The 144,179-nt window shown below is 40.7% G+C and overlaps 1 protein-coding gene across 1 annotated transcript; it reads right to left on the bottom strand.

Moving 5' to 3' along the window:
* Positions 1-29,244: 29,244 nt before the first annotated feature.
* On the bottom strand, positions 29,245-105,288 carry CD82 (CD82 molecule). Its single transcript, XM_063289642.1, has 9 exons — positions 105,134-105,288; positions 67,846-67,926; positions 51,912-51,984; positions 49,715-49,839; positions 48,736-48,810; positions 42,354-42,461; positions 34,234-34,422; positions 32,589-32,672; positions 29,245-31,134 (listed from the first exon to the last, which is right to left on the bottom strand). The coding sequence occupies exons 2-9, from the start codon at positions 67,906-67,908 to the stop codon at positions 31,057-31,059; spliced, it is 795 nt and encodes a 264-aa protein (XP_063145712.1). The 5' UTR covers positions 67,909-67,926; positions 105,134-105,288; the 3' UTR covers positions 29,245-31,056.
* Positions 105,289-144,179: the final 38,891 nt, after the last annotated feature.

The raw sequence follows: 144,179 nt of genomic DNA, 5'->3' as shown, positions 1-144,179 counted from the left end.
TGGTCAAAGAAGGTGGCTGGATGATGGCTTCAAGACAGTTGACTTGATTTGCTGTCATGCTGTCAATGAAGTTGGCTATGGGTCAGCTTCTTCCCTTAGTTTTTTTTCTTAGAGCAAAGCTTGTGCAAATTGGATTCTGAAGGGGGCAGAGCTCTGGTGGTTCACACTGGAACCAGCTGAAGCTTTGGGGTAACAGACAAGCCTTTGTACCCATCAGTTTCGTGATGCAAATGTTAAAGGGAGTATCATCTGCAATGATAATTTTCCCCATTGGAGAGATCTCCTGGTTATGGAAATGGTCCTGGTCATAGAAAGGAAACTAGTCTGCATCCAGGAGGAGGGAACAAGGCCCTCCAACAGACACTTCACTTTCAGAAGCATCAGCACTAGGATCCCAGATGCAGCATGAATTCATCTAGGTCAGTTCAAGTATGCCAGTTCATCTTAGGACATAATTGACAAGGAGAAGTCATTTTCTTATTTCTCTGCTCTAATAACTAACTTGTACTCCTACCATGAGCCAACAAGAAGAGGGAGGGAGCAGCAGGCTTGTGGGAAGGCCAAGGTTTGCAGAAATACAGGAATGTTAAGGAAAAAGAGAAGGAAACCAAAACACCCCAATAATGACTGAGGATGTTCAATAGCTGTAGGGTTCTATAGAGGGTAAGGAAGATGACCTTGACAGAAGTATGCAGGAACCATTACCTTGGCAAAAGGGGCTGAAGCATTTTTTAAAGTCTGGAACAATGAGATAACATTTGGAAGTCAGGGAGATGCTTCCCTAATTCACTGGAGTATAAGAAGAGGGAGGAGATACAGCATAATCCAGACTTGTGATATTCTGTTATTACAGCCAGTCTCAATAAAAGTAGTTTTAGCCTTCCTGTGGAGTTAATTTCCTGGTCTGGTCTACTTAGTGGAGCTGACAGATGCTGACAAATTTTGGAGGGAGGCTGAAAAAATGGGTAAGGAAAGATGGAATCAGAGTATCTTGGGCATTGTAAATATTAGAAGGTCACTATTTCTACTTTCCTAATTACATAATTGGTCATTTATGCCCCATTAAAGAACAAGGGTATAGATTTAGCAATGCAATGACCTGAATACTTTGCTTTGAATGCAAGAGAGACAGTCAGCAGGGTCCTGAGTAGACCGCTGGCAAATATCTCCCTATCCCCCAAGTCAGCAGCTCTGTTTGCATGGCGCCAACCCAGACTTTGTGTTATGCCTGCTGGCATCTCTGAGCACTGTGTTCTAGCCATTCGAATAAACACCACATGGCTGTGTAGGCAAGAGAAAGGACAAGTCAATGAGGCATCTTTCTTAAGATAATTTTTTAAATCTATTTGTCTTTTTAAAAAATCTTTGCACTACTCTAAATGTGTGTATAACTTTTTTTGCATTAATTTAGGCATTCTTGTATATAGGCAACTTGTATAGCAATACACTAAATGGGATTTACTTAATCCAGGGACAAGCAAGTTTTAGGAAGGAAGAGACTGCACTTTTCTTTTAAGCAGAAGAGTAGCTGAGGACAGTATTAATGCCACAGCAGTGTGGTGACATCACTGGGCAGGGCCATGAACTTAAAAGAAATGGTCAAGGGGTTGAGTGGTTTTTTTAAAAAATATGCTAACTCTAAACAAGCCAGGATTTTGTGTGACTGCACAAACTCCCTGCTCCTTTTTTCCATTCATCGTATATGTGACTTATGAAAAAAGGGACAGGGCTACAATCATGCAATGATGACCACCATCTTGAACTTTTGACAACCCTACCATGTTGCCGGCTTCTTTCATGTTCTTCCTGGTTCCATAGCAACCCAGAGTATTTCCTTAATACTTGTCATTCTTCGACCAGCCCTGAGATTGAAGTCTTCCTTCCTGTTTCTGGACATCTGTTTTCCACATAATACTGCTCACTATATTATACACCTAGACAGATGAATACTTTTTTCATTCATCACACATTTATGAATGTGTGAATGTGTCATGTATGTACTGTATATACGCATACCCCACACATACATTTCAAAATCTTACCTCTGTTACCAGATCATCTAAGTCAAGACAAAATTTCACATTAATCTGAGATCAGGAGAGAAAGGGAACTGTTTGACTGGGAAAGGCTAGGATTTTACCAGCAGCATCAATAGGAACCCAAGTCAGAGAGCTCCCAATAGAGCTGGCACTGGGGCAGTGGCTCTTTGCCATGAAAACTGGATTTTCTGAGGTCTGAAAAAAATGGAGGAAACCTGAGGGATCAAACAAAAGGACATCAATATGATGACAATTCCATTTATGATAGAAGCACAGAGTTCGAAGATCTTCTTGTCCACCTCTCTGCTCTGTACAGAACCCCCTATAGCAATGTTTCTCCACCTTGGCAACTTTAAGACATGTGGACTTCAACTCCCAGAATTCCCCAACCAGCAATGTTGGCTGGGGAATTCTGAGAGTTGAAGTCCACATGTCTTAAAGTTGCCAAGGTGGAGAAACACTGCCCTAGAGCATCTCTGGTAGATGACCATGTAGCCTCTCTTAAAAACCTCTAGCAGAGGTAGTGGCTGAATAAACAAAGATAGCAAATCCCCGGAAAACCCCAAAGGGGGAACAGCTGTGGGTGGCAGCCACTGAGCACTCACTGGACCCCCAACCTATAAGTAACATTGGCTGAATTAAAGAAAAACTTTAAAAATCATTCAGATTGCCATTCTGGCAATCTGACAGCCCTGTAAATATCATACGTAAGTTTTCAGGTGAGCTGCAAGGGTTGATCGTGCTTATTTCCATTAAAAGTAAAATTTAAAATCCATTTCTGCGCTTTGACCGATCTGTGGGTTCAACTTCTAATGACAAGGAGGGTTTAAAGAGAATTAGGCAAAGTCTCTGGTTTCCTCCACCTCTTTAGGATTACAGGCAAAGACTAGCAGAGTGTTGGGTTGCTCTTCTCTAATTGTTCTTCAGAGGGTAATAATGGCCAAGGTTGCCTCTGAGCACCTCCCTTTTCCTTCAGGTCTGCAAAGATCATTTCCCATAATTAGTTGCTTCTGCCTGATGTTGCTTCCCTTTCTCAAGCCTGCTTGGTTATGTACCTCAGCTACCATACATGTGCAGGTTGAAAAATGTGCAATACAAGGTCGAGGGAAGAGGTAGAGAACAGGCAATATAATTAGTTATCCTGATCATTATGGCAAATGACTCCCACAATCTCCCACCCCCTTTTTAAAACTATCACTTTATATTAGAGTGTTATTTCTCCATAGAACACATTTGCCATTATGCCCCTGTCTAGAACAAAAAAGTGTCTCTTAGGAAAGAAAAGTTAATTGAGAGTAGTTAAATCTCTGGGGATAGAGAGATGGATGGAGAGATGGATGCAGAGATGGATGGATTGATGTACAATTTTCCTGGCAGGGTTCTTGTGCTTTTAATAGCTGTGTGACAGGCAAAAATGCCTCACAAGAAGTTGTTCTGGACTGCAGGGCAGGGAAATTTTTTGCTAGAAGGCTCCCTGTGCATTAGGCAGGTATATTGGGAAAGGCCTCCATAAAACATATGCTAATTTTCTAAGATCTAATACTTTGTCAACAGACTAACTCAAAAATGATTTATTTATGGACAACGTGTCTTTGCCACCTGTTGTGCAAACTTCTCCAGGTGGTCTACAGATTTTATAAATACATTTCAATAAAATAAAATGCACCGCATAAAATATAATAATTAAACACTTAATCTGCTAACACTTAATCTAGATCTACTTAATCACCACATAAAATATAATAATAAAACACTTACTTGCCTAATGGCAAGAGAAGTTGCACAGCAGCAACATGGTCTAACTAATTCCAAGTGGAGCAAGAACATTATTACCATTTATAAATCATTTATTTATTACATTTGTACCCCATGGCACACCCACCACCCTCCATCTTCAGCTATTTCTGGAAGGCAAAGAACATTGGAGCCAATGGCATTTCCTGCAGGAGGCCATTCCAGAGGCCTGGTCACATCACGAGAAGCAACACTTCTCCATGGGGGAGACTCGGCTCCTTCTGCTTGAATAAAACAAGATGAGTGCCTCCTTTATGGACATCCTCAGAAAACCTCAGTGTGCAATCTTCAAAAGTTGGGAAGAAAAGAAAATAATTCCAGTTATCACCATAACTCTTTAGCTGTATTGCCAGTGCTATTTAATTTCTTTTTTATTATTATTTCCTCCCCTTCACGGAAGTGTATAGCTAGCCAGTATCCTAAGCTGCCAGTTGTTAAATTTTAGCCAAACCATTTTGTAGGTTTACCCTTACTAGTCATTACAAAAATCAGATGGTTGCTTTTCGTGCCAAAATATCTGAACATGGATTGAATTACTCTGCCCATCCTCCGGTTATGAGAAAGGCAGTCAGATTATAGAAGCAATTTTTCCCTTATTTCTTTAAGAGGCATGAGAAGACTATATGAGTGAACTGAAAAAAGCAGATTTACTCTTGCAGAAGAATCATAAAATCATGAAATATAAGGGATGTGCAGGAAGACTGAGTGCTAAGCTTCCATATCTTTTTCTCAGGTGACAAATTCTAGGTCTAAATGGACAAGTAGCAGGGAGAATTCTCAGTTACATGGTACAGTATCTGTTTTGTCCTTCTCCACTCCACCTACTCTGTCCTGGGTTTTCCTAACAAATTATAATAAATGGCTATGTGGTTTGTATGTTTGTTTGTTTGTTTTAATATCTGGTATGCATTATTGTTCTCACACATACAGTAAGAACTCAGATTTGGCTGATAACGCTTGTCTAAGAAAATCTCTCTTAAGAATTATACATCAATTAGTGTTTAGTGCCTGCTGGCTTTTCCTATGCATAGGCAGGAAAAATCCACAGAATGGGGAAGCTGATTGGCAACAAGAGTGAAAGCTAACACCACAATGATTAATGACATTGCAGTATCAGCAAGTCCACAGAGTGCAGACAAGAACAACCACTAAATCCCAGAGTCAAGAAACAATCTTGAAGGAAATCTGTGAATATTTCGTAACCTATGTGCTTGTGATGCTACCAGAGAAATCATGTCAGATATTACATCTAGGATGACCAATAAAAGTTATTCTTTGCCTCTGTCCAAGGAAATTGTATTTAAAAAATGATAACTGATATATAACAGCTAATTTACTTTCCAGGAGAAGCCATGAAAAAGGCCGTCTATTTCTACTCAACCTTGGGAAAGTTCATTTCTTTCCACAAGGCAACTAGTTCTGCATCAAAGAACCTATGAAATGTTAAAGGGCAAAGGGCTTATTCGAGAGAACTCAACACACCAGAGAATTCCCCTTGCTCAACAGATACAGCTCCAGACTAAGTATGAAGAAGTACTTCAGTGAAACTGTTTATCATCATCCTTACACAAGCATCTGGTATCTTTGGCATCGGTAACCACAGCTGCGAATCCTCCTGACCCGCTGAGTCTTGTACAGTCCCATCACAACTACCAGATCCTTGGCTACCCACATCTCACTCTCTCCGTATTGTCTTTCCCATAACATTCACACTATGCAGCTGGTAAATGAAATACTTCTTTCCTGCTTCTCACACAGCTGTAAAAGATATAAGAACCTGGTCAGCAAAGCAAGTTATGGCATAACAGTTTTTATGTCATGCAACAGGGTTGCCATAAAAAAAGAAATTAAAGTCACAAGTAAGTTACCAATTTGTATTAGTCAAAATAATGATTACTCTTCCCCACCCAACCCCATTGCTATAGCAGCTTGCATGAAAACAGTGATGTCATGTTAAAGATTGTAAAAATAGGCATGATATCCACAAATGAATGTCATCCTTTAGTGGAATGGATTCCCTGTCCTCCTTGCAGAAAACATCCTCCAAGGGGTTTGGAAACCCTCGGAACAGTTTTTGAGTGCAGGAGCTGTAGAGAGGAGGGGGAGATTTTGGACCACCTGCTATGGTGGCATCAGCACTAGCTAGAACTACCAGTATTGGAGGTTCCAGAATCACACCCAGAATCATTTGAATAGCTTACATAGATACCAGATGCTTGTGTAAGGATTATAATGAACAGTTTCACTGAAATACTTCTTCATACATAGCAAACTGTTGGACAGAAGGGTGGGTCATCTATAAGCAGTATCCCCATTCTGTCCTGGCCCACTAACCTCAAGAACAAGCATCAGAACTAGCAGGATAGGAGCAAGGTCTCTAGATAACTCTTTTGATAGGGATATGCCTCCCTACTTTCCTCAGTCTTTGTCCAGGCAGGCCACTGCAAAGCATGCCATATCAGCTTTCTCCTCCAGAATTCAATTCTAGATGGCTGTGCACTTTCTATTAATAAATTTGTCATTCAAGAATGCCACCTTTAAAGGCTGGGGGAGCATCTGAATTTCCAGATCCTTGGAAGGTAGGTAGTCATTCTTCCCAGCCTTTGCCTGTAACAGCTAGTCCACTTGTTGCCATTGTTCTCCCACCTGTTAGTCCCAAGCTGATAGACACTTCGCCATCAAAGTGACTCACGCAGTAGCAAGCACCTTATTTACTCCAAAGGTATTCTTCAGCATGCCTCTGAAATTGTAACTGACATTCCAGATAGGTGAGGTTTATCCCAAAGGTAAAAAACTATATGCTCTTTTATCCTCATCTCAAATCAGCTCCAACAGATTGCCTTTTAGAATTTCTTTTTTAGGGTGATTGACAAACCACTTCACAGAATTTGTATACATGACCAGCTGAAAAAAAAAACGGGGGGGGGGGAGGGACAGATTCTCCCAACCTGTATGATGTTTTATGGGTTAGGCTTCACAAATGCTTGTTACAACCCAAGTGACAGTATCCTTATTAGCATTTTACCTTGGCAGCACATATAGGATTCTACCAGCTCTGTTCATGAGATAACCCTTGGGCAAATTGCCATGCTATGCAGACAAAAAAATTAATTCATCACACTTTGTGATACTCCTGCCACTTTCCTAGTCCTGAGAAAATAAGCTCCATTTCTTGCAAAACAGCTCCTGTAAATTATATTGGTGTTATACCTTAAGCATTTACAGCATTGCTCCCACCCATACAAGAAAAATGCTTGATCTCATTTAACATGGTTCAAGTACTGTAAGAAAGATCAAAAAGCTCAGGGTCACTCCCTTCCCAGTCATGTGTAAAAAAAACACCTTATAGGATTTACAGGTCATGCTTTAGAAGATAGGAGGTTGTGTGTGCTAAGCTTTTCTTACTATGAGACAGCTTTAGGGTCTCAAGATGCACAGTTCTGTTCTTTCATTAAGTATTGAAGAAAAAAGCATAGGCTTTTATTTAAAAAAGTACGAAGCAAATCTCCATGTTTGAAATTAATTTACTCATCATAAATAACTTATTTTAAAATATATATTTATAAGAGTTATAAATTGCTTCATTCCAAAGGTTTCTAACCAGTGTAAAATATAAGAACAAAATAATACAACAGTAAGTTAAAGTTAAAACAGCATCTTCATATTTGACACAAAGACCACTCAAGCTATTTTGTCTCTAAAGGCTTTCTGGAAAAGCCAGGTCTTTAACTGATCTCCAGAAGGCAATGAGAGCATGAACTATTCTTATCTTAGGGATCAAGCTATTCCAAAGGAAGGGAGCCACTATGAGGAATCCCCACAAACTCATGATGTTGTGGTGGATGAGAAGGCATATCTGAAACCTGGTTAAGTGAAGGCAAGGATGTTGCCCTCTTAGAAATTTGTCATTGCCAGATTTCAGGTCCTGCATGAACTTTGTAGCCAGAACTGGAGAGGGGGTGGTGGTGTTGATCTGCTCTGTACAGGGTCTCTCTTCCTGAGGTGGATGTATGTGAGTACCTATGTCTTAGGTTATGGGTCTGTGCCGGCTGCTGGGCTCTTTGATCTGGTCATCAGCTTGGTGGTGGAGTCTCCTTCCTGCCCCCGTCTGTTGGTGTTGATGGGTTTTAACCTCCAAATGGGACAGTCCAGGTCCAGTAGATCCCAAGAGTTGAGGGCCTCCATAGGTTTATCTCATAAAATCATGGCTCCAGCATATGTAGGCAGTCACATGTTAGACCTTGTCTTTATCTGGAGTTGTTATTTGATCTGAATGCAGAAGCTGTTATCATTTTCCCTTTGTCATGATTAGATCACTTCCTGGTACAGATGCAATTGACTGCCACCCATTCCCTCTGCAGGGCTGGACCTATCTGCATGGTTTGAACAGGCACCCTATGGATCCATCTGCTTACTGCCCAGTCTCCAACCTTCTCTTCTTGGCAAAGAAGATGTTGGTTCAGAGCCAACTACAGAGTTTCAAGGGTGTAGATTATCTGGACCCTTGTCAGGCCCAGGCATGGGACAGAAATGATGTTGATCACTCCAGTAGATTACCTTTGTTGGAACCTGAAGCTTTTGATACCATTGGCCATGGTATTCTTATGGACTATTGCAGCATTTGGGGGTTGGAGGCCCAGTTTTATAATGATTCTGCTCCTTTTTTAGTGGGTAGTTCCAGTTGGTGATGGTAAGGGAGGACAGATAAGTGCATTGACTGATTTTCTGTGGATTTCCACAAGGTGGTTCTCTCCCTTCCATCATTTAATATCTACATGAATGCACTGGGAGAGGTCATCCAGAAGTTTGGGCTCCAGTATTACCAGTATGCTGATAATACCCAGCTTTACATCATGATCCCAGCATCCCACTAGAGATGCTGTCAAAGTTTTGTCCCAGTACCTGGAAGCTGTGAGCATCTGGATGGGAGAAAAAAAGTTAAAACTGAACCTAAACAAGACTGAGCTACTGCTTATACATTGGAGTTCTCTTACTGTCCCAGTGGCAACTCTGGATGGAGTTACACTATCCCCAAAGGAGAAGGTCTATGATTTGGGGGTACTCCTGGATTCATGGCTCCTACTGGATCAGCAAGTGGAAGCTATGCCCAGGGTAGCCTTTGTCCAGCTGTGTACCAGTTGCAGCCTTACCTGGGATGTGAGGACCATGTCTTTGTGGCTCATGCCATCATCATTGTTCACTTAGACTACTGCTATACAATCTACATGAAGCTGCATTTAAACACCACCAGGAACCTTCAAGTGGTGCCAAAGCCCAAGTGTGTACTGGCAGTAATCAGTAGGATCTATATTATACCAGTGCTGTGGGCTTTGCATTGGCTCCATATTCACTTCCAAGTGCAATTGAAAGTGCTGGTTTTATTCTTGTTTCAGCTCCAATTTACTTGCAGGACTGCATTTCTCACAACCAATTCAAACATGCTGGGAGTTGGTTGTACCCCATTTTCAGGAGGCCAGCTTCTTTGCTTCAAGTCTTGGGTGTTCAGTTATGTTTCCCATCTGTTGTATTTATTCTGCCCACAACATTTAAACAGCAGTCTATTGTAATGACTGCAACACTCTATTACCATTAAATCCAATTCATATGTAAATACAGAAGAAATCTCTTTAATGGAAGAAGTGTACAGAATGACAAAAAAGTTGCGAATGAAAGTTCCCACACTTTCCCTAACTTAAATGGCCCAATGAGTGCATGATTCCTCCCTTCCTCGCTCTGGTATGCAACCCCCCTTTTGTCAGTTCGTGCCAGTCTCTTGACTCTCTGCAGGTGTCTTCAATGGCTCAGCCAGTTGACCTTGGGTATGAGAGATAGTCCAAACATGATGTATTCTCACTCTTGAATGTTTTATTTATTTATTGATTTGATTTGATTTGATTTCTATAGCCACCCATCTCAGCAAGTGACTCGGGGCGGCTTACAACAATTAAAACAATTACAACAGTTAAAATATAAAATAAATACAAAATAAATATACATGGCTGCCAAGTGAGCAATGTATGGATGTTAATACAGGCAAGAGGTGGGACCATCCACACGTTTGAGGCCCCAGGCCTGGGAACAAAGCCAGGTCTTCACGGCCTTACGAAAGGCCAACAGGGTTGGGGACATCCTAATTTCTGGAGGGAGGATGTTCCAGAGGGCAGGCACTATGGAATAGAAGTCACGCCTTCTAGTTCCCACCAACTGACAGTCCCTGGCTGATGGGACCCCCAACATACCCAACCTACTAGATCAAACTGGATGGGCAGAAACAACTGGGAGAAGGCAGTCCCTTAGGTAACCCAGTCCCAAGCCATGAAGGGCTTTAAAGGTGACAACCAGCACCTTGAACTGCACCCGGAAGCACACCGGCAACCAATGTTCCCCCTCCCACCCTGCCAACTTGCAAGTCTCAACATATGTTGACTTCATTCATTCATGTGAGTCCAATCAGGTGTTCTGGGAACGTTTGATCGGGGAGCATGACATCTATCACAGATATTTTAGTCAAGACAAGGAAATGAAATTAGTCTACTGAAGAACAAGGCTAGCAAAAATCCACCAAATATCAATCTCCCTAAGAGAACAGATTGTTGTGAGAATTATCCTTTTCATGTGTGTTTCCAGATAGAGTCTATATTTTCTGTATTTATTTTTTGCCCAGTTACATTGCTACCTAGCTATTGTGTCTGTTTGTGCAAAATACACACATATGTGTAAAGCACATATACAACTACACCTGTTTCTCTATCAGCACCTTGGCAAACAAGCTTGCTCCCCAAGTTTCAACAATGGCTTCACTTCAAGCAGTCACAATTTCAAGCCTACACCTGGAAGAGAAGAATTTTTGAATTCCAACATTGGCTAATGGTAAAGAGTGAAAGGAAATATACTGGGAGACTAATGAGCTTCCATGTAGATTCAGTGAGAACCAAAGCTTGATGCTGCTCATAGGAAAGATGCTGCTCTAGCAAAGCATGAATGCCTGGGGGAGAAGAATCATATGCAGACTCGGGGTAAGAGAAACCTCCAGAACTAATCAGTGAGTGAGCAATGACAGCCAAGCGTGAACTGCCATCATCTGCCAAAGCTCATCTGAATAGCACAGATCAGCAGTGGAGCTCAAGATCAAAGGACAGCTGCCTGCCATTTGCAATTAGTATTAGCAGCATGGGAGGCAAGCTGGCTGGGCACTAAAGAACTTCTCTGGTCTCCTGAAATCAAACTTGCCTGCTATTTTCCCCAACCCTACCATTTCTCTGTCTTAACTCTTTTGTGGCAAGGAGATGTTCCACACATAAACATTTCAGAGAAAAAAGGCAAAGTTTTGTCTCCTGAGTTTAAATACACAGGTCCCAGTGTTTTCTAAGGACCCACCCTGATAGTGTTCTGGAGGGCCTTAAAGACCTGGCTCTTCTTGTAGGCTGTAGGCTAGGGTGACTGGAGCTCCTTGTAGGGGGCATGTATGTTACCCTGTTGGGCACATTCACTGTTTTGTTCATTCTTTTTTATCTGGATTTTATATTGTTGTTTTGTTCTGTGACTGGGAAGGAAGGAAGAAAAGAAGGAAGGAAGGAGGGGTTGTTTTAACCTTTAAGGCTGCCATTGATTTGGGAGCAAGTTATCTGAAGGACAAGGTGTACCTAGCTGACTTTTGCATTGTCCACAGTGGACAGAAGTTAAAATTCATCAGGATATACAGAGGAGTATGGAGAAAGCCTTGAAGAAAGAAATGCAAGAACCATTAAATAAGTGTCAACCGCCACCTCACTGGATGAATCCAGATGAAAATGTCCATGATAGCTACTGGAGTCTAGTTATGTGAATGGTTACTGTTGCTCCATTGCTGATAATGGTGGTAATTGTAATATCACAGATTTTCTTTCTTTCTCTCTCTCTTAATTTTGTAACTGGCCTTAACCATACCTGCTGCATAGAAAGACAGTATATAAATACAAAACAGAAGGAACATATCTGCTTATCAGGCCACAAGTACATTCATTAACTTAGTGAGAGAGAGAGAAGGTGATTTCGGCAGAGATATCTAAGGCAGCAGTGGGGGATAGGTTCAAAAAAGTAAAACTATAACTACATTCACCATCTTGACTTTTTTGACCCCCCTGTTGATCCCCCTGGATTCTGGAAACTCAAACTGTAGAGAAGATATAGAAGAACATAAATACACATGTCCCATTTATTTCCAAAATAGAATCTCTCTGCCCCTCAGGACATCTAGGAGGGTCTGTTGAGAGTCTCCTATCCTGTAAGATTGGCACAGACTGGGCAACAGATCTTCTCATTATAGAATATCGTACCACCCAAAGTATGGGCAGCCCCAGGCCTTCTTGCTTTCAGGAAGCAACCTAAAGCCATACTGTTGCTTTAGAGAGTTTTGGACCTGTAACTTTGGGTGACTATCATACATCAGCATTATTATTTTAATTATCCTTTTTTTTAAAAAAAAAGTGAATTATATTTTTGAACTATTATATACCAGCCACAGTCCATATAGATTGGGGCACCCATAAATATGGTTTCTACCTTGAAACAAACAGTGCTAGAAATGCAGTGTTAGAAATCAGGCAATTCTGTATGGGGGCTCTTTAGTTTTGCTGGCCTGCTCAGGTAAAATTGTAATCCACGCAGTGCATCACATTATACTGTATCACCAGCTGAGGTGAGAGGGAAACCTGCTCTTCCCCCACCCTACCACACCCCACCCCGCATCCCTTCTGCCACTTACCTCCCATCTCTAGTCTTCTAGTTACTTTACCTGCAGCTCTTGAGACAGCTGCCACAGCCACCTCCATGTCCTATGCTAGCAATTACAAGTGCAGATAGAGATCAAAGATGTTTACTGCAGCTATAAATCTCACCACAGAGCAGGGATGCAAGAGCTCAGGAAAAGCAAACAAAGTTACCAAGGTTCCATGTGGACAAATCCAGGAATCAGAGCTTAATATACTTGTCAAAAATCAATCAGGGAATCAGAAGCCCCACACGTTCAGGAAGTCAGGTCTGATTTTGGAAAACAGTTTGCCAACAGAAGTCTGGTTCCCAGGCTCTTCCTTTTATAGCACTGGCCAAAGCATGGCTGTTTTTTGAGTCAGTGAGGATTCTCACTGAACACCTATTCTACTCATTCAACCTTTCTGCATGTGTGAGGGCTGAGAATCTTCTTCTTGCTCAGACTCTAGGTCCAGTGACTCAGCCTATTTATGTACTTCAAAAGAGGTGGCTGATTACCTGACTGCTCCAGACCTGTAGGGCCATCCTCTAACACAGTGTTTCTGAACCTTAGCAACTTTAAGATGTGTGGACATCAACTCCCAGAATTCTCCAGCCAGCCATGCTGGCTGCGGAATTCTGGGAGTTGAAGTCCTCACATCTTAAAGTTGCCAAGGTTGAGAAACACTGGGTCCTGCTTTTTCTAAGCCTCATCTGCAGATATCTGAGAGCAGGCTGGCTCCTAAGTTGTAAGGCCAGAACCTGCCAGCCCTGGTCCTCCAGTTTAGAGTGACTCCTCATTACCCATGCCTGACACATTACTCTAAGCCTCTGCATTGTTCCACCTAACAGTTGTTCTCCCAATAGTTCTGCAATAGGCAGTTCTTAAACCTGTTTCTTTCAAAGCAAGTCCAGTTCAGGGACAATCTGAATGTTCTGTTAACTATGAATCCAAAAATATGCACCTTGATTATAATACAAACAGATGCAAGTAGCAGGAAACAACCTTGGAATAGCTTGACTTCCCACAGTGTCTTGATGAAAATTACTGCTCTCAAAGCTGCTAACTTTCCCAGTGCAGGTAAGGGCTGAGCTCATAGAAGCAGTACAGGAGCCAAAGGGTTAATAACAGTCTCCTTCACATCCCAACCCAGTGATGCTCAGGGACCCAAATAGATTCTTACTAATTCAAACAACGTGCAGGTTAATGAAGTTTCTGGATGGCAGCCTTCAATGAGAACAAGTCTCTCCATCTTCTGATTTTCTTAATCAGAGCTGGAGAACAAGTAAACACCTTGAATGATGTTAATCTTCTAATTTAAGGAACTATGCCCTCTTAACTAGAGAGCCAAGATACACAATTTGAAGCCACAGAGTTGCATATAGCTTTTGGAAAACACTGAGTGCAACCCTCCAGAAGTTACTACCCAAAGGGGAATATATTAAGTACATGAGTAGTGAGAATAACTGTATTAGTTATACTTGCATTTAACATATAAGCATCAGTTGAAGGTATGCTAAGGCTAGTATTTGGTATTTTTTAAGTGCCCCCATTATTTTGTTTAGGCATGCATGCATTTATATCTGAACATTTAATCACACAAAACACTGAAGATGGCTAGCAGGAGTACTCCACATGACAGACATTCAGAATCCAGAATGTCTGTCTACTGCCTGGAAAGAGATTTAGATTTAGAGTTTTTGGATAAATGATAGGGATGCCCTCTTCCATGTACAAATTTCCCCTCAACTGAGCTCCTTATTCATGAGAAACCCTAGATTTGAAAACAAATTATATGGATTGGTGAGGATTGGGGAAGTGTTCCAAACATTGGGGGTGGAGGGAGTATGGGATCTGAATGACGGATAAGAATACATAAGAAGGGAGGGAAAGACAGTTTGATTCACTTAAAAATGCCTAGTATCACCAAGGTGTGGGTATTTTGTATGCACAGAAGCTTCTTCCAGAAACAGAATTTTCATTACGTCTTCTAGGGCGGCTGGCATTGCAAAGTTAAGGGAAGAAAACTGCATGAACAGCCTGGGGAAAGGGGAGTGGGAAGACAGTCTCTTAACACTCAATAATGTTGGACATAACAAAAAGTAAAAAAGAAATTACGCTCCAGAAATGGCCAAATCTCTCTATAATGAGAAGGTCACAGCACAGCTTTATGGAGTTACTGTGATACTTCCTGTCATGGAGAACCACCCTCATTTCAGCTGGATGCAACATTATATAACAGTGCAAAACTTGCTGAATCCACCAAAATTTCTACCCAGAAAAGAAGTATAGGAAGTAGTCAGCACTTTTCCAGCAGCTCTGACGAAAACAAAGTTTCGAGGGACAGAAAGGCATTACCATCTCGGAGAGAAGATGGCTCTTGTACAACTGTATATCTAGCGCATCTAATAAGTGACTCTTCCTTGCCTTTTATCACACTATTAGATTCATAACCTTTACTATCATTAGCTTTAGTAACGTTAAGCTTTTTAAATTACTCGCTTAATGTTTGCATTTCATCTTGCTGCTAAAAGGCATAGGAGCAGAGCCAAAGACTGGTGTAGTTAGGTGTCAGCAAAAGCCCAACATTCAGCAGAAGGCTTTTCATTGACCCCATGGCTCTGCTGTTCCTCTTTTTCCTGTTCCTGCTTGTTTCACTACTGCTTTGGGGGATCCATGTAGTAACAGGAGAAAGGAGCAGGAGAAGCAGCCATTCCTTGTCTTTTCCTGTGGCTGGGTCCTGGGATTAAGCAGGCACTGTACAGGAAATACACCGGTGTGCACACAGCAGTTTTCCTCTGATTCTGATAGGATTAACTATGTATGTGTGTATATATGTATATTGTATACGAGTTGTGATGTACAAGTCGTTGTATATGAGATGGGCAGTGGAGAAATACAACACATCAATAAATCAATAAAACATGTATATATATATAGCCTTCTGACAGGTCCCTGCAGTTCCATATATGTATGTATCCATGTGTGGGGGGGATGTACATATATATCAATCACATGATTTATATTTTCATTATGTATATACAGTATTCGACTAGCTGAGGTGGCTGACATCCTATCAGTGGCTGGAAAGTGACTAAAAGACAGCACTGAGGCATTGATCATAGCAGCACAAGAACAGGCACTAAGCACCAGATCCACAGAAGCAGGGCTCTACCACACTAGACAGACCCAAGGCACAGACTGTGCAGAGAGGCCTCAGAGACAGTCCAACACATAGTGGCAGGGCGTAAGATGCAGGCAGGAACAGCATACACTGAATGGCACAACCAAGTAGCTGGCATTGTGTACAGGAACATCTGCACAGTGTTTATGGGCTAGATCCTCTCAAGTCTAGATGGGAGATTCTGCAGAAGGTCACAGAGAATAACAGGGCTAAAATCCTGTGGGACTTCCAGATCCAGACAGGCAGGCAGGTACTGGCCAATCAACCAGACATTGTGGTAGTAGACAAGGACCAGAAGATAGCAGTGGTGATAGATGTAGCAGTGCCAAGTGACAGCAACATCAGGAAGAAGGAGTATGAGAAGCTGGAAAGTACTAGGGCCTGAAAGAGAAACTAGAGAGGATGTGGAAAGTGAAGGCCAAAGAGGTACCAGTGACGGTAGGAGCACTTGGGGTGGTGACCCCCAAGCTGGGAGAGTGGCTCCAACAGATCCCAGGAACAACATCAGAGCTCTCTGTCCAGAAGAGTGCAGTGCTAGGAACAGCTAAGATACTGTGCAGAACCCTCAAACTCCCAGGCCGCTGGTAAAGGACTCGAGGGTGAGGAATACACATACCACCCATAGGGTGAGAAGGGAATATCTCTATCTATCATCTATCTATCTACAGTATCTATCTACAGTATCTATCTATCTATCTATCTATCTATCTATCTATCTATCTATCTATCTATCTATCATCTATTATCTATCATCTATCTATCTATCATCTTTTATTGTCACTTCAGTCTTTGTCTACTTGTAGTTATACAGGTACTCTACACTGGACTGCCCTTGAAGACACTTGGAAGCTATAGCTGACCCAGAATGCACACATAGTTATGGGAATGCCTCAGTGTGCCCATAGTACACCACTATTATATAAGATGCACTGGTTGCCAGTAGGCTTCTGGGTGCAATTCAAGGTGCTGGTTGTCTTTCATGGGACCTGATTATTTAAGGACCTGTCTGTTCTTCAAATGTCTCTGGTCATCCTGTAAGATCTGACAGGGTTGGCGTGCTTTGGGTCCCATCTATTAAGCAATGTCGTCTTATTGGAACCAGAAGGGGTATCTTGTCTGTTGGACCACCTGAGGCCCCTGCTGTCCTTCAAAAGAGCCTTGAAGAAAAGCCTGCCTCTTACTTTAGGCACTGGACTAGGAGTAGGACTGGTGTGTATCTGCAATGGACGAGGTTTATGCTCTGTAACTGGCCAAGAGGTTTTGTTCTCTCCTGGTATGACTATTTTTTTAAATTTTACTTTATTAGTGGTTTAATGTATTGTTCCTGTTCTTAATCCTTGTAAGCTGCCCAATGTCGTTAAGAGGGAAGCTCTAGAAATTTAAATTATAAATGGATTTGTTGAAAGAAGATAAAAATGATTTATGAATTTGAAGATTAAGAAAGATTAAGATGTGGATTAAATGAGGGGATGAGGGGATTTGTAAAATGTTTAAGAGGGAGGAGGGACAATAAGATTGTAATTATCTATTGAAAAGGAAATCAGAAGTAATTTATATACATATCTCTTAACTTTAGTTTTTCTTTTCTGGCACTTTTTGGTTTTTCTTTTCTTTTTTCCTCTCTTTTTTAATTTGTCTTTTATTATATGTAAACTCTAAATAAAAAGAAAGAAAGAAAGAAAGAAAGAAAGAAAGAAAGAAAGAAAGAAAGAAAGAAAGAAAGAAAGAAAGGAAAGCATCCCCTTATTTTACCAAACCTTGGGGCAGGGCTGCTATAAATACCGTTATGGGTGAGTTTTTAAAAATTTTAATCCAAATTACAGATATGGGGAATTGTATGCTGCTCAGAGTCAATTGATTGTATGACCTATTAGCCATGTAAATAAATAAATATTAATTTTTATTGTCAGTCACCTCAGAGGCTTATAGTTAGATTGATAAATGGGATGAAATTAACTTTTTTGAAAATTAAATATTCTGTCAATCAGAAAATGTTATATTATCTTTTCCTCTGGGAAAAAACCTTAGACAGGATTGGTGCATACTGAAAGCTTGGTTTCCTTTTTCAAAATTTTATAAAATTGGGTGAACTTAGAACATATTTGTAATTATAGATTTTTTTGTCTTTTTCTATGGTTTTATATATTGTTTTTTCTGTTTTTCTTTGAGTGGTGAGCCTTTTTTTGCAAAAAAAAATTAAAAAAAAAAAAGATAAATGGGATGTAATATTTTATTACTTAAATCAGTGTTTTTCGAACTTGGTAACTTTAAGATGTTGGCTGGGGAATTCTGGGAGTTGAAGTCCACACATCTTAAAGTTGCCAAGTTTGAAAAACACTGATCTAGATTGACTTAGGCATTGCTTGACTCAAAAATGACTCTGACCCGCTAACATACTAAGAGAACAAGACTTGGAGCCTTTAATGGAGAATCAGCATTCTGAAAGAAGCAGGGCATGTTAACCATGTACATTGGGTGAAGACTGGGGATCCCCTTCCAGCATTGCAGTAGTAAAACAAGGCCTCCAAAAATGGTAGCTGAAGGGCAAATTGACGACTCACAAAAAGAACTGGGTTTGAGCCGTGAGCCGTATGAAAGAATCTTGAAGATGCCGATCTATAATTTGAGAACATTACACATCTCTCACCATCTGAGGCTCCTCAGATGTTGCTGATGTACAATCCCAATAAACCCAGTCCCATGGCCAACAGTGAAGGGGTGCTGAGAGTCGTTTTTCACCCATATGTGCAGGGCCAAAGGTTTGCCCTCTTCCCAGTTCTAACTCATAAACCAGTGTTTCTCAACCTTGGCAACGTTCAGATGTGTGGAGTTCAACTCTCAGAATTCCCCAGCCAGCCAGCCAGCCAAGGTTGAGAAACAGTGCCACACACTATCCCTCCTGTATCTAGAGGGAGCAGTAAAAACCTCTGCCTATCACCTTGTATCTGAACAATCATTTGCAGTTATTCTTATTTTCCTCTCTATTCCAGTTTAAGGCTGGAATATGCATGCCAAGGCATGACGTCCTCTCTTTTGAAGAGCCGGTTTTCTCAGCCTTTATGAGCAAAACTTTCCTTGTAGAATTTCATGACTTCTACCTTGGCAACTGTGATTGTCAAGCTACTGTTGCAGTCTCTTCTTCCTCTCTATTACTCCTGAATATTATCAGCTTAACTTTCCCACTATTTTAAGGCAGGGAGTACAATTAAAAAAAATATCTTCCCTGAAAAATAATCCCCAACTAATGTTAACCTACTTTAAAAAAACAGAACATCCAGGAAAATGAACCCAAAATCCCAGATCCACCTACTTGTCTTCATTGCCACACCCACTTCAGCTCTCACCGCCTCCCTAAAACCATTCAGTGCTGCTTCCGGACACCAAAAGATTGCCCTTACCTGCATCACAGAAGAGGCAGATGATGAAAAGCTATTAGAACTGGACACAGCTTAGATCTTTCCTGGGCCTGCACTTTATGGGATTGGCCTACCATATTTCTTCTCTTTCCATTAAATTAAAAAAGAAAGAATGATGAAAATCCCAAATAGTATAAAGTATAGTTTCCCAAGTTTCATTGTGAAGCTTGCCAGTTCTCACATTGCATTTTTCCTGAAAAGAATGGAGAATCCTGTACTGCATCTCCTCAGCAAGACAAGCCTGGATTTGAGATGAGTGCCCCTGCCAAAGGAAGGAGAGAGAAGAAAAACTCATCTGCTTCTTTCAATGTATTCTTGCAAAATCTATGAAGACCCCTCTCATTTTCAAGGCCAATTGTTAAACGGACTGGACTTCCTTTCAGGTAAATCTAGATTTCTGCAGATAAGACCCTTACTTGTAGAGTCTGGGGATGACCCCTGCTGACAAAAATCGGAAAGTGCAATGGATAAACAGGAAGGAGCGGGGATGAGAAGAGAGCAAGGCTGAATGGTGCCAAGTAATGAAGCTGTTGACTGAAGGCCACCCTTGTCTGCTGTGGTCCTCAATATTTGTCCTTTTCCTGTTTTGTCTGTTCTCTGGGCTTTGTACAGCTGCTGTTTCCTTCCCCAGGATGTATGTGGGTTCCTAACAGAAAATACTAAAGAGGTGTTCCAGGATATAACCTCATTCAAAGGCAGCTGTTGCCAGAAGCCTAGACGTTGGAGGTAGCATTCTTCTTCATACCTTTATATTTCCTATCTGAACTTGCCCTAATTTGGTTAATGGGAATTATTCAAGAGAGTTGTGAGCATGCTTTAAAAAAAAAACCCTTTCCATGTGATTGTCTCACACAGGTTAAATTTGTGGGAATACAGGGCTTATTGATAGTATTTCAAGCTTGCTGCCACCACTGGAGGAATTTTTACCTATTACTTTGAACCCATAAGTAGGCCAAGATAACTTTACTTTTCCTGTGAAAACTGCCACTCATCTAACAGTTAGAATAAGAGTTGTGCCAAATATCGCTTTGTTACTGTTTACAGCTTTATTATTTTTCTGTGTTGTGCTTGATTTATTTTGTGTACCAGCTGGAGCCTTTGGAGGGAGACAGTTTATAAATCTTATAAATAAATAGGGAATAAATGCCTTCTAAGACATACTGGATCAGTAACAAAGAGGTTTAATTTTCTTTCTTGTGTATCAGTAGCTATTATCAGTCTTGCAAACTGATGGATTCTATTCAATAGCTTGTTAAATAAATAATACAGTATTGAGCTGAGTATGTACAAAAAAAATCCCTACTTTCTTTTTATTTCAGGTCCAACTTCCATCAGTTCCAACTGCTGACTTCCTTTGATTCTCAATCGCTTAAAGAGCCGATGGCCAATTAAAATAGCAGATTTGCTTCCTTATTTCTTCCTTATTGAGTCTAAGAGGGACTTCAGAACAGGAGTGTGACCATCATACCCATTTTGCAACCTCTGAAAGCAGCTGAATCTTTTTCCTGGGATCATGCAAAGGTGACAACTGTGTTTGGGTATTGCAGACAGCAGCTAAATTTGCATGCTTGTGTACTCCAAAGCACATTCTGGGAGTCAAATAACATACAACCAGAGAAAGAGAAATTAACTTTAAACCAAAACCTTGATCAAAGCACCCCTTTGAGCTGCTCTGTGGACCACTACTGACCTGATCACGTCAAAGGACCTTGAATCATCCTCCTCACACCTGGACACATGCACAGAAGCTATTTCCCCTGACCAAGTTCCCATATTGGGGCTTGGATTGGAAGAGTGGAGGCAGAGCACCATGCTTTAGGACATGGGGCACTACTTGGACTCCAGTCACTCCTTCAACCCTATATTAAACAGCTCTGCAGAGCAGTCCTGCTTTACATAGAGTTTTTGGCCACTGGCATTTAATCAAGCCTGTTACATAAGCTCAGGCCGTGTGGTTAGTTCATAGTTTAGTGTCTCACCTGAACATAAGAAAACTGAGTGGAGAAAACTATGGTGGTAAATTAAGGGTATGATGGTATGTCAACATGCCCACTGTTCTGTTAATTGCATGAGAAGACAACTAGGAAAAGCAACTATGGTAAGGGGCAAGTAGATCCAATTTTGAACTTTTTAAAGAAAAGACAATAATGCCAGATTTTTGGCTAAATTACTGTCTTCCTGCTCCAACTGTAAAGATGAAAGAATTATTTCCACTGCTTTCTCAACACTGTACAGTTTTATGGAAGCTTTCAATATGTTCACCTTGTTTATTGGACACTGAATAATTGGTGCTGAGTGAATGAATGTTAGTAATTTTTCTTTTTTTTCTGCTTAATTTCTTGTTTAAGGAATTTAAGCTCATGTTATAATTAGGAGAGTCAAAAGAGAAACCATTCCAAAACCCACCAAAAATGAGTTAAAATAAATCCCATTCTTCTGCCAAAATGAGACAGGAAAAAAAGCTGTAGTAAAGTTTGTACATAAACTTTTCCCTGCACAAACTAACAATTGCTACCACCACTAGTACAATCTGCTAATGCTTAGGTCTGAGAAACATATTTATGCAATGCAGTGTTAATGGTGCACTAGAGATGGATAATGTTGGGAAGAGATGAGAATTTGGCACACACTGTAACTCCTTAATCAGCACTCATGACCCAGTGTTGTTAGAGAATAGTGAATTCCTAGACTCAGTTTCTTACTGTTAACTGTGTGAGAAGTCAACTGCATTAAATGCAGCAGAAACCTACAGGGTAGGTGTGGTTTTGAAGATTCTTATGAAGGATGGGGAAAGGAAATGGCACCCAGTTGTTTGCTATAGCTAAATTAAGAAGATTATATAGCTAATCCTTGCTTACCAACTGCCTCATTTAGCGATGGTTTGAAGTTACAATGGTTAAAAAAATAAAAGGTTTGTAACCAATCCTTGCATTTATGACTGTTGCAACATCCAACAGTCACATGATTGCCATTCATGTGCTTCACAACTGGCTTCCAACAAGCAGAATTAATGGAGAATGCAGAAGTGAAATTGCAAGTAGTAAAAATGTGAAATGTAAAAATGTGCCTTGGACTGCAAGAAGATCAAACCAGTCCATCCTCCAGGAAATAAAGCCAGACTGCTCACTTGAGAGAATGATATTAAAGGCAAGACTGAAATACTTTGGCCACATAATGAGAAGACAGGACACCCTGGAGAAGATGTTGATGCTAGGGAGAATGGAGGGCAAAAGGAAGAGGGACCGACCAAGGGCAAGGTGGATGGATGATATTCTAGAGGTGACGGACTCATCCCTGGGGGAGCTGGGGGTGTTGACGACCGACAGGAAGCTCTGGCATGGGTTGGTCCATGAAGTCACGAAGAGTCGGAAGCGACTAAACGAATAAACAACAAAAATGTGATGTCTCATTTAACGGCTGCAGTGATTTGCTTAACAATGGAAGTGGAAGTGAGGTGTAAGTCCAGTGTGGTCATGTGATATTTCTCTTAGCGACTGCAGCACTTAGCGACAGAGTTGCCAGTACTAATTGTGGTCAATAAGCGAGGACTATCTGTATTCTACATGAAAATGTAGAACCCAACTCAAAAATTAAACGAAGTAACATTAATTTGGAGCAAAGGTACATGGCCATACATCCTTCATTATAAAGGACAGTCCTTTATTTCAGAAAGATGTCCTTTAGATTTATTTAATTTAAATATTTTCTTGGTTTTGCCCTTGAATTTTCCTTTGTGAAGCAAGTTATAAAGAATTTTTTTAAAAAATTATCCTTATGAAGCTCTTTCAGATTTTCCCTTTTATCAGGTTTGTCTTTTTTTTTCCCAAGAAAATATGTCACTGTAAAGGACAAAACAGAGGCCAGGTAAGCATTCTCTGCTTTAAATTCCTTCCAGTAAGAACACACAACTAGGTGTATAACATGAACTGTGTTCCTTAAAAGAGATTCAGCAGAAAGAAGAGGAGAAGGAGTTTTAAAGACAATTCAAGACATCCAGGATTTTGCTTACTTCAACACAAGGGTTTCCTGCTATTTTGCTGGCATGACTTCACTGTCCGTTGCTGCAGTGAAGCAAAAGTTCCAGTCCAACCAGTCCAGCTGTATTGGAAGAGAGTAGTAGCCTTACATGGCCTGCTGTTGGAGATGGCATACAAATTGAGGAATGGGGGAAGAAAACTTCTCAACGCATGCAGCAACATGAGAAACCTATAGTTCTTGGTTAAATTGCAACCCTTGGAGTCATTCCCAGAAGCTCTGCATGGAACTTTATCCCTCTGGCACAAGCTATATGCTCCCCTGTCCAATGGGAAGGGAAGGAGGGGAAATGACACCACCCATTCTTGGTTCTGGTCCCACCTCCACTGACAGGAATCTTTATACAGATTGCATCTCCCCTTTCTCTCAAGAATGGTGCAGTCCTCTTGACGGAAGAGGAGGGAAAAAAGCTTCCCTACCTATAAAAGAGCCTAGCTCTACCTGATCTTTTATTTATTAATTCTATTTTGATGCTGCCTGAATCTAACTGACTCTAGGCGGCTCACAAAAAATAAAGAGCAACATAAAAACAACAAAATACAATAAAGTAACCTGGAACAAATTACAAGAATAACTACAAAATAAGTACACGATGGCACTCCAGGCAACATATCAAAACATGAAACATCACAACCAGGGGAGTTCCATCCGCTGTTCCCCAGGCCTGGGAGAATAGTCAGGTTTTCAATGCCTTCTGGAACGCCATTGGAGTGGAAGCCATATGGATCTCAAGGGGACCTCATGCCGGAGAGCAGGTGCGCTACAGAGAAGGTGAACTTCCTGGGTCCTGAAAGATGATCTGGTGCACCCACTTTGCCAGACAGAAACCATAGGAGACAGGCAGTTGCTCAAAAAACTAGGCCTTATTCCATGTAGGTCTTTATAGGTAGTAACAAGCACCTTGAATTGCACCCAAAAGCACACAAACCAATGCATCTTGTGGAGCAGAGGTGTCAAATGGGCACAATGAGGTTAGCAATCAGTGCTACTGTTGCTGCATTCTGGACCAGCTGAAGCTTCTGAGTGGTCTTCAAGGGCAGCCCCACATAGAGCACATTAGTCAAGCTGTGTGGTGACAAGAGTGTGAGTGGCTGTCTTGAGGGCTGACCAGTCCAGGAAAGGGTCAACTGGCACACCAAAGGCCCTCTTGACCATAGCTGCCACCTGTTCTTTGAGCAGGAACTGTGAGGCCAAGAAACCAGGAATGTCTACAGAGAACATCAAGAATTCAACAATTTGGCTAATTAAGTTGTGGGAGTATGCCATGATGTCCAAAATAACTTAGCTTGGTTATTTTGCATCTACAGCTCTTCAGGCCTGTTTTTTCTCAAAATAACAACAATAATCCAATAGTCTGCCATACCATATAAAGCTTCCCAATAAAAACTAAATAGGTATACTAGAATGTGCTCTTTCTCTGTTTCTGTATCCCTGTGTCTATATCTAATCTCCACATGCTGTGGCCTTTTGAGTGGAGATGTAAGCGGCAGCTGGCTCTTGAAGAATGCTTTTAGTTCAAGCTCAGCCATTAAGAAAATTCATAAAACCAAGTAAGAGTATGTGATGACATGGGGAACTCAAGGGCAAGGGTTGCTCACAGGACTTTCCGAGGCACATTAGATTGTTCCATGACAAGCATGAGGGAAATACCTATCATCACCCCCACAACTAAATAAGCTTCTGAAAACTCCGGGGGAAGTTAACTTAATTCTTCACTAAGAACTAGTGAAGAAGAATATGGGAAAGGAGTAAGCCATGTAGGAAAGACAAGGTCAAGCACAGGGCCTCTGTCCTATCAAAGCAACTTCCTGAAGGAATTTTGGAACACCTCCTTTCCAGGTTAGAAACTACTAGAGAGAAATAGGAAAAGGAACTCAAGGCCAGGCTAACGAATGTGGTTGATGCCATACCACCCTTTTTAGATGAGAGAAGAAAACCGTAGACTTTTAAATTTGGAAAATGGTATAAACATAACCTCCAAAGGTAAACACAATTAAGCTCATGTGTTTGCTGATCTTGGCAAGTGAGACCTGGAACACTATTTTGATACATTTGTATCCCTTTTTAGAGAATGGACAAGTCTGTTTATAGTGAGAAACCCTTTCTCCTCACTTCAAAAGATTTTGGATCACTATATGCTGATGGTTAGGAAAGAAACAAGGTTTCCATTCACATGAAAATGTCACAAGTAACAGGAATTAAGGGACACAACATAACAAGAGTCCGTCCACAGGTGCAAAAACGTGTCCCCATTCCTGAGGACAACCCTGGTGCTCCCATGTCAAAGCAGAGGCAGTGTAAAGTAGCAATAATTTTAGCAGCTGGCCACAGCCTAAGGAGGTTTTGCTTCCTTCCATCACTTCAGGCTGGGGCTTGTTGTGGATTTGAAAGATGGAGCACAAGTTTCAGAAGGAAGATCACACTTTATTAAAACAAAAGGTTCCAGCTTACAGAGGAGGAGGAACAGAGAAGAATAAAAAGATCTTTTATAAGGATTTTGAATTGCAGGGTGGGAAATTCTCTGGCTCGGATTCACTGTCAGGATGTTGGGACCATATAGGGAAAACTGGTAAGTTTGTGTAAGGAGAGCCATTTTATTATTAAGCAACACTGCTTTTTAGAGGCAGCAGGGGTGCTGGAAATGGTCATTGTTTCTTGTTGGCAAGTGAGAGACCTTGATGGGAGTTGGTGCCTATCACTTTGTTACTCTGTGCAATTTCCTTATTTGGTATTTGCAGCAAGGCTGCTTGTTTTGGGGCATATGTAAAAGCATTTGACACAGAGAATTTCTCCTATCTTGTCAAAAAGAGCTAAGCATGTGGTGGGCTTTTTGTTCATTAGGGAGAGGAGCAAACTACAATTCCAGTGAGGCTTAATGGAAGGGAAGAAAATGGGCATCTCTATGGTTTCTAAAAGGAGTGAATACTTGGGGTTAGTACTCTGTAGTCCCAGAACAAAGAAAACAGATGTCCCAAAAGAAGGTTCCTCAGCCGTCTAGTTTTGCAAATCAAAACTGACCAGGTTCAGTTCCCCACTTTACATAATCCTGTCAGACCCAAAGGAACTATTCCTACCCCTAAAGAAAGCCACCATCTTTTCCTTGCAGAAAAGATAGTAGTATTGCTCATCATGACCAAAGGCAGAATTAAATTTACTAGAGGCAGAGAAGATCCAGCCTATTGCAAGTGACCTTATTAAGAAAATTGCACCAAGTAACCAGATGATAGGCACCTAATCTGTCAGCCCTCCCAGGAAAACCAGACAGGAAACACGACCAGATAAACTAATTCTATTTTATTGTAAGGCTATATTAACAGAATCTTGCAAGTCTGAAAGTATAAACTTCCTGCCATCCCTATTTACCACCTGATCCTTAGGATAGGTCCTTTCTAAGTTTCTTTCCAACAAGAAACAAATTTCTTTTAAGCCATTTTTTTCTATTTTAAGATAGACACCAACCATGCAGGGATTTGATTTGCAATCCTAGCACTCACCTTGGAGAAACTGACCAAACCTGGGCAGGTGGGGTTGGGGTGGAACCAGAGATGGACCTTCTGAGTAGGAAATTTAATAGTCTTGATAGAGATAGGTGATATTAATCACACTGGCATCCAGAATATAGGGTAAATAGATTTTGAATATACAAGAGAGATAGAAGAAAAATATTTGTTGACGGAGGAAAGATCCAACCCTGCTTCAAGTTCATCAACCCAACAGCAATTTAGCTGCTTCAGAAAGTCTGCATTACAAGACAACATCACAGTCAATTTATTTATACAGAGACAGTGGAGCCAAAGTGATAAAAGTTTTTATTTTTAAGTTACCATTCTAAAAGGCCCTAGGAAAAAGTCTGTCTCTCCCTCCTTCTCTCATTTTGTAACACCCCTAAATTTTACTGAGAGCACAACACAGTCTCTTCTGACTCCGGAGGACACCTTGGAATATTATGTCACCTACAGACACAGTGACCAAAGTTGAACTCACTCCATCATCTGGATGCATTTATTTTACAAAATTAGGTGCATGGCCTGTCTTGATGTAAGTTAGGAACTTGAAAGCAGTACATATCATGACTCAGAGCATTAAAGAACAATTTATCACAGCAATCTAAAAATGTAAGGGAACACCTCCGTATTGGAGAATATTACTTTTGCCTGATGATGATAGTAATAATCACCACCTAGACCTTCACTCAAAACCTCTGGCAGGATTTGTACATTTTATGTAAATAAGTGTGTGTGTGCACACATGTACGTCAAACCTGCCCCAGATGAAAGATAGAAGGCATAGAATGAAAATATCCTTTAGGCTGTGGATGCTAAATCAAAGCTTCATGCTTATAGTTTGCATACAGAAAGAAAGTGCTCAGGTCAGAAGTGATTAATATGCCTCACATCAGCTGCTCTTCATTCTGCCACCATCCCTTACCCCTGTTGCCCAGAAGATAGGTAACAGATTACTGTAATCACAAACAATTTTGTGTAACAGCTGGAGTGAACCAGCCAAATTAACTGTGAAATAGCTAGTATGATATAAAATAGAGAAAGTGGTCTCAAGAGCATCAGCATGTTATGTCTAGATGATAATGCTTTCAGCACTATTAAATACTATGTTGATAGGTTGTCATTTTGTCTACTTTTGCACCAAGATCTTTGGGGAGGCAGAATGGTAGGCATTGTAACAACTGGATTGTTACTTAGTCCATGCAATTAGACATCAGTCACAATGCTGTCCACATGGAAGAACTCAGAGTCCACGCATCTTCACGTGCCCAAGGTTGAGAAACATTGCTCTAGGAGGCTAGAATGATGTAACACAGAGGAGAAGTCCTAATGCTGCATGCTTTCGCTTCTACAAGCAAAGTCCAGCAGTGTTCACCCCATCAAGACCCAAAGCAGTTTTGCTTTCCATCTACCCTTGCCTCAGATTGCATCACTCACTCTTTTACAAAGTTGCATTTTGAATCCAGGCCTTGGGAGTAGCCTTAATCTAGTCCTGTCCTGTCTCTATGTAGGATATACTACTGCAGCAACTGCAACAAATGGTAATTAAAATTCCCCTTAAATACCTCAGTAAGAGACAGTTGTCTCAATTTTGGTGATATGCACCTTTATGCATTATTAAACTTCCATAATTTAAATGTAAAATATGTGTTCTCTAATTTTACTCATTTTTTTAATTATTTAGAAGGACAATGTTTAGATAATTCATTATGGCACTTAAACAGAAACTGTAGAAGATAAAGACAGGATTGTTCCTAATTCTGGGACAATTTATTTGCTAATTTGGGAGAAGTAACTTCTTGTAAAGAATTAAGCAGTCTAAATTCAGGAATTCTGAGTGTTCCCCAGGCAATACATAAAGCTGAATAGCTACAGTCCACTTCCATGTTATTTCATCATTTTTTAAAAAAAATATATAGCATCAGCACCCTCTAGTGGACTTCTGTTTTAGGAGCTTGGTATAAAAGCTTGCTATAAAGTAATGTGAAAAAAAAAGTTAGCTAATTATCAAAACCTTTTCCTCTCCTTTTAACTGTGATTCTAACTTATGGGATATACGATATCACATTTCCTTTGGGCAGAGATTTCTAAACTTATCTAGACCAATAGAAGTCCCTTTTAGTTCTTCCTACTCAACATAACTAGGTTAGGACTAGAGAAGGCAGGTCCCACACATACAGAAACATTGGGGAAGAGCTATTGTTTGCTGCAAACTTTCTGTGGTCAATCCAGTTCCATTGCCCAACAAATACTCATCAACCCAAGTACTGCTGGTGGCAGGAGTTTCACTAGGTTCTCTGTTACAGATCTCCATTTGCATTCTTAGCATCCTAAACAAAGATATGTTAACACTACAACAAGAACGAAGGTTAAAATGTTTTTTTAAGCAAATGTTTTATTACTGAAATACCCACCCATTATCTGTGAAATCTGTACATGCATTTGTTTTAATTGGAAGAGGTTTCTTAAAAAAAAAAGAAATTCAAAATGACTTCAGCTTTCTTCTGTTCAGAGCTGAATCCAAGAGAACAAGAACCATTGCATAAACAGCTTATCAGTGAAGTTTATCAAATGAAGCACAAAGAAATGCCTATACAACCTAGCATTACAATCCATTCAAAAATCAAACACAGGCTGGTGGATGGTGGCAGCGGGACAAGAGCAAACCTGGACCGTTATTTCAATTCTGCTGTTTGCTAGAATTTTAATGTGAAAAGATTCAAATGATGGACCCTGAAACATCCTTCATGAATCATCCAACTCTGTTTTACTGCACAGGATCTAGCAAAATGATAACAATCACCCCTTGTTATAACTAAGAAATAGGAACATTTGAAAGGTAGGGAAGCATGGGGATCTGGGTGTTCTCCACAGGCAGTAAATTTAGTCTGCAGACCCATTTCATTCTCCTCCTATAGATTAAAGCTTAAGCCTCCTATTTGCAAAAACTACCTTCTATGCTGTGATATGATGGAACATGGCATCCGTGCTTTGATCTATACATTAATAATTGTTAATGTAAGAAGTCTGAAGTTCTGGACATGTGATCTCCATAACTTTTCCTGGTTGCCTTCTTTGGCACACCTCATATGGAAGCCCTCCATGCCAAATCAGTGCCATGGGTCTCAAGAGTGAATGCTAATCGTACTGTGACCACAATCTTTATTTCTTTTTCACAGTTTTATGTAGTAGCAGCCTTTCCCCAACCCAGAGGGAGAGATTTCCCTTATGAAACTGAGCTGTTTCCTTGCATTCACCTTAGAACAGACGTTCGCATGGCTTTTGCACAGAGAAGCATCTCCCAGTAAAAATATCAACAATAAGCTCTTCACAGTGACTCCTGCAACATGGGTTCTGGTGGAAACTACAGTTGACTCCAAGGTCACATGATCCCCAACCAGAGAGGCAAGAAGAGCTATGTACTTTCCATAGTACACATAAACTAAAGGCCAGAACAAGTGTTCCCTGCCACCACTGGCATGAAGAGTAATTCATTCCGTGTATGTTCACCATAACAAAGAGAAGACAAAATTACAAAAGATTCATATTGACATGAATGGTAATATATATATATATAGACTCCATCACCACCTCAAGTAAAGTTGGCAACCCAGGAATAGATTTCAGTGAGCCAAGGCAGACTCATCCTTGGGAGACACAGTCACTAAAATGTCTCCAATGTAATGGGCTCCAGAAGGGAGGAGTATGGCAGAAGTGAGAAAAATTCTATCAGATTTTCCATACCATACATCCCTGTTCAAAAGGTAACTGGTGGTATTTTAAGCTTGTGCCTTACAATCCAATTCTTGATCTGACTGGTGTCAATTCAATAGATCAGACAAACTGAAGCTAAAAAAAATAGAGGCATCAGATTATTTAGAGGAATGATGCTCCTCTCTACAGCATGTGTTTCTAAAAGCATGTGATTAAAAAAATATCAAACCACAACAGCTAGAGCCCCCACCCCCCCACCCCCAATTCTTCCTCGATGAACAGAATAAGGATTATGTACATAGAGCAAATAGCTGCAACAACTGGAATATGGGAATATTCTAAGCTTAGTCACAATGGACAAATGTGGATAAAAGGAAGGAAGGAAGAGGTGCTGGCAATAAAGGTGCAGGGTATCTCACAGGGAGAAGAAGATTTAAGTGGCCTGTTTCATAAAAGAACAGTCAAGAGATAACAGGAGGCTGCCCATGCCCCTGGTCCCTCAAATAATTCGTCAGTGCAGCACAGCCTAATTGAACTGCACCAGAACTGTATGTCACCAGAGGAAGGGGAGGGATGAAGACAGTCTGGGCTTAGGAAGGGATGTTCCATTTGTTCTAGGACAGCTCTCAGGACCAGCAGTCTCTCAGTACTTGGGCACTTTGGTGTAGTCTTCAGTGTGAATGTTCTTGCAAAGGCAGATAGAGAGCACCATTCCCAGCAGCTACAAGAGAAAAAGGAGGGAGGTAAAAAGGCTGGTTCTTTGTCGTTATAAAGAAATGGGGAATCCCTGGACAGAACTTAGCTTTTCAGTGACTGTTCAGACTTAGACCAAACACATTTTTATAACAGAACCTAGGACTAAGCCAAAGCGCATTCTCTGGATTTATCTCAACACCCTTTACCTTCTCCACCTTATTTCTCCTACTATCAAAACTGTGATTATAAGCTCCTCCAGGGAGGAATCTACAGTCTATTTGATAGCATTACTATGAAAAGCACTTTTGTTCTTTGATGGGTTTTGCTACAGGTAGTCCTTGCTTACTGATGGTAATTGGGACTGGGAACTCCGTTGCTAAGTGACGTGGTCATAATGCGTGACATCACGTGAGCGCACCAACTTATGATGGCAGTTCCAGCAGTCCCAGTTGCTGTTGTTAGGTGACTCCTGCGTGGTTGTGGCATCCCACAGTCACATGGCCACCATTTGCAACCTCCTGCCAAATTGACTTGGCTTGTTGGAAGCCAGCAGTGAAGGTCACAAATGGTGATCACAATGTCATAATTGTGAGCTGGTCACTGAGTGCCCACATTGCAAACATGTGACTGTGGGGATGCCAATGAATGCAACTATGAGGACCCATCATAAGTACCCTTCATTTAGCACCGTTGTAACTTTGAACAGTTGCCGAATGAGTGGACATTAAGCAAGGACTATGTTTAAATCTAAATAAAATGTTCCAAATAAAAATGTGAGAAGCAACTAATAAACTACATTCAGCCTGCCATAACAAATACACTCCATTTGTCATCATACTGAAACATGTCAGATAAGACAAAAACGCAGCATCAGCAGATAAGAAGTCATACATAATAAAAATGGAAATCAGAAACCTGCTGAAATGAAGTAAATCTCAATCAGCTATGGGAGACAGAATGAACATTCTAACTGAGAGTCAACTACAGGAAAGATGTCTCAGAACATCTTGTGAGGTCCAAGACTGGAGCAAACAACCAGATCTCAGATATTTGGGTCTATTGGCTTGGATCTGTTTACATCTGGTTCATAGTATCTCCCTCAGACAGATTCTCCCTCACTTTCTCCTTTTGCATTTTTGTTTTAAATCATAAACAATATTGCTAGTGTGAATGAATTGAAGCTGGGCAGGAAAAACTCTTAACCAAAACTATCCTCTTTAAAAGCCTCCAGTCATCAGGTAAATTTAGATTTTTTAAATTAAATTAAATATATTTTTGCCAAGACAAAATAAAAAATAAAGAATAGAAATACTTTTTGGCAATTTTAACTGATTAACTTCCCCCAAGTACTATGTTTTCATGGGCCAAGGTGGCAAAATACATATGGAGAGAATTCGTCCTATTTTGCTTTGTGTGTAATTACAAACAGCCACTAAGAAGAAAAGCTTTTTACAGAACTACAGAAAAATGAACACATACCTCAATGACAGCAACCCCTGTGCACACTCCAAGGATGATGCCAAGGTTGTCTTGTAACCAATTCTGCACACCTTTCATACATCCCTGGAGGACAAATACCACATCTCATTTACCAAGATTGTAAGATTATGGATAAAATTTACCGAAGCAGGACAATGTTAGAGAATCAGAACCTGAGAACTTTTGAAATCTTTTCTTATTTATAATGGATATTTTGGATAAGGGCATAAGAAATTAGAAAGCTATTATTTTTTCTCTTTAGACCAGGATTCCCTGCCTCTGACCAGCAGGAACTTTTCCAGGGTATCTTATTTCCTTACTGCCTGCTTGTGATCCAGTCAGAATCCTAGGAGATGTCAGACACTGAATTTGAACTTACAGCACACTCATCAGAAATACTACTTCTATGCCAGGGGGAAAGCAGCACTATATATTCCAAATTAAAAACTAAAATTTGGAGCCAATAAACTTAAGAACTGCATACTGTTAAAGTCTATTCCAGGATTTTGTCACCAAAAGCCATTAGCAGGATGTGTCTTAGAAACCCACAAAGTATACTATAAAGACAACAGCAATTCTAAGACCTTTGTTTCGGGGTCTATACTATGTTTCTGAACATAGTATTATTCTAATGGATGCATTTTTTGAAAACAAAACTGTGTGTGGATAGATAGATAGCTACACAGATGACAGGTAGGCAGGAGAGCCTGAGAGGCAAATAAAGTAGACTTCAAAAGAAGCCTGGAGCCTGTGAGTTCTAATCCCGCCTCAGGCATGAAAGCCGGCTGGGTAACTTGGGCCAATCACTCTCCCTCAGCCCAAGTCACCTCACAGGGTGGTTGTTGTGGGGAAAATAGGAGGAGGAAGGAGCATTAGGTATGTTCACCACTTGAGTTATTTATAAAAATAATAAAGGCGGGATTAAAAAAAAATCTAAAATCTAAAACTGACTCCAAGAATTAAAATGAAGGGGGAAAAAAGTTAGAGGCAGTGAAGAGATACTCTCAGAATGACTGGGGGGAGGGGGGCAGTCTGTAGTTATGTCACCCACCACCCAAAAAAATGTCAGGCTAGACACCAAACAAAATGAGAGTGAAGGAAGGAAGAGAAAAGCTGGCTGATACTGAGGCCATAGGCCATATTTTGCTGCATGTAAAGATGGAACATGGAAGGCTACAGTCAGTCAGATTAGGACCTGCCAGGTATTAGGATAGATCAGTCTTAACAACTAGATTTTCTATTTTCAGGCATGCAGGATACTCTCACTTTAAGACTATAATAAAATGCATGTTTAATACCAGTCATTTTTGTTCCTTCCTTCCAGATCTTTGGATCAGTTTACTAAAACCCCAATGAACTGCTCTGGAGGTTTTGAAAGCTGGTACCTATTCTGTAACTTTTGGTTTGGTTTACAGAAATAATGCCTTAATATGGGTTTTGATTTTTAAACAGAAGAAAATCATTTTGGTTCCATGTTAAATTATATCCCTAAGATGTATGTTAAATTATATCCCTAAGAACATTAGCATTTACATCATCACAGGGATGAAAAAATGGCACATGGCTTGTATGCATCTTTACATTTTCTCTGCTCCTTTGAAACCAAGAGATCTCTGGACAGAAATTCCCCAAATGAGATACTCACCTGCTTTTTAACTGACCAGTCATCAACTGTTGTGGAGTTGGAAATAATATTCAGAGAGCAGAAACCCACTTCGGCCAGGGAGCTAAAGGAGTCATTGGAGCAAGAGCAAGGATAGAAAGTCTGATTTTTTTCCTGAAGAACTGTGTTGTTTCTCCAAGTTTCTGGCCCAGTCCAACCACAGCACTGCAGCTATGTTTAAAGAAAAACATCACCTTATCAGTTCCCATTCAGTACCACAGGGCCATTTTGCTTAAGAGGACTGTCCTTCAGCTTCTCTCTTTTGCTTAGTATTATATCTTCTTTAGTAGAACTCTCTCTCTTAATAAAATTCTGCAGGCAGCTTACAATTAAAAAAAAAAAAGAACAGTAAAAACTGCATGGACTTGTCCAGATAGCTGCCAAGAGTCAAAACTGACTTGGAAGGACCAAAACAAAACAAAAAACCTCACCCTAATTTAGCAAAACTCATTTGCTTTAAAATCTAAGGTCATAAAACTCAAGTTAATGTCTTGTTAACTCATTCAGTAAATAAGATGAGGTTACCTATTTTGTAAGCCTGGGTTAAGTTTCAAAGAGGAAAAACAGTGGCAAGCCTCGTAAAAGCAGTATCATCGTCCCCATCTCATTACATTCCTTTCCCTTAGTCACACTGAAGGCAAAATGTATCAAAAGCTGTTATCTGGGCAAGATCTGCAGGATCCCTACATTTAAAACTGTCATATCAAATGCACCTCTGCATTTGATAGATGTTTAAACTGACCGAAATAATGTTGGTTCCTGCAAAAAAATGAAATCTGCATGTTGGATTAATGGTATTAATTCCAGAGACTTCATTTCAACATGTACAACTAAGAAAATTGTTCCTCTTTTAGAGATTTAAAATGATTCTTCTTGCCATACTAGAAAAATAAGTAGGAGTAGGTTGTTTTTCCTTTGGGTGAAGAATCTTATAATCTTCACTGTTAAGTATGAGCTATGTATCATATTTTGTAGCCGTTATTACAATTTTTATTGTTACAAACACAACAGATATCTTATATGAAAACGCATCCCAATCTATGAAACCACTTCACATGTCTGGAAGTGGGAGGACTTCATCATGATAGATCTGTGTTGGACTAGCCTCAGCAATGGTGGTATTCATAGGAAACTTTATGGTCACCCCTAACGGCTTCTCTGGAAGTGGCTTTCTGATCAGCTGTCTGCTGAATGTGAAGCTGTCTCCGTATAAAGTCCATTAAGGATTCCATATCCAAAATAGCGCAATAGTATAATGAAGCTGAATGCAACTTTTCCAGCATACTATTTATTTGTGAATTTCCTATCCAGCTTCAGATGGAGGCTTACAATTATAAAACTCAACATAGCCACCACATAAGAGATACTTCTTATGAAAAAGTTGCACTCTCTTCCACGAGACTGCGTAGTGTCATCCACTAGTTCTTTATTTATTTATTTTATTTATCTAATTTATCCCTGCCCATCTCCTCCCATCAGAGGCCTCTGGGCAGTTTACAACAAATTATTAAAACTAAAAAGATTAGTTCTTACACAGTGGTATGCTGGAGCAACAGGCTCTTAGATTCCATCTGCTTGAAGATCCCCAAATCCAATGCAATGTCCTGAATTGCTAGTACTTTGAAAGTGATTGGAGAAGTATGTAATGATGGAGCTACCTGTCCTAACAGTCAGAAATCACGCTGAGACGAGAAGTAGGTCTCTAGTGTTTATTACTGCTACATAAAACAGAATCCTAACAAACTGAAGAGGCGTGGGAAAAACCCAGACAGATAAACCCCAAAGGTTAAGGAGGGTCTGATCTGTGTCTCTTTGAATGGCTGCTTAATTCCTCAGTACTACGCATGCGTTTTCCCCCCTGGATAGAGGCCTCTTCCAGCTTGCCATCAGTACTCATGACCCTACCCAGCATCACTCATAAAAACTGACTTAAGGGAGGGTGCCTTAGCATGAAAAAGGCCAATCGTTAAGGATAGTCAGTCACCAAAAGATGGAGCTCTTCTACTATTCTCTCCTCTCAGCACACGGCTGAAATAGGATTACATAAAAAGTTGATGAGAAGACTTTTCAATTGTGAAGAAAAGGGGAAAGACCAAGAGCCAAATAGGCCTTAGTTATATAATGTACTGTATGTAACTAAGAGCCCATTTGCTGCTGGGAACAGAATATAAATAGAAACCTGCTGAAAGTAGTAATGGTAACCTATGCAATAACTATTTAATGGTGAGAAGAAATTACAACCTATGGAACCAACTGAGATTCCCTTAGTCCTAAGCAGCTAAAATGAATTCCAAGCTTATTTCATTTCTGGTTTACAGAGACCATAATTGGTGTTCTGTTCTGCCTTGGAGATAGTCTACAAGTTTATGCTTTACTACTGAAAGAATCTTCAGCAAAGGATCGTTACCTTGTCGTGGTGCTGGAGCTTGAGCACCTCAATGGTGCCATGAGCTAAACCATGAAGGGCCACCCAAGACGGGAAGGTCATCACAGAGAGGTCAGACTAAATGCGATCCCTGGGGAAGGTAATGGCAACCCACCCCAGTATTCTTGCCGTGAAAACTAAATGGATCAGTACAACCAGAGATATGTCGGTATACCATCGGAAGATGAGACCCCCAGGTTGGAAGATGGTCAAAATGCTACTGGGGAGGAACAGAGGATGAGTTCAACTAGCCCCAGACATGATGACGCAGCTAGCTCAAAGCCGAAAGGACGGCTAGCAGCCGACGTGCTGGTGGTGAACGGCGAATCCGATGTTCTAAGGATCAACAAACCATTGGAACCTGGAATGTAAGATCTATGAGCCGGGGCAAATTGGATGTGGTTATTGGTGAGATGTCAAGATTAAAGATAGACATTTTGGGTGTCAGTGAACTGAAATGGACTAGAATGGGCCACTTCACATCAAATGACCACCAGATCTACTACTGTGGACAAGAGGACCACAGAAGAAATGGAGTAGCCTTCATAATTAATAGTAAAGTGGCTAAAGCAGTGCTTGGATACAATCCAAAAAACGACAGAATGATCTCAATTCGAATTCAGGGCAAGCCATCTAACATCACACTGATCCAAATATACGCCCCAACCACAGATGCTGAAGAAGCTGAAGTAGAGCAGTTCTATGAGGATCTGCAGCACCTACTGGACAACACGCCTAAAAGAGATGTTATTTTCGTCACGGGAGACTGGAATGCTAAGGTGGGCAGTCAAATAACATGTGGAATTACAGGTAAGCATGGCCTGGGAGAACAAAACGAAGCAGGACATAGGCTGATAGAATTTTGCCAAGACAACTCTGCATAACAAACAGTCTCTTCCAACAACCTAAGAGACAGCTTTATATATGGACTTCCCCAGATGGACAACACCGAAATCAGATTGACTACATCCTTTGCAGCCAAAGGTGGTGGACATCTATACAGTCAGTAAAAACAAGACATGGAGCTGACTGTAGTTCAGATCACAAACTACTTCTTGCACAATTTAGGATCAGACTAAAGAGATTAGGGAAGACTCACAGATCACCTAGATATGAGCTCACTAATTATTCCTAAGGAATATGCAGTAGAGGTGAATAGATTTAAGGGACTGGACTTAGTAGATAGGGTCCCGGAAGAACTATGGACAGAAGTTCACAGCATTGTTCAGGAGGCGGCAACAAAATACATCCCAAAGAAAGAGAAAACCAAGAAGGCAAAATGGCTGTCTGCTGAGACACTAGAAGTAGCCCAAGAAAGAAGGAAAGCAAAAGGCAACAGTGATAGGGGGAGATATGCCCAATTAAATGCAAAATTCCAGAGGTTAGCCAGAAGAGATAAGGAATTATTTTTAAACAAGCAATGCGCGGAAGTGGAAGAAGACAATAGAATAGGAAGGACAAGAGACCTCTTCCAGAAAATTAGAAACATGGGAGGTAAATTCCAGGCAAGAATGGGTATGATCAAAAACAAAGATGGCAAGGACCTAACAGAAGAAGAAGAGATCAAGAAAAGGTGGCAAGAATATACGGAAGACCTGTATAGGAAGGATAACAATATCAGGGATAGCTTTGACGGTGTGGTCAGTGAGCTAGAGCCAGACATCCTGAAGAGTGAGGTTGAGTGGGCCTTAAGAAGCATTGCTAATAACAAGGCAGCAGGAGATGACGGCATCCCAGCTGAACTGTTCAAAATCTTGCAAGATGATGCTGTCAAGGTAATACATGCTATATGCCAGCAAATTTGGAAAACACAAGAATGGCCATCTGATTGGAAAAAATCAACTTATACCCCCATACCAAAAAAGGGAAACACTAAAGATTGTTCAAACTATCGAACAGTGGCACTCATTTCACATGCCAGTAAGGTAATGCTCAAGATCCTGCAAGGTAGACTTCAGCAGTTCATGGAGCGAGAATTGCCAGATGTACAAGCTGGGTTTAGAAAAGGCAGAGGAACTAGAGACCAAATTGCCAATATCTGCTGGATAATGGAAAAAGCCAGGGAGTTTCAGAAAAACATCTATTTCTGTTTTATTGACTATTCTAAAGCCTTTGACTGTGTGGACCATAACAAATTGTGACAAGTTCTTAGTGGTATGGGGATACCAAGTCATCTTGTATGCCTCCTGAAGAATCTGTATAACGACCAAGTAGCAACAGTAAGAACAGACCACGGAACAACAGACTGGTTTAAGATTGGGAAAGGAGTACGGCAGGGCTGTATACTCTCACCCTACCTATTCAACTTATATGCAGAACACATCATGCGACAAGCTGGCCTTGAGGAATCCAAGGCTGGAGTTAAAATCTCTGGAAGAAACATTAACAATCTCAGATATGCAGATGAGACCACTTTGATGGCTGAAAGTGAAGAGGAACTGAGGAGCCTTATGATGAAGGTGAAAGAAGAAAGTGCAAGAGCTGGTTTGCAGCTAAACCTCAAAAAAACCAAGATTATGGCAACCAGCTTGATTGATAACTGGCAAATAGCGGGCGAAAATGTAGAAGCAGTGAAAGAATTTGTATTCCTAGGTGCAAAGATTACTGCAGATGCTGACTGCAGTCAGGAAATCAGAAGACGCTTAATCCTTGGGAGAAGAGCAATGACAAATCTCGATATAATAGTTAAGAGCAGAGACATCACACTGACAACAAAGGCCCGCATAGTTAAAGCAATGGTGTTCCCTGTAGTAACATATGGCTGCGAGAGCTGGACCATAAGGAAGGCTGAGAGAAGGAAGATCGATGCTTTGGAACTGTGGTGTTGGAGGAAAATTCTGAGAGTGCCTTGGACTGCAAGAAGATCAAACTGGTCCATACTCCAGGAAATAAAGCCAGACTGCTCACTGGAGGGAATGATATTAAAGGCAAAACTGAAATACTTTGGCCACATAATGAGAAGACAAGACAGCCTGGAGAAGATGTTGATGCTAGGGAGAGTGGAGGGCAAAAGGAAGAGGGGCCGACCAAGGGCAAGGTGGATGGATGATATTCTAGAGGTGACGGACTCGTCCCTGGGGGAGCTGGGGGTGTTGACAACCGACAGGAAGCTCTGGCATGGGCTGGTCCATGAAGTCACGAAGAGTCGGAAGCGACTAAATGAATAAACAACAAAACTGATAGAACACACATTAAAAGTGGAGTCTGTGAATTAATAAGTTCAACTAAAGTATCCTCAGATTAGGGAGAAAATCACACTTAAATGTCTCTCATACTGAATGAATGCAATATAATCTCCATGACAGAGTGGTAAGGATCTGAGTGGATGAAGAACCTATTAAACACCAATGTCCAATTAATCTGGTCACAGTATCAGAACAGATTTCAACCCACAGCCCTGGTACAGGCTTTCCCTATCCCCTGCCATTGATCAGAATGTCTACTAGAAGAGGCAGCAGGCCTGGAAGATGCTACAAATTTGCAGAAAAGCAAGTCATAGTCTGTGAAAAACAATACTATCAATTTGGAGGTTGCTTCAGATGTAGGATGGGCAAGTTCTCTTACCCAAGGAAAATTATCAACTAGATTTAATACAAGTCTTCAGCTATACTTAGGTTTGTTAAAAAGTCCAAACAAGTTTTGCACCACATTTTTATATGACTTTTCTTTATCTGGCTAAAGAGAAATTGTATATGTGCTTTATAAGTCTCAGATGAAGGAATGGAACAGCATTTACTCAGATAAACAAACTGAAGTCTAAGTTTTCCTATTAGAAGGCAATCTGATTAGCAGAAAGCTGGTAACTCCTAAGGGAACTTCATCCTTAATTCCAGTGTAAAGATTACATAAAGTCTTAAAAGCCAACTAGCCTATTTCCTTGGACTTTGAAAAAACAGGCAAGAGTAGAGAGTGACCATAAATGCTTTTGGACTTTGGTTTTGGAAAAGACTCCTGAGAATACCATAGAGGAGGAGGAGGAGGAGGAGGAGGAGGAGGAGAGAAATGCATCATAGAATAAATCAATTCAAAATTCTCAGAGCTCAAATGATCTGGCTCAAATTACATATTTTGAATACATTATGCAAAAGACTTTTTATAGTTCTTTTGAAAAGTCTATAATGCTGGGAAAGGTGGAAGGAAAGCAAAAAAAGAGAATGGCCAGCAGCAAGATGGATGGACTCAGTTATAGCAGTGATGGGTGCATCACTGGAAAACCTGAAGGACCAGACTGGGGACAAATCATGCTGGAGAAAATCTATGTATATGATCACTAAAAGTTGACACCAACTTGATGGCACATAATGTATCTATCTGTTTATCTGTCTATACCCTGCAAACATTACATTTTTGCTGTCTTCCTACCAACCACATGCTGTGATAAGCTAGAAACTGTACTAGATCACAGTACAGGCTATGTACAGAAGAACTTGTGTTTAGGAACTTGTGTTTCCTTTCCTAAGAATGACAGAAGTACAGAGATGGTTGCTGTCAGGAGTCATCATGAATAGGCCAATTATGGTGCCCACCACTACAGACCTCAACAATGTATACAAACTGTGTCTCTTAATGATGCAGGAGCCCTGGTTTATGTGAACCCTACAATTAAAAATATGAAATAAACTGTGCCTGAATTTATAAGAAAACTATCTATAGAGCCTGAATGGTGACAAGTATTCACATATGGAACTCACTCCTAAATGTGGTCACAGTGTTGAAAATGTATATATAAATACATTGCCACAATGCAGCTTTGCACACTGTAGTAATTGCCATTATTCAGAACACGTGAACAACTCTGGCATGCTTCATTGTTCTGTGATAACATCCAAAGCAGATCTCATGTACAGGACATGCCAAACTTTACATCTGACAAACTAGTTATTGCATAATTATTCACACATGTCAATGGATCCATATTCTCCACACGTGTTCATTTTGAATTGGACTAGGACTGGAGAGACTCAGGTTCATGTCCCTGCTCAAGTAAGAAACTCACTTGGTGATTTCATCTCTCATCTAATCTAACTCACAGAGTTAGAGGATAAAATACAAAGAGGGAACCATGTATACTGCTTTGAGCTTCTAGAGCAATGTTTTTCAACCTTGCCACTTAAGGATGTGTGGAATTCTGGGAGTTGAAGTTCACACATCTTCAATTCTGGGAGTTGAAGTCCACATTCTGGAAGTTGAAATCCATACATCTTAAAGTGGCCAAGATTGAAAAACACTGCTCTAGAGGAAAGACAGGATGTGAATGCAGTGACTGATTGAATAACTTCCTCAAATGCTGAACTCCATATCATGAGCATTATTTGTTGTATAGAGATTTTAACAAATAAGTACCTCAACAGGATCTCTTGCTTGTACCACTGTATATCTCAAGAGCAATACCAGATGAAAACAAAAGGACAATATATTGGTGATATGACCCACCATTTGAAAGAAACTTCTTCCTCAGATGTAGAACTTAGGTTTGGCTCATAAGGTTCCCTACCCACTTACCTCTGCCTGCAGCCAATCTTCAAACAGCAACACTAATTTATGAATAAATTAGATAAGGACCACCACTGATATGATGCTACTATTCTCATTCAAGGAAAAGTTAACCATATGGCTCCCTCATTCTATTGTTGGCAATACTACTTCTTGTTTCACTGACTCTTGCATGGCAACTTACTTGTGACTGGACATAGTCCCAAGCATTTTCAAGGGTCCTATTGTTGTCATCGTAAGGATCATAATTCTGGATGAGGTCACTGACAATCCCAGACATTTCTGCTTCAAGCTGGTGAAAGTAATACAGAAAATTAATTAAGCACTGGTCCTGTGATGATTGATCCCACCTTAGATTTGAAGATACATAAATTATTTCAGCTCTAATCCGTAGCAAAACAAATCACATTTCCACAGCTCTTCCATTAAAAAACAAGGCTCTGCCATGTCTTTCTGGTCTTGCTGACCATGCCAAACCTGAAGTCACCATCCTTCTTTAAAGTTATCTTCCCTCTCCCTATACGGCCTTTTCTAAACAAAGAGCCAGGTAGGATTATGCAAAGTGGGCAATGCCATTTTAAGCACCTTTAAGCATTGGCATCTATGTACCCTCATGGAGAAGCACTGGGAATGGGCAAGGGGCTGTTCGTCCCTCACAGTTTAAGGCATCCTCATATCTTTTAGGCTTACTTGGCCAAGCACAACCAAAACTCATCTTCTTCTTAGTTTGAAGCAGGGGAATTGGCAGATACCATAGCACAACTGCCAAGATGGTTTGAGTTCAACAATATGGTTTCTAGCAGGAGGTGTCAGTGTTGACATTCAAGCAAGTAGGTGTCATTGTTCAACTCCATTTTAGGGAGCTCTAAAAACACAGATTATTATCTTGTGTATGAGATGTGCCTTCCTTTTCTTCTCTACCTATATGAATACAAGATGCTATTGTTAATAAAATACACTTATCGTTTATATAAGATACTTAAGTATGGCACAAAAGGAATTTATGCTTACTGCACAGAATACTTCAGAGTAACTCTTAAGAACAAAAGTAAGTGCTTTCAGCATAGAGCTCTGCTTCAAGTTCATGAGGGAGGAAACGTCAGTTTGGAAATCTATCCCAGCACAACAACAGACATGGATTCTTTCAGTTATTTATTAACAACAGCGAATAAAGCTTAGCCTCCAAGAGGGAAATATAAGGCATAAGCAGTCCTTTAGCACATGAGAGTCATGGGAATCATAAGGCTGTAACAGACCAGCGCAGGCAGAAAGGTATAAAGTGACGGTAACTTAAAATTTTAAGTTTTTGCTTCAAGAATATGGACTAAAGAATGCTGTTGGGGGAATGCAACTGGTCATGGATCCCCAGGTTTTGTGGTTGTGTGTGTGTGTACATCAGTCTGCCTGTCTGAGATAACAGCTCTCTTTCTCTGTGTTATCATAGCTTATGCCAGTTCCTCAGACCATTGAGTAGAATGGCCTCATCACTGCTCTTAATGACACTGCCTATCTGCCCTTTCCAATCCATTTGAAGAAACTTATTTCCACTCAACAGAACAAAACGAACTATCCAGCAGTCACATATCATGAAATAGGGGATGGAGCCCCTGGTATTCTTACTGACCACACAGTGAGATGGAAGGAAATCAGGTCCTCACTCCCATTTCCATATGATTTTTTGGAAATAGCATAGTTAAAATTCAAATTTAATATATGTCAGACTTACAGAACCCTGTAATACACAAAGAATTTACACTGCCTCCTTCTTTTATGCTTAGATTTTCCTCTATATTAGCAATGCCCACAAACTTCATATAGGAATGAAGCAACAAGATGCCTCAGACTTGTGCACTTTCTTCAGCTATAGACAGTGAGTCCCACCCACACAGTATTTTTCCAAATATCAACTGCTAGTGGTACCCCTGCCATTGCATGGTGCCTCCTGCAATCTGCTGTTGGCATGTTTTAAGCTCACAAAAACCACACTTCAGCATCAATCCTAAGGAAATCCTAAAGGGTTTTCCCTTTTTGCTTTAGTCCCAGATGATGCTAGTCTTCCAGCAAGTCCTGCAACTGAGAACTGGGGAAAGGGGAAGAGATGGAGGAACAAGAGCAGCAAAACTCCTCCATATCAAGAAGAAGGCAGAAACGATAAAGGAAGGGAAAGGTCAGAGCATTTCACTAAATACTGAAGTTTCGTTTTCTTTAAAATGAACCCATTTTCCAAAGAACAAGGGTTGTAATCCATCCAGAGAATTTCCTCCAACTCCTCTCATGGCAGCTCTCTCTTTTTTACACACACACACACAGAGGCTTAGGAGCCCACGGTATGCTATCATGCTGGCTATTCTTAGAATCTGCTGGATTACCACATTTTACAGGGCTTGAGAAAGATGTCACCTTTTGTATGGGAGAATGGTAAAGATAGAGCAGGGGCAAGGGATGTCACCCTTAAGGTCCATTTTTTAAAAAATCCATTCAATCATGGCCAGTTCTCGGAGACTGCCTGGACCAGTCCCTGCAATTTTCTTGGCAAGGTTTTTTGGAAGTGGTGTGCCATTGCCTTCTTCCTAGGGCTGAGAGAGGAAGACTGGCTTAAGGTCACCCAGCTGGCTTTGCGCCTAAGGCATGACGAACTCCCAGTCTCCCAGTTTCTAGCCTGGTGCCTTAACCATTAGACCAAACTGGCTCAAAGTGCCTTAGGGATATTTTTTTCTGAAACAGTGGATGAGGTTTGGTTCTATTTAAAGAACTTTGAAGAAATGCTAGGGATGTGGATCTCTAGGAAGTGGAGCACAGAAATTAGGTCCAAGGTAACAAAAGGAAAAGTCAAAGTGGGGTACAAAACTATTTCTAAGATGTGATGAAGTAACTGTTGGCTATTCTAATGGTATCTTAAGGATAAGTATGAATTCCGGCCTGTTGGTGCTGAACACTAAACTTGCGGGGGTTCATATTGGTGGCAATTAGACAATATGGCAGCCACAAGAGTAAGGAAAAAACACCAGCAACTACAAACAGGTTCTTCTTGCAAAACAGAGATGCGACAAGATATTGCCAACTGCTATAGATTTGGAAAGAAGGCAGCCATCTGCCTCTTTGTTTTTTGGACACATGTCTGAACAAATGGCTCAGAAGAAAACTCCTGCTGTGTGAGCCCAGCAAGTGTCAAGTCGGCAAAATGCAAACTCATCTCTTGAGCTATGAATGGCACAAGTGTCTGGATTACTAACTGCCAACTGCAAAGACAATGTCAGACAGGAACAGTAAAATGTTATGCAAATTTCCTCTTAGTGAGACTTGGAAATTATCACAAAGGTCAAAAGCTTCCATTTAAAACTAACTTTCTCGGGTTCAAGTCAAACTGAAGGTCCTCCCTTTCAATTTTTACTTCATCTACTAGTGTCAAAAGCTGAAATCTACCTGATAAGGAATGCAATTTACTTGAATATCATGCAGGGGTTTTTTTTTAAATTAAATTGCACCATGTTAAATATAGTGAAGCTGTTTGTTATTGATCGGGGCGGAATTTATCCTTTCCTACTTTGCTGTAATAGTGGAAATCATAAGAAATGCAAATATTCCTCTCCAGTAAAGACCTCTATGATCAGGCTAATTAACGCTCACAAACCCAGTATTATTTATGTTTTGAAAATGCATTAACATTTTGCACTATTTTCACCAAATGAGAGAATTTTTAAAAAATATTTTCTGAGGAACTTGGACGGCTACCCAGAGATTTCTCTTTTCTTCTACATGCTGGCCTATCAGAACAGGGCCAGCTGGATGAATATGCAGGAAGCACTGGACAATTCATGACATCTTCAATTGACATTACATGCATTTTCCATCAACTATTTTAGCAAATGGAATAATCTGCACAAACTGAGTATGAGCTAGTGAACTCTAGTGATTGAATCTGGGTTCAAAGACCAGCATAACAAAAAATATTACTAAATGGGATAATCTCCAAGAATGGGTCTTTTAGCAACTTGGAGAAAACTTAATTCAAAGATAGTTTACAGTTTTATAGGGATCCACCAAAGAATCCTATAATTCATTAGATCTAAGCACTAATGCACTCATGAAGTTTTAAAGCAAACGTTATAAGGGGGAAAAAAATCTAATGCCTCTATGACCCTGGATGAAAATGAAGAGACAATATATGGAAGTTAGAATTTTATGATCCAAACCCTTTTCTCCAGCCTAAATGCAGAAATGTGGAATATGAGTCAGTCCTGTGGAAGAGAGGACAGATGGCTGCTTTCCCACCCAGCAATCACATTCTAGCTGAAACTCAGCCCACTTTCATAATCCAGAAATACTGGGGAGGAGAACACAGTCTGGTATTCTGAACTCCTCCTGCCAACAGAATCTCCATTAAGTTTCCTCAGAAGTTTCCCCACATTAGGCAAGATAAGAAAAACAAGGCTTCATCAATCTCTGTTGTTGAAGCAACCCTGAAGCAACCCTGCCACATGTACTTTCCATCTTTACTGCAGACACTAAAACCAAAACCTCGACAGAATCAAAAGGGAGAAAAAAAATGAGTGATAGAAGCAATTAAAATCTACTGCCAGGAACAACTCATGCAAACCCTCCCCTGTTCCACAAGTAGACATTTTCCAATTCTCACCCCAATGGCTGCTCATTGTTTCCAACGCATTCTGTATTATTGAAAGTTCTCCCGTCTAGGCTGCATTAATACTTGAATTAATTACTCTGCATTGCCACACTGTTCTGTTCCGGAAGTCAAGAGGATATTGGGGTGGGAGGAGTTTGTAAAAGTCTAAAAATGTGTAATTGTCTTTAATTTAAAGTTAAACTAAACTTTCAATTTGATTACTCTTAGGTTCTAATTTTATTATCAGGTATTTATTTTATCTCATTTAGTACACATTAACTTGCAAAAAAGGTTGTAGAAAAATGGGTACATTCTTTGAACAAAAATTGGTATGTATTTTATATGTAATTTTGCATCAGAGCAGTTTTCACTCAGATTTTAGTATGCTTTTCAGAATATTTTCATTTCCTTTTTTATTAGAGACTGTGCTGTAACATTCATAAAAGTCTAAGTATTGAAATATATTAGTGTTTCTTTTCATGGTTTGAGAAGTGCAAATTAATTAAATTTACATTAAAGTGTAAACTCAAGAATCTGAAACAACAGTTTTGCAGCTGAATAGGTGAAATGGCAAGCTATTCTTCCTGGTCATTTGTTGTCTCTGGACATTAAAGACAAAATTCATTAGTTTCCTTTTCTGGAAATTTAGATTCTACACAGACTGTATATAACATCTCAAAATAGCAAATATGGGTACAGAGGTTACTAAGATTATAAACCCAAAATGACGGGCTCTTCCTAGGAAATAGGATAGTAGAAAGAAGCATTTTATGAGAGAAAAGCAGTGTGAATGCTTTATCCACATATTTTGAGCCTGCTGATTTTTGTTTGTTTGTTTATTTGTTCATTCCTGCAGTGGATTTTGTTCACTTAGAGCATCATCTAGAAACCTGTTTGCCCAAGCTTTTGGCTGAACTTACACCACTGATTCATTTAATGAGCTTCTTAGTCAAAGTTCTCATGATTTCATTTAGTGGTTTTAACTTCTGAGCTGTTGTACAATTTCAATGTATTGAACTTGCTTGGAGTTACTTTTAATGGAAAGCATTTAAAACATGTAATCAATAAGTAGTTAAAAGTAGGCCCATTTTTCCATTGACTTTTACCCAGATTCCTTGTACAATGCATCAATTTCTTGCTGGAGTAACATAACCTACTCAGTTTATATGTAATAAGCAAGAAATTAGTTATTCACATTTTCTAGCTTATTGGTATATCACTTAAATAGAGGGGGCTTTGAACAATTAATCCATTATTCAGACTCGGTGATTAACAAAAATTAGCTATTGAAAAAAAATTCTGCAAAGTATCTATAATACTTTGAATTAGCTGGTATCTACACCCTTCCTTCCTTCCTTCCTTCCTTCCTTCCTTCCTTCCTTCCTTCCTTCCTTCCCTCCTTCCATTCGCTATTCAACCATGGATGTTAGTTCCTGTTTCAAGAGGAATTCAAATACCCCTAAATAAAATTATGTATTTTGTTTCCTTCTTTTTTTTGCTTAAAATCACTTTCCTAAGTACATATTAAGAAATTCAAACTTATTTACAAAGACTAAACCAGGAAAGTCAGTTTTGGTTAACTCACAGCTAATATTTGTAGTTCTGTAATTTTTGCTGCTGTAAATGAACAGAAAGTAGCAGATTATCAGTCATATAGCATTTTTCCATCTAGTCAGTAACGAATCACAGGGTTTTTGTTATTATTTCATGCAAATACAAGGGACAGTTGCAATCCCAACCCAAACGAAGAATGCTAGGCTGAAGTTAGAGAAGAGTGTTTTGTAAAAAAACAATAACCTCATAGTGATACTTGCTGAAAACCGGCATGTCTAAATCTTGTTTTTAAGACATTACTTGGAAAGGCATATGAATCAGAACAAGGAAAACCCAATCTCAGCAAGAAAAGAGGGAGAGGGAATTGAGAAAGAAAAGTATAACTTACTGCATTCCTCTGGAAGTAGATAAGCAGGCCAGCAGCTATCTGGGCTATAAGGATCAGCAACAGGCAGGTAAAGTACTACAAAATAAATAAAGAGCTTTTCTCACATTTGGCACACCAATACTTGGTGTATCAGCTCACAAGTGAAGTTCTTCAAGGGGGGTCCCATGGAACAGAACCAGATGTAATAAGAAGTGACAGCTCCAGTGCCAGAATGCTTTCTTGCCAGGAGCCCAGAGAATATCTTTGCTGATGTATCAGAAGGATATTTATTTCCATTTTCTGCCTGTCTGAGCACAATACGCCCAAAGAATTTGCTAAGCTTGCTTCCATGAGGTGTTTTAATGGAAACCTGGCACAGATTTAGACAGGGTAGCTGAACAGGTCTGAAATAACGCAAGAGTCTGCTGATCTTTTCTATCCTCCCTGCACATCCCAGACTTCCAATCTTTCTCTGGGGGAAGAGAGGGAAGGGAAACTGCTAATAGAGAGAAAGACATGGAAGACAGCCCATGCTGGGATGGCAGCCCTCTGCCTCTACTGTAAGACCCCTCTCCACAGTTAAAGACAGGGAAATACTGTGGGGGCGATCTCAGGATGTATATGGGAAATGCACTCATTTTTCACCTTCTTTAAAAATAAGTACGGCAAATACAAATATACAAAACCTAAAAAAAAAACACATTAACAAGCAAAACAGCAACGTCAAAATCAGCAGGGAGTTTGCAAATTGGACATCAAATGAACTGTAAGAGGGGGTATGAAGAAAGCTTTTCCTGGGAAAGTATTCCACAATCAGGTTGCTACCACAAAACAGGCTACTTCCATAACTACTTAACTTCAGAAGACATATACTGACATGCAAAGGATGTGTCAATATATGTACATCTTCTGTTCTTGCTAAATGCTTCTCTATCACATGTGACGTGTAGCTCAAATGAAGCCAGAAAGACTTTAGCTGGCATCTATATTTACTACTTACCAGTCCCAAGAGGCAGCGAATCTCATTGACTGCTCCAACACAGCCCAGGAATCCCATTAACATGGTGACAGCTCCAACTCCAATGAGAATATATGCCCCAACTTTTAAAGAAGATGAGGAGGTCTCTGTGGAAACCCAAGGAAAAAAGTGCATATAACAGATGCCTCCACCTTATTTTACACATTTATTATGTCCCAGTAAAGCAAGATAACTACTCAAGAGAGATCAAGCATTCCACTTTAAGTTCTGTATCTGAGAAATCAAAGTGCTGGACAACAAACAGCAAAATCCTGTTACATGTATAACTTATGTGAAACTGAGTGCTCGCTTATTAGTTATGTGATGGTGGGGAGGAGAGCGTGAAGCTATATTTTAAAAAGATGGCTCAGGGAGTGGGAAGGAATTGACCCATGAGGATGGGAGGAGGATGGGAATGCATTCAAGTGTTCAGGGAAGTGAAACCATAGCCCCCAATTGGCAGGTTTGCTTATGGGAAAACTAGCTGATTTGGGAATGGTAATTTATTTATTTAAAAAAATTATTTATTTATTATATCCCACTTTTATTATTTTATAAATAACTCAAGGCAGGCAACATACCTAATACTCCTTCCTCCTCCTATTTTTTCCACAACAACCACCCTGTGAGGCGAGTTGGGCTGAGAGAATGACTGGCCCAAAGTCACCCAGCCGGCTTTTGTGCCTCAGGCGGGCCTAGAACTCTCAGTCTCCTGGTTTCTACCCTGGAGCCTTAACCACTAGACCAATTAGTACTTCTTACACTTTAATAAAACAGGGTAGGATTACTAGCCATGGTTGGAAGTTGGCATGTATTAATAGACTATAATTAACCAGATCTCACTGGTTTCCAGATAGTACACAGCGATAAATTATTACTGATTGATGTTTGGATGACCACTCTTATATACCCAACCATTGGCCATGCTGGCTGGGGTTGTTATAACATGCAGTTCAAAACTTGGTAGGGGTACTACAATCCCCACTTTCGCTTAAAACCCCTGTGGAATATTCAGTAATGGTCTGTTTTTAAGACATGTCCAACTTTAGAATGGTACCCAGTTGGAAGTTCTACCTGCTTTGACTAGCTTGCCCTACCAAATGCTGCTGCCTTTTCTGTAATGCACCCTAGGCAGAGCCTTCTAGACCACCCTGGCAGAAAGACAGTGCCTCAGCTGGACCAACAGTCTGTAGCACTTCTTGGTTTGTTGAGGAAAATTTCCCAGACTTTGCTGGCATAAGGTTTTCAGTTTCTATTCCCTCTTCCACCATCTTTCCCTTTTTTTTCTGGGAAAAATTCCAGACAAGCACAAGAGAAGACGGGAGGGAGGCCTTTTTGGCAACAGAATGGAATGCCCTGCTGCGTCGAGTTCCTTCCCAAACTCTCTGTTAAGGTTACCAAGGCAAAAAAGGGAGGAGGAAACAAGAGAGCTGAAAAAAGAGCCCATCTGGAAATCTCAGGGAAGGAAACAGGAATCTCTGCATGTACAATCTGATTACAAGGTAGAAGAAGAAAACTTTTAAAAAAAAAAAAGATGTCCATATATTGAAGTCTCCAAAACCACAGCAGCAGTAACTGTGTTACTTTTGATCTGCCTAGCCAACAGAATTCTAAAAGTTTTGTTTCCAGATTACAAGAGAAAACCAGATCATGCGCTCTTTTCTGCAGTTTAAAACTGCCTATGAGTATTAAAAGGGGAGGGGAGGGGAAGGGGACACAGCTTAATTCAACATGCCGTTTTTGTCTCTGGCTAATTCTCCGTCATAGATAACACTGCAGAAGTGATCCAGCTAATAGTCAGATATGCAAATATGGAAAGCAGAAATAGCACACACAGCTAACAGGAAAATTATCTTCTTTTTAAACAATTATGAAATCTGCCTGCTTCCTCTTCTCAAAACTATTCTCAAATTTCTGCTAAAGTGAATGAAAGTTATCATGAACAGAACTGTTCAAGGATAATGCCCTTTGTCTGACCTGATGTAGCCTCACATGAAAAAGCTGATTAGCTCTAGAAAGCTTTTCTAAATCTAGCAGGAAGCCACCCCTGCTTTGGACTAAGATCTGAAGATGGGCTGCTCTTCAGAAGTGCTGTGCTTCCATTTGGAATTTACTTTCAAAGGCAAGGAAACTACACATGAAAAACAGAAATCAATAGGAAAATTAGAAATTGTCTTACGCAGAACTGAAATGAAGCTTGTTTTGTCAACCAAAATCCATATTCCAAAACCTAGGATGACAGCACCCAGGATCTGAAAAAGAAACTTCAGTTACTTAAAAAGATAATAGAAATCTGCATTTTGTTTCATGAATTTGTACACCAGTTTTAATGAGAAGACTCTGCAAAACAGTTCACAGAAATGAAATATAAAATATGAGTATGGGGGGGGAGAAAGGAAATGGGGTTACAAACTACAACAGGTCGTAGCTGTTTTGGTTTCATGCCCTTGTCTGAATTATTTCTACAAAGGGCCAGGCTGAAGCATTTCCAGCAGTGAAAGACAGATGATGACTATATAAGCTTGTATGATGCTATTTTGTAAGGAGGGAAAAACCTATCTGGTTTTTCGAATACATGTGACAAATATATTGAACACAGTCATAGCCTGAGTGCAAGAGGGGTGATGCACATACAGACATATTTAAAAATAAGAATCAGCACTCACTTGACGGCCCTTAATCAACCAGTAAATCACTAACTTACAACTTGGTCAGAATCCTTCACATTTTCTCATCAGATCAGGCCAAGCATTGTCTTTACTATTAAACTAAAAATATGGGGAAAGAAATAACTGCTCCCTGCCATTTTTCCATTTTCGTATGACAGATTTTCTGTCTTCCCACCCATTTCTTGACTTCCAAAGCAATACAAATGTCTCTGGGCACTCAGGAAAATCCCTGTTTATCTCCATTTAGTCTTTATAGCTAATCAAGCTACCCTGTTCCTCTGTTAAAGAGATGAATGCATAGTTAAACAGCCATGAGTTATCGCATTTTAAGCCAATTACTGAGATAATCATAAATGAATGTTTTAATATGTTTTAATACTTTACTATAAGCATATTAATTTAATAATTAATATGCTTATAGTAAAGTACACAATAGTTACACCCTTTGTATAAATGATAAGAATACTAGGAAACAGCTAAAGGAGGACTAAATCAGGCCCTCCATGTATAATTGTAAAGAAACAGGAAGCAGCTGTGCAGTCTCTTACTAAGAATACGTAAGCTAAACATTTGCCTACCAACAGAATTCAATGAGGCTACAAGTCATACAACAGTCATACAGCAGTAAATCCTGTGGCACAGGGCCATGTCTTGGCAAGCAGGTTGCAAACACACTGCAGTGTAGCAGTGTGCTGTAAATGGCTGCCAGCTGGCAATCTCCACCCATCATCAGAAGACTGCACAGTTTTGAACAGGGCAGCAATTATTATGCTGCTATAATCCAGCTTTGCTCAGCTAATAACAAAACATTCCTGGGGTTGGGCGAATAAATCTGGACAATTCTCTAGACATCTACAGTATGTCAAAACAGAGTTCATCTGCAAGACAAAAGTGACCTTTACAATGAAGGAGTCTCAATTCCTTCATTAGAACATAAAACTCAGGGTTTCTTTGTATTACAGATTCTCTGTACAGGTGATGAATGATATCACAGCTGTCAACTGTTAAGTTTTATTCCAGGATTTATTTTATGACTAAATCGGAGCAACAGGTTCTTTGCAAGTTGTTTCCTAAAAGGAGTAGTGAAGAAAACAAGAGATCTTGGCTTTTACAGATCTGACAAAATTAATAGTGCAGGAGTGCTGCTGCATTCCATGATCCACATTAACAGAAACAGAGAGAAGTGACCCTAACCTTTTTTACTCCATTCAACCTGGATTCCCAAATTCTTGCTCTCCTTCCTATTCCCATGATAAGGAGACTCTGCTCTGAGGATTGCAGAATTTCAAGTAAGGAATTTTCCGCTGTCAGAAAATTTGAGCACAAGGCATGGTACTGCAGTTACTGTCCTTAGAGCTACAATCCTGGAGCATTAACTAAATTAACTGTTTTGGGCACAAGTGAGAACCTCTGCTGTGTTACATTCCTAAAGGGCTGTTTGTTGCCAAGCAAGAGAAACAAAGCCAAGTGCACAGTGTCTTCCTAGAAAAGCAACTTATATCTGGCAGTATAAATTGGACTGCCAACAAAATGTGGTCTGCAATATTCATTTTAAAGGGTACCAGCCTCTCTCTTCTGTTCCATCCCCTCATCCAGATTTTCTACTTACCTCTCCATGTCAGCTAGCTCCCTTACTGCCCACCCACCCCATTTTTTTTCCAAAAAGAAGTTTAATACTTCTGCAAGCTGTGAGATACCTCTGACCATGCTGTACCTTGTGCATTCATAATATCATTTTGGCCACATAATGACCATCACTCAGGGTCTGAGAAAAATACAAGACTAGTGTATTTGCCAAAAGGAAAATAAATAACTAGCTAAATTATAGCAAAGGATTATATTTTGTTTAAAGCTCGGTGGGAATGTTTCCTCTCTGGAAAGAACACATTTCTTCTAAGCAAAAAAAGTGTAGATAGGAAAAGCTGTACCACAGTTAAATCTGTTGACAAGCTTACAGTAATATATGTAGTGGGACAAATTTATGACTTAAAACAAAAGAAAAAGCAAAAATCACACAACTACTCCTAATGAATTGGGAGAAATGGAACAGCTTTAATTTTGCAATTGAGCAGAATTACAGGAAGTATTGTTCCTTTAATGAAACACAATACTGTGTTCAGGAAAAGCTCACGAACTAGAACACTAATAGCAGCAGGCAAAAGAAGAAGAAAATGCTGAATACTCTGATTCACTGCATGGCCAAAGTCTGGATGACAATTACATGACAGCAAAGAGAGTTTTCTTTATCTTGTTTGTCCCATCTAGTGACTGTAAGGATTTTTGCAGCCCAGATGTAGTTATCCTAGCAAAACTGTATGAAATATGAACAGCAATCTTCAAAGAAGATGTTACAGTCTGCCAACAAGTCTTTAAAAAGCAAAGCCCAAGAACTTTCCAGCTGGGGTCCTGAGACAACTTCAATGCTGTTATTGCATTGGTTGCCAAGGTTGTGTTTGTACACCACTTACAGTAGCCTTGAGTGAAACAGGTTATAAATGCATAAATAACATTCTGGCAAGTCCTCCAGAGTCTGCTCCCTGTGCCCAGATGCTACTCCAGAAAATGTAAACTGTACTTTGGAACATGCGCAGAATGCTTCATGTGTACAGCTGAAACTGCTAGCCAAACTTGGAGCCTTCAGTTTAGAAGCTAAATGGCCAAGTGGCTTTTTATAAATGTAATTGACCATGACTTAAAAACCACGTATCTCCAGAACTATGGATAGATGATATTCATTATACCAGATTATGTGAAACAAGTTTTTCTTATAACCATGACTCGGGTAGCCTTTAGGACATATTTTAGACTGTCAAAAGATAGAGAGATGATTCTACAAAATTCTCCTCAAAAGTTCAGGAGCAAGACCAACTCAAAAAGCCTTAGGTTGAACAAGTGATCATAGCTTAACTGCATCACAGTGACCAGTAGACAAGGTATGGTTTCCAGGAACTCAACAGTGGAACTCACGAGTGATGAATCCACCTAATCAAGTAGATTTTCCTTACTTCCAGATAAAGCCTTCCCCGATAGATGTATGAGATATCATTGACATGACCTTTGGAATTCAATTTCAACATACCTACAAATCACAGATTAGGGAGGGTTGTTCCAATGTTCCAAATGAACCCAAGAGTCAGAAGTATGACTCTTGCTTGGAGATGAAGTTTCCTTTCTTCAAGAAAACTTAGTTAAACATGTGACTGCAGACAGTGAAGCAATCGATGTTTCTTTGCAATAAAAATATATATCAGCCTGTTCTGTGTAACTTAAATTTAGTGTCTGCATTCGCCCAATGGGCAGCAGTTATATACATAGTTTATTAGGAGTTTATTAGAAGTAGCTTGTTACATTATAAGTGTAACCATTCCAAGATAGGGCTATCATCCAAAATGGTTTGTACCAGCGTTGATAAAAAGTAGTTCACATAGACCCTTTCCTGAATATCACAATGAAAAAAAAAAAAATCCTATGCACACTTGCCTGGGAGTAAGTGCCTGTGAACTCAATAAAATCCCACTTCTGAGAAGACACAATATTGTCCTATTAAGGTGTCAAACCAAATAAAAGTCTAGCTTTGTTTAGTGTACCATTACCCACAAGATTCTGGTTCAGATTCCCACAGTGTTTAATGCCCTAAAGTGGGATGAAAGCCATTTTTTCCTAATCCCGAGAGCCATGGTGGGAGCCAAAGAGAAGAACTCCAGAAACCAGCTGCTTCCGTAGCCTAACCAGTAGAAAAGTCTCAATGGACAGAATTCCAGCCATCTATTCCCCTTTAGCTTCTTCCTCTCTGCTACTTGCTTTCTTCAGCCAGACCTCAAGAGACTTCCTGCTTCTTTCTGTACACTGTATGGGAAAATACTTTGCTGCTCAGCTCTGGATTTATTCAGCCACACAGCTTTGATCCACCTCCTGTCAGTTCAGAGCCATCTCAACAGAGCTCCAAGAACATACTTGGCTTCACTAGCTGAAGTCAGAGGGAAGTGCAAGCTGGGAGGGTATACAGAGCCATGGAATCAGAAAAGGACTGAAAATATCTACTTTGCTGAAGTGCTGTGGCAATCTAATCACAAGCAGGGGTTACCAGAGGACAATGCTTTTCTGCAGGCCATTGTAGATTCACAGCTTCTTCCCTGGCATCACTCAGCTTAAGTTCCTTGACATGTCTTTCCCCTTTTGTTGTTTCTCATGAAAAAGTTGCCACAGAGACTGGTAGCATGTGCCACCAGAAGCTTCAAAATTCAAAACATTTTAAAGCACAGAGTAGACATCTGCTGCAAGCTGAGTTACCGGTTCTTCTGGTTCGCAAAATAGGATACTAGGAATAACTTACTGGTTTCGTCTCTCACACCCCACAAGGGAATGTATGGGTCCTCCCAACCTTCACATCCTATTTCCTCCAGTAACATTTAATTTAAGGCATACATCTCAATCACAGTGTACATCATTTCCCTGCCATTTGCCTATAGATAACAATGAATGAGGAAGGAATGAGCATGTTTTTGTCACAGACATGACTTAACTAAACCTTATTTTACTCTTATTTCCTTTTATATCCCACCTTTCTACCCCCAGGTTATTCAAGGAGGCTACTTCTTGTCCTAATATTGCCCAGCTGGTCCCTGACCTAATATCCTCAGTAACCATATAGGTAATTTTTGGCTGCAGGCTTTAATTCATACACCTTCCATTACCAGAGTTAACAACTGGCACAGCATTACAGATTCCAACAACACCAGAAAACTTTTGATATAAGAATGTTTCCATTTTGGTGTTCATATCCTGAAAAGAAGCTCAGACTAGACAACAAAAAGAATTTACAAATCAGTAATTACAAATACTCTTCAAACTAAGCACTGTTGATCCTCTGAAAGCAAACATAAAGACAATGGACACTCTGTTAAAGAGCTTCTGAAACACAGGCTTGCTATTTGCAGGAATTAGCTATGTCGTCCATTAGTCTGAGAACAAGTTCAAATGGGTATCCAATGAATTTTACATCTCCTACCGACACAAATTTAGTCCTATCCCCTTATACCAGTTCCTCTTTAAAGAGTGTCTTCCTCTGTATGCTAAAACCATGTATGACCTTTGGTCCCTGGCAGCCTTAAATGGAATGCTGATTGCTCCAAATATAAAAACAACAAAGCATACAGCAAAAGGGGGGAAAGTAGTGCAGAAAGCAAATTGAAAAGCAGTTCCAGATGTGTCCCAGATGCATTATTAGGGCAAGTTTTATTATATGCAGAATCTACATGGCACAGAGTTAGAAAGTGGCAGAGGGAGAGCTTATCCACAACTTGAGAAAGCAAACCCTAGTTTTAGCTAGTGATTTAACAGAGTTGGGGGGGGGGAGCACCAAGCCTATGAAAGGGACATGCAATCAAATGGATGAAAAAGGTTCATTCAAAGCAGTTCTGCAAAGGAAACCCAAATACCACAAACCTCTTCTGCAATGAAGGTACACCAGCTCCAAATGGCATTTGAACCTCACTTTCTTTTTCATTTTGCTATGACCTTCTATTCATCACTGGGAATTGGGCAGCATATAAATTTTAAAAAAATATTATAATTTCTACCATTTTATGCATTATTTTTTAACTGTTTCTTGCAGTAAGTTAAGCCATCCTAAAAGGTCCATTTTAAATAATGATCCTTCTTGAAGCTTTTCAAGCATCTGAAACTACGTTAACTGAGAACAGTGTTTCCCAGCCTTGGCAATTTCCAGACATGTGGACTTCAACTCCTAGAATTCCCCAGATGGCATGATCATTGCTGAGAACTCTGGGTGTTAAAGTCAAAACATCTAGATGTTGCCAAAGTTGGGAAATCCTTATCTAGAAGAATGGACAGATATTGCAAGAGAAAGAAGAATCAGAATAATGTCCATAAAAAGCAACTGAAGTTTTCTTTACTGAGAAATAGATGTTGGAAAATAGGTCATTCTGCCTAGAGTTTTGATTCTACTAGTTAACGTTTCATCACAATGGAGTATTATTTTGAAATGCAACATATGGCTCACTAGTCATTCATAAACACAATTAACTCACAAATATAGCATTTCAAAATGCAAAAAGGTGCCTTTCCTCCATATACGGTCTTTGGGGTCCTCTTTCTCTCGGAACAGCTTTCTTTGTGCGAAGGGGAATTGGCCCAGAGCCCCGGTATTCCTCCCTGCTGCTTGTGCTCTGAGTTGCCTACGAAATTAGTACTGGGTATTCTCAACCTCCCCAGCCAGACAGAGCCATTCTTTTGGGGGGGGGTCCCCTCTGCAGAGCACCCATCTCAGGACCTCCGGCTGCAAGCCACCCTTGAAGTAACCAATCTTGGTGGTCTCTGACCAGTCCATAACTTTCCCTGCCAGGGCTTTGAACTCCATGGCGTACCCTGCCACACTTCCCCACCCCCTTGCCTGAGCTGCTGGATGGCTGGTTTTGCCCTCATCTTGCCTAGTGGGTCCTCGAATCTCTCCCTCGGGGCTTTCATTAACTCCCTCAAACTGTGTAGCTCAGGGGTCATGGCATCATGCAGCTGCACATACCAATCTGTCGCGGCTCCGTGAAACCTCACGCCGACCTGGCTCACCTTGTATTCTGTGGGGAAGCAAGACCCAAATTTTCTCATATAAATGGATACGTTGGTCAAGAAAAACGCCGGCTGTATGGGATCTCCATTGAATTTGACTTGTATCTCCTTTGGAGTCCCCAGAGGCACCGCCTCACCTGAGGGAGGTCCCCCCGACTCCTCTTGGCTTCCCGCATGCCTCCGCTCCTTCATCGCCTCACTGGGGAGTCGAACCACTGGGTGGGGGTTATGGTGTGGTGTCTCCCTCGTGTGTCCGGCGAGGCCACCCAGGAGAGTTGGGTCAAAATTTCCACCAGGGGATATGCCATAGTGTTGAGGGTTTTTGACACATGTTGCATCATCACCTCCATGGTTGACATCCTCGCCTCCAATCCGTGAATCGCTTGCGGGGTCCCATCAGTGGCTGTGGCAGTTCCACGAGACCCTGGGCTCCACACCCTCACTTGAACCTCCATGGGTGGAGGTGCTCTTCCTTCTGCCGCCCGACTGTGAAGGTCCCATCTGTGGTTCTTCCAATATCACGTCTGGAGTCTCGGGTTCTCTCACAAAGTCGAGGGTAAGGAGTGTGCTCTCCAGCTCTGTAGCGTTGAGCTGGGTCTCCGTTTTGCACTTGCTTTCCCCACTCCCAGAGCTCCCTTCCAACTCTACCTTTTCTTCTTCTTCCTTAGCATACAGCACCATCCTCTCAGTAGAGATTGAGGGCGATGGCTGCTTCGCCATAGATCTTGCATGTTTCGGCATTATTTCGTTAACTCTCAACTGAGTTGCTTCCCAGGAAGAGTTCTCAAATATGAAGGTTTCGCAGCTTAATGTCAGCACTAGATCATTCGAGCATTCACACAATGACAGTCAGGAGACCAGGATCCTTTAACTGTTTAATGAAGTGAAATGACTAGGACAGAGGTAAAGCTGCGAATGGAGAATTCCCGCTAAAACATACATTTAAAACTACATTCCCTTGATTGCCTTCCTTTCCCACGAAAGTATGTCACCCCCCTTTCCCATCCAGGTGGTGTGGCTGGTGTATCTCTACTGACTGGCCTTGATGTGACCCAACATAAATCTGTAGCCATAATAATGCAATTCACACTCCAACTCAACACCCCCTCCCATCTGGCAACAGAGAGTCTACCCCATTGATAAGGAAATGATGGAAGATGCTCTGATAAGGGGTTCTGTGAACCTTTTGATCAGAAGCAGCTGACAGGCAACCTATGACAATTATACAGGCACTCTGGACTTCCCAGAAATGGGAACGTTTACATTTGAATATACTGGCCAACGCTGAATGGTCATATTGAAATACATCATTTTCAGGAACCTTTGAATATGATGTTCACAAAACCTTGTTAGAAATGTCATGCTCCAGAGACATTGTAAATGATCGATACTGTAGCAACTGCATTCTTTATAAATGCCAACAATCTTTACCAATATAGCTTCCCATTCATTTGCTATTGCTTTTATTTATTAAATTTTTATACCACCCAACTCCTCTACCTGGCAACAGTGTCTTACTTACGCTTCTAGAATTCCATCTGGAATTACCATCCACTTCATCCTGCTTCTGCATTCCACCCCCGCAACACATAAAACATTTGCATATAAAATGCTTATTTCAATAGCGTATAAACATACTTTCTCTCAAGATTACATCTTTATTCACATTTTGCATATAACATTATAAGCCCAAAATTATATTAGTACTTCCTAGAAAAACAAAAGTTCTTCATGATGGGGAAGCAACACCTGGCCTGTTTACACATCAGTTGGGTGTTTTGTGCAAAAATGTACAAATACTGAATTCCCTTTCTCAAGGTGACTGCTTTTGCAAGTTATAGCATGCTGGATCATCGGTATCTAGTGCAACTAACAAGTTCCATTATTATTTCTAATGTTCTTCCAAAACTAGACATTTTAGCTTAAAATGAAAAGATACAGCAAACCCAAGGAAAAAGCCTACCTAAACCTGATCAGATGCACAGAAAAAGGTGATTAGAGGTGGGAAAGAGGAAAAAATGCTGTGAATAATTCTGGTAATTTACAGTAAAAGTAATATAGATCAATCAGTAAAGTCAAAGAAGATTTTGCTAGATAGGAACTGCTTTATTTTTCATCAAGCATCAGCTAGTAAAATGAAGATCTTGCCAGAGTTTATTTGCTTGAATCTTGCTATGTATAATCTTCAGAAGATATTGGACTCAGGCTGTATTCAACAATCCTTAAGGAAAAGCAAGCACTAAATAACTTAGCAAGTCATAATGCAACAATGAGATCAAAAGAGTTGTTTAGTAACTCAAACGTAACATTTGTCATGCTGTTGTATTAACGTTTATGCTGCTGGTGGGAAAACAGATAATCAGAGTAGATGACAAGTGCAGTCAAACAATTAGACCCTTTAGATAATGACTGTCACAGAAAAGAGATGAAAGGATATCCATACATTTGAAAAAAAAAGAGGTTAAGATCAGGTAGTATTTAAAGTGTGGGAAAAATACAAAAGACCCGTTAAACCCTGGGATAGCTCTTATTTCACCTCGGATATATGGAGAAAAGGTTTTATACTCTCTAGAAATGTTAGCACATTTTCAGGCTGAATTTCAATAGGTAATGACCAGATGTTTGAATAGATTTATGGAGATTTTTGATATAAGGACACATTTTTTCCTCCCACTTCCATCCCCCAGTAATCTACATAATCAAGAATAAGGTTTATAGAACAGCACAAAGTAAGAAGGAACCATCTAGTAGTTTTTGCAAATATTGATCAAGCCACAATTAAGACCTGTTTTCTAACATTTATGCAGAATACTTCATAGAAAAGCTTTGATTCAACTATAAGAGCCTCCTAACATCTATCATTTTTGCAGAAAAATATATTTGAAGAAAAAATATCTGAGAAGCCCAAGGTTTGCCTCTTCCTTTAAGCATGCTCCCCAGAGAGAATTCCTATGTCATTACTATTATGTATTTATGCAGATTATAAGCTTATGATTTAAAGTAGATTTGCATTAATAGTGTAAGCTGAAACCCATGGATTTCAGACATAAAGTGAATTAAGTAGCTTGAGATAATTTCTTTAGGGAAAGCAATTCAAAATTATCTAAATGGGTAAAGGTATTTGTTGTCTAAAATTTAATGGAAATTATTTTACAACTATCATTTTCATTATACTATATTATATTATACCAGATGTACAGATGGACATACATCTATATGCTTGTCCTAAGCCTGGATAAATTGGGAGGGAGGGATAAAGAACTAGGGTTTTTTGTTTGTTTGTTTGTTTGTTCATTCAGCTGCTTCCAACTCTTCGTGACTTCATCAATCAGCCCACGCTAGAGCTTTCCTTGTCCTGTATTATCTCTAAAATTCTATGGAAAGTTTCTCAAAGAAAAACTCAAAAATGGCACTGGAAAATCAGACTCCCAGGCTAGCAGGTATCAAACCTGCTAGTGAGAAAGAGCAACGATATGTACAAGTAGTCTGGTAAATAATGATGCAGAAGAGGTAACCCTGCTTGGGGTGTGTCAAGGTGGATAAAGCCTATCGCAAAAGAAACTGGAAGAAAATGAACAGGACTGGAGCATGGAATGTATGGAACAAGAACCATGGGTAGCTAGATATCAGCAAGAAAGAAATGGCATGGAGCAACATAGGCATTTTTGGCGTTAATGACATCAACTTGTCTGAAAATATCTTACTTTCAATCAGATGAGTTTACAGTATACTATTGTGGAAATGACAACATGGAATAGAACTGGTAACGAATAAGAAAATTGTCAAATCAGTTGAAAGATTCTGAGCAGCAAATGAAAGAATGGCTGTTCGAATCCAAACCAAAACTCCAAATGTCACAATTTCCCAGATTTATGAACAAACAACAGATGCATTTGAAGAAGAAATAGAACAGTTCTGTGCTGACATTCATGAAGTCCTACATCGAATGCCAAAATATATATAGTATTCACTATGGGAGATTTCAACACCAAAACTGATGAAAAAAATTTTTTCCCACAGATTTGGTTTAGAAGAAAAACAAATCAAGTGACTGCTTGGTGTAGTTCTATCAAAATTGGCTAAGGATTACCAATACAGGGTTTATTCAACCCAAATGCCAATTGTACACATGGGCAACTCAAAATGGACTGTACCACAATCAAACCAATTAAATCTTATAAAGCCAACAGTGGGAAAATATAGTTATTTCTTTACCTGGTGCAACTATTTGTAGCCAAAGTCTGTTTCAAATTCAAATCTGAACATGGCACCCAGAAAATATGGTATCAAAAACTTTTTATCTCTATGTGCAGTTGAAGTTAAGGAACAGTATCAACTTAATTTCATGGAAGAATAACCAGACAGGAAAAAGGAAGAAATGAAAAACATTATCAATAAAACAGTTCAGAAACACATCTCATATACACATACAAAAAGTGAAGACAAGAAAATAAATAGTGGTCAGAAGAAAGCATCTGAATCATTGAGCAGAGACAGGAAGCTAAAGCCATGGGCCACAGAGATGAAGCAAAACAGCTAAATGCAGAAAACTAGAAAAGGTAAAGAAAATTACTAGATTTGCAAAGAAATGAGGAAAAGAAGCCAAGGACACAATAGAGATCTTTTTGCTCTAATAAAAAGAATTTGGACATTACTCACTGCAATGCAAAGGAGTAATAAGGGACAGAGATGGGAAAAAACTGAATGATCAAAATCAAATAAAAAACAGATAGAAGGAATACAGTGGAGCATTGTATGACTAGAAATATTCTTCAACTATGAAATGAGAGAAATCTCGAGAAGAGGCAGATATATTGGAAGACAAGATAACGGGGCCACTGAAACAGTTGCCAAAAGAAGAGCCCCTGGAACCAATGGCATTCTATCAGAATTTCTTTAATTAGTATCAACAGCAACAATGGCAAAACTGTCAAAAATATGGGTCATCAATAAATGGTTGAAAGAGTGACGCACACACCTGTTCCAACTATTGCACAACAGCCATGATATCACATGCTAGCAAAATTTTGTTGAAAATCAAACAACTGGGCCCAAACATGAAAAGATTGCTGCCCAAGGTACAGATTGATATTAGAAGAGGAAGAGACACTGGAAACCACATAGCAATTGTTTGATGTTTCATGGAATATGCACATGGATTTCAAAAGAATGTATATTTATCCTTCATCAACTACAGCAAAACCTTTGATTGCATTCAACATGAAAGAAGTACCTGAAACAAATGGGCATTCCAAAACACTTGATTCACTTCTAGTATTCTATTGCCACATCTATTTAATTTATATACTGAGGCAGTTTTGAGGAACCTCAACTTAGCTGAATTGGAAATTGAAATAAAAGTTGGCAGCAGAAACATTAACCATCTAAAATATGCAGATGACACTGCCCTGCTATAAAAAATGAAGAGGATACATAACAACTTATGTGAAAGTGAAGGCAGAAAGTAAAAAAAAAACATCAAGAACATTAAGGTAGTGATGATAGCTGGAAAATAAAAATCAGTAAAGAAAATGAATCAGTCCAGGACTTTATTTTCCTCAGCTCCAAAACTGAGTAAACAGGAGGCACTGGCCTCAGAGTTTAACAGTGGGTGCACTGCAATGACTAGCATGGAAAACATCTAAAAATGCAAGGATATCAGTCTCAATACCAAACACAGAATAATGAATGCTATCACTTTTCCTATACCTACAGCTGCAAAACACAGTTTGGATAATAAGAAAAGCAGATAGAAAAAAACTAGGCTCTCTTAAATTATGGGTTTGGAGATGGCTACTGCACATACCTTGGACAGCAAAAATAACGAACAAGAAGATTGTAGACCACATTGAACCAGAAATACCATCGGAAGCTAAGATTAGCAACCTAAGGCTGTCTTATTTTGGTCATGTCATATATTCAAACTGCTCAGAAAAATCAATTATGCTAGGAACAGCTGGAGGTCCTACAAAACAAGACCAGCAAAAGAACATACTAGATAGGTACCATCAAGACAATACTGGTTTAAATGTAAACAAAGTTGTAAAATATTGGAAAGAATATAGAAGAGACTCTATAAAGTCTCTGAAAGTTGGATGCGACTGAACAGATGAAGAGAGAGAAGCAGAGGAACCAGTTCAATATGATGGAGCTTCCTGAAATATGGGCTGTACTTTTCATCTTAATAAAAACTTCATGATGTTTTCGTTTTCTAATATGGTGTTCAACGATTAAAAAAATAAAAAATAAAACATGTTACTAGTCCTTTTTTTTGGACCTTTTTGGTTTTTAAAACAGAAGTAAAATACAAAAGATAGAATACAGAAAAGATAAAATACAGAACTAAAGAAAAAAAAGAAAAACTATAAAAGTGCAGAAGTAGATAGAAAATATAGAAAGAGACTTCCTACCTTCTCCAACACAGATATAAAAGAATATTAAACAAATGTAATATCTTAGCATTAATTAAACCTTTAGTAACATTATTTCTATAAAATCAAACCATTTAATCATCAAAACCCAAAATCAAAGCTTCATTTTTTTTCAGATACAAGCAAATAGTCCAAAAGTGGTTTCCAAATAGAAAAAAATCCAGACATGGTATTTTCTCTTATCAGTGCTGTTAACTTAGCCATTTATGCAAGTTCCATTAATTTAACCATCCATTCTTCCATTGTGGGGATTTGTGCATCTTTCCATCTTCATGTATATAAAAGTGTGCTGCTGTTATCATGTATAAAAGCAAGGTCCCATGCTGCTTCTCAAGCATCAAACCCAAGAGAAACAGTTCTGGTTTCAACTGTATATCCACTTTAAGAATCTTTTGGATCACAGCACATATTCGGTAACCTGTTACTAGTCCTAACAACCAGGAGAATGGCTATAGGTCAGAATCTAAATGATTATGCAAAACTGACAACAAATCAGAAATAATATACTTTTCACATCTTTTTACTTCCATTTTGTGATTCACCTTATTTTATTATTAGACAAATGCAAAAGTGCAGTCCTGCTGTAATCTAGTTAAAATAAATTATCTGAGTCTTGGTGAGTGGTAGAAATAAAACTTACAAGTAAAACAGCTTCCTCCAACAGTTTTTCTCTTACCTGGGGGTTCCAAATAAGCCTGCCAACATCTTCATCTCCTAATCATTGTTTAAAAGATAATTTAACCCAATTTGTTCTTATAAATAGCAGGAAGATAAAGTGTGGCTTATAAAATCTTTAGAATATACTCAACTTTTAATTAACTTTTAACAATAAAATACTGTAGAAATAATAAATTGGAATCTACAAAGGGTAGTATTTGATTAACCGTCTTCTGCAGCAGGAATATGGTGGTGGTGGTGGTGGTGGTGATGATGATGATGATATATGGGGATTCCTCCCAACTTTTCATACCAAGCCCCTGTTGGTTCTGGCTGCAGGGAGAGCAACTTTTGGAGAGCCCCAGATTCCCCACCTTTACTTTGTGGATGCTTTGCAGAAATTAACTTATGCCTTAATTTAAAAAATCAAGGTGCTAGTACCTTTGTCATAGAAACCCATCTAAAAGGGGAGTGAAAGGGGAAGTAGTCAACATCTGTGACTACCCCACTGCAAGAGCAGCCAAGATCTATCAGTTAACTATAATATGGCCCTCTGCAACAGAATAGTGACAGAAAGAGTTTTGACATAGACATCATCTTTAAGAACTTGGCTTTATGTCTATTCTTTTTTTTCTTTTTTCCTAGAAATAGATTTACTGCTCATCTTGGCCACTACAATCATGTTGCATAAAACAGAAAATAATTTTAGCTTGATTAAAATGCATTGGCCACTGATTTGGCTTAGTGTATGTCAAAGAGAGAATGTACAACACACAAAACATTTAAACATTTAATCATCAATTCCATGTCTTCAGCCACTGTTTTTCCTTTGAGAATTATTTCATATGAGAAAAATGCAAGGCATCCATTATTCCATCTAATTAACAAGTTTGAAATAAGACTATTAACAAAATAAGCTATTTTGATGATTTCAATAATGCCAAAAATGCTAAACAAGTCTAAATTCTTCTTCTTAATAAAGTTTAGTCATCCAGCCTACATTGTTGTAGTCCAATTAAAGATATCTCCATAGAGTCATTTGATTAGCTTAGAGGGCATAAAATATTGTTTTGATTATGTATTCTTTTTCATTTGCAATGTGCCCTTTAGACAGGTCATCATAGAACAAACAGCATTTGGTAGGCCAGTATGCTAACTTCAGTTAACAATACTTCAGAATAGAGAAGCATTTAGATACCCCCCCCAGATGTTTTGGGGTTCCATAAGCCATTAACTATTCTTCCCAATGGCTGGGGCCATGGTTACTGGGGCTATATCCTAAACATTCAGAGACCACCAAGTTGCCTAATTCTTCTTTAGAGTAATGTTTTTAGAAAAAAAGACTTAATCATACTAATGTCCAGATTTTTACCCAGCCCTCCATACCTTCAATATTACTAAATATTCCTCCATTCAACTGAACATAAACTGATCTATTTTTCTTCATTTGATCATTCAGTTTGTGCCTTCATCCTTGTACTGGTATCCTATGGCAATGAGCTTGTGATAGCTGAACACTGTTTCTAAAAAGTCTTACAAATCATTTGTGCCATTAAGCCAGGAAAGAGAAGAGGAATTTATGGCCCACCAAATGTTGCTGAACTATGACTCCCAGAAGACCCAGTATATGTCATAAGTGGTGAGGAATGAAGTGAGGGGCATTTCAGCAACATCTAGAGGGTCATAGGTTCATCTATCCTGCCATAAACCCTCTCCCATTCATGCTAAAATTTAAAAGCAGGGTATTCAGATTCTGTCTACAAATACTTACAAAGAAAAGGAGGTTGAAGAGGAAAAGGAAATATTTTGTGACTTTCAGGCAGCCCGATGCCATCTTTCTTCTTCTTCAAGCCTAGGAAGGAAAAAGAGGTAGATGGGTATGTATCCTTGATATTAGCCTGCCCCTCCCTCCCACTCCATTGCACACCAGATATGCCAGCTGACCAAACATATGAGAGAAAATCTGAAAAATCTTTTTTTCTTGCTATTGGTTTTCTAATAGACTGTTTCCTTAGTGTTGGGAAAAGATATGTAGCTTTGATTTGTTAAAAAGAAATGTTCTCAGGTTCTTCCTATTTACCCTCAACATAGTTTACAGAACTCAAAAACATAACTTGCAATCCCATACAAACAGAAATGAAACAGCTGTGCAATATGCCCTGATGAGATGTGTGTGTGGATATTTTGAAGCTGGAGACCAATGCTGAATACAGACAACATGTACTTGTCTCACCTAGTCAATCATGAGAGACTTTCACTTTCTGTGACTCATCAGAAACCAGAAACTATTTATACAGTTGCTGTTAACATAGGAAATCAGCTGGCAATTCTCATGATCTGTATTGAGCAACTAGAATCTGACAACATCCTTAATGACCTTCTATAACAATGTAACAGGAAATAAAACATGACAGTCTTAAGAGAAGCTAGTCCTTCAACCTGCAGCAGATCAGCTCAGAGCTTCCTTGCATGAGATAAAAATTCAGCAAAGGATAGTGGAATAAAGCCAGATATTATGCTCCAGTCTAAAACCTGCTTCTAATCCTGTTAGGTTATTTAGGTCAATACCAAGATCAGAATGGAATTGGAACATCGTTCTTTCCAGGCACTAGCATGTTATATTATCTTACACATTATTTTATATGTTACATTACATGTTACATATTATATTGCATATTCAGGATGAAAATATTTAAACAGGATAAATAATGGAAACATTTTAGTAGCTGAGTGAAGTTTGAATGCAGATGAGATTCTATAGTGTATGGTCAGCCTGTTTTCTAAAATTGGTATTTTCTATCTTAAGCATCTCAGAAACAGCTCTTCTTCCATCCAAGATAAATAAGGGCTGGGGAGGACAACTTAGGAAACATTTTCCTAAATAAATGTTTTTAAATTATATGCACACATCACAAAAAAGTAATTGTTCCATATATTTTAGTAGTGTAAGTATAACTACTATTTATACAAGCAGAACTGGGTTGGGAGCTGGGCATGAACTCAAGATACTGCTTTGAGCAAAGTTCAAGTGAACTCTGACTTTGCAAATGCTGGATTCAAGAATGCTCCATACCCGACTCCTCTGAGCTGACACCCTTCAGAACACAGCTCCCAGAATTTCTAGCCAGCAGGAACAACAGCTTGGAATTCTGGGAACTGGAGTTCCAACACATCTGGAGGATGCAAGGTTGGGCATCAAGGAGGCTTCCTATAAATGCAGAAAGATGGTAAAGAGATAACAGGTTACTCTGTTTAGGGCAATATTAAGAGTAGGACATATTGAACCCAATCCCTGGAGTTCACACTTTTATGCAAACCCTGCTCATTTTGGTTTTTTCAGAACAGAGATGCTTTTCCTGTGGGCTGGAGGAAGCCAATCCATGACCCATTCATTCCAATTCTGTAACATGAATCCAGCTACTCTTCTTTTTAGCAAAAGCATACATGAATAAGACCAAACACACAGCATGTTTTGTGGCTCCACCTCTTTCTTCCCCATCTCCTCATTTCCAAACAGCCTAATGAAAGAAGTGTAAAAAGATACTGTGGGAAAGAGAGAGAAGGGTGTGAGGAAATTTCCAGCTTTTTTCAATGGAAAAAAAGAATTTCAAAAGCCTCTGCTAAATCGCTCCTAATGAGCCGCAGGGAAATCCATTAGACAAAGCCATCACAAACTTGAAAAGCACCGCGTTAGTAGTCCAAATTCCTGTTTCCCATGTTAACGTCCAGCTACCACATCCTGCAACATGCACAAAATTACAAGTACAAAAGGCTAATTTTGGGGTTCATGCACAAAAGGTTCATAGGTATCTGCCCATGGACAGAACTCAACTTGGCCGGAATTTGAATCAACAGAATTAAATCCTCATGTTTTGTTTAACAAACCACATTATCTTTAGCCCTATGCTGTTGAAAGAACCATGACAAAAATCTATCACCAGAACTAGTGACATTATCAATCCACCAATTTGCAATAGCATGATATATGTTACTTGGACAAGTAATTATTGCTGGTCTTCCCACATGAGTGGTACAGTCTATGCTTACATGCAGAAAAAATTAAGGCCTTCACAAAAGCATAGTTAGAAGAAACTAAATATATAAACCACTACATAGAGGCATTACGTTTCTCAGAGTAATCCTTTTTTATGATAGGAGCATCACATTTCTTATAATTACATTCTTTACTGTGAAAAATTGGATTCCAGTACAATTTCTTGCCAACTTAAGTTTTTGGAAACCAGTAATTGTAAACAACAGCACCAACACCAACACCCAGTTTTCCATTCAGAAAGGTTGTATCCCTGTGTTAACAAAAACTGATCTTTGTTGTTCAAATTTTCAAGTCTGTAAACAAGTTGTTATTTGCTTGTTCTGGTACTGTAGTCCTCTGAGAACACTGATCAGCTGGGCCAGTGGGAAATTGAAACAGCTCCCTGAAACTCCACAACTGCACTTTATTTCTGTAGTATGCGCACATGTTATGTACACTCAAGTCTGAAATTACTACATATAGGGACCATCTGAACTTGTCCTGTCCTTAGCCACTGCATACATGGCATATTTCTTGTCTCTGTATAAATGTAAGTCTAAAGAAAAAAAAATCTGCATGTGTGGCAACATTTGAGGAGATGCTATCATTTGCCTAGAATAAACCCAATGGACATTAAAGGTAAAGGTAAAGGTTTCCCTTGACGTAAAGTCCAGTCGTGTCCGACTCTAGGGGGCGGTGCTCATCTCCGTTTCTAAGCCTTGGAGCCGGCGTTGTCCCTAAGGACCCGTCCATGGTCATGTGGCCGGCATGACTCACGGAACGCCGTTACCTTCCTGCCGAAGCGGTACCAATTAATCTACTCACATTTGCATGTTTTCGAACTGCTTGGTGTGCAGGAGCTGGGACGAGCAACGGGAGCTCACCCCGCCGCGCGGTTTCGAACCGCCGACCTTCCGATCGGCAGCTCAGCGGGTAAATAAACCAAGTAGAACTGATTGCCAAGTTAATATGCACATAGCCTGGTTACCCTCATTCTCTTAGATACTGTCAATGCTCAGTTTTTATCATCTCTGACTTATATATATATATGCTGTTGTGGTTATACTTCAATCACTGTAACAGCGGTAAGATCCTGCAAAGATAATAGAAGTTATGGAATGATTTGATTTTACTTGACTATTCCATTCCACAATCTACCATCACACAACATGGGATAAGTCTCTCACTGAAATGCATCTAATTCACACATTTTTAAGGAATTGAATGATCCCCGATCATAACAGTTTACCCAGAGAATGAAATGGGGTTTGTGGGGGGTTCATTTACTGATAAGAAAGCTAAAGCAAATTTTGTTCTATTAACTCATTAACTAAACACGGATAAAATAAAAACTAGGAACAATATTCTACACAAACTTTCTGGCACCAGCTGGGGAGCAAGTGCCACAGTTCTTAGGACATCAGCTCTTGCTTTGGTATATTCGGTGGCTGAGTATTGTAGTCCTATATGGCTAAACAGTGCTCACACAAAAGCAGTGCACACCCAGCTTAACCACACTATGATGCTAATATCAGGAACCATCAAATCGACGCCTTCCGAATGGCTACTGGTACTATCCAACATACCACCCCCACATCTTAGAAGACAACTTGCCTCACAAAGGGAGTGGCAGAAATGCTAGGCAAATCGATTATTACCTATACACGAAGATTGCCATGATCACATATTTAGATTTAAATCTCAGAACATGCCGTGGAAACTTGGACAGCAATTAGTCAGAGAAGACTTTGACATTGAGACAGCATGGCGCCAGGAGTGGGCAACTTCTAACCCAGATCTGTTTAATTTAGTGTCTGATCCAGCACAACGCCCTTATGGCTTTGATCTCTCAAGGAAAAACTGGACTGAGCTTAATCGGATTCAAACTAATCATGGCAGGTGCTGATATTGGAAACATAAATGGGGGCTCGTTGATAATCCTAACTGTAACCGTGAGAACGTCCTGCAAACTTCACATCACGTCACGATGGAATGTCCCCTCAGAAGGTTTCCTGGCTCCCTGCAAGAACTACATCATCTCGAGGGTACTGCTGTCCAATGGCTAAACGATCTAGATATCCGGCCATAGGCTTAGATACTTTAGTAACTGCTCATACATAACTTTATTCATAATTTTATTCATCATTTGTATTGCATGTTTTTAAAATAATTTATTGTCCCAATGTCCTATTTTTTATACACTTTTATATATTGTTTTTGTGATTTTTATGCAATAATGCTGCATTCTGCTATGCCATATGAAATAAATAAATAAACTAAACACATTTGGAGGGCACCTCAGACAGATTACAAAGACTTGCTTTTATCAACTCAGATGGCAGTTTGTTTTTAAAATCTTATAAAATTTGTGGACAGGAAATTAGGAGAGGCACTATTTTAAGATGCCGGCTGCAATGGATATATGCCTCATCTAAACAATAAAGCAAAGCTTCTCTCTTCAAGATGAGCGGCTTTCTCTTATGTAAATCACAGAGTTGACCTCATCATAATTGGCACAGATTCCAGAAGGGTACCATGTTAAGTCTCATATGGAAAAAACAACAAAGAAACTTGTGGATGCCAAAGGCAAACTAATTATCACACAAGCTTTCGCTGATCAGTCCAGTTTTTCAGAAGGTGCGATCCCATACTTTCCTAAGAATAAGCTTCACTGAATGCAACGGGATTTTAACAGACCCTATTTGAAAAGTTTCAGGCTATTTCTGGTCTGTTACACTTTTGCACATTTTCATTCCCACAATATTCTTATCTCATATCCACATGAATTTGAACTTTAATAAAAGATATATACATACACACACACATATATATACACACATACAGTATACACACACACATGCATACACACACACTGCTCTGACCATGTATTTTCTCAAAATGCATACAGCTAATGCATTTTGGTATTTTTCTCAGTTGAGAAGTGTACCACCACATTTGGAAGTTTGTGCCATCCAGCAGATGTACACATTACACTGGGAGATATGACACACGTTGAGTCATATTGGAATTCACAAAGCATCATATGCACAGGACTGCATTTTAATCCATAGTATGGAATGTTCAATTTGAAGGTAGGACAGAGAGCAAACAGCCTAGGAGAAAAAGGAAGATTTGGTGTGTGCTGCAGCACATTTTAAAAGACAAGATTTATAAACACAGATTTATCTCCAAGCTCTGTAATACAAGGCTATTTTTAAGTTAAGAAAGACAACTAGATGAATAGGTACGGTGATCTTTTGAATAAGATCAGTCTACATGGCATGGGACCGGGTTACCTAAGGGACCGCCTCCTCCCCATTTCATCAGCCCGTCCCACTCGATCGTGCAGAGAGGGCATGCTACGGACCCCGTTGATAAGAGAATTCCATCTGGCGGGGTCCAGGAAGCGGGACTTCTCCGCAGTAGCACCCGCCCTCTGGAACATCTTGCCCCCAGAGGTGAGATTAGCCCCCTCGCTCCTAGCCTTCCAGAGGAAGTTGAAGACCTGGCTCTGCCACTGGGCTTGGGGCAGGGAGGAGCATAGTCATACTTGGGGCTGGCTAGTACCCTGAAGTGCCCCTCCTATACAACAACTGAATGAGACCATAGCCATCTGGATTTTATTATATTTGGTAGCTCTGCAAAATTGTTTTACAATGTGTTTTATATTGAAATTTTATTGTGTATTTATTGTTTTATATTGTAAACCGGCCAGAGTTCCTCTGCTCGGAGGAGATGGGCAGTGACAAATTTGACAAATAAATAAATAAATAAGCATTCTATATATTTTCCTTTTACCTGCAGCAAACTAATAAGCAGTGGTAAAATTAATGACCCCCTTGTCAACTAATAGTAGTCAGCACATTCCCTGGGGGCAATGAGCCAGAAAGTCTGCAACTACCAATGAGATTAGGTTTGTCATCTATATGCAACCTAATGAGTACAGGCAAAAGGAAATAACCGAAGACAATGGGTTAACACAGTTCCAGCACATCACCATCTTGTAATTAAAAGTATACCATGCCAGAACTGTTTCATCATCTACCAATGAAACCTAGCTGTTAAGTCAGCTGCAAAAATGAACTCTGCCAAACTTCCAGGGATCTTGAAGCTGCAGAGATTTCTAGTTTGAATTAACTGCTGAGCTGCCGATCGGAAGGTCAGCGGTTCGAAACCGCGCGGCGGGGTGAGCTCCCGTTGCTCGTCCCAGCTCCTGCTCACCTAGCAGTTCGAAAACATGCAAATGTGAGTAGATTAATTGGTACCGCTTCGGCGGGAAGGTAACGGCGTTCCGAGTCGTCATGCTGGCCACATGACCCGGAAGTGTCTATGACAACGCCGGCTCCAAGGCTTAGAAACGGAGATGAGCACCGCCCCCTAGAGTCGGACACGACTGGACTTTACGTCAAGGGAAACCTTTACCTTTACCTACCATATCTACAAGTTGGTTTCTAAATGCAGGACTTAGAAGACATAGTATCTGCAACACTGTGGCACCTGGAGAAACATACCAAGGTCGTAACAGCCATCTAATTCCAGTGCTATTTCCGACTGCAGTTCCTGCAAACTGATTTCTTTTGTAGGGGTATTTATCCAACAAAGTATGCAAAAAGTTAGGCGCCTGGTCAAATTGTATTCATCACTCAACCTCTAAACAAATAGAAGCTGACACAATCTCTGCAAGAAAAAAACACCACAAATTTGCAGCTGTTTAGACTGGAAATAGGAAAATGGTGAATATAGCAGGTGTAGAGAGTTTGGACACTCCTTCAGTCACTACTTTGCAACACCTCTTTTGCAGAAAGAATCACTTCCAGTCATTTCCTAGAACCAGCCTAGAGACTTTCTGTTGTTTTCATTTTTCTTTTTTCCTTCCCGCATCCTTTTCCTTGCAGAACTGTCCTAACTCAAAAATACTCTTAAATCTCTTGCATGCCCTGCATATTGAGATTTTCCCACAGAAAACCAAGATCATGACTTCAATAATAGTCAACTGTAGCCCTACACGGTTCCCTATATCTGGATTATTCCTCCTTCTGTTTCTTGACAATGACATATACGGTACTTCTCTTTTCCATTTGTTCTTCAGGTAGCACCTGAAGTGTGTAAGCTTGAGATGCTCAACTCAATTCAGAATGTTGTAAGTAGGGTGTGCTATTAAAAAGGGGGATTCATACAAATGCCTTTGCACAATTAATGTCCTCTCTGAATGACTTCCCTTCTCCCCTAATTATTTTTATAAATAACTCAAGACGGTGAACATACCTAATACTCCTATTTTCCCCACAACGGCAACCCTGTTTGGTGAGTTGGGCTGACAGAGCGCGACTGGCCCAAGGTCACCCAGCTGGCTTTCAGGCCTAAGGCAGGACTAGAACTCACGGATTCCTGGTTTATAGCCCATTGCCTTAACCACTAGACCAAACTGGCTATATTAGTTGTAAACCTGCATTAGTTGTAATTAGCATTAGTTGTAAACCTGGGCAGAACTGGAAAAAAAAAAAAGCTAACAGAATTATCATAGCATCAAAACTTAAGGATTTTTCCCCTGACCTACAGACTTAATAGCTTCAGCCAGAAGCATAATCTTCAATCTAAGCAAACAAACAAACAAATAAATAAAGCAAAGTGCCAAGGACACTGTTCAGAACACTCCAGAAACATGTTTCAATTCTTTATAATCTACAGCATAAATCTGATAATTCTAGATAAAGAGTAATTCCAAAAGGAAGGACTTGCATTTATGCTAAAGTAAATTCCCCAGTCTAAATTTTAAAAAGCAAATTGAAAAGAGAACCAAGGGAAGGAACAAGTTTTACATATGGGAAGTAGGGTATGAAGAACTAGATTATCTGCATCAAGTTGTTCACACGCAAGTCATCAAAGTGAAAAGCAAAAAAGTTGATGAAGAAAGATTGTGAAACTTGATAGCTAATATTTATTCCCATGGAAAATGTGTCACAAATGAAAAGTTCATTGTACAATGTTATCCTATAAATCTGTATTATCTTTTCTCCTATAGGAAACTTGGATTCTTAAGTCTCAATTACACTAAAGGATCTTTGACCAAATCCACCCAGTGAGCTGCGAAGTTAACTGTGAATCTGGACTGCACATACAAACTAAACATGAGTTTAAACATTACACTGTACAGCTCAATATTCAGAATCGTCAGTCTTTCAGAGTGTCAAAATTGATGACAAATCAGTGGTCAATCACACAGTATCTAAAATCAGCTACTAAAGGGAAGGGTAATTACAGAGATGGACTTATTTTCTCTTTGCAAGCGGAACAATGGCTTGAACAAGACATTCTATTTAAACATTGCAAAAATGCAAACTTGAGTTATTTTGTTCCTGCCCTGAATTGGAAGCTTTCCACACGCAAAATACATACTTCCACTTCCATCTACTCACTCCTACATATGTAACCCCTTCGAAATTCCCCCATGCTAATTATTGGTAAAATAGACAGACAGACAGACAGACACTGCCTTGAACCCACAGCATTCTTTAAGACAGGAACAGCCAAAATAGGGTTCTTACCCAGGGCATGTTTAAAGTGCTGCCCACCAGTCTTTCACCTGAACTGGTGATAATTATATTGGCAGACAATTAGCTGCTTCCCACCCACCCCGCCCTGGTGTTTCCACAAATTGGTGAAAGGGATTGGTGGATTTTTCCTGGCTTCCTCTCCTAAAACATTACCAGCTGGTAAGAAAACATCCACCTATCACTCTTAACTGGTTTGAGACTGGGGAGGAAGCAGCTGACTAGGCAAGCAGATTTAACTAGCTAGGAAAACTTGGTCCCAACAGCTGATCAGGTTGGAAGAGTAAATAGGATAGGGCAGCTTTTTCAAAGCCCCTAGGTCACTGATCTTGAGGATTTCCAAATAACTTCTTACCAGCTTTCCCCAGTCCCATCAGCTGATCCCCAGACTGGGAAAGGTGGCAAAAGGAGGAGGGAGGCAGCTGAAAGAACTAGCGGAAGCAATGTGGAATGCAGTGTGAAAGAGACTTCCGCTGCAGCACAATACCCAACGGTGTGATGCAGCAAAAATGTTTTTCCCATTGCACTGTGCAACCTCTCTGCCCTGTGACCTTGTCAGCTGAACAATACTATCTGCTGCATTGAACAACTGCTGAGAGTCATGGGGGGAACGGTGCATGATTCGGCAGGAAAGAGACTTGAGCTGCACTACGTAACCCATGGTAAGCCTGTCAGACTATTTTTAAACTTGGGTTCAGCACGCTTTTAGCCTATTAGCTGATGGGGTAACTGGGTTGCACCATGAAATGGGAACATCCCTATGCACAGCCCTTCTCCTGGGCCTGTCAGCTGGTAAGTGGGCTACTTTCCAAACAGCACTAAATTGGTGTGAAAAAGTTTCCCTCCTGCTCCACTGCACAGCCCCTCCACTCACCCTCTGTCAGCTGTTAAGAGAGAAAACCCAGTTTGAAAGAACTACATTTTCCTACTCAGTAAAACAGAATGGCCCTAGAGAACAGGGCCCAGTGTGGAATGGGTATGCCATCACCAGACTAAAGAAGTTAATAGAAGCTGGGTCAGTCCTACCCATTGGAGGTCACCTTACCGTGTCAATGATGGATCAGTCCAAGTATGTCAGGTTTGAACCACTGTAAAAAAAACGTGTGAGAAGAAGGGAAAACGCTACCTTGACAGAGATACAGCTAAGGATGACTTAAGGTTGCCTCATGCATGGGCTGGAGATCATATGACTGAAACACCAGGAGGACACAGCAGAAAAGAGGTTGCTGGGGGTACTCATGCTGTGGTTTGATGCAAGGAAGGGTTCCGATAAGGATCTTGAAGCAGTCTGAACTGGTTCCCTATCAAATCTTAATTATGGAATGGGTTGTTCCTTATCATATGTAAGAAGAGAAAGGGTTCTTCCTATGTGTTAACCTATGCAGGCAAGGTAAAAATAGTCAATCTGAGAAATCTTATAGTGTTAAGGTGTCCTGATTACCAGGAAATACACTGAGACAATGACTTGGTCTCTAATATTTATTAGTAGTACTTAACAAGAATCCTAACAAACTGATGAAGCGTGGGAAAACCCAGCCATATAAACCCCAAAGGTTAAGGCGGTCCCGATCTGTGTCTCTTTGAATGGCTGAACAGTTCCTCAGTGCTATGCATGCGCTTGACAGTCTGGGTGGGTGCCCCCTGCTCGCCATCCTTACTCATGACATAAGGATAATCATTCTTCAGTTCCTCAACACACGAAGAAAGCTTTGTATCATCTGCATGCATTAGCTCCTTGCCTGCTGAATTACAACAGGGTGATGCTAACATAATTATACAAAGCTGGAAAGTGGCAGAACTTATCCAGACCAAGGCAGGGGGCAGGAGAAGAGAGACACACACACACACACACACACACACACAAAAAGCACAGGAAACAAACACAGCAGTTCCTCAGGAATGCACAGCTGAAGTATCCCTAAATTAAAATAAAAGGCAGACTTCACTGCATTTCTTCAGACCCTATTATTCTAATTAATTTGGGGAGGGGGGTCTCAAGAGTTTGATCTAATTGCTTCACTGATGGTAATAATTTTTTGTTTTCCTCAAAGGAGACACACAAGCCACATAGGACCAAGTCAGAAGACTGCTATTTTCCCCTCATAATATAGAATGTTCTACATAGTCTACAGCACACCCACAGAGAAGTTAACACTATGTTGGTTAGGTGACCTGATTTAGTCCCATACACAAAAGCTTAAACCCAAGAGGTATTTTTCTCATGTGTTTGCCCCATTTCCTCTACTACTCCTATTGTAAAACTAAAAGGGATATTTCATACCCTTGAAACACCCATTGCATGTTCAATCCTCCAGATTACTGTTATCAACACTCGAAGTCCCATGGAAAGTCCCAACATGACCTGTCCCACTGTCAAGGTTGAAGGTGTATATTTTTTAAATTTTTGTTGTATATTTTACTTTTTGTTAAAGAAGTTTTTTTACAAAGTAAAAATAATACAAATTTAAAGAAAAAATAAAGGAAAGGAAAAGTGATAAGCAAACAGAAAAGAAGGGAAGGGAAGGGAAGAAAGAAAAAAGATATAAAGAAGTGGCTTCCGATCTTTACAGCAGTTTAAATGCATTTATATTTTATCCTCTCTCTCTAAAGTTACATCATGGCTCCCTTCTTTTCACATTCTACCTTTTCTAATCATCAAACCCATTAATCACAAGTTCATTTTTTTTTCCATTTTCAACAAAAGTCCATAAAGGGTTTCCGATCACTGACACTGAAGTTGTATATTAAATGTCAGCTGGAGCTGGCTTTAGCCTAAAGCTATGTGGGCACTGGCCTGGGGCCCCAAAGCTTAGAGGGCGCCTTCCTAAAAATACAAATCTTCACATCAGTGGGAGGTGGTACCATCAGTCAATGTGATCTAGGAGCACCATACACCCGTCAGCCAGGACTGAAGTCAGCCCTATTATTTGTTCAATGTGGTTAAATATTTACATGCATCTTGCTATCCCATCCCTGAAATAACTGAGTCATATCTACTGCAAAAGACACAGGAGGGCTATCTATGTGGACATATGTTATATAACAACATCAATCTAAATGCAATGTTTATACATTTAATATTTCTAGCTTGCATGGTTTAAAGAGAAATGTGACATTAGAGTCAAACATTAATTGAAAGCTTAAAAACCCTGAAAGCACTAGATTTCTGGATTCTTCCAGGTTGCTTCTTTCCCTCAGCCAACCCCCAATAGTATCCTCTACCCCATTTCCCCCCATATCCCTGCCATAACTCAAATAACCCAACTTCTGATATCAGTACTTAATTTTCTCTAAAGCAGCACAAGCTATGTCATGTGGATATGCTGAGCAGACGTTGTTACAAATTCAGGGTAAATCAAGCTAAATGAGAAATTTCAGATTTTTTTTAACAAAGAAAAATGATATTTACAAAACAAAACTGCCAGGAAAATCTTATTATCAGCATCACATTGAGGAATAGACTTTTATATTCACTGGGCTGGGAATGAGAACAGAATGGAGCATATTACTGAATAGTTGGGTGATCCTAATGCATTAACTGGAACAGCATGAATACATTAGTTATTTAAAGATCTGGCAAGTTTCATACCAAGTCCCGACACTGATTTTTTTATAATATCCTAAGTCTCCTCTACCATTTGTTGCACCATGTTGGAAAAGCCACAAGAGCATTTATCACTTTGACCGGAAGAATCTAAGCATATGGAGCTCTGGCCAAGTTAGGGACTGGGGAAGAATATACATATGGTGTCAAGTACCACAGGAATTTGGCAGCTGAAGAAGAGGCTGGATTTATACCAGGAGGTACATATGGAGAGTGGGGTGGGGTGGGTGGGGAGGGATCCCAGGGGCTCCAGACAGGCATATGTGGCACTGTGTTTCTGTCCAGATTGTCTGGAGATGGGCTAACCAAGAACAAAAGCAGGCTGGGTGGCCTCTTCCAGTTGTACACAGCATTATGCTTTAAATTCATAACATGGAGATCATAGTCCCCCCAAGCCTGAACAGAATCAGGTTTGCGCAACTCCAACCAGCAACTAGGCTCTTTAAGAAATGTGCAGGCTGTAATCTCAAAGCGTTATGGCTCCTTCTATTACCCTGGATTGAATCTAGGCCAGTAAGTCAGGTAGAGAGCTGTAGGAAGGAAGGAGAAACACAAAGACCCATGAGCCAGCGAAGGCTAGCTTGGAATGGCCACAAAAAACTTATCCAACTGAAGATGCAAAAATAAAATGCAAAAATACAAAAGATATTTTAGGCATTTTCCATAACTCTTCAACCCAAAAAGTTTCCAGAGAGGCTTATCAGACTTAATAATGACACATTCTTGCTCTCAAGCTTACAATGTAATTGACACAGCATAAAAGGAAAAGAGGTTGGGAGGGAAGAAGAAATAAGCATGTTCAGGCATTTGTTCCTAATTTAGCCATTGGCAACCCACACTGAGGAAACTGATGCTATCAAGAATGCCAGAGAACACAGAGCTCTAAGGATGAGGTGGTAGAAGAACAAGAAGCATGTTTAGTACAAACATGTACCCTAATCAATAGTTGTACATACTGCCTCTAGTTTACAAATAGTTGAAAACATTCATATTTTTCCTCATGTGTTTAAACTTAAATTCTGCACTCACAGAGTTTTGGTGCTACCAGCCAAAAGGCACTGCACACCTCTTCCAGCTTCCCTTTGACAGGTTGGGGTTTTTTTAGAAATAAAAAAGATACCTAGTTGGATACTTAGATGACTTTGGCAAACTAAGCAGGGTTGGATCTGGGGAATGGTAGACCATCAGAACATTCCAATGCTATAGGCTAGACTGGGAATCAGAAAATTATACCCAAAAGAGATCAATGGCAAACCACTTCCCTATTATTGCCAAGAAAACAATATGGATGCATTCATGAAGTCCCCAGGAATTGAGCCTGAGCTGAAGGAGACTCATAAAAAAAAAAAGTAGAAGACATGGAAGGATTACACATGGAAGGCTGTCTCATTTAGATCCTCCATAAAATTCTGTGATTGCCTAACAAAAGCCTAGTTTGAAAGCACCCAGAGCTTTTATAAAAACCTCCATATGTATGTTCCAAATCAATTCTCCGAACTACTATCTGTTGGCAAAGGCATTTATCACCTGGAATAATGCTGCCCATATACAAGGCAAATGTTCTTTTCTACAGAGAGCACTACATGCTTAAAAGCACCACAAGAAACCACAGCAAGAACATCAGGACCTCTTATTATCTGCCCTGCAGATAATGTATCCCAAGTACCCAGAGGTGCTAGAACTAAGCAAGGTTGGTGTTTGTATAACATGTTCTAAGCAAGGCTGCCTTCAAAACAAATTAAAACCATTCATTGGTAGAGAATGAGATTTCGATATTTGCAGGGTCCAACCACCTAGCAGTTCGAAAACATGCAAATGTGAGAAGATTAATAGGTACCGCTTCGGCGGGAAGGTAACGGCGTTCCATGTCGTCATGCCGGCCACATGACCTGGAAGTGTCTATGACAACGCCGGCTCTAAGGCTTAGAAACGGAGATGAGCACCGCCCCCTAGAGTCGGACACGACTGGACTTTACGTCAAGGGAAACCTTTACCCTTTACCTATGCCAACACAAATTTGATTCTAGGCTCAATTTAAAGTGCTAACAATAAACTTGAAAGCCATAAATGTCTACGAAACCATTCACTGAAAGACCATCAGCATCCAGATGAATCCACCCAGAAGTTAAGCATGACCACAGGGCCTGCATGTATACCTGTTAGTACGGACTGTCAGAGCTTTTTCAGGGTGGAGCACCCCCTTTTATGGTAGGGTGGCAGCTACTTTGTTTGCTTTTAAACTGCTTCTTTATTGAAACAGTAAGATGGATTTTTTGAACTACCACTGCTTTGCTTTAAGTTATAACATGGATATTAGTTGCCTCATTCAAAACGATTTGATGTAGCTTTATGCAACTATTTAAAAAGTTTTACCATTTTAAATGAAAAAGAGCACTAAACAGATTTTCTTTTGGAAGGCTGTATCTATACAGGTTAAGTACTTTGGGATATTTTTTCCCATAATCAAAAGCCTCAAAATCTATGATAAGAGTTTCATAATCACAGGCACACAGACTATTGCTATCAAGCACTAACTGGATAAAACAAGAACCAGGGCAGGTCAGGGCAGCTGAGAGATCCAGGAAGGCCTCTTTACGTTACCACTTCATCACAAGAAAAAAGGGGGCAAAAATGTGCAACACATTTATTTTTCTGTTATCTATGTGTGAATTATCCAGATCAAGTGCAATTTACCAAAACCAATTACACTGGTTGAGTCAGCAAACTCTTTTCCACAATGGAGCATGCTTATTAGGTTAAAATAAAGTTGCAGCAATGAGTAAGAAGCTTATGGAAGAACTTCTAGTCCCAGAATTAGCTACATATAGCTTGGAAAGCAAATGCATATTCAGTAGGGCGTACAAACGACTATAATAGTTAGGAACTGCAATCCCAGAGATAGTTATTTGATTTAAAGCTGCACTCACCAAAAATGGAGAAATTCTAATATGGTGCAAGAACAAATAAAGCACCTACTTGTTTGGTCTATGAAATTAGAAGCTGCATAAAAAGTGGGTCTGGGGAGATAATCATTACACACTGAAAAATGCCAAGAAAAGGTAAAGCTTCTGAATTGATTTTTATAACATGCAAAAAACATTGACAGAATGTCCTTATTAAGGCTTTACAACAAGTAGCAAGCTTGATAGGCCTTATCTTCAGTCTGGATGTTACATTAAAGGAGGCTTATCACCAGTGTAATTTCAGAAACATAAAATATGTAGCTCCCCAATTAAAATAGGAAGGCTGTCTGTAAGGGTAGCCTCTTCTGGACACAGGCCTTCATAGGAGGAACCACCTATCTCTAATAGCTTCTGCCTCTCCTGTAAGATCAAGTAGAGTGGGTGTGCTTCTGCTCAAACAATGCCATCTATCAGCATCTAGGAAGTGTGCCCTTTCTGTTGCAGTATCTGCCCACTGCAACAGCATCCCGTCCCCCCAGAGATCCAGATGGCTTTCACTTTGAGGATGTTCAGAAAGGCTTGAAAACATGGCTGTTCCCCCACGCCTTGAAGTAGGGTGGTGCTGAGCCCCTCTAGAATTTTATCCAGTTAAGTATCTTCTGTCTTCCAGAGGCGCATGATCTTCATTCCCACTGTTTTCTTGCTTTTAATGTTGTAAGCCGCCCAGAATCTGGTAGAGTTGGGCAGCTTCTGAATGGAATGGAATGAAATGTATAAATGTATGAATGAAACTGAAGAATGCACATTCTTCCACTTTACCACAGCTGCCCACGGAGTGTCTAAAAGTAAAGATGGTAGCTGCAACAGCATGATCAAAGTTCTGCCCCTTTTTACATGTGTTGCACACACAACCTACAAGAAAGAAAGGTGGTGTCCTAACTTAGAGTGAAGCACCATGCTGAGACAATGAGTAGGCCTCTAGTGTTTATTGAAGGCTCTAGTAGTATGAATTCCTGCCAAACTGAAAGAGCGTGGGAAACCCACACAGATAAACCAAAAACTCAAGGCGGGTTTGCTCTGAGTTTCTTTGAAGGACAGTTCAAAGCCTCTAAACTACACATGCATTTTCCTCCCTGGATAGGGGCCTCTCCTGCTCACCATCAGTACTCATGACAGGTGGGGCTTCGATTGTGCAGTTGAATTGAGACCACTACCATCCTGCGGACACTCTGTACTCTCCGCATTCAGAGAAATGGGTGTTATAGTCATTACATATCTAATACCCTAAGATAATATAAAGAAGACAGATTATTGGATGCACATGCACAAGCTAACCTAAAGATTCACTTGCACAAGTTTCATTCAGTACAAGACAAGAGACAGCTAAGTAACAGGATAAAAAAGAGGAATGTGAGGTTTTGTAAACAAAGAAATCTCTGATAGGAAGGGACTGCTCACTGGCTCACTATTCATGATAACATCAAGGAGTCCATCACACTTGTCAGTGTTCCTTCTACTTTATCCAAAAATTCAGGAGCCACTGAATCAGTTTAAATCTCCCCCAAGCAATTCAAAGGTACCTAATTCGATTCAACACCTCAAATCAACTCATCAGTCCAAACACTGAACTAAAACTCTTTTAAATCATTGCTCCAAAATGAGTCTTCACACAGTCCTAATGCCCAGGCTCTAAGTATATGATTTCCTAATGCTCCTGTACTAAGACAAATGTAGATTCATAGACAACATTAGAGACAAAATTAGGCTGAAAATAAATTTCAAAAGTTACAGAACATTTTCTATTGACTTCAGAAATTGCTTCGATTGGGTTATACTCATGAGTCTCAATGGTGCATGAAACTTGAGGCATGCAAACTAAAAAGATAAGAATATTTGAGGTAGGATGTTCTACAGAAAGTACTAAAAATTGTAATTATTGCAGTAATATTCAATACAGTTAAAAAATTTAATATAATAATCCTGCGGATAAGAACCACCAACACAAAGCAGTTTAACAGCACCATTTTTCAGAACCTTTGTATGAAACCTGAATGATACATGTTATATTATTATCCCTGAATATTTGCTGGTTCCTATTAGCAAAAGATAATCCCAGTTAACACAGTCTTGGGCAGAGAGAAGAACCTAATTATAAATTCAGTGAGTTACATTCAAGCCTCTTATTTCCATTCCAAAGAGAACATATGCTTGGAGGGTTTAAATACATTTCACTCTATATGGCATAACCTGTAATTTAGCATTTGCCCTAGAAGTGGGTAACAACTTCTGGGCATCCTGTTGCTGGTGCTATGATGCAAAGGGAGAATAAAGCTACATGCTTAATCTCTATAGTGCAGTCTTAAAGATGAATCAGTCTATCAATATTGTATGTGTGCTGTATCTTCCTAACTTGAGCCCCTAGGACATCATGCCATTTTCCAAATCACTGGAAGCAACTCTTAACTTTCATCCAAATTATAATTTTTAAAGCGACAGAAGGGGAACAATAGTAAATAAATGGAGAATAATTATATTCACTAGATTCACTACATTTATATGTAGATGTACACCCTGGCCTAGCCTTCTTTTTGGAGTATGACCTCCAGCATATTACTCAAAGGACAAAGGTGGCCCTTAATCTGAACAAAAGTTGTCTATCTCTGTTTATAGCCTTAATTATAACTCTTAGGAGCTGGAGGGAGAACAGCTAAGGGCACTATTTTGAAAGATTTTTTTTAAAAAAATAAATTCCCTCTAAAGATACAGCACAATCTACAGGTCCTCATACTTGGTGGGGTTTCCTTGTTATAAGCCTAAGACAAAGCACTTCAAAAGATAAAATAAACTTGAATCATTTTAAATGAACCTGCAGTTCCATCTGTCCACAGAAGTGCTGGTCATTATGGGCACAGATTGACCATCATGGGCACAACTTTCTCAATGTTCAAGCGAATACTCTGGCACATGGGAATGCCTTCATTCTCAGCTGAAATTATGAATATGAAGGGAGACAGCTGCACATACAATCTACTGAGCACTGTCTTTCCAGCAACACTACTGAAATAACAAATTCAGGTTAGGTGTCTGGCCTCAGGTCAAGGTCAGCTTCTATATAAGTGGTAATAAATCTTTCTCCTATGATGTTAACAAAGCAACAGTGCAGGAAGTAAGGAGACTGAAGAAATAGAACCAGTTTTCTCAAATCAAATAGGGAACTATTGGCCTTCTTTCAGGAAATATAACCCAAGAAGTTGGCAGTACAACAGTGGGAGGATCACAATTCAATTCTGCTATTAATGACAAGAAGGTACAAAACATTTTATGGGGGAAGGGATATAATTATAAAAGAAGAGCCTAGTTAATTTACTGCATGTCTTAATGTTACTCACAGTTGAGTAATTTTATTTGGGAAGGCCATTCTTCGCTGAATCAGTTGTCTAATTCAACTCCGAAGACTGTCAACCCAACTTCTTTTAGAAGACATCCATCAATATGAGCTAAACTAAACAACAGGAGAGAAAATCTAGCACTAACAGTAAATCTCCACTATCAAGCTTTTAAAACTGATTTGTAGTTTTAATCTTTTTAAAAAAAAAATACTGTTAGTACTTGAGTTTCCTATGATTTAGTAATAATTTTTGAATGACTGTGTATCACTTTGTTAACTTTCTCAAAATGATCTAGAAATAGTCTAAACAAAGAAAAATACAGGTAGTCCTTGCTTAACAACCAATCATTTAGCGACTGTCCAGAATTATGACAGCACTGAAGAAACCAACTTGTGATCGTTCCTCGCACTTATGACCATCACAGAATAGCAGCCTAAATTCTGGTCCCTATTGTGGTCGTTAAGCGAGGACTACCTGTAATGTCACTGGAATATAACTTACATTTTCTTAAAATAGTATTGCTAAATTAGTTTATTGCCTTAGCAAAAGCAAAGTAAACTAGCCTCCTCATCAGAATAAAATATGGGGTTACACTGGCTACTTAAAAAATAAAGTTACATGATCATTAGCCTAAATCTGTACCTAACAAATTAAAGGAGATTATTCAAAACATGGAATATGATGTCTATTTCACTATTTCCGTTTAGTCATGCCGGCCACATCACTACGGAAGTGTCTACAGACAAACGCCAGCTCTTCGGCTTTGAAACGGAGATGAGCACCGCTCCCTAGAGTCGGACATGACTGGACTCAACGTCAAGGGAAACCTTTACCTTTACCTCACTTCTCTATAGCCATTTTCTTCTGGAAATCAATTTATTCTAGAAATACTAAATTCAAAGAATGGTTACATTCAAATACATCATGAAACTACAGCTTAATACTACTTAGATGACCCTCCCCCTTCCCCTCTCTTTGTATGGTCTTGGCAACATAGTAACCAATTATTGTTCTGTCCCACTCAGAAATAGCAGTTAGGATTCATTGCGATTACTTTAGTTTAGACAAGCTAACTTCATAAACTACAGTTTAACAGACTTTTCATTTTTACACAAAAAGTCCATACTGAGTTCCAGACACCAATAAATGTAGATATTGTCCTTTCTCTAATCAAAGTCACTTTGTCCATCTCAGCAAGATCTGTCAATTTCACCAACCCTTCCTCCATAGTGAATAATGCCAAATCTTTCCACCTTTGTGCATAGAATAATCTCACTGCAGTAATCATATACTGAAATAATCTTCCATGGCTTTTTTCTAACTGTATCTATTAATCCTAAAAGGAAAAGTTCTGGCTTCAATTGAATATTAATCTTTAAAATCCTCTGTATCAATGTATGCATTTGAATCCAATTTTTTTTAGCTTTTTTACATGTCCACCAAGCATGATGAAATGTCCATTCATGTTGTTCACATTTCCAACATACATTTGAAATGCCTTTATACATTCTAGATAATTTCTCTGATGTCATGTACCAATGATACATCATTTTATAAAAATGTTCTTTATCATTACATAATGTAAATTTCAGTCCTTCTAGCCATTTATTTTCCCATTGATTCATCTGTATATTGTAACCAAAATTCTTAGCCCACTTTATCATACATTCTTTAACCTGTTCTTCCTCTGTTTCAAATTTCAACAAAAGTTTATACATTTTAGCAATTACATATTCATCACTGGTACACAATTGTACTTCAAACTCTGTCTTACACACCAAAGTCTTTTTATCCATTTTAAATCTTTCTGATAACTGTAAATGGGAAAACTATTGACAACTATATCCTTATGCCATTAGTTGCTCTCTTTATTTAATTTTATATTCCCCTTGATTATTTTCCAATAATTCCTGGTACGTTAACCATTTGTCTTGCTGTTTCTCTTCTACAGAATGCTTCTTGTACTGAGCCCTACAGAGGCATTTTTGGGCAGAGCCTAGGATTATATCTATTCCACATTCTCAATATGGCACATCTAATAAAATGATTTTTAAAATCCACATTAACTTTAACTTTATTGTACCTTAAGTATCCATCCCCTCCAAACCTCAGGATATTGGTTGATAATTTCTTGTTAAAGTCAGGTCTTGGGCCTCTTTAGGTATTAATGCTATATTAGCCTCTTTCCAGCCGTCAGGAATCTTTCCATTCTGTAAAATAATATTCACCGTTTGTTGTAAAGGTTGTAAAAGTTCATCCTCAAAACATTTATAGTGAAAGGCCAGCATACCATCTGGACCAGGTGCCTTCCTGTTTTAATCTTTTTAACAGCTTCACACGCTTCATTTATTATTATAGGTCCATGCAAAATTTGTCTCTGATTCTTTGTGATCTTCAGTAAATTCTGTTTATGTAAATATTCATCTACTTTTTCCAAGGAAATTTCTTGACCTTTATATAAAGTAGAATAATACTGATGAAACACTTTTTGCACATTTGCATCTGTTATTACAGCATTTCCTTCTTTTAACTTTAGCATCGCTTGCGGGTTAAACCGCTGAGCTGTCGATCGGAAGGTCGGCGGTTCGAAACCGCGTGGCGGGGTGAGCTCCCGTTGCTAGTCCCAGCTCCTGCACACCAAGCAGTTCGAAAACATGCAAATGTGAGTAGATTAATTGGTACCGCTTCGGCGGGAAGGTAACGGCGTTCCGTGAGTCATGCTGGCCACATGACCCGGAAGTGTCTATGACAACGCCGGCTCTAAGGCTTAGAAACGGAGATGAGCACCGCCCCTTAGAGTCGGACACGACTGGACTTTACGTCAAGGGAAACCTTTACCTTTACTTTTCACAACTTATATGCCAACCATTTCCCCAATTTATTTGCAAGTTCAGAATTTCTTCGTTTTGCATAATTCATCTTTATTTCCATTTCTCTCATTGTTAATATAGATAGTTGCCTGCGTAGAAGCTTAATTTGGTGGGTAATACTTGTCCTCCCCGGGAATTTTTAAAATTCTTCCTTTTTTTAAGTTGCATCTAAAATCACTTGTACTTTCTCTTGCCTTGTCTTTTTAAATTCACTGTTACAGTGTATAAAATATCCCTACAAAAGCTTTGCTTGCATCCTAAATCATTCTTACTTCTGTGCCTTTATTAAGATTCTCAAAAAATTCTTTTAACTTCTTTTTGCAACCCTCCACTACTGTTTCCTTTTTTAACACCATCTCATTCAATCTTTACCTAAACGAGCCAGATTTCCTTTTATAAGCTAAAGTCACAGGATTGTGGTCTGAGAAACTCTTCGGTAATGGCTCCACTTTATGAACATTTATAGCCCAAGTCTTAGAGATCCAAATCATATCTATTATTGAAAAAGATCTCTTTCAAAAAAATAAGCATATTCTTTTGAGTCATGATTTTTGTACCTCCATACATCAACAAGCTCCAAATTATCCATTAAATCAAAGAAAATCTTTGGTAGTTTTCTCAGAAATTCTATCTTTTTGTGGGGAAACCACACCATTCCAATCTCCCAGGAGATATCAATTTTCATATGGAAAGTCCAATAATTTATCCATAAGTCCTTTATAAAATGCTGCTTTATCTTCATTTGGGTATAAATTCCCAATATCAAAGTCTTAGCCCCCTGTAGATTAACTTCCATCCAACCTATCTGCCATGATCATCAATCAATATAAGTTTTGGATATAGTTAAGGGTTTATATACAAAACAACTCCATTTCTTTTTTTCATTCCTGCTGAAATAAATTCTTCACCCAAATTTTTGTGACTCAGAAAATCTTCTGTGACTCAAACGATCTTTTTTCCTAATAGATGTTTCTTGTAAGCAAATCACATCTTGTTTTAACTTTTTCAAATAATGAGGGTTTTTTTCTCTTTTGAGGAGCATTTGCTCCATTTATACTCCACATTAAGCATTTATAATCCATAGTAATACCAAGTTTTTAGAAAACTCAATACCCGTGGTGCCCAACGTGGTATCATCTTCGGTGTCTTGTATCTGTTGTGGCATTTGTTTAGTCACATCTATCACTGTCACTTCCATTTGCATTTCCTCCAATCTTTCTTTAAATTTTTCCAAAAAAACTCTTGCTTTTGGTACAGAGTTGAGTCTGAATCTCTGTTTAAGAATAAAAATCACCCCTTCCAACTTATCCCACCTAAATGGAAGCTTCTTCTGTTTAAGTTTGTCAGAAAAAAAATACTCTTTTCTCTTACATAGTATTCTAATTGTATTAAATGCTGCTGCAAGACTTGATCTTTAGTCTTCTTTCTGACAAAATGCACAAGGATATTCCTTGGAACATTAAAACTGACTTGTTTTAAGTTAAGCATAGTGGATGTTAAACAATAAGAAACCATAGTACATGGTTAAAGAAGAGGAAGGGAAGTGCCTTGGAGGAAGACATAATGCTGAATCATAGTTTTAACATGTTACATACAACCTAGGGACAAGACATATTAGATGCTCTGAGAATAACCAAGAACAGAGGATAGAAAACTTGTTTGTTTTCCCTTCACATTTTGCTTCCCAAAGATAGCTGGCTGGCCACAAGTAGAAACAGCATGCAGATTACTAATATGAATCAGCAGGCCCCTCATCTTCAGCTGCCTACAAGTGAGACTCCCAGGGAGGCTTGTATAAGGAAAAAGCCATCTGGGTAAGAACTAATCCAATTTACTTTTGACACAATGAATCTATGAAAACCATTTTATGCAAAAAGACTGCCAAATCCTGCCTACATTTGAAGGTTGCACTTTCTTGTCATCCTCTGGATTTCACCCAAACTAAAAATGCAACTCTTATTCTCCCTAGCACAGCCAGAGAAAGAGGTGGAACTGAAGCTCCACACTGCCTGAATGACTGCTGATTCACTGAAGCATATTTGTGGTGCCTTAATTCCCTGGCAGTCTTTGCCTCAGTGGTATGCCCAGAGAATAGTTCCAACTTTTTAACCCACCAGAGGCCCAATGCAAAATAGTAATGTACAAATCAAAGGACAAATTCTTTGAGTTAGCACATGAATAGAAAGATAATATTCTCTTGAAGGACATTATTATTTTACTTCTGGAAATATTTGGTTTGCAATATGCATTACAATTCTAAAGAAAGGGAAGATGCAGATGAAAATGAACTTTAAAAAGCATAACCAAAGTGCTGATGGGGATTACTGCAGGCAAGGTAAAATCTACCTTCTCGCTTAAAACAGATTATGTCTACACTTTTAAGCATTTTTCAGACACTCAGGCTTGATCTCATAACCAGGAGGTTGTGTGTGTTTATGCTGCATACAGAGCACAAACACACCATCTAAAGTTACCATTAAACTACAACTATTTGTTCTGGTATGAGACAGTTACTTAATTTTTTCCTTCCTATTAAGTTGGGGAGTGAAAAAAAAACGAAATGCAAAATTTGTCCTTATCCTTAGAACCACCATATGTTATTCTTCATTCACCCCATTTCTCAAGTTGCAGCCCCTTTCCCCTCAAAAATTGTCTGTGATTAGCTGAGATCAATTGCCTGATAAACATGCAGGCCATCACCTTCTTTCCAGGCTACACTTTGCACTGCTTCACCAACGCAAAGCAGAAGTAGAAGCTGCTGTTTTGGTTGGCCTGTGAACATGAATAATAGAAACTTGTGTTCAGAAGGCTTTATTCTGTGCCTGCAAGGCCTTACCATTTGCTTGTTCTTACTGTTCCTTTTTCCTTATTCACCCTGCAAGAAGGATTCTGGTGTGGGGCCAAGACATTGGCTGACTCCCATTATCCCCTGCTCATCATTCAAGATCTATTCTCAGGGTCTGAGGGCAACAGCAAAATCAGGAAACAAGGAGAAGGAGAAGCTGCAGACCACCACACACGCTGCATATTAAATGAAGGGTTCTTTTGTAGTGCCAAGAAATTTATGCAAGCAATGCCCCCAGAACCTTCACAGGATATGGCAAGAGGAAAAAAAGAAAAAGCAACTGAATAGGCTGGCCCCAACCTACATTACAACAACTGCCTATCTGGTATCACACATTTATCTGATGCTTGAAGGAACAAGAGAATGCTTAACAGTAGGATCTGAATACAAGAATTAGTAAAAAAAATTCGGAAGTGGAAGAATAGCTGCATACATTTTTCTAGGGCATCCTTTTTCATCAAATTTTGCCAAATGACCTTAAGAAAGACTTATGAAATTAAGCTGTGCTTATTTGCACTGATTAGGATTCACGTCTGATGACACCTTTTATTTTGACAAGGCTGCCCCTATAGGTTGCTTCCTCTTCATCTTGCATCTTTGAGTGTTTCAGTACATTCTTACGTCCTCAGAAGATTTCTGGCAGACAAGTAGCCATCTTCTTGTTCACATGAAGGAAAGGTACCTCAGATTATGCCAACACTCTGCCACCTTTTCATCATCTGGCTGTGGAATTACAGACCATGACAAAACCGAGGGTCCAGTTACTAGAATAATTCTCTAAAATACAGATTTATACATTATTAAAGCATCCTATTACTACTGCAGGACAAGCTTCAGAATTTGAGGAAACCAATACTAGGTATCATAAATGCACATAGGACTGTTATATTACTTAATCTCTTATTTCCTCATTCAAGTAAGATAAAGGTAAAGGTTCCCGTTTAGTTGTGTCCGACACTAGGGGGCAGCGCTCATCTCCATTTCATGGCCGAAGAGCCAGCATTGTCTGAAGACACTTCCGCGGTCATGTGGCCAGCATGACAGTCATGGAATGCTGTTACCTTCCCGCCAAAGCAGTACCTATTTATCTACTTGCATTTGCATGCTTTCAAATTGCTAGGTTGGCAAGAGCTGGGGCGAGTGAGGGAGCTCACTGTCACACGGCACTCGGGTCTTGAACTGCCGAACTTTAGCTCAAGCTAAATCCAAAACTTTGGCAGCACAGCCTGACTCCCTTTTCTACACTGATGAGAGTCTTATCTTGCAGAGGAGCCCTTAAAGAGCCGACAAAGGCCATCTGACACACCTAAGCACTCTGTGCAGGAACCTGGAGCAAACAATGAGGTGAGGGAGAGAAGCCTGGTCTATTTCATGAATGTTTGGAAAAATAGGTTTGAAAGGGGTAAAAGTCTCCAGCCTAGAGTAACACTTTCAGAGTAAACTAGCAGAGAGCAATAAAACTGGCAAAGCTTTGTGCTGACCTTATAATTGGAGAGCTGAGTGATTCCAACCAAGCAAGTCTGGTCTAGAATTTGGAGAGTGCATTCTTCTGCTAGAGGTGTGAGGAGATATTTAGAGCAGTAAGTATCAGATTCCTGCATAATTTGCTGTTTGTAGATTGCATATGCACTATTTCAGTCCCAGGCCTTTCAATTCAGAGAACCGTCTAGCATCAAAACTACCACCCCAAACTCAAGAGGTTCAACAGGTTTCTGAAACATCTGCGTGAAGACAGATGAAGGAAGCTACTGGAGGCATCTGCAGAGAGAGGTCTGGAGGGCAACATCATGCCATAAGCTTTGCCTATTTTGTGCATGCATTATTGTATCACAAGCACACTCCAAAGAGGTGGAGCTTGAGGTGCAACAACACAAGACTTTCATCACTTTGACAACAATGGGAAGTTTCTGCAAATGCCTATGGAAGCTATTCTAGAAAATATGGAGCAAATAAAATCTGCAGCTCATAACATGATCTTAAGCCAAGTTATTGTTTAACAGCATAGTTTGCTGAACAATCCATAATGGCCTTTTTCATGCATAATGCAATGCCGTGATGTGTGGACTGATACAGCATGCCAAACCCAAAACAAATGGTTTTACTGCTAAGCATTATGTGCAAAGCAGGTCACTGAGTGTGTGCATTCTACACCTCTGGTTTTGGCAAGAGGAAACAAACCAGAAAATAGCATTAAGAAACATCTAACAAACCGGTTGTGCGTCTTCAAGTCAGTACTGACTCCTGGGCACTGCCTGAACACATCCCTGCAGTGTTTACATTCAAAATAAAACTTATAAAATTGGGTAATTTTTTTAATGTAATGATTTTAGATTTCGCTTCAGATTTTAAATACATCTGAAAAGCCAAGAAGGGGGCAATCCTATCATCCCAAGCATTTGAGCATTTCAGTAGTCTCACCGTTTTGGTCCAACTCAAGTTCTCCTTCGCTCTATAACTTACTGCAGTTACTCACTGCTGCTTCATCAGTGCTCATTTGGAAAATATTTATAAGCTAGCCAAAAATCTGGGAATTATTAAATAATTAGCAGAGGCTAAAATTGTTTCATACTGTTCCCTTGCATGGAAGGAGGGAAATTTTGCTCAGCCAACTGTCTTTTCCACATACATCTTTTAACAATTGCCACATGAAGTTCATTTTCTTTTTCTGCATGCTTTCTCAGCATCTTTGAAGAATATTATTTCATTTTTACTGTTGGTCCCTACTGTCCAATTGATAGTAGTTGGATGCAAACTAACATTGCAAGGAGGTTAGGACAAAGAAGAAAGATACGGACGTCTATTACATATCAGAGTACAGCAGCTCAGGATAGCAGACTCTAAGCCCTTCAGCCCCCCAAAAGATTAAAAATCTGCTAATACTTGATAGGTACATAGCATCAGAATATTGACGGAGATCTTTTTTTTCTCTCAATAGCTTCATGTAGTTTCACACTATGTCCTGGTCAGCAACCTTTTCAAGTTGTGCTACCATCAGACTACTTTTAGATGTGAGCACCAATGAATGAATTAATTTAATTAAAATCAAAATAGTAAATGAGCAAATTTGTCTGAGGCAACAGATCTCAAATCATGTCAGCCTCTATTTCAATTCTGGAGGTCCCATGTTAGCAATGTCATAGGGACCATATTGCCAATCCCTACCCTGTTTCAATGAGCCTATCCCTTGATCTCTTCCCCTGATCTTGCAAAAGCTAACTGGGCGTTCCTGCACTTACAAGGGCTTGCTATCTGCATGGTGTATCAACCAGAAGTTGGGTTTTCCTGATGCTCTGCTAACTCCAGGAATGCTGCATCTATGCATAAAATATTCCAACACACTGGCAATCTGAGGAAGAATCTTCTTCTGCGTCTCCAGCTTAAAAAGGAACAGACAGCAGCAGATGAGCAAGATCCAGGTCCAAGACTCTGGAAAACACTGCCAAATGGAGCACACTGCACTTAGGCTGGATGTCTGCATGACAGGAGGACCTCCTCAATTCCTAGCCTCCAAATGGCCAAAGAGGTTTTTGTCATAAGCAGGTTGAAGTCATGCAGAATAGCAAGTTTCTCCAGACTGTTACCTTTTCTAAGATTCACCATATCTGACTCATTATTGCAGTTGATCTGAACCATCCCCAAGGCTTCAAGAAAAACTCAGAAGGTTTTATAAGCAGAGATGAAACATTTCCAGAAGTTAGAGACTGGGACTTTTGAAAACCCGATGTTTGTGCAGGCCCTCATTTGTAACCATCAACCTTTTAAAAAACACTTTTCTCTAAAATGAATCATTTGTAACTTGGCATAAGACGTTGTATCATTTGGAATTTTCAGCAGTATGAAATTTTCCTTAAAACGTTCCTCTTTCTTCTCTGTCTACACTTTCCTATCTGTAAACACTATACTGTAGCGAGAACAATTTCCTCTACTAAACAGACACACCAAAGCAGCTTTCACACATTGTATAAAACCACTGTTTGCTTATACAACTGGCAGAGCCCAACATACCTTGCTAAGCCATGTTTTACAACCCACAATGACTAGGTTCAAACTGCCACTAAGCCTAAATCAAACTATAATTGCACAACTGTGAAACCAAGCTGAAGCGGGTTTATAACAGAGTGCAGAGGTATGTCATTAGGAGCAGATGCTGCCAAGTTTACCATTTCGTTCAGCAGGCTGCCCTTTCTACAACACTATCAGTGCCCATAATGTTTAACACAGGAACACAAGCCAAATGAAGTCCATGCAAAAAGGAGATGACAAACAGTATTTTTAGGGGAGTTCAGAGGATATGAAGGGAACGAGGGGGAGGGGATATGCATAGATGCATTACATTTTGAACGCAGACACAGTTGTAATCATGGGTCCATCTATCTCCAATAATTTCTGCCTATCTTGTAGAATCAGACAGCTGGCATGCTCCAGATCCTATCAAACAATGTTATTTTATGGGACCCAAGAAATGAGCCTTCTCTGTTGCAGCATCTATCACCCTCTAGAACAGCATCCTCCCAGAAATCTGTAAGGCCTCTACCCTGCTTATGTTCAAATAGTCCTTAAAAGCAGGGTTTTTCTCCAGACATTCGGCTAGGGTGGGTGGTGGGACTCTTATGGGAATATCTATGCTAGGTTTCATTTTTTGTCGCTCTGTCTGGCTGTTATTCTTTTTTCTTTATACTATGTTTGCACTGTTTTTTGTGTTGTATGCTATGCAGAATCACTATGGAGTCTGGCAGCCTTATAAATCTGATAGCTGGGTAAACATAAACGAGATTTTAAAATGGAGGAATATATCTCATTGCTTAAAATGAATTACCCTTTAACCAAATGGTCTCAGTTGCTGATTGAAGTTAGAGAACTGCGTGCACAGGAAATGTTTGTGAATGTTACTAGGCATAGCTTTGGCTGGTCTTCAGAGGGCACAGCACACAATAGTCACAGAAGCAGCCAAAGTCAGCTTGAGATCTGACCCTAAAGAGCTGCAATTATCTCTCATTTAGTACCTCAGATGACTTTTCCATGTAGTGGAAGTTAGATACACCATTCCTAGAATCACAGTAATAAAAGAGGCAAGAAAACAGTTGGCAGAAATCTTGAATTTTGTGAAATACTGCTCTCACCATAGACTGACTATTCCCAACCCCATACCCAAGAAACAAATGTGCTGAGACAACAAATTCCCAGTCAGAATAACCAAAGTTGTCATTCTAGCCAGCTCAAGAACTCTAGCCTCAATGTATCTGGAGGGCACTGCTTTGGCCTAAGACAAGAGTCCTCTTAGGAGTAAACATCAACGTGCTTGACCTCTACCACCTGTACTAGAAAGATGAGTTGAATATAAAGAATTAAGGTAAATTACTTAAGATCAAAATAGAAATCTTTTGCTGAAGATTCTACGCAACACTGATTGTCCCCACTCGTACTGGTAAGTGCAGGTACTCCTCGCTTAACAGCCACAATTGGGATTGGAATTTTGGTAACTAAGTAATGCAGTCATTAAGCGAATCTGACCCAATTTTACAACTGTTTTGTGGTGATCATTAAGTGAATCACATGGTTGTTAAGCAAATCACATGATTCCCCATTGATTTTGCTTGCCAGAAGCTGCTGGGAAGGTAGAAACTGGTGATTGTGTGACCACAGGGATGCTGTGACATCATAAGTGCGAGGACTGTTCATAAGTCGGTTTTTAGTGCCATCATAAGTCCAAACCATTGCTAAACAAATGGTTGTTAAGCAAGAGTCTACCTGTAGTCAAAATCTTCAAACTCATAGTTCTAACTTCAAGAAAACTTACCATGCACCTGTAGAAGAGGAAAAGATAAAATTTAATTGTGGGTGGGATGGAAAAATAACAGTACTGTGTATGTATATACCACGCTTAACTCATGGTTTGCATAACCAAGGTTTGCATAGGCATAGGTGGCTAGGTTCACACATTGCATTAAGTCACAAACCATGATTTACAACCACAGCAGCTGGGTTCACTCATCACACTATGCTGAAACCAAACAAATGCTGCTTGAACCTTGCCAGTCTCTCAGTCTGAACCAGCCCCATTTTCAGGGTACTAACATATATTTAGCATGAGTCCAGTATCCAGAAAACTGCTCTGCCAAGCCCCTACCTCCTCCTCAATCCTTGACTGCAAGAAAAGCCATGATTACAGTATTACAATTCCCAAAGTATTCCACTCTAAATCACTGTATCTAGCAAGGTGTGTATAACAACCCAAGTGGCAAAATCCTTAGCTGAGGATAAGAGACCAGAGACTGAAGATTGGCAGGGAGAGGCAAAATGAAAGCTAACAGTGAAAAGACAGTAAAAATCCATAATATGCTTTTCAGTGCTGGGAGAAATAGGGAGGGTTGGCTGCAATCCTTCGTCCATCTAAATTGAAATACCGCTCAGTTGTCATAGGCAGATACAGCAACCTTGGCAACAGGTACAAGCAGGATGCCAGGGGCTTAATAGTACTTAAGGCCCAAATACTGTCTGTGATAAAGACAACTGCCAGATTCACCTGTGGCTTGTTCTCTTGGGTTTTAGATTTTAATTCGCAATGATGAATTAAAGTAAAACAACAAACATCCCTTATGAATAATGCAGATCCCCCATAGGTCTTGTTACAATTGACAATAAAATGTAGATGTACATCCAGGTACAAGGCTCACTGATATACTTTCCAAAATGTACTATAGATGGCTTTGCTAGGGATGTACCTAAGATGAGGGAATATTACAGCAAATCTGTCAGGGTGCATAGCTTCAATCTGCAACACTGGAAAGACTAACATTTATTTAATGTGATAGCATCCAGCACTGTGGAAGGGTGTGTGTGTGTGTGTGTGTGTGTGTGTGTGTCTTCGTCAGTGTTGACTCCTGGCAACTGCCTGGACTAGTCCCTGCAGTTTTCTTGGCAAGGTTTTGGAAGTGGTTTGCCATTGCCTGCTTCCCAGGGCTGAGAGCAAGTGACTGGCCCAAGGTCACCCAGCTGGCTTCATGCCTAAGATGGGACTAGAACTCACAGCCTCCTGGTTTCTAGCCTGATGCCTTAACCACTACACCAAACTGGCTCATGGAAGTATTAGGGATCTCTTTTCTCTGTTTAGACACAAGTTGTGATTTAAACAAACTGCACCTAGGAAGATCCTAGCTTTGGGATATCAGATCAGCATTAAGCCTGCATTTAATATAACTGCAGTGTTATTTTTCATCCCTATGCTATTATTTAAAAAAAATGAAGCTGCTGTGGAGTATTCAGACTGCTGCAATGTGTGGATCTACTTCCTCCACCAGGATTCCTATTTTACACCAAAACTGAGAGGTTCAGCTTAGACAGGGTTTGCAGATTTGAGCTTGTTGTACTGGTTTGTATCTGTTAGGTCACTACATCAAATACTAGAGTCTGGAGTCACTCAATAATGGCTACATTATATGAGATACATATTTTCATACTAACTTCAAATGATCATACTGATTCAGAGAACACTGCATAGATGTACAATAATCAGGCATCTGGTAACACAAACTTGTCCAACACGTGCATTAAAATTAAAATTCCCCATACATCTTAATTGGCAAGATGATGCTACCATAGAAGTTGTAGCCCCAGCACAGTTGGAAGGGGCCATATATAGCCGACATGCTCGAGAAAAACAAAGATTCACTTCCCTTCTGGGTAAACCAGAGCTGCTTCTAGAGCAATTGGTGGACGTGCAAGAACTGCCTCTGTAGATAATTTGAGGGATTACGACCCAACCCCTCTGGAATGGATCAGCTGAGAACACTTACATTTTTATGAGTTTTTGCAGAAGGCTACTTTCTGCCTGCATGTTAATGAGCTTTCTGCATGTACAGTTTCAGAAAATTACTTGCTTTCCTTTGAACCTTCCAGCGCTGGCCTACAGCCATCTACAAAACTGCAAACCATTAGTTCCTGAAGTTTCCATTTCAGCATTATACCTATTTGGCATATCGGTATGCCCAGCCAAGAAGCATCCAAGACTACAACAGCAACAAAACAAAAGGCAGAAAGGCTATTTTATCCAGTTCAGGCCAACCCCATACTGTACTCATAGGACATAATCTAGTTCTAGCCACTACAGTGTGAGACACCAAGGTAGAAGTATTTTGAACAGAAGATTTAGATGCACCCACAAATAAAAGCCATTGTGAAAGATTAAGCGGAAGAGACGAACAACAGTTTAGTACATTCAAGAGTCACAAAAAACCAACAACCACCTCGTGCATTTACATGCGGTGGTCAGAATCTACAGGGAAAAAAGATGGTTTCTACTGAAGCATGTAAAGCTCTAGGCAAGGGTGCTTTACTTCTTTCAAGCCACAATGCTCCATATTAAAGTATTGTGATAGCATTCATTCCCATCATGCAGGTTTTGGTTATTAGATTTATATCCCACCTTTCTCCAGGAGTTGAAGGCAGCCTACAGAGGACTTTCATTTTATCTCAACCACCACCACCCTGTGAGGTACATTGGTCTGAGAAACAGTGACAGGGCCAAAGTCACCCAATGAGCTTCCACAGTTGAGAGTGAACTTGAACTAGGGTTTCCCTGGCCCCAGTCCAACACCTTAACCGCTGTGCCATGTTGGCTGTCTTGTGTTCCACAGAGAACAGGACGAGAAATACCAGATTTTAGAGGTGGGAAGGGCAACGGTTATATTTTAGGAAATAAATCCTATTTCTCAATAGTATCTCCCAATTCTTCTCATCCCTTCAATTTGCTGAAGAGAAGAATCTATTTATTTATATATTCAAAGTATTTCTAGCCTATTTTTCTATTAGCAAACACTTCAATTTTATCCCAAATTCTAAACATGAAAACAAGTTCTTCTCCTAAGCAACCTGAAAAAGATCCCCAATCACACCAACATAATGACATCCTTTTCTGAGCTATAGCTTACATAGCTATACTAATATATAGATAGATTACATGCACTGCAATCCATCAAGCACCTAATGACAACATTTTGATCAAGCTGGATCAGCAAAATCTTAGAGGTGACTCAAGCTGAATTAGAAGAACCCTATTTGGCTACACAATGTACTAGGTCATACAGCTTTGCCCAAATTAACAATGATACTTGATTGGTTTGATTTATCACCCTGAACAAGACAACTGGAACTCCAACTGGAGAGCTGCCTTTGATAGAATTTGGGACTTCACAAATCACTCCTTCAGTTGTTGTGATAAAAAGAGTCACTTCGTGTGAGATGGGCAGTAACGAAATTTGAAATATAAATAATAACATAGCAAAGCTGGCGTAACCATAACACAGCTCTGTCCTAGAGATCAGCCAGAATAGTGTTGCTGTTGCATTCCAGTTGACTTAAGAAAGCCTTAACAAGTTTCTATTTGTGAGATCCAATTTTTGGGCCTATCAAAGCTCAAGTTTCTTCATACCTCCAAATTACAAATGGCACACAAACCTAGGCCAAATATCCCTACTATTACTACAGAGGCTCATGGTCATTAGGCCACTTCATTAGCAAAATATGGTTGTCAGACAAATTCAGTCCATCACCATGTCAGGAGGCACCACTAGCGAGACAGGCCTGGAAGAGATGGCAGGGGGAGATGGTCAGGGATGCCTGTCTCAACATACGTCTTCTGTGTCCCACCGAAGCTTTTTTTAACCCCCCCCCCCAAAAAAAACCTTGAGCTAGGTCCATCTTGGAGGCAAACTAAAGTTTGCAGCAGTCGTACTACTACAAGTTTGCAGAGACAACAGCAGTATAGTTTCAAGACCAGGCTGTTTTGTTCATCTTTCCTCTTTGATTACATACAACAACCCCTCAATCTAAAATGATGATTTCAGGGATTATTTCTCCCCCTCACAAAAAAATCATCATTCTCCCAACAGCCAGCTATTATTGCAATTATGTCTTATGAAATTCCAGGCTTGGAATTTCGTAAGTACCATCAGCTTGCAATTTAAATACTGATTGCATTTACCAACACTACAGCATAATTATCCACTCTCCCCACACACATCCACTCCTGAGGGCCCCACCACACAGGACAGTAAACACTTAATTGAGTTGCTGTGCTTATCACTTTTATTCTGAAGGAAAAACAGGCAACTGGGGACATGATCTATTGCAATTGTTACTCCCCTCCCCTCCCCCTCAAAAAGTGGAGGCTGAGAAAAGAACAAGAGAGAGACCTTCGTCTCAGTTTTCCTTCTCTGAGTTCCTCCAGTTTTCTGAGGACAAAAAGCAAAGTGATCTTGCAAAGAAAGCAAAAAATACAGATCACCACTAGATGGCAACAAATAGTTTCCAGCATCACTGGAATCAGAGTTGTTCAAACCTTTGCAGGCCCAATATGGCATCCCTGGTGTAAAACCAAGGGGAAAACAGTCTCCTTTGCGCACTTCATTCACTCTGTTCTGGGCAGTGCAGCATCAGGTTTGGTCCCCGCCATTCATTTTCTCATTTATTAATTTTCTTACTCCAAACGCCTAGAGCTTCCCACCACCTGGCAGCTGCGTTTTCACATTATGTTAAACCATGCTGTATTTTAACCTTAGTGCTGAACATGCAGAAATCACCTGGTTCACATAAACCATGATTTGCCAATAATGACTGAGTTGTTACATCACACAGTGCCAAAATCAAATCACATTGGTGCACCTGTCAAAAAAAACTGGCCAAACTAACCCAATCTTAGTATATGGGAATCCTAACTGTTGTGTAAAGCCACAATAAGATTGTTTGCTTTTGGTTTAGTTTGTTTTATCAACTACTATGGCTTAGAAATCTTGGTGTCTGGTTTACCCACTGGAAACTGCAGCTGAGTTAAACAGTCCTGGTTTAGCATCTGTGAATCAAGTAGGCAACACAACACAAATGGCTGGTCACTAAAGAAACAACCACTTTCTCACTGGTAGCCTCATCCAGGCAAGACATCAATGGAGATTCTGCCCAGTGGTCCAAATGGAACAGCTGCTCCTTCCAAACACAACTGTCACCTCTATACAACTGCTCAGTCTTTGTGAGGTGTCCCCCTCTCCCACAGCAGTAGTAATGTTGTCACCACCTGCTTACCTTACTCACCCTCTTCACTCTGCCATGAACCACAGCTTCCCCAATGTGGTGTTTCCAGGTGTGCTGCACTACAGCTCCCACCAACAAGTTGGGGAAGCTGGAATATTTGCATGCTCACTTCTTCTCTTTAGGAAAGACCAGCAAAGAGGAAGGGGCTTTGTAGAAAATGATGGGGGGGGGGAGAAATAATGGGTTGCTTACTTGCCCCTCTCCCTAGGTGGTACAGTGAGCAACTGAGCAATAAACTGCTACTTCTACCTGGTGACTCACCTTCTCAATAGGTAACAGGAAGGGCTGGACAATTTGGGCTCAGAACACCATTCTGAGAGGTGTGGTGGCTACTTCTGAGGTGACCTCACCTCTACAATGAGAGGATAAGCAAGATGAGGTGGCTATAGCAGAATTGTAGGCCCCATCCTCCATACTGGGATGCCACAGAGAGTGAGCAAGCAAACGCCACTGTCCATTGTTTGCCTCCCTCCTTGCTCAGCCCAGGAGCAGAGAGAGAAACCTGGGAATTTCCAGCCTGGAGCAGAGGGAAGCTCCCTGCCCTCCTCAGCTGGCAGTAGAAAGGATCACCTTGTTCTTTATGACTGGTTTGCCTCTCACTCCTAATCAGCTGTTTTACCTTCAGAAGAAAGGTGTGAAGCTCAAACACCTGTTTAACACAATGGCCTCAAAACTGCCTTGCTTTTCGTTCAATGCTGGGGAAAGAAACATGCCAACACTTTGGCTTAAGCAATATGCTGGACTTCAGCCTTCATGCTCAAATGGCACAGGGTATGTGCGCTTTTCAGGGAGAGCTGTTCTGACAGCCACTGACTTCTTATACCCTGAGTAACAGCCAGTCAGCTTCTAAAGGCTATTGCTAGTCAAGGAAGAGGATTAAAAGGAATCCAGCAGCTGCCACGTGGGAGGGAGTTTCCACTACAGGAGCCCTTTTTCAAGCCAGTGGTGTTTACCTGGAAAACCCCTTCCCTTCTCAAGCAGAACCATTTCCCAGCAACACCCCCCCAAGTGAGGAATAATCTTCACCTATTGAACTTCTGCATGTCTTTCTGCTATCACCCAGAAGGAGTAGGGCCAAAAGACACAGCCTCAAAACTATTCAGACAAGGGGGGGGGATTTTCTGTCTCCCCCCGCCCCCGCCCTGTTCCTTCCTTCCCGGAGGAAGCAGTCCACCGTTTCCACTACACTGCTTCCATTACCAAAGAGGTGGAATAAATACATGACCGAGCCTCGGGGTCCCCGGCAATAGTCAAAAAGACCAAGAGACCCGAGCAAGGGTGAGAGAAGAGGCCTTCCGATTTTCTATCAGTTGTCAAGCTGGCTCTCCGAAGTGGAGACGTGGCCCCTCTCCCCCTCCTCCTCATTCCCAGTCCCTTCGAAGCATAAATCATTGCCCCACACGATCTTCGAATGCCTTCAGAGAGCTGCAAAAACCTCAGTAAAAAAAAAACTCACCGTCACGTGAGAATGCTCAGACCCGAAAGCTATCTGCTCGAAAACAGAGGGGGGGGGAAGAGAGAGAGAGAGAGTTGTTTGTACGGAAAGGGCAAAGGCGATGAGTTGTGTCCCGATTAATAAAAATCCTTAGGAAGAAATTGGAGGGAAGACCTTCCCTCGGTCCAGATCAGCCCCCAAAAGGAAGCAGCGGCCAGCAAGGGCAGTCAAGCTCCCTTCGCAGACCCCGTCCCTTCCCTAATCCCCCCCCCCCGCCATGCAGCCCAGCAATCGCGTAGCCGAGAATCGCCCTCCTCGCAGGGGGCAGCAACGAAGCTTGGTGTTACCTGCGGCAGAAGCCCCGCCGTGCAGTGAAGCGCCTGGCTAGCCTCGCGGGCTCGGAAAACAACGCGAGTCGAGGCGGCTTCGGCTCCGCTTGGCTTCGTTTCTCAGCCCCAGCTGCTTTCAGTCCCGACCGGGAGGAGGAGGAGGCGGCGGCAGCAACGGCCAACCTCTGGGGCAGCCCCGAGACGCCTTCTACGTTTAACCCTTGCGTGCCCGAAAGCACAGGCAACCAGCAACTGAGCTCGTAACCTGGGGAGGGAGGTGAACAATACGCCTTATACTTCCACTTCGACTTTAAATGTTGGCGATCGGGTGTTCACATATACCGAAGGGACCTCTATCCGCCCCCGAAATTTTGCTCTCTTCCTTTTATCAATCAGGTTTTTTCCAGTATTTGCTAGTAATTGTGTTTTCGTTTTTCTCGCTAGGTGTCTACCCGGAAAAGTCTCACCTCTTTACCCGCGGGTGTTTCGGGGTAAGCATATTGCTCCAAACACACTACAGGCCTCGTTCACACCTTGCGCTAACTACGCTGTGCAGAATTAACCATGACACTCTGCACTCATGGATTTCCAGGCTAAAGAATCACATTCACCGCCGCAAAGCCAAACCAAGCAAACCAGACTGTGCTTAGACAAACCAGGAACAGTCTCTTCGGATAACGAGGAGCTATGGTCACAGGGCGTGGGGAAGGGAGAGGGGAATCCAGGCATAGGGTTACACAAGTTTCCCGATCACGTGGAAGCATCTCTGCAGGTGTCGCCTTCGAAGCTAGAATGTCGCCTTCTGCGGTTTAAACGGTGGCCCAGCGCGCTGAGATCTTTCTCTATGCCTGGGCATTTATTTAATAAATGCTCTTCACGAATGGAAGAGAATCTTTTACATGGATTTCAATTGATAGAATCACAGATCTGAGTGGCTATTCAGAAGGAACTAAATGAATTTCGATTCTAGTCACAGCCTGGCGTCCGCCTGTCCCTCGACTGCACGCACCTTTGGTTAAATCCTGAATGTTCCCTCTAGGCAGAGACGCAAACAATTAAGAGATGCCCTTTGCAATGGAGTTAGGCGCGTATGCGCGTCAACAAAGGTGTGCGTGGATGGATTGGCTCCAGAATGCCTGAAAGGATCGGCGTAAAAAAGGCTTTAGGGGAGCCCTTGCGGGGACACGCAGTCTTCGGCGCAAACAGGCTGTAGCTGCCGGCGGCCATGCCAGGGGAGAATTCTGGGAATCGTAGTGCTGGCACTGGAGGAGATCGGCTTCGGGGGAGACTTAAATGTTTCAAGAGGGGAGGGGAATGTCTAACTTTCTGGAACGTTAAACATTTGCTGAAAGCAATGTGCTTATTTTTTGAAGGGGAAAAAAACTCTCCTGGCCACTCCTTAATCCCTTAGTTACAGAGTAGAAGGCTAACAGGGTGCACCCTAGGATTTTAAAATGCATGAGTAGGGCGTGTTCTGCAGCCAATTGGAGGACACGGCAGCTGCAGCCTTGTTTTCTTTCAGCCAGTGCATAATATTTCATGACTTTCATGAATATCAGTTTGGGTCGCAAATATGTCAGCAGCTGCCACCAAAGAAGGAGTGTGGCCAAAAACAAAAGTTATTCTGGGTCAAATGGGTATTTGATTGCCAACTGTGCACAACAGCTGGGCAAGCCCTGGGACTCGTAGAGAGTGGAAGCAGCCACTTGTTGCTCGTCCTATTTTCCGCCCAACCGGTCCGTTTCTCACCTGCAAGGCAGTGGTGGGTGTGGCACTTTCGAGAAGTCCAGCCATTAGTTGCCCGCACAAGCCTCACCCTCGGGATCTTCTTTGATTCCAGGTAACTTTAGTGCAAACCGAGGAGAGAAGCTAATTCACTGCTACCATTAATTTTGGGAATTCTCTTTGGCTGTCATACCTCTCCTCAAATAGGTAAACCTGGCCCTTCCTAAATTAGAAAAGAATTCCTTTTCAGGGTGGAATGTGTGTTACAAATGGCATTTTTTGTTGAACTGGTTTTCACTATTCAGTTACTGTCCAATATATAATTTGTTAATGCCTGCTTTAAACTACATCCACCTTCAGTTCATTTTTGCAGCTCTTAGAACCCCCACCCCCACCCCTCTGCTTGAAAGGAAAAAAGGAAAATGAAAGGAAAAAGGAGTGTTAGCCTCCAATAAACTGAAGGTATCTAGAGAAGTAAAACAAAAAGGTGTCATCTCTCAAAACTGGTAAAGTATCGAACATTCTGCCTTCTGCTGTGATTTCGGTCCACCATTACTGTGAACTCTGCAGCTATTAGATGTCAGAAGATCAAATGCCTGCAGTGACCCAGGAGTGTTGGAAAGGAGGGTCAAAAAAGTCAAGATGGTAACAGCAGTTATGCAATCAAAGCCCCACCCCTTTCTCTCTGTGTTTGATGTGCATAAAAAAGGATGGGGCTTCAATCACTTGTTTGTAACTCCTATCTTGACTTTTTAAAATCCCTCGCTTGCATGGATGCATCTGAATGACATTATTCACTTACATATGGTATATACCAGAAAATGTATAGGGCAGGTGAGTGTATCATCATTGTTCAGAAATGTTTGAAAAAACAAATTAAAGTATTGCAAGTCTCCATATGCTGTTTATTGATACCTGAAAAGGTTTCCCTTTCATTCCAGAGTGCAAGACATGGATTTATATTGGAGGAAGAGAGATTCCAACTGAATGCTAGGCGAAAAAATCTGAAGAGTGAGAGCAGAGGAAACAACTACCCAGGGAGGTGGGGGGATCCCTTCACTAGATATTTTCAGGCAGAGGCTAAGTAGCCATCTGTCTGCAATGCCTTCATTTAAATTCATGCCCCAAACCAAGGATTGAATTCAGCAGCTTAAATGGCCTCTTGCAACTTTAAGATTCTAAAAATGAATATAATTTTTAAATCTATGAATTCATTCAGACTGAAAAGGCCAGGCTAATGATGGAGGTTTTAATGTTTTTCCCAAAATCAGAAGGAATGCATTCCATAGCTTAGGAGCAATATAAGAGAAGGCACTCTTCGTGTTCTCAACAATTGGACCTTAGCAAGTACTGGCAAGATAGGTGATCCCTTTAATGCTTTAAAGGATGGATGGATGGATAAAAATTCCTTTCTCACTCCTATCGGTGGTCTGTGTCTTCTTCAACCTTGGGTCCTCAACCAAAGACCTGGGAGTTTGAGGGTTCTGTGCAGTATCTTAGCTGTTCCTAGCACTGCACTCTTCTGGACAGACAGCTTTGATATTGTTCCTGGGATCTGTTGGAGCCACTCTCCCAGCTTAGGAGTCACAGCCCATTTATATCTATATCTATATCTATCTATATCTCTGAATCTCTATATCTCTATCTATATACAGGCACACAAACACACTCAGTGACTTTAAGTCTGCAGCTCTCATGCCAAAGCAGCCTTTTGCATCTTGGTGCTGATCAAATGTTTTGGTCTTCAGCTTCCAGAATCCATAGACAGCATGAAGTTCAAGTCCCACAACATCAGATTGGGAAAGGCTGCTGTGGATCATATGGTGAAGCAGACCTTTGGTATTACAGTCCAGGAATAGTTAAATAGTTAGATGTTTTTACATTCCATACAATGGAAGAGAGGTGGGTGTGTGCTTATTAATGGAGCTATTATTAGGATGTTTACTGCTTATTAAAAAAAATGAGGGATATTAATAATGTGCCTCAATAATCTCTCATGAGAAGGAGAAGGAATAGTTGAATTAAAACAGTTGCAGGGAGAGAATGTAAACCATGTTTAATTTTTTTTGCCAGATTCAGACACCATCTTGATTTTCCACTTTTCCTTCTTGTTTGGCTGTAATACTTAAATCCATTTTCTGCTTCAACAACATTTTTAAAGATTGCTTTTTGGATCATCTTGTCTCAGCGATGCTAAAGCATTAATCTTTTAATCCCCCAAATTTTAATTTTTTGTTTGGATATACTTTTGAGTAAACAATAAAATTGCTGATCAATGACCTCCAGAGATTAATGCTGATAATTTACAGAAAGATAAATAAAAAGGCTATGATCCTACCACCTGTGTCAATACCTTAAGAGCAGTAAGACTTATTCCTGGCTGAATGGATGGGATGTATTGTTCTGGATATCACAGATATTTCACTGTTTAAGTATCTTGAGCAAGAATAAAAGAATATACATCATAATATGAGGTAGGCATCATGGTACCCACAGCACCGGTGAGTCTGTGGATGCATCTCTTGGCATCTGCCTGTCCCACCTAATTTTTTTAATATACATCTTTAATTAAAAAAGGAAAACTGGGAAATTGGCATGCTGGAAAACCAAGCACATGCCTCCAGCTGCATTCTTATTTAACAGAATGTGGAAACCTCATAGGCACTATTTAAGACCGAGTAGTGCAACCCAATGCTTCTTTGGAAACGGCAACCCCCACACACAAAAAAAGAAGAAGCCAAATTATAAACTGAGATGGAAGAGGGCAGCCTGTAGCACTAGAACACTATCCCCCAACCTGGGCAACTTTAAGATGTGTGGACTTCAACTCCCAGAATTCTCCAGCCAACGTAGCCACTGTTAGAAATTCTGGGTGTTGATCTCCATGCACCTCAAAACTGTGGAGGTTGGGAAACCCTGTGCTAGGAGGTGTATCTGGGCATAATCTCTGTCATATGCTTTCTGCGAATTACATGATGTAGCACTGGGGTTGAAGTGTTGGACTGGCGTTGTGGAGAGGCAAGTTCTTGTCCATCTTCACTTAGCGGTATGGGGACACCAAGTCATCTTGTCTGACTCCTTAGGAATCTGTATAACAACCAAGTAGCAAAAGGCAACAGTGATAGGGGGAGATATGCCCAATTAAATGCAAAATTCCAGAGGTTAGCCAGAAGAGATAAGGAATTATTTTTAAACAAGCAATGCGCGGAAGTGGAAGAAGACAACAGAATAGGAAGGACAAGAGACCTCTTCCAGAAAATTAGAAACATTGGAGGTAAATTCCAGGCAAAAATGGGTATGATCAAAAACAAAGATGACAAGGACCTAACAGAAGAAGAAGAGATCAAGAAAAGGTGCCAAGAATATACAGAAGACCTGTATAGGGAGGATAACAATATCGGAGATAGCTTTGACGGTGTGGTCAGTGAGCTAGAGCCAAACATCGTGGGAGGTTGAATGGGCCTTAAGAAGCATTGCTAATAACAACACAGCAGGAGATGACGGCATCCCAGCTGAACTGTTCAAAATCTTGCGAGATGATGCTGTCAAGGTAATGCATGCTATATGCCAGCAAATTTGGAAAACATAGGAATGGCCACCAGATTGGAAAAAATCAACTTATATCCCCATACCAAAAAAGGGAAACACTAAAGAATGTTCAAACTATCGAACAGTGGCACTCATCTCACATGCCAGTAAGGTAATGCTCAAGATCCTGCAAGGTAGACTTCAGCAATTCATGGAGCGAGAATTGCCAGATGTACAAGCTGGGTTTAGAAAAGGCAGAGGAACTAGGGACCAAATTGCCAATATCCACTGGACAATGGAAAAAGCCAGGGAGTTTCAGAAAAACATCTATTTCTGTTTTATTGACTATTCTAAAGCCTTTGACTGCGTGGACCATAACAAATTGTGGCAAGTTCTTAGTGGTATGGGGATACCAAGTCATCTTGTCTGCGTCCTGAGGAATCTGTATAACGACCAAGTAGCAACTGTAACAACAGACCACGGAACAACGGACTGGTTTAAGATTGGGAAAGGAGTAAGGCAGGGCTGTATACTCTCACCCTACCTATTCAACTTGTATGCAGAACACATCATGTGACATGCTTGGCTTGAGGAATCCAAGGCTGGAGTTAAAATTGCTGGAAGAAACATTAACAATCTCAGATACGCAGATGATACCACTTTGATGGCTGAAAGCAAAGAGGAACTGAGGAGCCTTATGATGAAAGTGAAAGAAGAAAGTGCAAAAGCTGGCTTGCAGCTAAACCTCAAAAAAACCAAGATTATGGCAACCAGCTTGATTGATAACTGGCAAATAGAGGGAGAAAACGTAGTGGCAGTGAAAGACTTTGTATTTCTAGGTGCGAAGATTACTGCAGATGCTGACTGCAGTCAGGAAATCAGAAGACTCTTAATCCTTGGGAGAAGAGCAATGACAAATCTCAATAAAATAGTCAAGAGCAGAGACATCACACTGACAACAAAGGTCCGCATAGTTAAAGCAATGGTGTTCCCCGTAGTAACAGATGGCTGCGAGAGCTGGACCATAAGGAAGGCTGAAAGAAGGAAGATAAATGCTTTTGAACTGTGGTGTTGGAGGAAAATTCTGAGAGTGGCTTGGACTGCCAGAAGATCAAACCAGTCCATCCTCCAGGAAATAAAGCCAGACTGCTCACTTGAGGGAATGATATTAAAGGCAAAACTGAAATACTTTGGCCACATAATGAGAAGACAGGACACCCTGGAGAAGATGCTGATGCTAGGGAGAGTGGAGGGCAAAAGGAAGAGGGGCCGAGCAAGGGCAAGATGGATAGATGATATTCTAGAGGTGACGGACTCGTCCCTGGGGGAGCTGGGGGTGTTGACGACCGACAGGAAGCTCTGGCATGGGCTGGTCCATGAAGTCACGAAGAGTTGGAAGCGACTGAATGAATAAACAACAAAAGTTCATGTCCATCTTCAGCTATGGAAATTTATTAGGTGTTTTGAAGCCAGTCCTCCTTTTTTAGTCCAGTTTATCTCACTGGGAAAATATGGGAGGAGGGAGGGCTATGCTTGCTGCTGTGAGGTCCCAGAGGAAAGGCAGGATAAAAATCAAACAAATATGGCAATCAGTTTGAGAGTGCAGCCCGGACCTGCCAAATTCCAGATGAGCCCCAAGCCCAAGAGAATGTGTTTTCCCTCTAAGGCAGTGTTTCTCAGCCTTGGCAACTTTAAGATGTGTAGACTTCAACTCTCAGAACTCCCTAGCCAGCATGGCTAGCTGGGGAATTCTGGCAGTTGAAGTCCACACATCTTAAAGTTGCCAAGGCTGAGAAACACTGCTCTAAAGGCTTCCTTGGAATAAATTGCAAAGTGCAAAAACTTAAACTGAACCAAGTTTCTCCATTAATATACTGTATACCTAAATTGGGTATTTCAGGGTTCTTACTCTTTTTGTGCCAAGGACCCTTTTGAGAGTCTGGTGAAACTTACCGACCCTTTCTCTGAAAAATGTTTTTAAAAGCATAAAATAGAATACATATAGATTGCATTACAAAGGAAACCAGTTATGCTCAAATGCTGTTATCAAAATATTGAAAATATAAATAATTTTAGAGAGATTGATTAAAGTTAACAAACATTTTTGGAGCCTCCAGGCCATAAATTAGGTTGTTGCCTACATTCATTATTGAATGAAAAGCAAAATTTCAGTAACAGGTTAGGGAAAATAAAGTTGTAACTTTTTTTTCCCCCATCGAAGTTCACAGACACCCTGGACACTATCTGCAGACTCCCACGGAGTCTGTGGACCACAGGCTAAAAATTTGTTTGTTTAACTCAAAATACAATTCAGAGCAATATTCTGAATACTTAACCTTTGCTTGTTTACACATTTCTTGATAATCAGTCCAGTAGTTCTGATTCATCCAGAAGCTAGCCACTTCACATTATCTTCTGCAGACGAATCTAGCTCCTAGCAACAGGACAATAATAGTCGTTGTCAATTTATCACCTCCAGCTTGGAAGACTTAACTTTGCAACTAGAGCACAGATACAAGAGACACCAGGGACACAGAAACTGATCCCCATGGTTTGAAGTTAGTTAGTTATAGCTTACTCCATCCAAGGAGATAAGGGCTATTGTCTTAACCAGCTTGCTGGCAATCAGATTAAGTTGTTTTACAAACTTTAGGAGGAGTCTGGTAGCACTTTTTCAAACTAACAAAGTTTTTTAAAAGGCATTTGCTCTTGTGAGCTACAGCTGGTTTCATCAGATACTTTTTTAAAAAGCTGGTGCCTTTTAATGCAAAGAAATAAGAAATGCCTTTTAATAAAATTTCTTTATCTGAAAAGGTGCTACCAGACTCCTTTCAAATCTTGTTTACAATAGACTAACACAGCTGTCCTCCTATGTTTCCCTACAAGGCTTTCTTTCCAGATTGCTCCTTAAAGGCTGATTCCATCTTTTGGAGGCAGAACCAAACTGCTCAGTTGTTTCACAAACACAAATGTCTGGCTGGTTGTGCTACCATTAAGTGCATGTTTAAGCTAGAATTTCCAGCTGTCATTTGGCAGTCTTCCCATGCCTTTAACAGCTGCACAATCAGCAGATACTCAACAGGCAAGTTTTTCTATCACTTCTCCTTTAAATCAGAACAGGCTTTGCCTAATGAATTTCTCCTTGTTGAAAGTTGAAAAGAAAAAAAATGTTTTCAGAAGGATTTCTTTATCTGTATATGGTTACTGAGAAATTGGCCCCAAACATTTTGCTAATGCTGTCAGACCTGGGCTGCAATAATCAAGACTACCAGTAGATAGTATCAAATATTTTGCTGTAAATTTTTGCTGCCATCTAGTGGTCATCTAGATATCTGCAGCCCAGATCAGGTTAAAATTTTCTCACTAATTGCTTTAAAAAGTCATACATTTATCTACAGCAGGGTTTCTCAACCAGGGTTCTGTGGAATCCTAGGGTTCCATGAGAGGTCACTAAGGGTTTCCTGGGAGATCACAATTTATTTAAAAAATTATTTCAAATTTGGGCAACTTCACATTAAAGAGGTAAATTTCATTCTTTATTTTCAGTTTAAGAACACTATTAATGCATATAAACAGGCCAACACATGAAACGAATATAATAATTTTGTAACTTCTATTTGAGCCTGAATGTGCAGGAGTCCTGCAAGGCCTGAAAACATATTTCAAGGGTTCCTCCAGGGTCAAAAGGTTGACAAAAGCAGATCCACAGTCTGAAATTGTACTATTCAGAAAAAGATTTACATCAGGGATGGCACTCAAATGTGAGCTGCATTTCAGCTCCTAGCATTCTCCACTATTGGCCATGCTGGGAATTGTAGTCGTCCACAATCTAGACAGTTATAGTCTTCCCACCCTGGATTAGCATTGTCACCTGCTCTTTATTAGGATTCCCTTAGTTGACTATTCAGGCTGTATCAGTATTCCCAGTATAAAATTTTTATTCCAGTATAAAATTTTTATTCCAGTATAAAATTTTTATTAAAGAAGATTTTCTCTTCTTAAAGAAGAAGAGTTAAAAAAATGCAAATTTTAAGGTAAAGACAAGAGAAATAGAGAAAAGTAATAGAAAAGTGAAAAAGAAAAGAAAGAGATAGAAAAGAAGGAAAAAGAAAAAAGAAACAATAATAATAAAGAATAGCTTCCAATCTTCTTTACAGCACTTATAAATACATTTATATTTTACCCTCTCTAAGGTTACATCAAAGTTTCCTTTCCCATAAGCTATCCTTTCTAATCATAAATCCATAAATCATGAGTTCATTTTTTTTCTTTTTTCAGCAAAAAGTGCATAAGTGGTTTCCAGTCACTAATAAATGTATTAGTTGATATTTATCTAAGCAAACAAGTTAATTTTGCCATCTCTACTAGTTCTGTCATCTTCACCAACCATTCCTCTGTGAGAAATGCAGCTCACGGAATAAGTTTTACAAAGTCTTGAGAAGCAGCAGAAGCAAACTTTATTAATACGTTCTTGCAAGGACGGATGGCTAGCAAAGTAGGCACACACCTTTACACAAAGCATGCAGTTTTATTCCCTATCTCAGCTGTTAGAAGCCCTCCTCCTGTTCCCCATTGGATAGGTACTTAGGAGTTAACAGCCTATCCGAAACGCCTAAAATACTGTAGGAAGTCCCGCCTCTGTTTATATCTCCCATTCCTCACTTTTTACCTCCCCCAGTCCCTTATTTACTTTTTCCCTTATAAGGTAGCTAACCCCCTTGGAGCAAGTAGGTCAGGGTCTTGTCTGACCACAAAGTTTGCTAGAACTGGTTTTGAGCATATTTTGAGCATTGGTTAAGCATCTTATTTCCTTTACACGTGTCAAGGTAGGGAAACAGTCTCCTGTTCATCCAACCACATCCCACATCCTCTGCACTACATGTCTTAGTTTTACAAAACTATTTAGTGAAAAAGCAAGCTTAGTTTTACAATTTACTGGGAAAGCAAGCTTTCTTCCATTGGAAAAACAACATTCCATCATTCCTCACACCTCTGTTGTGGATATTACAAAATCTTTCCATTTTTTGTGCATATAAATGTCTTGCAGCAATGATCAAATATAAAAATAATCTTCCATGGCCTTTTTCTAGTTGTTTGTCCATTCTAACAAAATAGTTCTGGTTTCAGTTGAATCCTAGTGTCATGTTCCCCGTTGCAAGGCATATGTGCATCACAACGGGGAACATGCACATTAGGTAAGAGGAAGGGATAAGCATAATCCCTAAATCACTCATACATCCCCCAAGCACCCATATCCAGAAGGGAATCCCCAACACAATAGATAAGCCCCTCAGACCAGACTTGGCACCCATAAAGAGAGAGGGGGAATGCCTTCCCATTCCCCCAGGGGATGCATTCACACCTCCCTCAGGCACACATGTCCACAGAGGAATATCCAACATAATGGGAGCGCCCATCAGACAGGACTTAACGCCTATCGAAAGATCGGGGAAACACCTTCCCATTTCCCCAGGGGACACACCTGGTCCGGACGAAGACAGGGAGACAAAGGAGATCGCCGGGATCGCCCATCAGCTGACGCATTGCAGTCCCAAGCACCCATCCAGTCCTGGCTCGAGGGTAGAGAAGCACAACGTGCGCCAGCAAAGTATAAACAGGGCACCCTGTCAACCCATAAGGATTTCCGTCTTTTTCTTTGCACGCACTCCGTTCTAATAAAGCCAGAAATCCTTAGGCCTTCTAAGTGAGTCTGTGTCTTATTCAGAGCGTGGCTGCCTTGACATAAAGATGGGAATCCCCCCCAAAATTTTCTTGCTAGCACCTTTCCAGACTTTTTCTGTGAGGGAACAACGCAGCAATGAAGCAACACCCGGTGCAATGCGGTGGCGACCCAGGAACTGGCGACAGCACCCGCAACCTCGCAGAAAGAACCAGCGGATGCCCAGCGGGGGAGGAACTGAGCCGCAATGTGACCGGAGTGACCACCGGTGAGTCGCAGGTGGAATGGGTCACCCTCGATGCAACGGGGGAATCCCTGCCCGTGATGGTCAGAGTGGCATGGGAGCAATGGCATGCACCTACAGCGAGCAGCGGAGATCGCCGGCGGAGTGGGCAAGCCGCGGGAGGCTCCCTGGAGAATGCATGCTTTGGAGCCACGGAAGCGCGCCTGGCACGGATCGAGCGGCTACTCGTGGAACTTGCGCTGGAGTGCGGAGGCAGTGACCGGGGTGAGTGCGAACGGAGCACCAAAAGCTCATCCCCACCCCCGCTTGACCCCGAAGCATGGCGACTGCAGCGGCAGGGTGCAGCATGTGAGGAGGGAGCTGACCATGCCGGAGCACACCGCACTGGGTTGCCTGGGAGAGGGTTTCCCCCCACCCTCTTCTGCAGGGCGTCAGCTGGGGAGAGGCTGGAGACGAGTAGATGCTGAGCTGACACCACCCGGAGCCTGGTTGAGGGAATCCCCACATCGGGACGACAGCTTTCTACCAGAGGGGGGAAGGGCCACGCGTCCGGAGGTGCCCTGGAGCCCACCCACGATGGGAGTGAGAGACCTTGTGGCAAGATTCAATGGCGACCCAGCCACGTTGTCGTTCTTCCTGATCAACGCGAGGAACTACATGGCTGAATACGGACCCTGCTTCCGGACGGAACAGGGAAAGATCAACGCCATTGCCAACAGACTCAGGGGGAGGGCAGCTGACTGGTACGTCCATCTATGCCAGGCAGACGCCCCAGAGCTCAAGCATGTGGATGCGTTCCTGGGTGCTCTGGACTCCCATTTCCGAGACCCCCTCGAGACCGAAATGGCAAAGAGAGCACTACGGCAAATCAGGCAAGGACAGCGCTCCATGGCTGCTTACACCAGTGAGTTCCAAGCGCTTGCGGGCAAAGTGCGGGACTGGTCACAATCCACCCTCATGGAAAAATTCAAGGAGGGGCTTAATTTAACCGTCTTAAGATGGGCGCTAAACCGGGATGACCCCACCACCCTCCGTGAATGGATTTGGCTTGCGGGAAAGGTGGAGAATGCTCAAGAAACCTTTCAGCATGTCCAGAGGTCCCTACAACCTGCAGCAACAGCAAGAGGACCCCAATCCGGGGGTGCTCCAGCAACACCGGCGCCCCGACCCTGGGGGGAGGAACGAGAGCACCGGTTTGCCCAGGGGCAGTGCTTCAAGTGTGGAGAGGCGAACCACAAGGCGGCGGCTTGCCCGAAAGCAAAGGCAAGAGACAGCCCGGGAAAGGTTCCCAACAAACCAACCCCAACACCAAAGAAAAGGCCAGCCGCGAAGGGGGAAACCTCGGCAAGGGAATTCCCTGACGTCACCGATGACAAGGAAAGTGGAAGCGACGAACCGGCGGGAAACGCCAGCCACCTGCCTTGAAGAGCGCCAAAAGACAGGTGGACGATAACAAAGGGCGCAACAACTTTGGGGTGAGTGACAACTGTCCTACCCTATATGTGAGAGTCACCCTGGCCCACGGGGGGAAAACAGAGAAAGTTTGGGTGCTGATCGACTCGGGTTGTTCGAAATGCCTCATGCACCCGGACCCGGTAGCCGCACTCAACTTCCGCTGCTATCCACTTCAGCACCAATTGGTGTTCATGCAGTTGGATGGATCAGCAGCGTGAGGGGGCCCAGTCACCCAATACACAGAGTTGTGATGAGGCTCGGCAACCACAAGGAAAGCCTCCCTTTCATCGTGGCACCAGTGGGCCAACCTCTGCTCATACTAGGGATCCCGTGGCTGGGGCATCACAACCCCCAAATAAATTGGACGACAAGAGAGATCACATTTTCAGACGGGCGTTACAAAGCACCCACAGAAGATCGGGTTCCCCGTGCCGCAATGGGGAGGGCAACAATGACCTCAATGCACCTGGAGGCAGAAACCCCAGAGGGCCTGCCAGCCAGATATGCAGACTTTGCCGACATTTTCGGTGAAAAGGAGGCTGACAAACTCCCCCCCCCCCATAGAAAAACAGACTGCACCATTGAACTGATCCCGGGGGCAACCTTGCCAAAGCTGAAAATTTATGCTATGACTCAAAGGGAGTTGGCAGCATTAAGGGACTTTATTAACAAGAATTTGGCGCGGGGGTTTATTGAACTGGCTAACTCGCCAGTCGGAGCCCCGGTCCTCTTTAGGGAAAAGAAGGACGGATCCCTCAGGCTCTGCACAGATTACTGCGGGCTCAATGCTGCATCCATTTCAAATAAATATCCCCTGCCCATAATAAAGGACATTCTAGCCCACCTCGCAAAGGGCAAAATATTCACAAAATTAGACCTCAGGGAAGCTTACTTCCGGATTCGAATAAAGGAGGGGGACGAATGGAAGATGGCTTTCAATTGCCCGCTGGGGTCATTCCAATACCGGGTTCTGCCTTTTGGGTTAGCTGGGGCACCGGGCGTGTTCATGCAGCTAATCAATGAGGTCTTGCACGACCACTTGTTTAAGGGGTGCTTGTTTACCTTGACAATGTTTTGATTTATTCTGAGAACGAAGCCGAGCATGAACACCTTGTAAAGTCAGTGCTCACGAAACTCCGCAAGGCAGAGCTACACACAAAGCTCTCCAAGTGTGAATTTCACAAGGAGCAAATCAACTACCTCGGCTACTGAATCTCGGCAAGGGGGATCAAAATGGACCCCAGTAAGGTCCAGGCTATACTAGCATGGGAGCGCCCGCGCATGAGGAGACAACTTCAAAGTTTCCTGGGGTTCACGAATTTCTACAGGGGTTTCATCCAGGGGCTAGCGGAAATTGTGCTGCCGCTGACTAACCTCCTCTGGACAAAGGGCCTGGGAGACACCCATAAATCATGAAACCCGGGGGCGCTGTTAAACTGGACAGCTGATTGTCAAACGGCTTTCGAACGCCTAAAAAGCCTCTTCACGGCAGAGCCAGTATTACAGCATCCCAACCCCGCCAGACCCTTTGTCGTACAAGTAGACACCTCAGACTTTTCTATAGGAGTGCTCCTCCTTCAGCGCGATTTTGACAATCAGCTGAAGCCCTGCGTGTACCTCTCCCACAAGTTCTCAGAAACGGAAAGGAGATGGCACGTGTGGGAGGAGGCGGCGTTCGCGGTCAAGGCAGCCCTGGAAACATGGAGGCACCTCCTAGAAGGGGCCTCCTGCCCCTTCGAGGTCTGGACTGACCACAAAAACCTGGAGGCTTTCAGCACCCCGAAACGCCTCAGTCCAAAGCAAGTACGCTGGGCGCAATTCTTTAGCAGATTCAATTTTAAACTTAAGTTCATCCCGGGGAGAAAAAACTTCCTGGCGGATGCCCTTTCCCGATGACCTCAAGATGCTGGCCAAGCACCGGACATTGTGGGGACTGTATGGACAGACACACAGCTGGGCTGCCCTGCTGTCACACGCAGTCAGACTAAAACCCGACGCGCCTCAGAGCAACCACCGGCAAATGGGGGAAGGCGCAGGTCAATTTCACAGGACTGGCAACAAAGACTCACCCAAGCCCTCGAAAAAGATACATGGTTGCAAAACAACCAACACCATGTATCTATTATGAACGGGCTTGCATGGAAACAAAAAACCCTATACGTACCAGAATCATTGAGAGCGGAGGTGTTAAACCGCTCCCACAATGATAAAACGGCTGGACATTTTGGGTTTGTAAAAACTTTACACTTAATTAGGAGGCAATTCTGGTGGCCCACCCTAAGAAAAGACGTCAAGGACTACGTAACATCCTGCCCCACATGTGCAAGGTCTAAATGGAAGGTAGGGAAACCCCAAGGACTGCTGCAGAAAGTAGCAAGCCCCTCCCATCCCTGGGAGGAGATTTCCATGGACTTCATAGTTGACCTGCCACCCAGCCAAAGGAAAACCGTAATCTGGGTGGTAAAAAGGTAAAGGTAAAGGTTTCCCTTGACGTAAAGTCCAGTCGTGTCCGACTCTAGGGGGCGGTGCTCATCTCCGTTTCAAAGCCTTGGAGCCTGCACAGCAGCTGGCACGCCTGTTCCTCACTCATATCTACAAAATCCACGGCGCCCCCTACCGTTTGGTGACAGATAGGGGCACACAATTTACCTCCAGGTTCTGGAAAGAATTCCTAAACCTCATTGGCACGAAGCAAGCACTGTCAACGGCTTGGCACCCCCACACAGATTGCTCTACGGAGATCCTCAACTCTACCCTGGAGCAGTTCCTGCGGGCGTTTATTAATTACCAACAGGACAATTGGGTGGACCTGCTTCCTTTTGCAGAGGTGGCCTACAACAACGCGGTACACCAAAGCACAGGTCACACCCGCTTCAAGGTGGCTTATGGCAGAGACTTTGTGCCAATCCCAGAACTGCCCCAACCAGACACCCCACCCTGTTCTCCAGATGACTGGGCAGCTCAACTGGGCACGGTTTGGCCCATCATCCAGCTAGCCCTGGCCGATGCACAAGCAACATACAAGAAGTTTGCAGATAATCACAGGGTGGCGCAACCGAACTACAAAGTGGGAGATAGGGTCTACCTCTCCACTAGGTTCATCAAATTCCCACAGCCCTCCAAGAAACTGGCACCCAAATTTATCCGACCATTCCCCATAACATAAATTATTAACCCAGTCACCTTCAAACTGGACTTACCCCACAATCTAAGGCGCATACACCCAGTTTTCCACTGTGCCCTCCTGAAACCAGCCACCCCTTCAAAATGGCACACAGAAACCCCCCCGCCCCCACCCATCATGATAGATGGGCAACAACATTTTGAAATCCAAGAAATACTTGACTCCAGGAGGCAAAGGGGCACACTACAATACCTTGTCAAATGGAGGCATTTCCCACACCCAGAGTGGGTCCAAGCTCAACATGTCTCAGCTAAATGGTTGGTAAAGAACTTCCATGAAGCATACCCATCCAAACCAGCACCCTAAGATCTTCTTTGGGGGGCAGCATGTCATGTTCCCCATTGCAAGGCATATGTGCATCACAACGGGGAACATGCACATTAGGTAAGAGGAAGGGATAAGCATAATCCCTAAATCACTCATACATCCCCCAAGCACCCATATCCAGAAGGGAATCCCCAACACAATAGATAAGCCCCTCAGACCAGACTTGGCACCCATAAAGAGAGAGGGGGAATGCCTTCCCATTCCCCCAGGGGATGCATTCACACCTCCCTCAGGCACACATGTCCACAGAGGAATATCCAACATAATGGGAGCGCCCATCAGACAGGACTTAACGCCTATCGAAAGATCGGGGAAACACCTTCCCATTTCCCCAGGGGACGCACCTGGTCCGGACGAAGACAGGGAGACAAAGGAGATTGCCGGGATCGCCCATCAGCTGACGCATCGCAGTCCCAAGCACCCATCCGGTCCTGGCTCGAGGGTAGAGAAGCACAACGTGCGCCAGCAAAGTATAAACAGGGCACCCTGTCAACCCATAAGGATTTCCGTCTTTTTCTTTGCACGCACTCCGTTCTAATAAAGCCAGAAATCCTTAGGCCTTCTAAGTGAGTCTGTGTCTTATTCAGAGCGTGGCTGCCCTGACACTTAGTCTTTAAAATTCTTTATATCAGTCCAACTCAAATTGTCGAAGGCCTTTTCTGCATCTAGAAAGATCAATGCAGCTTGTTTTTCATTATTTTGTTCTAGGTATTCCAAACTATCCAATACATTTCTAATATTGTCTTTCAACTGTCTTTTGGGTAAAAACCCACATTGATCTTTATGAATAAAGTCCTGTAAGACTATTTTCTTGGCTAAAATCATCATAAATAACTTATAGTCATTATTTAATAATGATATTGGTGGTAGCTTTTTTGTGAAGTCAAATCTTTAATATGTATTAATGCTATATTAGCCTCTATCGAACTGTCTCCTTGCATCTACAAGCTCTAAATTGTCCTATGTATATGTATATGTGTATATATGTATATGTGTGTGTGTGTGTATATATATATATATATTTGTAATTTACTTTGTGTTGTTTTAATGTCTTAGAAGTTCTGTATTTTTGTGGACAAATTACTCCATTCCAGTCTCCCATGAAACACCAATTTTCATATGGTAAGTCCATTAATTTATCCATAAGGCCTTTATAAAATGTTACTTTATCCTGGTTTGGGGCATAAATCTCCATTATCAAAGTCTTGGTCCCATGCAGAGTAGTTTCAACCCCCCACTTATCTGCCATAATCATCAGCCAATATCAGTTCTGGTTGTAATTGGGGCGTTATATACAACACAACTTCATTTCTCTTCGTGACTCCCACTGAAATAAATTCTTCACTCAAATTTTTGCAGATCGAATATTTTGCATCTGTTTTCTAATATGTGTTTCTTGTAAACAAGCTACATCTTGTTTCAATCTTTTTAAATAGTGAAATAATTTTCTTCTTTTTTGAGGAGCATTTGCTCCATTTATATTCCACATTAGGCATTTAAAATCCATATATATACCAAAATTTTAGAAAAGTCAATACCTCTAGCACCTAACGTGGTGGTGTCCTCCTCAGTTTCCCGACCTTCCGGAAGGGCTTGAAGACCTGGTTCTGCCGCCTCGCCTGGGATGGGAAGGGCGACAGCTCTTCCTGGGGGTGGCTGGTGGCATAGAGTCCTCCCTACTGAATGCAAGTCTTCCCACTTGGATTCCATATTTATATTTATTATTTTAGTAATGTGGATGTTGATTTTGTAATTTTATGTGTTGGGGTTTTTAAAGGATAATTTTATTGTAAACTGCCCAGAGTCCCCCTTTTTGGAGGAGATGGGCGGAAATAGAAATTTGAATAATAACTGAATAATAGAGGAAAATATGTTTTCAGTCTTAGTACTGGTTTTCCCCTCACTAACAACAACAACTCATTTATTACAGCCTAATAAGGCCAGATACAATAAAATTATATAATAGTAACAACCTTACATCTATATATAGAGAGAACAAAAAACCCTATTAGTATAATATGATCTAAAGTTAAGAACTACCTCACTACATTAATATCCATCCAACTAGATGTTCAATAAATGTCTGTATATAATTTATTAGATTAATACTTACCATGGGGATTTAAAAAGCCATAGGGCTTCCTTTTTCCCCCCAGGAAGATGCCCAGTGGAGATACCTTGATATCATAAATTCTGTTATTGTCATGAATGAATTAGGCTACTACAGATGAACCTGGCAGTAGATCATTATAGTACTTTCATGAGCATTTCAACAAAATTCTAAATCTTTAATAATTAATGCAGGCTTTATCTGCTTTTCAACTATTTTTCTCTTAATGAGGATAATGTGTTTATCCAGAAAGACCTGGAACTGAAGTGCTGTTCTTGAAAGGTGCAGATGTTTTTAGTACTTAGCTCCTCAAAGTATTGTGGGAGGGTGGGGTAAGGTCAATAAGTGCTATGGTTCACTTATTCATCCTTTACTAATGTCTCCTCTTCACTCCCTTTTTTTTACTGTGATCGTTTGTGTTTAGTATTCAAAGGAAGGGACTGAAACATGAAGGCTTCAGTAGAACTCATCTGCCCATGTTTGTTTTCCCATTAAAAATGTACTTACATGCTATATTAGAATATAACCAGCTTTGTTGAGATGGCATGATCTGTGCTCCTGACATGTTCTGAAACTTCGGTAAATGGTTTGGATTATCCCCTCCTATCTGTTTCTTTAAAACTCAGCTGTCCTTGCATCATTGTGAGAAGGCTAACCAACAAAAACTATGATTAGTTTTGTAGCTTGCATTGTTTGGAATGATGACCTTATCATTAGATATGCAAACCTCTCTTGCAGTATGATATGGTCTTTCCCCACTTGCACTTAACCATGGTATACACATGTCCTGCCAGCACCTATTTCTCCCCATGATGTTACCCTCACTTTGCCCCCAACCCAAGAGGCAACCATAACTGGACCTTAGCTGAACTGTTAATACATGTCAACAGCATCCAATGGCATCTGCAAGGTTTGTAAAATTTGCCACTTATTAAGTTGGAGGTAGTAGTAGTAGTCATGGTCCTTTATTTTGGTCACTGAGCAGCAAAATTTACATTCAGTGGTAAAATAAAACCATCACATTATGCCAATAGTTTAACCTATGTATTGTACTGTAAAATTAACTAGGATTTAAAGTGTTAGCATAAATAGCACAAATAGAGAAACATTGTACCAATGCCATGTTGGAGATGAAGTCAGATGATTGATAGAGGGTGGGATCAAAGCAGTGTTGATTGGGAATGTCATAACAATTGCAGACCAGAGGTCAGAACCCTTGTCAAATTGTTCTTCAAACTTTGAATAAAATACAACAGTTGGTTAAGCTCAAGAAAACAATTGTGGCCATCCTATGGCATTTTGAGTCACGATGGGCCTTTTCCCATCCTTGCATTAGCAGAAAATTTTGCGATGCCATTGCCAAGCCTCTCCTTGCCTCTAGGCAGTCTCATTTACTGCCAATAGTGTTGCAGTGGTCCTTTTGTTCTGCGCATGATAACTAAAGCAATTGGTTGATTCCTCTGGTTTTGCTATCCATCCCATGGACAATGGAAGATTTCAAGTTGCTCAGTAATACAATTGTTTTCCAGACTGCAAATGTATGCCACCTTCTGGTCAAATTTAACTCGTGCATGTGTTTACAGCCATTATCAATGGAGAAAAGAATTACAGAAAAATGTGCCTCATTCTTCACCAAGGAGCACTTATTTAATTACAGAAGAAAGGCTACTGCAATCCTGCCCAAAGACTTTTTTTCTCAATCTATCTCATTCTCTTTTGGTCTTAATGTTTTCCCAGTTAATGATTAGAATATTTCAGTACTATAAATATGTTTACCACCACAAGCTATTCTGTCAAGTACAAAGTCTGAATTTTCCACATCAGTTCTTATCTCTTGCTAATTTGTTTTGGAGCTTTATTTATGTACTGTAGAGATCGGATTTTTAGAAATAGCTAATTATATATAAGTAGCTGCAATTTGCCCAAAGTCCACTGGGTGTCACTCTGTAATCTCAAATGTTATCTTAAGCAACTAGGTTTAAGAAAGCAAGGAATTTGGGTAGATGCTGTTACTGTAATAGAAAACACTACAGTATCCTTTACAATAATACATACAGGTCTGATTCTAATCAGTTGCAGTATACACCCAATAAATATATGCATACATATACAAATGCTATATATGTGTGTCTGTGTGTATGTAATCTACACTGAGCTGGGAAATCAACTCCAAACTGAAAGCCCATCTCAGGGGTGTAATGGTTGGTAGTAGTAGTAGGTAAAGGTAAAGGTTTCCCTTGACATGAAGTCCAGTCGTGTCCGACTCTAGGGGGCAGTGCTCATCTCCGTTTCAAAGCTGAAGAGCCAGCGTTTGTCCATAGACACTTCCATGGTCATGTGGCTGGCATGACTAAATGGAATGCCGTTACCTGCCCGCTGAAGCGGTACCTATTAATCTACTCACATTGGCATGTTTTCAAACTGCTAGGTTGGCAGGAGCTGGGACTAGCAATGGGAGCTCACCCCGTCATGCGGATTCGTAGTAGTAGTAGTATTCAATATATATACCATTTCATGAATTGTTCTAAAATCTAGATCCTATGCAAAGAACTTAGCAACACAAGGGAGGGATGGGGGAGCAATGCAAGAAGAAGAGTAAGATCAAGCATTCAGAGGCCTGAAATTTAAGAGGCATTTTGAAGGTGAAAAGATGGGCTCCTATGGTGATAGAAGATGGCTCCCCCCTCCCCCAAAGATACTACATTTTTATCCTGCAGACAGAGAAGGAGACATGGTCTGGTAGAGCCTAGGAAAAGGAACAGACAGCTGGCCAAAGGAATGCCCATTCTTTTCTTCAGTGACCCCACAGCTTCTTCTCTCAGTAGCACTAACAATAATGAGGAAGAAGCTAGGGGAAGCAGCCACAAGAACAAACTTCAAATTTGTTTGAAGATTGAAACAAACTTCAAATTCCAGCCATTGAAGCAGGTGGTAAACACATTCTAACAAAGAACATAAAGTTCTTGGTAATAATCAAAAATATAATTGTAAATCAAAACAAAGAAAAGAAAAATGCACACATGGTTCATAGAGGATTTTGGAAGTAAAATAAAGAGAAGGTATGGGTATAAGACAATGAGCCAGGGTAGGGCTCATAAACCTGGTCTGAATTATATGAAATGGACAAATAATTTAAGTGGCAGAATTCTGCATAGATTTCTCAGGCAAGAGGGTATAGCAATTGAAAAGCAGGAGAAAGGGAAAAGGGGACATGACTGAAGCCTAGTGGACAGTTGTTTTGTTTTGTTTTTCTGAACGGAGCAGAAAGTTTGGATGTTTGCAGTGGTATACATAGAGAAGCAGCCTGAACTGGTTGTCTGTCTGTCTGTCTAGTTTTTCTCCTGCCTTTTAAGTAAGTGTCTTTGCAACACAGAGACAGTGTACACAGTTCAGCAAACTACAGTAGGTAATAATAAACATGCCTTACATTCATGTTGAGACCATACTCTAGTGATGTACAGAAATTGAATGATATAACTATGACCATGAATACTTTTTTTGAATCACAGAATGATTTATTACGACTGTTTGCTTATGGTATTTGCAATAGAATGGTGTGGCTAAAATGTTGGTCCTGGAAATGGGATTCTCAGGCTCACTCAGATGGGTCGGTGAATGACTTTTGGCACATGTTTTCTGTTAGGCTAACTCACTATGTTCAGAATTTCTATCAGACAACATGCCAATCACACAGGACACTACCCTCTGCTCACTGGATGATAAATGGAATTCAGATACAACCAGTGAACAGTAAAATACTTTTAATTTTCCCTCTAAGGGTGCAGAGGGTGTCCAGGGAGAGATGATCAGAAAAAATCAGGATGGCAGATGACCACGTGGTGAAAGTCCCACATGTAAAAAGAGGTAAGGCATCAATCATGCAGTTGCAGTTACCATCTTGAATTTCTGACAATACCTCAATACCGGGATACCTCCAAGAATGCTTCTAAAACATCATTTTCTTCATTCCCCAGTCCCTCAAAGGCAACAAGAATGGTCACAAGTACTAATCAAGTTTCAAATGAATCAAGTTTGAAGTCACATCTATTAAAGACATTAACCACATTTGAAGAATGGTGTAGGCCTGTATAAAGCAAGAACAATCCACCTTGATATTATGCTGCCAAAAGCTTCCTTATAGCACCGGGAGACAACTTCCAGTTACTAGAAATGCTGGAGAAGACAGTCAGTCAGTCAGTGTGAAGTGAAACAACAAAACAAAATTTCAGTCTTTGGAAGCCAGAAGGCATGTTGCTTTGTGAAGCAGCTTCAAAAAGGTATTTAATTCAAAACATTGTTGAATCAAGAAGTTTGACACAGACCTAGAATGGTGTATATTTACTTCATTTATGAGCAAGCATATTTTACAGCTTCATATATTAATCACAACAGGTCATCTTGAAAATCTTTAAATTACCTTGAGAGAATGAGCTGGGATCTGAATATGATGAATCTCACTTGAGTCCTGACACAGAAATCTTTTAAAGTCTATTTTAGCAAGCCATTGGGAATTTATCATGAAGATCATCTATAGGTGGTGTTAAAGTTCTAAAGTCCCTAAAAATGAACCAAATTAATCCTTCTCGGCTATTGATGGAGTTGTAAACAAGGTGGCAATGCTCATTTTCTCACTTTGGATCAACGTCTTTGGAAGAAATTGGAAAAATTAACAAACTTTCATAATGCATTCTGTTTGTTGGTATATTGCCCATGACTCATTGTAAGATATTGATTCACTTCCTGGTTTTAGTTGCCAGGTCTGTTACTTTTAAACATTGGAAAAGTAAAACACATTTTTCATGAGTTTAGTAGCATTTAAAAGTGTAGGAAGCTACTTTTTGCTGAAAAAATGATAGAACAATAAGGAATTTTGAAAAACTTTATGTTGAAGGAAATGCTAAACTGTTCTCATCTATACTGTCTATACTGACAGTGTAACAGATTACACTGAAATGTCATTCTGAACAAAAATAAGGAATGTGAATGATTAAAATATTCACATTTTTCTGTAAGATCACTGATACATTTTTATATATGTATGTAGGAATATACATACCCAATTTTTATTTCCTTTATTTTTTAAGTTACTTTCTTTTTTTATTATGGTTTTGTAGTATTTTCAATTCTGCATCTTTTTAGCTTATGGCTTTTTATTTTTAAAACATAGAAATAAACAGTTTGAAGATGATCCACTGTCATCTTCTCTTTCCCTGATTTCACAACACTGAGAATGAGGAGCAAGACAGCCGCCCTCAGAACTTTTGTCAATTAGAAAATGCTTACCTCTACCTTCACTTCATGCAGAAGGGAAAATAAATGGTTTGTAATCTTCTCCTCTCAATGCCTGCCCTTTGCATTGTCAGGTTCTGGTTCTATGCAAAGATATTTGAGAAGCCACCTTGCCCACTGAAAACCCAGCTGAGACCTGGGAGATGAAGTAGGGCAGGAGCCCCAACAGAAGGGAGGAATGGACTGCCCACAAGTCCATAGCACTATACAGGACACATTAGTTTTATTTGCTTCCATATTCTCACTTCTCATCCAACCATCTGCATTCACTTAATATTTAGCCCTTCACAGAAGGCCAAAGGCCTGGTGCTAAAAGAGCATTTACTGAAATGAGGAACCTGCATCACTGACATGTTGAGACATTTCAAGTTGAACTACTCAGCTTCAAAGAAAAATTATTTTAAACACCTGAAAATTGTCCAGTTTCAGACTCTTGTAAAATCAAATAGTAGGAGACAAGGAAATTTAAAATGTGTTAAAAAACTTAAGCAGCTTTCTCATTCCTGATTTGCTTTTTAATCTTTTCAGGCAGGTAACCAGACATCTGTGCTGAGTGATGACTCTTTGGAGCAAATGTAGCAGAAGAAACATGAAGGCAGAAATGTACCAATCAAGTAATGGTTCTGTTTTCGAACATGCAATTACCTATACTCTCCCATGATGCAAATCATTTTTAGCCAAACTTTCACTGAGCCAGTTTGAAACTTTTATGTTCTGGCCTCCTAAGCAATCAGGCCAGGACTTATTTTCTAGAATTTCTGAGAATTGCCACTCCATTCATTCCACATGCAACTGTGCTGATTCAGTAATGTAGGGAATGCTTTATACTGGCCCAGTCAGATCCCTCTAAATATTGTGCGGCTAATTGGAGTCAAAGGTTATAATCCAACACAGAGTTAAGGGCATGGACCTACTAAAATCAAGGGACGTGAGTTTGATTGTAGTCTAGTTCCCTCAAGGGCAGGGGGGGCAATCTTTTCAGGACTACAGGTAGCTTTACTACTGCTACAATTACTCCTTTTACTATTGTTACTGCTTTCTTGGCATTTGAAGGGTGTAGTGGATGTCACCATGATATGATGTCATCATGGGGGAGGGAGAGAATTGTAGGGCAGAATTTTTAAATGTGTGTTGAGTCTATTGTAGACAGATATAATTCATTTATTTTATTTCTTATTGAAAACTGATAGGAAACAACATTACAGTTCAATGGCTCGTACCAAATTTCAGTGGCATAACTCTGAGAGGTTCACAGAGCTGCAAAACAGTCACCCACAGCCCACAGACTTCAGGCTGCCAGTCTTTGCTCTGGGTGTTTTCCTGCTGTGCTGAACTACAACTTATATGATCATCAGGGAATATGTCTAGTGGTTAAGGCATCAGGGTAGAAACCAGGAGGCTGTGAGTTCTAGTCCCACCTTAGGCATGAAAGCTGGCTGGGTGACCTTGGGCCAGTCACTCTCCCTCAGCCCAATAGCCAATCAGGCATGATATGAGAGTTCTAGTCCCGCCTTAGGCAGGAAAGCCGGCTGGGTGACCTTGGGCCAGTCACTCTCCCTCAGCCCAATAGCCAATCAGGCATGATATGAGAGTTCTAGTCCCGCCTTAGGCAGGAAAGCTGGCTGGGTGACCTTGGGCCAGTCACTCTCAGCCCAACTCACCTCACAGGGTTGTCGTTGTGGGGAAAATAGGAGGAGGAAGGAGTATTAGGTATGTTTGCCGCCTTGAGTTATTTATAAAAATAATAAAGGAGGGATAAAAAGTAAATACATAAATAAATATGTGCATAGGTTATACTGATATAGGTGGGATTTGAGTTCAACTCAGGTGGAAGAACCAGGTTCCAGGAAACTGTTTAGGGAATTTATTAACTGAAGTGAATGAATTTAATAATGGCCTAGTTATGTTAGATGTTGATGCTGGCCATAAGCACAGATGCTTCTGTGCTGCTACACGTCCTACTTGTTTACAAAGGCATTGAGGTGAAATAAGTTTGATGCCATAGAAGGAAGAGTTCCAGAGACCACTATGATTATTGTCCTCCTGTGCAGAATTTCTTCTTCCAGCCCACATGCCTGTTCCTTTCGACATCGCCTTAGTTTAGCTCCCTTGGACCACCCTAAGCATTTCTCCTTTCCTTCCTCGGTAGTGATATACTTCAAATATACCAACAATTATGAACTGCTGTTAATTTTTCCTCATTGCACTGAGACTGCTAAGTAGGGCCTTTAGATGTGGTGAAGCAGTTAGCAGCCATCTCCTTGCCACCAGCAAAAGAGCAGCATTTCTTGCATATCACACTGTTTTTACAAACCTTCTGCTCAGCTGGATCTGAACATTCCCATGTATCAATTCAAGAGGGATGGGAAACCACCAAGGCGGCTTTCCCTCATCTTGCCATTTCTGAGGCATGCACAGTTTGACTTGCTTGGGAACTATCACAATCTGGTGTCCAGGGATGGGTGATTCTTTAAAGTGGGGTGTTTAAAAGTATAAATATAAAGGGGCACTCAATTGTGGTGAGGAATTCTGGAAGTTGTTCTCCCATCTGGAGAGCACAAGCTTAGGGAAAACTACTGTAGATATTTATGGGCTGAAGAGGCAAAAAAAAAAGCATATAAAACTTATCCCAGTCTTTGCAAAAGGAAGAGGAAAGACTATTTTAGTTCTCAGGGCTTGGGTAGAGCAGTAACGTCTTCCCACAACAATTCTGTTTTGCTGATGAATTCTGCCTAAGATGCGCCTGGATGGTTCTCCTCCTACAGCCTGCTCTCCATCTGTGAGTCTTTAGGAGACTGTCACACTTTCGGCTGCCTTCATCCATCTCCCTAATTCCTTGGTTACAGTCAAAATAGTTTGAAAGGCTCAGTTCCCACAATGGAAAAGGAACTGGGATGATGCCTGGAAAGCACAACTCTGGTTAAAGAGCAACTGATGCCTTGTGGAAACTTTGAAATGCAAGGCTTTCTCCCCCAGCTGAATCAGTTGTGCTGATGTAGCTCATGGTTTTGGATTGCCTTTCCTCTCCCATTATAGGTACAGTTGCATGGAAAGCCATCTTTAATCCCTCCGTAAGGTTTCTAAAGAACCAGTTAAAAGTGAGAACGCTTGCACTTGGTTCTAATCCCAGGAGTCCAAATGTGCCAGCAAATCCATCCATCATTGGTTCTCCCTCCAGTTCCCAATCATTTGACAGGAACAAGCCCAAATTTGTTGGAGTGTGCGTTCAAGCAAGGATCTGCAGCTATTACGGAGTTGGATGTAGACAGGTTTTGCAGTTGTGTGGCTTCTGTGAAAACATCTCAGGAACCATAGGCAATCCAAAAGCTGAGAGAGAGTTTTTACCTCCAGTGTTAATTTCCATTGCTGCCGCCCCTGTTAGTCTGAAATGCCAGCTTCTGGGGCTTCAGGAACCACATGAATGCCACTCTCTTAACAACTTTACCATCGTTTTTAACCAGTGATGTTGCATATTTGCCTGTTACACAACCACACTGTTGCCACAACAGAGGATTATTGCCTTTTGGCCCTTGGGTATAGAACATCTTAGTGGGGAGGAGAGGAAGCAAAGAAGGAAGCAACTTAGTGCAGAAGAGAGGAAAGGGGAATATTGGATTCAGGATTAATAAGCCTGCCACGTAATCCAACTGGCACTTGTGACTGGATGCCCCAGTTGTAATTGGAGGGGCGCCAACAGAAGAGACAGAGGGAAGGAAGACTCAGTCTATAGTCAGTGCAGCACTTCATATCTCATGGAAGTGTGTGTGTGTGTGTGTGATGGATGCATGTCTGGTTTATTTTTGATCTTCCTTGTTTCTTTATCCAACTTTCCATTCTTCTTTCTTGAACCTTTCCTCCTCCTCTTCTTTTGGCAATAGATTCTGTTCCAATTTTTGTTTGTTTGTTTGGAGACAGGATTCATTTATTTATTTACATTTAAAGGCCATCCAACTCCAGACGACTCTGGGCAGCTTCTAATTTAAAAGTAAAAAAAGGTCTGTAAAAACTGAGGGGAACTATGCATATCCAGAAAAAACAGACAATATAACAAAAAACAACCAAGGGAGGCTCAGCACCCACCCTTCTGCAAGGCCTGGGAGAATATCACTGGGGGGAGCCATACGGATCTCTGTAGGGATGGTGTTCCAGAGGGCAGGGACCACAACAGAGAAGGCACACCTCCTAGGTCCCAGTAGGTGACACAGTTTAATCAAAGGGACCCAGAGCGCACCCACTCTGCCTGATCTCACTGGATAGGCAGAAACCATTGGCGTCACACTGCTTTTTTTTTCATGGATGTCCTCCCTTGTTCATTAATAATTCCCATAGATAGTTACCCAGTGCCTGGGTAAGGCAGAGTGCCTCAGGACACCAAGAGAAAGCACCTTGGCAAGCTGTAGTCATGCCATTTTATTCAACCAACTTATATGGAGAGGTTTTTATTATAACCTCTCTACATAATAAAAAGAATCACCTTAAATCAGAAAAGGTGTTTCTTAGAAATATACACAGTTAAGAACAAGTTACAAGGGTTTCAGGTCTGTACTTACAACCAGTCTCCATTCATTTTAATGGGATATGTGCTGTTTTGGATAGGGATAAAAATAATTTCTATTGCTATTGTTCCTTACCATCTCCAGTTTGGCTTTGGCAGCATGGGCTTTTATTTTAAATTTATAAACTACATTCCAGACATTTTGGCATAGTTTCCTCCAACTATATATGAAGTGAAAAACTAGAGTCAGTAACAACTGGAACACACCAGAGTTGAGCCAATGAAGATGTATCTCATCTCCTGTTCCATTCCATACTCTCATTTCCTGACTCTAGTTTTTTTTTAATCTTCTCTTTATTCCTCTTTTTGCTTTTGCTTTTGGGCTTTCTATGAAAATTAATCTTCAATAAATTATTTGCTCCTTGATAAAAATGCATATGATAAAATTGCCATTTTATCATATCAGGAGGAAGAGGACAGTGGATGGCAGAAGGAGAATGGACAAGTAGCAGTTGAAATTTCTTGTAAAACACCTGAAAAATAATCAAGGATGAGGAGATCAGAGACCACAACAGATTAATCATGCCAAGGCTTCCAAAAGGCCACCCACGTGAAATATTCTATTCATTTCAGCTGGTTGCAAACTTACGTTAGACTTTGCGTGGAGTGCAAAGAGCTCATTAAAAATGGTTTTCATTAAAAAAAAAGTTATTTTCCTTAATTGAAGCTAATAATATTCTTACGTACAATTCCTACTGTCTTTGCAATAAATCATGGATACCTTTCATAGAATGACATCCTCATTTATCATTTCCCTACATTCTCTGTCTTTATTTTCATGGTCCAAACAACATTTTGTTTAGTTGACTGAATTCCTTTGCCAACTCAAAAGACTAATTGAAGAAAAGTCTGTATTTTCCCCTTTCCCTCTAAAATACTGGGGGTTGAAAGAAATGGTGCATTTTCTGCCAGAAACAGCTTGATTGGGAACATTTTCTGAAAGCTGGAATGTGAGGCTGATTTTGAAGCAGAAAGAGTAGTTCATCTGAGAAAAAGAAAGGAAGAGTAACTATGTGATCTAAAGAAGGCACAGCCCGTGGAACATTTGGTAAATAAACCAATAACAGAGACTGAAACAATTGCAGCAAATCTGATAAGAAGATATAGTTTATAAAAAACTGAACAGCATTGTGGTATCTTATGTCTAAGGAATGTTTACAGCATAAGCTTTCATTGACAGATATACTTACCTATGCAGGAGAGTAGAGTGTGGTTAGGGAAGTTGAAATGCCAAACTTTCAGATGCTGACAATTCTATTAATGCTGAAATGCCTAGAAAATAAACGGTTCAGCCACTGACTTACACATTGATGGATTCGTTTGCAGGGACCTGCTTCTCCTGGAGTGGATCCAGCCCAGAGAGACTGATTTACAAATGTGTGAAAGCCTCTACTCCACTGTTGCACTACTCTAGAAAGTCGCTACTTTGTATAAGCAGCTCACTATGAAAATGGGCTCACAAAAGTAACATTTAATCAACTTGGTGATAACAAAAATTATTTGAAAGAAGTACAAATTGAGAAGGATAATCAATGTGATGGAAATTTCCTTGGCACATAGAAAACTTCCACAACTGTACCAACACCTCAAGGATAAAGGTTTATCAAGTCTTTTCTTTCATGGGTAGTCAGAAGCTCTATAGGGGAACTTGGTTATAGGGCAGGGCAGGGTACAGACAAAAGGAACAGACAAATAGGGCGACATCTACGACATACAGTGTAAGGACTGTAACAGCCACTAAGTAGGACAGACAGGGAGATGTCTAGCAGAGCACATCCATGAATACCAACTACCAGTCAGAAGACACGATGAAAACTCCTTAATCTCACAGCACATGGACAGACTCATAGTTTCAACTGGAAAATTGTGGGCATCCTAGGCCAAGCTAAATCCAAAAATGCTAGAGAATTCCTGGAAGCCTGGCATTCAGACAAGTCAGCCATCAATAGACAGATAGAAATAAACCATATGTACACATCATTCAAAAGGGAATAAAAAAGCTAAGAAGGAAACAAAAAGAATACATCCTCTCCAACAGCCAACAGCCAGAAAAGCAGGGATTAACAGTAGGCAAACAATCAAGCAGAAAACAATATCCTAATCAAGGAACTACCAAGGAGGAAATCACACCCTCATCAAAACTGGCAGGGCAAGCCACTGTATATAAACAGGGAGCAAATCCCACACTCACACTGATGATGTTACCTAGTCAGGTAATGAAACATCTGCAAGCAAACAACCAAGCTCAGAAAGTACCAAGGACTCCACAGTTCAACCCTGAGCTACATATATTCTCTTCTATTGAAATAGGGATCAGAAAGGCCAGGCAGGGGTGCTTGGGGTCTAGCAAAAGAGCTGTAGATGCGAAATGATGGCCAGCTTTCCATATTCTATTCCTGCTTCTTTTATTGATGCTAATGGAAAGCTGGAGGCAAAGAGAAGTCTGTAGTCCACAGCAAAATGAGCTAAGGGTTAGGATAGGACAGCGACAAACAATACAATGCTTTTTGACCACCCAACATATTGCATCTGACATAATGTGAAGTATGAACAGCTGAAATTCACTGCCATAAATCCAATAACTGATGGCAAAACCCTGAAATATTCCAAGAATAGCTGTTACCAATTGGATTTCTATGCCTCAATCCAGAAAATATTGGTGATTTTGGGAATATTTCCTCTCCTTCTTTTTCACATACTATTAATCAGCTGAATTTCATATCAATTCTTTGTGGTCAGCTTCTGGAGACATGGGAAAACTAACACCAAGAGGCAGATGATTGCCTTGTATGGTTGATGGCTTTAACCCAGACAGAATTGTTCGGTGAAATTGCTAAATGTGGGAAGACAAAACAGTAGGGCACAGGACTGTCACTTTTCTCCTTACTCACTGTGCAACTACATGTCTGGAAATGAAAAGGAGGGGCAGTTTGCAACTCTGCTGGTCAACAGAAGTGCTTCAGGCTGTTGATGTGGTGTACCAATTGAGGCATTCTTAATTCTGCTCCCAGCACGGGATTTACGGCTTGGCTAGGATCTGCAATGAAGTGTTAAATATGCAGATTATGGTACAAATTGAAAGGAGCCGGGGCTCAGCGCCAGCATTTTGAGTGTAACACACTGGAGGTCTCCCTGAATTATGGTGTGTGTGGTAAATTGATGGCTAGAGATTCAGTGCCATCAATGTGGGTGTCATGCTTTGCAGCTAGAGCATCTGCAGCATCAGGTAAACATTAGCTCCAGAGCTGTTAAGGCATTCAGGAGCATGGGGATGCTTCTTTTGATAAGAATGTTAAAACCACAAAATAAAAGAAAGTTTTTTCAGAATTGAAGGGGTCCCATTACATACCGCTTTTTATCAACTGGTTAAAGTGGCCCCTAATGAACATGTAGCGACCTCTTGGCAGCATTGTGATTTTTCCCAGCCACGATGTGATTGCTAATCAGCTAAGTTGGTCCGTGTAACTGAGCCCCCCAAAGCAGAAACTATCATGGAAAATGTAGCTCCAAAAAGCTGCAGCAAATGGAGGATGAACAGCAGAAAAGAGAAATGGGAAGAAATATGAATAGTTTGATAATTAAAAGTCATCTGCCCCCCATCCTATCCTACTGATCCTTCATTCCAAAATTGAAGCAGGAAAGTATTCAAAGCACCTAATTGCAATGGAGGGAATAAACATAGGCCTCCAGTTGATGGAACTACTTCAATCAGTAGGAGGCTATTCCTCCTATGTCACCAGATTTGTTGTAGACGGTTCCTCTACACTCCAGAGCAAGTTTAGAAGGGGTGTAAGGAGCTATAGAGGAAGGGCAAATAGCATCTTCCCACATCCACTAAAGGTGGAAAACCAACACTGGGTTTTACCCAATAGATCGAGTTATAGCAGATCCTTATCAAAAGTTTTAAATGGCTACTCTACTAAAACAAAGACTACAATTTATGCACTTGTTGATTTTTTTCAAATAATTTACATATCCCAAATATAACCTAAGTTACTCCACCAGCATAATATGGTAGGATGGCCATTTAATCCTCCATAAAATGAAAAGAAAGTATATACTATTCAACATTTTTCAACTAAGAACAAATAAAGAGTACAAGCGTTTAAAGAGGATTCAAGCTGAAGAATTCAGAAGCAGCTTCTACAAACATTGCTATTACATGCCACTTTTGGAATGGCACAACCCAGGAGCAGATTATATTGTCTTTGACCAACTACATACAACAATATTTATCAGATTTCTTCAAACAGCTAAAATACTGACTGTTAACATTTACTGGGTAACCCAGGACAAGGGGGAAAAAAAGGAAAATAAAGAAGTGCAGGTTTATTAAAAATTATCTGTAGTTACTAGTCCAGCTAGACTCATGATAGTTCTGGCCCCTAAAAATGCAGCAGGCTTTATCTACAGAAATGAAATTGCTTTGTTCACCTGAAAGAAGAGCTATCCACCCCCACACACCCAGTAATGGAGCAGTTGTTTTAGATGGGCTGGCAATGGAAATGCATGCCTTTTTTCTGTCTAACTTTCCTTTGGCAATTGGAGAAAATATGATCTTAAATTTAGAGACATATTCAGTATAACTTTATAACTTTACTGAATAATTATATACAGCTATTTACAGTATAACTTCTGATTTATTCCCTTGGCCTGTATCTGGTTTGTCTCTTAATCTGGTTTGTCTCTTAATCTGAATCCAATCAATCTGAATTAATTCAGATTACAGAATAGTTTTTGATAGTATCAAGATCATACTCAGCTTTATATATTGTTCTCTTTCATTAAGCAAGTGTATACACTGATTCTGGAAAGAACTCTGGTATTTTGTATTTTATACCTTGTAAAAAATCAAAATGAGTACTCTCAAGATTGCAAAGCAGATTTCAATTGCATCTTCAGAATAATTCTGCTGGTGGGGCACATTGTATTTCAGCCTGGACTTTGCTTATTTGCAAATTAGAATCACTTGCTATAATAGTGCAGTGTCATCAACAGGCTATTGACCTGTCATTGTCTAACAAGAATCCACTACAGAAAAACTCAGAAATCCATCATGATAACAGTTTTCATCCTACACTGGTCAAGTTCACAACAGTTCCAATCCATAATGCCATTTGATTTTGGCTTACAATGATATGTGAATACAATGATTATAATTTGAAAGCCATACATTATGGCACAGCATTTTTGTGAGCCAGGTCACTGTGGTTTGTTCATCAAACTATGGTTTGGCTGATGAGTAGAGCCAGACATTGTTGTTATTTATTCATTCAGTCGCTTCTGACTCTTCGTGACTTCATGGACCAGCCCACGCCAGAGCTTCCTGTTGGTTGTCAATTTATATTGGCAATTTAGTCCCTAGTTCCTCTGCCTTTTCTAAACCCAGCTTGTACATCTGGCAATTCTCGCTCCATGAATTGCTGAAGTCTACCTTGCAGGATCTTGAGCATTACCTTACTGGCATGTGCAATGAGTGCCACTGTTCGATAGTTTGAACATTCTTCAGTGTTTCCCTTTTTTGGTATGGGGATATAAGTTGATTTTTTCCAATCTGATGGCCATTCTTGTGTTTTCCAAATTTGCTGGCATATAGCATGCATTACCTTGACAGCATCATCTTGCAAGATTTTGAACAGTTCAGCTGGGATGCCATCGTCTCCTACTGCCTTGTTATTAGCAATGCTACTTAAGGCCCATTGAACCTCACTCTTCAGGATGTCTGGCTCTAGTTCACTGACCACACCATCAAAGCTATCCCTGATATTGTCATCCTTCCTATACAGGTCTTCTGTATATTCTTGCCACCTTTTCTTGATCTCTTCTTCTTCTGTTAGGTCCTTGCCATCTTTGTTTTTGATCATACCCATTTTGGCCTGGAATTTACCTCCAATGTTTCTAATTTTCTGGAAGAGGTCTCTTGTCCTTCCTATTCTGTTGTCTTCTTCCACTTCCATGCATTGCTTGTTTAAAAATAATTCCTTATCTCTTCTGGCTAACCTCTGGAATTTTGCATTTAATTGGGCATATCTCCCCCTGTCACTGTTGCCTTTTGCTTTCCTTCTTTCTTGGGCTACTTCTAGTGTCTCAGCAGACAGCCATTTTGCCTTCTTGGTTTTCTCTTTCTCTGGGATGTATTTTGTTGCCGCCTCCTGAACAATGCTGCGAACTTCTGTCCAGAGTTCTTCCGGGACCTTATCTACTAAGTCCAGTCCCTTAAATCTATTCTTCACCTCTACTGCATATTCCTTAGGAATAATTAGTGAGCTCATATCTAGGTGATCTGTGGATCTTCCCTAATCTCTTTAGTCTGATCCTAAATTGTGCAATAGGAAGTTTGTGATCTGAACTACAGTCAGCTCCAGGTCTTGTTTTTACCGACTGTATAGATGTCTGCCACCTTTGGCTGCAAAGGATGTAGTCAATCTGATTTCGGTGTTGTCCATCTGGTGAAGTCCATGTATAAAGCCGTCTCTTAGGTTGTTGGAAGAGAGTGTTTGTTATGCAGAGTGAGTTGTCTTGGCAAAATTCTACCAGCCTACGTCCTGCTTCGTTTTGTTCTCCCAGGCCATGCTTACCTGTAATTCCAGGTGTCATTTGACTGCCCACCTTAGCATTCCAGTCTCCTGTGGTGAAAATAACATCTCTTTTAGGCATGTTGTCCAGTAGGTGCTGCAGATCCTCATAGAACTGCTCTACTTCAGCTTCTTCAGCATCTGTGGTTGGGTCGTATATTTGGATCACTGTGATGTTAGATGGCTTGCCCTGAATTTGAATTGAGATCATTCTATCATTTTTTGGATTGTATCCAAGCACTGCTTTAGCCACTTTACTATTAATTATGAAGGCTACTCCATTTCTTCTGTGGTCCTCTTGTCCACAGTAGTAGATCTGGTGGTCATTTGATGTGAAGTGGCCCATTCCAGTCCATTTCATTTTCACTGATGACCAAAATGTCTATCTTTAATCTTGACATCTCACCAATAACCACATCCAATTTGCCCTGGCTCATAGATCTTACATTCCAGGTTCCAATGGTGCGTCGATCCTTAGAACATCGGATTCGCCGTTCACCACCAGAACCGTCGGCCGCTAGCCGTCCTTTCAGCTTTGAGCTAGCTGCGTCATCACGTCTGGGGCTAGTTGAACTCATCCTCTGTTCCTCCCCAGTAGCATTTTGACCATCTTCTGACCTGGGGGTCTCATCTTCCGATGGTATACCGACATATCTCTGGTTGTACTGATCCATTTAGTTTGCATGGCAAGAATACTGGGGTGGGTTGCCATTACCTTCCCCAGGGATCGCATTTAGTCTGACCTCTCTGTCATGACCTTCCCGTCTTGGGTGGCCCTTCACGGTTTCGCTCATGGCATCACTGAGGTGCTCAAGCTCCAGCACCACGACAAGGTAACGATCCTTTGCTGAAGAGAGCCAGACATTAGATTACTAAAAAGAATTTTACCAGCCTAGAACCTAGGTTTGTTGTTTCTTCCTGTTCTAAATGGGGTCACAAACCATGATTGCTGCAGCATCTCAGTGTAACAAATTAGAATCCAAACACAAACTACCCTTTTTCCTCCCAATCATCCCTGAATTTTAAATGACTGGGAACTAACCCAGCTAGGACTTCAGAGAAACATTAGAGAAAAGGAGGTACTGTAAAGCTATATTAGAGAATTGTGTCCAGCAAAATAATGTTCACATCTCATTAATACAGAATAATGATACATGCCTGTAGCCAGCTAACCAGTTAATTGAGAAGGCTGTCAACCCAGCTGTTCTGATATAAGGAATATATTAGAAATGCTGGCAGCAACTCTTCCTCTTGAAACAGACAACTCTTGAGACTGCCTACATGGCTTCAGAAAAGAGAAAAAGAATCTTGTTGATTGCATGTATAATCTGCAAACTGTGTCTGTGTGCGTGCGTGTGCATACACACACATACGTTACACACACATACACACACATCAAATGGTAATGGAAACAAAGAGCAGTTATTTTATATTTTGTTGGTTTTTTTAAAGTTTTGCAGATGCTCACAATTGTACTTATCCAAAGAGTTTCCTTGTTAAAAACATTATGTTCCTTCAAATATAGAACAGATTAAGACACAACATGAAATCACAATGTATGTAGCTGAGCTCTGTTCATGTCAAAACTTATTCTAGCTAGCAAAACAGGATCTGAAACTATTGTCTGAAGATACTGTGCAAATATTGGCATGCATTAAGCTATACTTTCTTGTTCTGTCTGAAATCTGCATTCTGCCGTTGTGTAACATTGTTGCTTCACTCTGCCAATGCTGCCTGACTAGGGAACACTTTAAACAGTACTTGTTTAAAGGGACTATGAGGAATTTTGACCATAACAGATAAAGGCTAAACAGACACTTTGCTTCTAGGAATCTGTACTGACAGTTAGCCAGAAGAGATAACGAATTATTTTTAAACAAGCAATGCGTGGAAGTGGAAGAAGACAACAGAATAGGAAGGACAAGAGACCTCTTCCAGAAAATTAGAAACATCGGAGGTAAATTCCAGGCCAAAATGGGTATGATCAAAAACAAAGATGACAAGGACCTAACAGAAGAAGAAGAGATCAAGAAAAGGTGGCAAGAATATATGGAAGACCTCTACAGGAAGGATGACAATATCGGGGATAGCTTTGACGGTGTGGTCAGTGAGCTAGAGCCAGACATCCTGAAGAGTGAGGTTGAATGGGTCTTAAGAAGCATTGCTAATAACAAGGCAGCAGGAGACGATGGCATCCCAGCTGAACTGTTCAAAATCTTGCAAGATGATGCTGTCAAGGTAATGCATGCTATATGCCAGCAAATTTGGAAAACACAAGAATGGCCATCAGACTGGAAAAAAATCAACTTATATCCCCATACCAAAAAAGGGAAACACTAAAGAATGTTCAAACTATCAAACAGTGGCACTCATTGCACATGCCAGTAAGGTAATGCTCAAGATCCTGCAAGGTAGACTTCAGCAATTCATGGAGCGAGAATTGCCACATGCACAATCTGTGTTTAGAAAAGGTAGAGGAACTAGGGACCAAATTGCCAATATCTGCTGGATAATGGAAAAAGCCAGGGAGTTTCAGAAAAACATCTATTTCTGTTTTACTGACTATTCTAAAGCCTTTGACTGTGTGGACCATAACAAATTGTGGCAAGTTCTTAGTGGTATGGGGATACCAAGTCATCTTGTCTGCCTCCTGAAGAATCTGTATAACAACTAAGTAGCAACAGTTAGAACAGACCACGGAACAACGGACTGGCTTAAGATTGGGAAAGGAGTACAGCAGGGCTGTATACTCTCACCCTACCTATTCAACTTGTACGCAGAACACATCATGCGACATGCTGGGCTTGAGGAATCCAAGGCTGGAGTTAAAATCGCTGGAAGAAACATTAACAATCTCAGATATGCAGATGATACCACTTTGATGGCTGAAAGCGAAGAGGAACTGAGGAGCCTTATGATGAAGGTGAAAGAAGAAAGTGCAAAAGCTGGCTTGCAGCTAAACCTCAAAAAAACCAAGATTATGGCAACCAGCTTGATTGATAAATGGCAAATAGAGGGAGAAAATGTAGAAGCAGTGAAAGACTTTGTATTTCTAGGTGCGAAGATGACTGCAGATGCTGACTGCAGTCAGGAAACCAGAAGAGGCTTAATCCTTGGGAGAAGAGCAATGACAAATCTCGATAAAATAGTTAAGAGCAGAGATATCACACTGACAACAAAGGTCCACATAGTTAAAGCAATGGTATTCCCAGTAGTAACATATGGCTGCGAGAGCTGGACCATAAGGAAGTCTGAGAGAAGGAAGATAGATGCTTTGGAACTGTGGTGTTGGAGGAAAATTCTGAGAGTGCCTTGGACTGCCAGAAGATCAAACCAGTCCATACTCCAGGAAATAAAGCCAGACTGCTCACTTGAGGGAATATTAAAGGCAAAACTGAAATACTTTGGCCACATAATGAGAAGACAGGACACCCTGGAGAAGATGTTGATGCTAGGGAGAGTAAAAGGCAAAAGGAAGAGGGGCTGACCAAGGGCAACATGGATGGATGATATTCTAGAGGTGATGGACTCATCCCTGGGGGAGCTGGGGGTGTTGACAACCGACAGGAAGCTCTGGCGTGTGCTGGTCCATGAAGTCACGAAGAGTCAGAAGCGACTGAACAAATAAAGAACAACTGACAGTTCAGTATATCTAATTTATGTAAATACTTCCTTAACCACCACACTTTCATCTCCCACAAAACTCTAGACCTCTACAGATATTCAGCAGACTGGATCAATATCTGTCATGCTTACTTTTCTGAGATCAGCCAAGGTCACCTATGTCGGCATTAAAAACCAAGTTTTCTTAAGGCATCTTGCAGCTTACCAGATCTAGTATTCCAGGTGGGATACATCAAATTGGCTCAGATTGTACTGGGGAGGGAAGAGGGAACACATCTCCCACTCCCATTCTTGTGTTTCTAGGATACTACCTTCCCTATATGTAATGGAGAAGGTAATGTAGCTACAGTATACGTAACATTTCAAGCACATATTCAGTTACTCCTTTAAACTTGGAAATAAAACATTGCCAAAGTCACATAGGTTAGTCCTTGAAAATTTCAAATATCATCTACAGAAGTCATTGCAAGCAATTTTAACGTATGTTTATAAAATGCATGTATTCTCATCATGCAGTATAAATAGTATTCATTTTCCAAAATTTGTCATTTAACTAAATCATTCTTGCTGTAAGTATTTCAGGTAAGTGCTGAAATAATGAAAAAGAAGGATGAGGATAACTTGACATGCCTGTTGTTGTAACAATACATAAACAACTCAAGAACCAATGTTAACATGACTGACAGTTGGGGACTGTGGGAGGTATAAGCCCTGTCCCCCCAGAAGGCAGCAAGTTGGAGAACACAATGGTGCCAATAGCCCGCTAGA

Source organism: Candoia aspera, chromosome 1 (assembly GCF_035149785.1).
Source record: "Candoia aspera isolate rCanAsp1 chromosome 1, rCanAsp1.hap2, whole genome shotgun sequence".
In the NCBI taxonomy this organism is placed as follows: Eukaryota; Metazoa; Chordata; class Lepidosauria; order Squamata; family Boidae; genus Candoia; species Candoia aspera.
Note: the sequence above shows the minus strand (reverse complement) of the source record. Positions and strands in the feature narration are given on the sequence as shown.

Bases quoted from the DNA above. Each gene is read 5' to 3' on its own strand.
- CD82 (XM_063289642.1), bottom strand. From the start codon at position 67,908: ATGGCATCGGGCTGCCTGAAAGTCACAAAATATTTCCTTTTCCTCTTC. The intron at 48,811-49,714 runs GTAAGTAGTAAA...TTTATTTTGTAG, and splicing joins TTCGCTGCCTCTTGGGACTG to TACTTTACCTGCCTGTTGCT. The intron at 42,462-48,735 runs GTAAGTTATACT...TACTTTCACCAG, and splicing joins TCTACTTCCAGAGGAATGCA to CTTGAAGCAGAAATGTCTGG.